Source organism: Schistocerca americana, chromosome 11, assembly GCF_021461395.2.
Source record: "Schistocerca americana isolate TAMUIC-IGC-003095 chromosome 11, iqSchAmer2.1, whole genome shotgun sequence".
NCBI lineage: Eukaryota > Metazoa > Arthropoda > Insecta > Orthoptera > Acrididae > Schistocerca > Schistocerca americana.
Window position 1 is genome coordinate 52,558,871 of NC_060129.1, and position 144,179 is coordinate 52,703,049.

The 144,179-nt window shown below is 41.7% G+C and overlaps 1 protein-coding gene and 1 non-coding gene across 4 annotated transcripts; one reads left to right on the forward strand and one right to left on the reverse strand.

Moving 5' to 3' along the window:
• Positions 1–16,545: 16,545 nt before the first annotated feature.
• Positions 16,546–111,719, forward strand: LOC124554057 (ankyrin-3-like). 3 transcript variants are annotated; one of them, XM_047128097.1, is made up of 6 exons: positions 16,546–16,638; positions 37,683–37,852; positions 37,976–38,023; positions 79,221–79,797; positions 96,843–96,992; positions 111,138–111,719. In XM_047128097.1, exons 2-6 carry the CDS (start codon positions 37,765–37,767, stop codon positions 111,622–111,624), a joined length of 1,350 nt encoding a protein of 449 aa, XP_046984053.1. In that variant the 5' UTR covers positions 16,546–16,638; positions 37,683–37,764; the 3' UTR covers positions 111,625–111,719. The 3 variants fall into 3 exon arrangements, with proteins under 3 accessions (XP_046984053.1, XP_046984054.1, XP_046984055.1); XM_047128098.1 differs by having other exon boundaries at positions 16,577–16,672; XM_047128099.1 differs by having other exon boundaries at positions 16,583–16,676.
• Positions 82,409–82,485, reverse strand: Trnas-gga. Its single transcript has one exon. It is a non-coding gene; the product is annotated as a tRNA-Ser (tRNA).
• Positions 111,720–144,179: the final 32,460 nt, after the last annotated feature.

Consider the following 144,179-nt stretch of genomic DNA (forward strand, 5'->3'; position numbering starts at 1 on the left):
ACAGACAAAATACAATTTCATAAGTGTGAAGTTACCCAACTGTGTAATTGCGTAAACATGTGTCACAGATGTAGTAAAAAAGTTTCTTTCTCTGTTAAATGATCAGATAGCTGTGTAATTTGAGTGTTAGAAAAATATGGTACCGATGTGTAAAGTTGTATAAGCAAATACCATGTTAGCTAGGGTTGCTTGTGCTTGCCAAACACATGGTACACAAAGTAGGCGTATACCCCCCTGAGGATTAATGTAATTATACCCTCAGGTGCTACAGATTATTGCAATGGAATGAAATGTATCATGGAAAAACTTCGTATCATTGTACTTCAAATATCTTAAAAAATAAATTTTTAAAGTACAAAATTAATCACTCAAATGCGTGTCCTGTAGCGCTAAATGTGCGTCTTGTTGCAACATAATCTCTGTGGAAGTGTCGTAGTTATCGTCCTCCGAAAGCTAAGTTCTGCAGAAGTCAATGTACTTACCTCATGATAAACAAAAGTGAAATGCTTTGCGTAGAGATATCATACTTATTACGCTTATTGCCGTGATGAAGAAAGTACTGTGCTGTAACGTATTGTTAGACTGCACACAGCACAGCCAGTGATTTTCATACAGAGGTGGCGTTACCAATAAGAAATCCTAAACAGCCTACTTACATAAGAACCTAAACAGCCTACTTACATAAAGAAAACATAAACAGCCTACTTACAACTTTAATTACCTTCCAAAATATCTCCTGATTTTACTTCAAAGCTTGCTCCACGTACAGACTCAATAGAAGCGGCGATTGTTTACAGTCCCGTCTCCCTCCATTCTCGACACTTATAACCACCTTCTGGTTTCTGTACTTAATGTGAATAACCTTTCACTACATACAGTATCTGATCAAAACTATCCAGACACCCGGTTCATAATGACTTACAAGTTCGCGGCGCCCTCCATTGGTAATGCTGGAATTCCTTTTGGTGTTGGCCCCCCCTTAGCCTTGATGACAGCTTACACTTTTGCGGGCATACCTGCAATTAGTTGCTGGAAGGTTTCTTGGGGAACAGAAGTTCATCCTTCACAGAGTGCTGCACCGAAGGGAGGGGTCGATGTCGATCGCTGAGGCCTGGTACGAAGTCAGCGTTCCAAAACATCTCGACGGTGTTCTATAGGATTCAGGACAGGGCTATGTGCAAGCCAGTTCATCCTGGTTATTGTCGTGTAACCAATCCGCCACAGGCCGTCAATTATGAACGGCTACTCGATCTTGTTCAAGGATGCAATCACCATCCCGAATTGGTCTTCAACAGTGGGAAGCAAGACGGTGCATAAAACATCAATTTAGTTCTGTGCTATGATAGTGCCACGCAAAACAACAAGGGGTGCAAGCCCCCTCCAAAAAATACACTACCACACCGTAACACCACCACACTACACATACTGGCAGATGTCGTTCACTGGGCATTCGCCATTCCCACACTCTGCCATCGGATCTTCACATTGTGTACGGTGATTCGTCACTCCACACAGCGTTTTCCCACTATTCAATGTTTACGCTCCTTAAACCAAGCGAGGCGTCGTTAGTCATTTACCGGCGTGATTTGTGTCTTATGAGCAGCCGCTCGACCCTGAAATCCAAGTTTTCTCACCTCCCGGCTAACTGTCATAGTACTTGAAGTGGATCCTGATGCAGTTTGGAATCCCTGTGTGATGGTTTGTATAGATGTCTGCCTATTACACATTACGACCCTCTTAAACTGTCGTCAGTCTTTGTAACTCAACAGACGAGATCGGCCTGTACGCTTTTGTGCTCTACGAGTCCCTTCACGTTTCCACTTCAGTATCACATGGGAAACAGTGGACCTAGGGATGTTTAGGTGTGTGGAAATCTCGAGTACAGACGTGTGACACAAGTGACACGCTATCACCTGACCACATTCGAAGTTCGTAAGTTCTGCGGAGCTCCCCAGTCTGCTCTCTCACGATGTCTAATGACTATTGAGGTCGAAGGTATGGAGTACCTGGGAGTAGGTGACAGCACAATGCACATAATATGAAAAACGCACGTTTTTGGGACGTCCGTATATGTTGGATCACAGAGTGTATATTTCATCTTAGTGTCTTTGAGAACTCGAAGAGGTATTGCAATCAACATTGTCAAAAAATTTCCCTAAATCTACAAACGCTATAACAAAATGTTTGCCTTTCTGTTCTAGAGAAAGTTGCAGGGCAAGTGCAGCCTGGTGTATGCCTGCATTTCCTTGGAGATATGCTTATCTCCCATGATATGGGTATTTTGTCACTTTTTCCATTCTTCCATAAGTAATTCGTCTGAACATATGGCGACTGTACCTCACTAAATTTGTGGATGTGTAGAATTTTCACTTGTGAGCACCTGCATTATGTTAAATAGGAACTCTCACATTCTTCCAGTGGTCTGAGGATATTTCGTCTGGGCCTGTGAACACTGATATTGACTGTTGATGACTGGAAACATGTTGACTGGTCGGACGAGTCACGTTTGAAATTGTATCTAGCGTCTAGACGCCGCCTCATGAATCCATGGGCCCTGCATGTCAGCAGAGGTCTGTTCAAGCTGATGGAGACTCTATAATGGTGTGGGGTGTGTGCTGTTGGAGTGATATGGGACTCCTGATACGTATAGATACGACTCTGATAGGTGACACGTATTAAGCATCTTGTATGATCACCTGTATTCATTTCTGTCCATTGTGCATTCCGACGCACTTGGGCATTTCTAGCAGGACAATGCGACACCACCACACGTCCAGAATTGCTACAGAGTGGCTGCAGGAACACTCTTCTGAGTTTAAACACTTCCGCTGGCCACAAAACATTACTGAGCATATGTGGGATGCCTTGCAGTGTGCTGTTCAGAAAAACTTTCCAGCCGTTCGTACCCTTACGGATTTATGGACAGCTCTGCAGGATTCATGGGGTCAGTTCCCTCTAGCACTACTTCAGACAATAGTGGAGTCCATGACACGTCGAGTTGTGGCACTTCTGCGTGTTCGCTGGGGTCCTCTATGAAAATAGGCAGGAGTACCAGTATCTTCAGCTCCTTCAGTATATATGATGCAATTAAGACTTTTTGTAATTTTGCAATAAATGCTGTAGATATGGTAATTTTAATAGCTGATCTCCCAAACCCTATATATATTTGCAATTAATATGAGAAAAATAAATATAATATATCATATTTGAGTAAAATAAATGATCTGAAATGAATGGACTTAATAGAATGAGAGAGATGAAATGTAACAACGTGAAATCATACCAGTGCAATGAACACATCATCAGACATTAAGATATAATTATTTTTGAAGGTTTTGTGGAGCTCCTTTCGTCGTGGAATGACAGTCGAATTATTTAGTTGTGGTTTCGCAGCTTGCTTGAAACCAGTGGCCAGCTGCACTGATGAGTGACTGTCCACCAGGAAAACACTCAGGCCCTCCCTGGACGCGTCGCGGGTCAACAGCGTAGGGGTCGCCAGCGATAGCGCTGGCCTCGCCTTCACCAGAGCGTGCCGTTTTGCGACCATATAACACGAACTAAAGGACAGTGCATTTCTTGTTGCCGTTGTAATGAAAATTCGAATGGCAAAAACCAAAGGAACAGCTTTAAAACAAGAACAAGTGGAGCAACGAAATAAATCAAAAAGGCACAAGGTTTGACATTTTCCAAGAAGGAAATTAGAAGCAATCATTGCTGACGTCAAGCTGCTGTTGAGTTATGGAACAAATTTTATGCTCACGTATCACGTACTCTCCTTGAGTGTCAGAGAGCTGTAGACATCGGCGGCCAGCTTGATTCCTGCTAGTTTACTGACTTCAGGAAGTCACTTGGGACAGTGCAGGCTCTCCGTTTGCTGAGGAAACAAGACGTCGCCGGTCAGGGGACCAGGCTCAAGCCTTCCCTGCGGACAGAATTCAGCACTCTGCTCTTAAAGGAACTACATCGTCAGGTGGAAAGGTGATTTCATTCGCATCAGAACGACGTGTCAAAGGACCGATACTGTTAACATTACATACAGGGTGTTTCCGTAAGGCCAAACAAATATCCGACAGGACATAGAGATTGCTCCACTGAACAACATGAGATATGGAACCTGGGGTCTGAGAAAACAGCTTAACAAGATATGGGAGTATACTCGTCCACCGCTCTGTCTAGTGTTACTGTTTTCCAGCTTATTTACAACTAACACGTGTAGAAGTTTACTGTTGGCCCTCTGAATTTTACTGTTGGCACGACACACGCTGGCAAAAGACGTTCACTTCGCATTCGACATACCACACCCTGCCATCAGATTGCCAAACTGTGCTGTGATTCGTCACTCCACACAGCGTTTTTCCATTGTTCAATCGTCGAGTGTTTACACTCCTTACAGGAAGCGAGGCGTCGTTTGGTATTTACCGGCGTGATGTGTGGCTTATGAGCAGCCGCTCGACCACGAAATCCAAGTTTCACTCACCTCTCACATACCTGTCGTAGTACTTTCAGTCGATCTTGATGCAGTTTGGAATTCCTGTGTGATGGTCTGGATGAATGTCTGCCTACTACTAATTACGACCCTCTTCAACTGTTGGCGCTCTCTGTCAGTCAACAGACGAGGTCGGCCTGTACGCTCTTGTGCTGTACGTCTGCCTCCTCGTTTCCACTTCACTATCAAATCTGTAACAGTGGACCTAGGGATGTTTAAGTATGGGGAAATCTAGCGTACAGACTTATAAGTGACACCCCAATCACCTGACCACATTCGTAGTCTGTGAGTTCTGCAGAGCTCCCCATTCTGCTGTCTCACGATGGTTAATGACTAATGTGGTCGCTGATATGGAGGACCTGGTAGTACGTTGCAGCACAATGCACCAAATACCAAAAACGTATGTCTTTGCTGGTGTCCGGGTACTTTTGATCACATTGTGAATTTTTTTTCTCTTTCTTTTCCTACACTCGAATACCAGTCCCCTACCAAAATTAAATTTTGCTCTGCGTTAACTTATGAATAATTTCTTTTATTTCATATTAAATTGTTTCATTTTATGTATCATTTGCGAAGTTGGTTGACGTATAAAACTGGTACTGCTTTCGTTGGTTTTAGCTTCCTGTTTATCTTCGCCATGATAATGCATTCTCTGCGCTGTTTACAGTGCGTTAGCCACGTTTCTGGTTTCTTCTTCATTGTTAGACCTGCATCTACATTACCCCATTTGACTTTGTATTGGTAAACCTATATTGACTTCACCAGAAGTCCTGTCCTTCGTCCTACCACACTTCACTACTCCCACTGCAACTAAATTGAACCTGTTCACTTCCTTTTTAAATTCTATAACCAACCTAAACGGCTAACGTATTCCCCTCTGTGACCTCTATAACGCCAGTTTCGGTTTTTTTTTCTGTTGATGACATCCTCCCGAGTTTTCCCCATCCAGAGATCCTCATGGAGGACTACCATACCTCCATAACATTTTACCCGACAGTGTGCCCTCATTATTTAACTATACAGCAAAGCTGCAGGCGGCGCGCGGGATTAGCCGATCGGTCTCAGGCGCTGCAGTCACGGACTGTGCGGCTGGTCCCGGTTGAGGTTCGAGTCCTCCCTCGGGCATGGGTGTGTGCGCGTGCGTGTGTGTGTGTGTGTGTGTGTGTGTGTGTGTGTGAGTGTGTGTCTTTGTCCTTAGGATAAATTAGGTTACATAGTTTGCAAGCTTAGGGACTGATGACTTTAGCAGTTAAGTCCCATAAGATTTCACACACATTCCAACAAAGCTGCAGGCGCTCAGAAAAGTGAAGACAACTAGTAATATTTTGTTAATAGCTTTTCTTCCTGATCCTGCAGCGTCAAAAGACGACAGAATATTTAATGAAGTATGTATGTATTCTCCACACATCTATGTTCCCTCGACACACAATAGGGATTGTTATAAACTAAAACTGTACTCCGTCCGAACAGGCCATGAAGGTCCAACTGTAACGACCGGCCGCCGTGTCACCGTAAGCCTACATGCGTCACTGAATACGGATATGGAGGGGCATGTGGTCAGCACACAGCTCTCCCGACCGTACGTCAGTTTACGAGACTGGAGCTGCTACTTCTCAGTCAAGTAACTCCTCAGTTTGCCTCACAAGGTCTGAGTGCAGCCCCCTTGGCAACACCAATCAGCCGATCGTATGGTCACCTATCCAAGTGCTAGCCCAGCCAGACAGTGCTCAACTTCAGTGATCTGACGGGAACCGGTGTTACCACTGCGGCGAGGCCGTTGGCACTAGGGTTTATTGCAGGCCGTTGTTAAGTTCAGCTCTACAGCCTGCCCACTGAATTAGATACGGCCCTCTCTCCCCGAAGCAAGAGACATTAAACCCCAGTTTTGGCAATGCTTATTATGGCTAACTTGTTTTAGGTGAAAAGTGTACTCGATGCACAGTAGCCATGTTCTCGCTTGCCCAGATGGCAAGGCAACTTCTGCTTCGGTATATTGACTGCCGTCCTTTAAAATCGCTACACCAGGAAGAACAGCAATTAACAAAATATTTGTTGACGGTATGCAATATGACAAGGAACACACACGATTAACTCTGTAAGTAACATAAGCTATGCACTTTGGAGAGGCTGCTACACCGCACGGTCTCAGGCGTCTAGTCACGGTCCGCGCGGCTCCCCCCGTCGGAGGTTCGAGTCCTCCCTCGGGCATGAGTGTGTGTGCTGTCCATAGCGTAAGTTAGTTTAAGTTAGGTTAAATAGTGTGTAAAAATAGGGACCGATGAGATCATCAGTTTGATCCCAAAGGAACTTACCACCACCCCATCACCTTAAAACTCTGAACAAAGGTGAAGCCAAAACGAAAATTAGAATTTAATATCACTCCTTAGATAGTTTAACAAATTCGGTATTGTTGTTATTGTTGTGATCTTCAGTCCAGTGACTGGGTTGATGTGGCTCTCCGTGCTACTCTCTCCTGTACAAGCTTCTTCATCTCCCAGTACCTACTGCAACCCACAGCCTTCTGAATGAGCTTAGTGTATTTATCTCATGGTCTCCCTCTACGATTTTTACCCTCCACGCTGCCCTCAAATACTAAATTCATGATCCCTTCATGGCTCAGAACATGGCCTACCAACCGATCACTTCTGCTAGTCAACTTATGGAACAAATTACTCTTCTCTCCAATTCTATTCAGTATCTCCTCATTAGTTACGTGATCTATCCATCTAATCTTCAGCATTCTTCTGTAGCACCATATTTTGAAAGCTTCTATTCTCTGCTTGTCCAAACTATTTTTCGTCCATGTTTCACTTCCATACATAGCTACACTCCATACAACTACTTTCAGAAAAGGCTTCACGACACTAATTCTGTACTCGATGTTAACAAATTTCTCCTCTTCAGAAACGCTTTCCTTGCTATTGAAAGTCTAGATTTTATATCCTCTTTGCTTGGACCATCATCAGTTATTTTGCCTTCATAATAGAAAAACTCATGGACTACTTTCAATGGTTCAAATGGCTCTGAGCACTATAGGACTTATCTTGTGTGGTCATCAGTCCCCTAGAACGTAGAACTACTTAAATCTAACTAACCTAAGGACATCACACACATCCATGCCCGAGGGAGGATTGGAACCTGTGACCGTAGCGGTCATTCCAGACTGGAGCGCCTAGAACCGCACGGCCACACCGACCGGCGTACTACTTTAAGTGTCTCATTTCCTAATCTAATTCCCTCAGCATCACCTGATTTAATTCGACTACATTCCATTACCTTCGTTTTGCTATTGTTGATGCTCATCATATCCTCCTTTCAAGACAGTGTCCATTCCGTTCAGCTGCTCTTCCTGTTACTATGCTGTCTCTGACAGAACTACAATGTCATCGGCGAACCTCAATGTCTTTATTTCTTCTCCATGGATTTTAATTCCTACTCCGAATTTTTCTTTCGTTTGCTTTACTGCTTGCTCGCTATACATACTGAATAACATAATATTCCATATAAATGTCGTGTGGCTAGGGCCTCCCGTCGGGTAGACCGTTCGCCGGATGCTGGTCTTTCGAGCCGACGCCACTTCGGCGACCTGCGAGTCGATGGGGATGAAATGGTGATGATTAGGACAACACAAAACCCAGTCCCCGAGCGGAGAAAAATCTCCGACTCCACCAGGAATCGAACCCGGGTCCTTCGGATAGCCCTTTTTTCGGGCTGATCACTGAGCTACAGGGGGCAGACATAATATTCGGTAAAATCACATTCGATGTTATACAACAGATTTCGATAAATGCTGTTTTCTTTAAGATTCTTAGAAAAAATAGTAACTAAGCACCGATTCACAGGAGGACAGGCAAGCGGTGGTGGTGGTAGGTTCCTATGGGACCAAACTGCTGAGGTCAATGGTCTCTAGGCTTACGCACTATTTAACCTAACTTAAAGTAAGTTACGCTAAGAAAAACACACCCACGCCCATGAGAGGGCTGGAACCTCCGACGGGGGTAACCGCCCGAACCGTAGAAACGCGCCCTAGACCGCGCGGCTACCCCGCGCAGCCACAACTAGGCGGTGATACCTTGGAACCTCAAGCAGGGCTGCACTAGTATGTGCGTGGGACTCTGCGGCACAGTTTTTGTGCCCGCGGTCCGCAACAGGAGAAGAACATAACACTGAGTAACCTACACCTGAATCATACATCGCAAGAGACTTTCAAGATGTTCTACTATAAAGAAGCTGGTTTAACGCTGGACTGCTGAATTTCTTTCCTGTGAATACAAAAAAATTGACAGCTGAAGCAAAATTTGGAAGCTTTCTGGTGTGCTTGCAGGAGTGTAAAATCTAACACAGAATGAACTGAATACTTCTGTTTCAGAGACGCTCACGCATAAAATACAGAAAGGGATATGTGAATCGAATTTTGTTCAGTTTTTCTTGTATGTCTTCCCAATACTTCGCTAGGTCACAGCTTTTGCTGGAGTCGAACAAAGATTTTTTTTAAAGGTAATGAACATTCTCAGAGCTACGACGGAGCTGCAGTTATTGTCGGTCATTTGTGTGGACACGTTTTCTAATGCAATGTTGGGTCACCGTTTCGCTCATCATCTGAATTCAGTGGTGTTGCTAGTCTTGTCAGAGGTAAGTGCAGTAATAGTTTCCTCACTTTAAATGGTCTCGTTCCTTCCATTCCACCTGAACCTAATTCACTTGAGCTCTATAGGAGAAATTAAACAAACGAATGCCTTGAGCATAAGCCGTGTGGTGCAGTACAGCACATATTTTGGTGAAATCCTCATATCGCAGACAGTTAGCTTCACTTTTCAACGACAATATAGCTCTAGATAAGTAGAACGATGAAGCCTGTAATTCTGCTCATGGATTTGAAGTCACGATTCAAGATATTAGTTTCCCTCTTTCGACATACTTTCGCAGATATTTTCCCTCTCACTAAAACCGTACCTGATATATTGTAAGGCCGAGTTTATCACACTGGCAAAAGTGTAACACCAATTTGTGCGTTCCAAGCTGGAGTACCTGCCCAGAGCGGCAATTTCACAGGGCGCCAAGTTCATATTCTTGAAGAAAGAAACCTTGTTTTAAATGTCGCCTGAGCATCCAGTGCATGTTGTCTATCAATAATTCATATGATTTTGAAATGCATCTAAGTTGTTTTCTGGATATTTTTGAACACATTCTAAGTTGGTATCTGAAAGGATCATAAGTTATTTTCGCATGTATACATAGTCTAAGTGATATCTCTACCAGAGAATTCCGTCGCGTCTAGAAATAAAGACAGTGGACGGTGCTATACGAGCTGAGCCGAATAAACATGAACGGGTGAATGCTATTTGCAGTTTGTTTATGTGGCTGATTGGCAGTGCGAATTATCAGCGCTATTTTATTAGTTAAATCCATAAATTCAGACAATCAGAGTGGAAATAACTGGTAAGACGGATTACATATTATATTTCTGCGCTTATCCAATAAAAGGAAATTTTGACAGAAAATTTTTGCCAGAGCTACATTACCAGTTGTACACTCCCCGGTTAGCAGTCGCATTAAGGTCTGTTCTCGGTAGAGAGCGGAAAACGAGTCGTACGAATACGTAATGACGCCTGAATGGGGAATAAACGCGTGATAATTGAACCTGTGGTGCTTGCAGGGTTACTGAAATTAACCAGAGAATAATCTTTCACAATGGAAGGAATACTTACAGAATTTTTGATGAAAAGATTCTTGTTAGAACGAGGAAGGAGAGGAAACGGCGACACCATACAAATTATGTGGCAGAATATGACGACTGCAAATTTATATAAAAGATTTGGTACTACTATTTTTCGATCTCATGAAGGAAACGTGATACTATTTCTTAATATAAAACTTTCTGCTTATAGTAGGCCTAATAGGCATTTGATATTGATACTTCGTGAATTATGCTGTCATGTTACTTACGTAAGCGACGTAAATAAAAATGATCATTTGTGCGAAAACGGACTCACTTATTTGGTGTGTGTTACAATTGCAGCAATATTAGGAAGGCCAGTTCATTTTATCTAGCAGACAGTGGAAAAATAGACATAATCAAGTCGAAAAACCACACAAGTCTTGAGTACTACGCGTATTAACAGTTTTTACAGTATTAGAAGACGACATCTTGATTTTGCATATAGCAGACAGTTTGACGGACTTTGATGAGGTAGTAGATTCTTTCACAGGAAGGAAGGCACGCCATGAAAATCTGTAGCAAGATAAGAGACAAAAAAATTCTGGGACCTAATGATTAAAGAGATGTGTATTGTTTTGATGGTCTCTTGTTTTTACTGTTTCTTTTATTTCTTCCTTAGGAGGAGGCAGGATGTGAAACCGAATGACTAGGAGCAGGAAAGACACTACAGGACAATTTAAATTCCACTGCCCTGAATATACGTTTGATGCCTTCCACTGCGAAATATACACGATCGAATTCCCCAGAGCAAAATACAGTGGCGTGTGATAGACGAATGATGTGTGAAGAAGCGTGGCACTCCAGTTTGGCATACTTAAGACCGAATAACTTGTCTTACAAATCCTCGAACATATATACTTTATACATCAAACCGTCGAGAAAGATGCGCAGTTCAAAATGAACATATGTTTGAATAATTTAATCTTTTTAAATTTTTTACGTCATATCACAAACACTCGAGGTGGTGGGGGGAGGATGGGTTCCACTACGTTCCTGCCTCGCTCGCCATGTTGGAACTCTGCGAACTGAAACGGCCTCTCGAGTGCACCGCGCTTTGTCGGTGTGACGTAGGGAGCCGCCGACTTAGCGAAGGCGAGGCGCCGCATATCGCTTGTGAACCTGTGCCCTCGACCGCCAGCAGTCGCTATCAAGGTTTATTTTTTCTTTTCTGAGAAGTAATTACTCATCAGTGCAGCTGAGCATCAAACAAACTGCGAAGAAGGGGGCTGCACATGAGGAAAAAGACGTAAAGTCACTATCTGTATGCATATTTTATGATATGTTTAATATACAGGTTCACGTCAGATTATACCGCCGTTTTGGCTGCGGTGGTCTCGCGGTTCTAGGCGCGCAGTCCGGAACCGTGCGCCTGCTACGGTCGCAGGTTCGAATCCTGCCTCGGGCATGGATGTGTGTGATGTCCTTAGGTTAGTTAGGTTTAAGTAGTTCTAAATTCTAGGGGACTAATGACCACAGCAGTTGAGTCCCATAGTGCTCAGAGCCATTTGAACCATACCGCCGTTTTCATTATACAGGGTGTATGAAAAAGAATCATCCGATTTGGCACGTCTACATTTTTGAAACTAACAAAGATATAGGAGGTTGATTCATTAAGTAATGCCCCACATATTTTCCTCAGAACGTATATATTGTTAAGACTCAGTATTTTGTGACAATATACATCAACGTGTCTTGTTCATGTCCTATTTTTCTACGTAGTCTCCATCACGATCTTTGGCTGTACCCCAATGTTGTGGAAGAGCATGTACTCCCCGCTGGTAAAAGCTCTTGTCCTGCGGGCGTAGCCATGTTTTCACTGCATATCTGGCACTTTCGTCATCATCAGAGAAAATCTTCAAGCGGCCCAAAGAGATGGAAGTGGGGGGGGGGGTCAGGTCTGGACGGTAGGATGGATGCCGCAATGATGTACAACGCAGTTTGGCGATGTGTTCAAAAATGGTTCAAATGGCTCTGAGCACTATGGGGCTTAACAGCTATGGTCATCAGTCCCCTAGAACTTAGAACTACTTAAACCTAACTAACCTAAGGACAGCACACAACACCCAGTCATCACGAGGCAGAGAAAATCCCTGTCCCCGCCGGGAATCGAACCCGGGAACCCGGGCGTGTGGGAAGCGAGAACGCTACCGCACGACCACGAGCTGCGGACTGCGATGTGTTCCCAGGTACTCATACTTACGTGCGGGCGTGCATTATCGTGTTGCATCAAGATTTCTGCTGGTTTCTTGTCTGATCGGACATGTCAAAAACGGTTCTTGAGTTTATTCAGACTCTTCACGTATGCCAATGAACTGATGGTTGACTCCCATGGAATCACATCTACCAGAATGACGCCATCACAATCCCAGAATACTGCCGTCATGACTTTTCTGGCAGAGAGGGTTGTCTTGAATTTCTTCTTTTGTGGTGAATGAGGATGACGTCACTCCATGGACAGCCTTTTTGTTTCCGGCGCAATGTGGCGCACCCTGCTTTCGTCACTGGTAACGATCCTTGACAGAAAGGTCCTTCCGCCGGTCTCAAAACTTCAGATGAAATGGCTTTTCTTTGAATCTTGTGGTCCGCTGTGAGCATTCGTGGAAACCATTGTGAGCACCTCTTTGAATATCTGAGAGTCTCGATCATTGCAGACGCACTTCCAGTGCTCAGCGACAACTGTAGAGGTAACTGTTGAGTTGTGTTGCGCCGGTCGGCACGAGTAATGGCTTCCGCACGACTCAGAATATCTGGAGCAGTGGCTGTGACGGGACGTACCGAGCATGGCTGATCAAGGTGTTCTGTTTCTGGATTTCCTGAGGCTGTAACTTTCTTCACGCATCGACCAGCTGTACTCCTATCAACTGCATCATCGCCATAGACTGTACGCAAAATTTAATGGATGTTCACCGAAGTCCGTTTTTCCGCACACAAGAATTCAATAACAGCACGCTGCTTGTAACGTTAGTCGTATGTAGACGCCATGTTGATGCTGTACTACGGCTCTGCCATCTGCCAGAACGGTTCGAAACTTCACCGGGCACAGCACAAACATAAAATGTGAAGCATCAACAAGGACATTTGTCTAACGCATTTTCCAAACAAAATGTGGAACATTACATACTCAGTGACCCTCGTACAATGAATATTCTTTTTTCATTAACGGGAATCTGAAAAAGTTTCTTTTTCATACCTTTTCGTAGGTGTTCAATAAGCTTCCATTGACATGAATGGCAAATGTCAATCCGATATTCAAACTGTTCCTCACTGCAGCTAGCATGTCCTGAGTTACAGCCTCCACAGCTGCTGTCATGCGATGTCTCAGTTCACTCATTGTTGTTGGTAATGGAGGCAAATAAACACAATCTTTTATAAAGCCCCATAAGAAATAATCACATACAGTCAGGACCGTAGACCTGTACGCCAGTAATGTAAGGGTGAATCATTTGGTCCATTGCGATCGATCCATCGTTCAGTAATCCTTTGATTTAAAAATTCCCGCACTTCCAATTGCAAGTGTGGCGGTGCCCCATCCTGTTGGTAAATGAAGTCGTTCGAATCCAGTCTCCAACTGTGGGATAGGATCGCTCACAAACATATCGAGGCTTGTGCTTCCTGTAACAGTGTTCTCGGCAAAGCAAAATGGACCGTACATCTTTTACCGTCTAACTGCACAAAACACATTAAAATTTGGAGAATCCCTCTCATGTTGTACAACTTCATGTCGTTGTTTCGTACCCCATACTCTCGCAGCATTACGGTCCACCTTTCCTTTAATTGGAATGTTGCGTCGTCACTTAACACTAAGGGTGGAAGAAAACTGTCACCCTCCATCTGGCTGACAACGAAATTACAGAACACACGTGGTTGTTTGTCACCTTCACGAAGAGCTTGCAGGGGCTGAATTTTGTACGGTTTCACGTGTAAACGTTTACGCAACACACGCCAGACGGACATCGGAGGCACGTTGAGCTGTCGGCCTGCACGGCGAACGGATTTCTGCTGCCTCCTTGTGAAACTATGGCAGATGCGTTCGACGTTTGTGTCAGACACTCGCAGATGTCCCGGCGATTTGCCTTTACGGAAGAAACCTGTTTCTCGCAATTGTGCGTGTCATCGTCTAATGCTCTGTGCTGTAGGAGGATCCACACCATATCCAGTACGAAAGTCACGCTGAAAAGTTATTACCGTCCCGCACTGCACAAAACGTAGAACACAAAACACTCTCTGTTGCCTTTACTAGAACTGAAGTGGGTGCACACCACTGCTACTTGGCGAGAACCACGTAAAACTTGAGAGTTTTCTCTTTCCATCAGTTCATTATTCACGCACGTATCTCAAGTAACGTAATAGTTGGATTTTTACTGGTCATCGAATTTTACACTTAGTTGATTGGAATCTAAAGAAGGTCAGAAAACTCGGAAAGTACTGTTGCAAGCGCAAAACGAAGCATTTGAGGAAGAGGAAGGGTTACTATATGCTGCAGGAATCGCAGATTGATCGGAAAGCATTTTACATTACTGTTAACTTCTTTGAATTTCTAGTTTCCGAGAATTTATTTTTCAAAGGCGTTCATCTCGAAATGACTTTTCTGACATTTGCGTGCAGTCTAACTCAAAAAGTACAGAACCGATCATTATGAAATTTGATAGTATGATTCTTTATAAAATTGCAAAATATTGCAACCACCGTGTGAGATGATATCATGGTTTTAAGGGTATTTTTCTTTGCTTAATTAGAGAAAAACAATCCTGAAAATCGAAGTAAATTGTTCCTACGCCGGCAGACATTTTAATATTCATTATTTTCACCTGCACTGAGCTTCATATTCTTATAAAATAAACTATTCATGTAAAATCAAAAACTTTTTGATTTCAGATGAAAATCAGAATGGCTGCACTGCACGCAATTGGAGAACTATACTCACAACCTTCAGGGGACATCACAGCCTAATTTTGTTAATTTTGGCTGAAATTATTCAAAATAATTCAGAAAAACTGTTCGAAATATGAATTAACTGATATAAAAATGGCTTAAAATCCTGATTAAATCTTCCCACCCCAAAAGAATCTCGAAAATTCGGTGTCAAACAGCTTCCTCATGTGGTTTCCCCCCTCAATCACAAGATTATCGACAGCTTTATACACTTTTAGGCGCGAACGGCTTCTCCTCCAACAGGAAGGATATAGAAAAGGCCAAGGACCGTTTGGAACAGCGAGAGATATGTAGCAGTCAAGATCTCAATTTTGTAGCTCTACAAATCTGGTCATCAATTGTAGGGCGCATCGCTGGATCGAGACCACTGCCGTGGCTGGACGTAGTGCTGATGGTAGGTGCGGGCGCCTCCTGAGGGCGAGTAATTGTCTGTCCGGGGTGCGTATGTAGGAGAAGGAGAGGGAAAGGCCACTGAAATGAACGCCTCGTGGTGGGCAAGTACGTCGCTGTCGGGGAATGCAGTGGGCTGAGGCTGGGAACGAACAGCATCTGTGGCCCACGTGGCTTTCTGCTAGTCAGAGGTTCCATCCACTCTGTTCCGCGATCGCTTATTGTGGTGTCACCGCCAGACACCACACTTGCTAGGTGGTAGCTTTAAATCGGCCGCGGTCCATTAGTACATGTCGGACCCGCGTGTCGCCACTGTCAGTGATCGCAGACCGAGCGCCACCCCACGGCAGGTCTCGAGAGACTTACTAGCACTCGCCCCAGTTGTACGGACGAGTTCGCTAGCGATGAACACTGACGAAGCCTCGCTCATTTGCAGAGCAGATAGAATAGCCTTCATCTAAGTCCATGGCTACGACCTAGCAAGGCGCCATTACATAGCTTGTATCTAAAGAGTCTCACTTGTATCGTCAAGAGCGATGTACCACAAAGATGGATTAAAGTTAAGTATTCCAGAAGCTACGTACTTTTCTTTATAGCATTCATCACGTATCCTGTTTCAGACCTATCTCTAGTCTGCGTGAGTGTAACGCGTGCCTTTCGGCTACTTCCGAGTGGCGTGGCTGTCTTGTTACGCCACAACACTTATCTCAGTCTCTGCAATTTGGGGCTTCGTGCGATGGTTGAAAGGAGGGACCGTATTTCGCGGTGAAACAGTTTAGAAATACCGAATGCATCACTTTGCATTACGGTGCCAGAATGGCCACTGGGCGACAGAATACGCGATATGAATTCACTTACAGCCTTTGCGTAAGAGCAAGAATTCGTAGTGTTTCGGCTAAGATCACATGGCAGAAATATTTCGAACGTCAGACCTATGCAAGGGTTATCGTTGTTGGTGCGGAGGGGGGAGGGGGAAGGAGTGGGGGAGGGAGGGGGTCTCCAGGAAAACTGCGGACAGAGTGGGTGGGAGGCGGCAGCCCAGTCCAGGACAAGAGGCGAGTCTCGCTGCCGACCACCACTGCACTGGCTGCCGCGGCGCCCGACGTGTCTGGTGAGTCTCCACGTACTCCTTCCATCAACGTACGGTAGGTATATACTGTGCGTCTAACTTCCCTCAATTTGGCTGTCTCCTGTTCTCAGTGTTATCCACACTTAAAAGCGGCGGGTATGAAAGCGGGGTTAAACTAAAGGGAGACTGAGATGTTTTTCTCTTTTCCCAACTATTTTCCTCTACCTGTAGCGCGAGAGCTCTTATTATGAACTCCTGTATTGTCTCACGTCAGCTATGATCTTTAGTAAATACACCTTCTTACTGCACAGTGTAAATAATGGTGCTGCAAGCATTAGTTATTATTGTACGGAGTTGGATGGTTTTGATACAGGTTCCAGAACGAATGTTGCTTTTGATGTATACTTGTCGGACCTAAATGACAACTGAAGCAGGCGAGGCTTCCGCAATGAAATTTTCACTGCGCAAAAGAGTGTGACTAGTATGAAACTACCTGGCAGAGCACTTTTCCGCGAAAGGCAAATGTCCCGAATTCGGTCCGGCACACGGTTCTGATCTGCTAGGACGTTTCAGGTGACAGTTGCTGGAAGACTTCTACAGAGTGGTAATGTACGTAACATCTATCTGCCAGCTTGAAGAAATTCAGATGCTCTGGGTTCATAAATGTTTTTACTAAACTAAGTAACAACATGGAGGAAAGTTGGATGTTGAATTTATGTTCAGGCTGATTCCAAAAGTTTACTCAGAAACGTCGTGCACAACAGTAGGTGTTCGAAACGACGACTAATTGGAACGCCTGCAGCCTTATCTGTGCAAGTACGTGACATACACGATGCCACATATCGCAGTCACTAGATCGAATGTGGAGACCAATTTGCATGTCTCCTGTGCTCCCCTCATCGGACGCCTCTTAATGTTTTTTATGTCTTCTCATATCAGCAACATCGTCTACATGACACGGTGTCTGTAAAAGTTCAGTTTCGTTAACACATGTTGCCGTAAAATTTACAGTCCATCACTCACGTTGGATGGTGTCACTTTATTTGAACTCACACTTTTGAGAACGTGTGTTTTGGTGCTGTCATTATATAATCTGTGCAATACTTAATCAGTTTATTGCTTCCCATTCGCTCAAGCTCCAAGTCGGTACACACGTTTTACATCAAAGTCTGCACCATTGCTGTAGTTCAAAATCTCACTCTATTTCTCAGACCATATAACTGTTTTATTTCGTACACCTCCTCTCTTTGTGTGACATATACTCGTGTTCTGTAACAACTATTGGTATCTTCTCGTACTTCCCTTGTCTTCATCCTTCTTCTTGATAATCTTATATCGTTTCCGTCGATACACAGCTGAAATTTAAGTTCTTGGACCTTTTCTCTTTCCTCCTCCTTGTCTTCGGACTTTTCTACCCCGTCGATAGTTTCGAAACGAATAGTGTGATCTCCTCTTACATTTTAGTACTTTAATGCGATAGTGCTACTGTGTTAATATGCTGGCTACTTAACCTCTTCCTTAGTCCCTGGGTGCTCAAACTACTTCCACTCCCTGCGTGCTATAGTTCTTTTCCCTCCGACTATTACTTTTCCTACTCATAAAACAAGACTTTCCTTCTGCCCACCTTTACACAGCCACATACCTGGTTCAGCTAACTCGCTTTCGTCTTCACAAAATTTGCACAGGTTAAAATTCTCATATCGGACTAAAGTATTCTCGTTTACGCACAGAGCAATAGGAATCTTATACACACTGCGTTTAATTTAGTTTAAGATCAGTAACGCCTACTTGTGTTGGCAACAGGTAATTATTGCATGTCTGAAACCTCACTTTCAAGTCGCTAGAAGGCGATATAGTTTTATGAGGATTAACAACAAGAGTGTGCCCTTTACCGATATGTTTAAGGGACCTCGCGCGACATTTTCTCCCATTCCGAGGCAGTTTCATTCCTCCGACACCCTATGATTTCTGTTATGAAGGTCTGACTCCACCAGTGTAGAAATGATGCTGTTAATGCCACAGCTAATTGTCTGCTCTGTAGAGCTTTGTGGCTCACAGGGTGAAAGAATTTGACAACTTCGCAAAATATACAGCGGGATATTTAATTTTGCTTACCTCTGCAATCGTTCAGTTTCTGTGGTTCGGTTGTGTTTCCTCTATACACAACTCGTTGCGAAAGGCAAACAGTGGGGCTGGTAAGAAGTTTTGGTCAGTCACACAAATCAGTATTCTATCCGAACCACATTCTCATAGACTTTTGAAAGGAATTGAAGGACTCTAATAGGTCTGTAACTAATTTCGATTATCTGCATTTTTACAAATCTCTCTTTCCAAACGTCATTGAAGTCTGTCAGCAAGTACGGCCCCAGTCATTAAATAATTACAGACTTAATTATATTCCTATCAACTCAGGACCAGATTAAAATAGAAATAAATCTAATGCGCCTGTACTGGGCTTGTTGCCACTTTGAAGAAGTAACCAGAGTCGCTATGGCAGAGACTGACACGCTAATGGGTCGGACCCACACGGTAATCAGGTTATGAGGAAGCTATTTATTTTAGTAGGTACCTACTACGAAGATGTGGCACTGATAAACTGTTTTTCATAATTCCTTAGTTTCTCGTCGTAATAAATTATGCTTCGTTTTCTCCACACATTCCCCATCCACAAAATTCGTAGGAATTACCTCTTAGCTCAGATACTAAGTACACACTTGGTTACAGCAGTTATAGCTGTATGGCGCTCTACTTAGCGACTACGATAGGTCGACCATTATCTGTAGAAGGTCAGAAAGGACTGAAAACTGTACTTCTGATTGTAGATAAACTGAGGAAGGAATGAGGTAACAAGTCCGCATGAGCGCTTTACATTATGTCCAGAACACACGTGATCACACTCCCATGCATGTACTGACCAGGTATGTAAGCTTACTTTAGCATTTGTGTGTAGTTGTTGTAGTAATGGCGTTAGTAGCAGTAGTAGTTTTTTATTAGTAGATCACTATTTACAGGCATATCGGACACGTCCTGGTATTACAATCTAGCAACGATAAAATAAGATAATTCACATATAGAGACATTTGTAGGCTTATAGGTCTAGAATGGCAAGAGTGTGACAAATAGTTAGCCGCGGCCTTATAGTAGGAATAAACCTAGCATTTATCGGAGATAATTTACGTATACCACGAAAATCTAAATTAGGGTGGGAGAATGAAGAGCGGACCATCCACCCTCCCGAATACAAGGCCAGTCAGTTTAAGACAGTGCTACCTCATTCGGTTTATCCATTGCGTACAGTACTTCAGGCGGCAGGGAACTCGGTTGGAGGGGTAAGCTACTAGCTGAAACAATTTACAACACAATACGAATTCATCAAACACGCTCGATGTCTTGAAAAATTACAGAATTATCTGTGTTACATGATAACAAAATTTAAATGAAGTTATTACTCTGAGGTCATCTAGCAGGATTACTCATGCTTCACAGCAGAGGTTACTTCGAACTTTAGACCGAGAAAGGCATTTAGTTACATTCAAACAGAATGAAATAATTTGTCAAAAAATGAAGGAATCATTAAGTGAAATTAAATGTATATGAAAGGAAGGGGAAACTACAGCCGTAATTCCTCCCGAGGGCATGCAGCTTTACTGTATGCTTAAATGATGATGGCGTCCTCTTGGGTCAAATATGCCATAGGTAAAATAGTCCCCCATTCAGATCTCTGGGCGGAGACTACTCAGGAGGACAGCGTTATCAGGAGAAAGAAAACTCCCGTTCTACGGACCGGAGCGTGGAATGTCAGATCCCTTAATCGGGCAGGTAGTTTAGGAAATTTAAAAAGGGAAATGGATAGGTTAAAGTTAGATATAGTGGGAATTAGTGAAGTTCCGTGGCAGGAGGAACAAGACCTCTGGTCAGGTAACTACAGTGTTATCAACGCAAAATAAAATAGTTGTAATGCAGGAGTGGGTTTAACAACGAATAAAAAAAATTGGAGCTCTGGTAAGCTACTACCAACAGCATATTGAACGCATTATTGTGGCCACGATAAACACGAAGCCCACGCCTAGCTCAGTAGTATAAGTTTGTATGCTAACTAGATCCGCAGATGATGAAGAGATTGATGAAATGTATGATGAGATAAAAGAAATTATTTAGACAGTGAAGGCAGACGAAAATTTAATAGTCATGGGTGACTGGAATTCGATAGTAGGAAAAGGAAGAGAAGGAAACGTAGTAGGTGAATATGGAATGGGGGTAAGGAATGAAAGAGGAAGCCATCTGGTAGAATTTTGCACAGAGCATAACTTAATCATAGCTAACACTTGGTTCAAGAATCATGAAAGAAGGGTGTATACATGGAAGAGGCCTGGAGATGCTGGGAGGTTTCAGATAGGTTATATAATGGTAAGAGAGATTTAGGAACCAGGTTTTAAGACATTTCCATCGAGCAAATGTGGACTCTGAACACACTCTGTTGGTTATGAACTGTAGATAAAAACTGAAGAGACTGCAAAAAGGTGGGAATTTAAGGAGATGGGACCCGCATAATCCGACAGAACCAGAGGTTCCAGAGAGTTTCAGGGAGAGCATTAGGGAACGATTGAAGAGAATGAGGGAAAGAAATACAGTAGATGAAGAATGGGTAACTTTGAGAGATGAAACAGTAAAGGCAGCAGAGGATCGAGTAGACAAAAAGACGAGCGCTAGTAGAAACCCTTGGGTAACAGAACAAATATTGAATTTAATTGATGAAAGGAGAAAATATAAAAATGCCGTAAATGAAGCATGCAAAAAGGAATATAATGTCTCAAAAATGAGATCGACAGGAAGTGCAAAATGGCTAAGCTGGGATAGCTAGAGGACAAATGTAAGGATGTAGAGACATATATCACTAGGGGTAAGATAGGTACTGCCTACAGGATAATTAAAGAGACCTTTGGAGGAAAGAGAACCACTTGTATGAATATCAAGAGCTCAGATGGAAACGCAGTTCGAAGCAAAGAAGGGAAAGCAGAAGGTTGGACGAAGTATGTAGAGGGTCTATACAAGGGTGATGTACTTGAGGACAATATTCAGGAAAAGGAAGAGCATGTAGATGAAGATGAAATGGGAGATATGATACTACGTGAAGAGTTTGACAGAGCACTGAAAGATCTATTTCGAAACAAGGCCCAGGGCGTAGACAAAATTAAATTACAAGTACTGATAGCCTTGGGAGAACCAGCCCTGACAAAATTCTACCATCTGGTGAGCACGATGTACGACACTGGCGAAATACCCTCACACTTCAAGAAGAATATAATAATTCCAATCCCAAAGAAAGCAGGTGTTAACAGATGTGAAAATTACCGAACTATCAGTTTAATAAGTCACGGCTGCAAAGTACTAACAAGAATTGTTTACAGACGAATGTAAAAACTAGTACAAGTCGCCCTCGGAGAAGGTCAGTTTGGATTCCATAGAAATGTTGCAACACGTGAGGCAATACTGACCCTACACTTATATTAGAAGATAGATTAAGGAAAGGCAAATCTACGTTTCTAGCATTCGTAGACTTAGAGAATGCTTTTGACAAAGTTGATTGGAATATTCTCTTTCAAATACTGAAGGGGGCAGGGGTAGAATAGCGAAAGGCTATTTACAATTGGTACAGAAACCAGATGGCAGTTGTAAGACTTGAAGACCATGAAAGGGAAGCAGTGGTTGGGAAGGGAGTGAGACAGGGTTGTAGCCTATCCCCAATGTTATTCAATCTGTATATTGAGCAAGCAATTTCCGTAATCTCCTTTGGAAACTTAGTGTGCAGTTTTATTCCTTTACTTAAAATTATGCTTATTTTTTCTTGCTAAAGTAAGTTCCGTCTTCACCTTGTTCCACCTCTTCGGGCAGTAAAAGCGAATTTCACCTTTGATGTGTACAACTGGTTTGTAAATGTACACACACGGTGCACTTAAAACCCCAGCGTTTTGAACAGATCTTTGCAATCATCTCGAGTACTACGCTTGGTTAATGATGTTATGGCACTTTTATGCAGTTTGAAAAATGTGTTCGTATTTTGTACATTTGATTTCCAGAAGAGAATATTATAATCAAGAATTGAGAGTACATATGAACAGTATGTAAATAAAAGATGCTGGCTGTTATACACTGAAGAGTCGAAGAAACTGGTAACGTGCAGGGCTCCCTCGAGTGCGCAGAAGTGCCGCAACACGACGTCTGAAGTAGTGCTAAAGGGGATAGACACCATGAATCCTGCAAGGCTCTCCTTAAATCGGTAAGAGTACGAAAGTTTGGTGATCTCTTCTAAACACCACGTTGCAAGGCATTCCAGATATGCTCAATAATGTTCCTATCTGGAATAGTCCTGCTGGAATAGGCCAACCCCGTAAGAATGCACAACGGACATGAATCGATGTAGGTGAGCAGACAGGATTCTTATGCACATGTCACCTGTTAGAGTCGGATGTAGACACATGAGGGGTCCAATATCACTCCAACTGCACATGCCCCACACTATTACAGAGCCTGCACGGGCTATAACAGTCCCCTGCTGAAATGTCGGGTCCATGGATTCATGAGCTTGTCTCCATAATCGTACTCGTCCGTCCTCTCGATACAATTTGAAACGAGACTCACCCAACCAGGCTACAAGTTTACAGTCGTCAGTAACACAATTTCGGTATTGAGAGGCCCAGGCGAGACGAAAATCTTTGTGTTGTGCAGTCATCAAGGTTACACAAGCGAGCCTTCGGCTCCGAAAGGCCGTGTCAATCACGTTTCTTGAATGGTTCGCTCACTGACATTTGTTGATGGCCCAGCATTGAAATCTGCAGAAATTTGGGGAATGGTTGCACTTCTGTCAAGATGAACGATTCTATTCAGTCATCATTGGTCCCATTCTTCCAGGATCTTGTTCCGGCCGCAGCGATGTAGCATATTTGATGTTTTACTGGTCTCACGGTATTCACAGTAGGCTCGTGAAATCGTCGTACTGGAAAATCCCGACTTCATCGCTGCCTCGGAGATGCTGTGTCCCATCCCTCGTGCGCCGACTGTAACTTCACGTTCAAACTCACTTGAATCTTGACGAAGTGCCATTGTAGCATTAGTAACCGATGTAAAAACTGCGTCAGACACTTGTTGTCTTATGTAGGCGTTGACGACCACAGCTCTGTATTCTGCCTGTTTAAGTATCTCTGTATTTGAATGCGCATGCCTATACCAGTTTCTTTGGTGCTTTAGTGTATAATGACGGCGGGTCTCTAAGGGAATAGCATGCTGAATACATCACCTAGCAAGTACCTTTCGCTGTTCAACTGAGATTCAGTATTCATCCCTAGAAGTTTTTCATTTGCTACATTGTCTACAGAGGTGCCACTACATTTAAATGAATAGGATTACTTTCCCTCTTCAAACTGAAATTCATGAAGTTTGTTCTCTTTATGTTCAGTGTCACATTATTGCTCATTTTCCGATTGTAAAACTCCTTGAGGGTCTTGTTTGATTCCTCTACAAGGAGATCCCTACTTTTCTCAGAGATCAGCAAAGATATTATTTCTCCGTGACTGTCACTAGTGGGAGAGCCTTCGATGTATATCAGGAAGAGTATTGTTCCTAAAATGCTACCCTCAGGCAATCTTGTATTAATATGTTCTGACTCTGATAAATGCTTTACTAAGACCTTAGACTTATTTGAGGTATGTGTTATCTGTATAATTTTTACCCTGTGTGATAGGTATGGTCAGAACCAGTCACTAGCTACTGCTCTTATCACTAATGTTTCTACCTTATTTAGTAGAATGTTATGGTCAACAGTATCAAAAGCAATCGAATCATCTAAAAACTACGTGTGACACACTTATCTTTGTCAAGAGTATTAAGTTATGAATTACACTATGGCTCATTCTATACTCATACTACTTCGAGAATCAAACAATTATTCACTTAAAATGTTGTATTTATTCCAGTAACTCAATAATCTGTCTTTCATAAATGTTCCTATTTTCCAGAATGGTCATAACAGCGTAATGGGCCACTAATTTTCTATACTGCCTGCTTACCTCTCTTTAGCAGGGGTGCAACTCCTGCCTGTTTTAAACATTCTGGAAATTTCCCTGATGTCAAGAATACATCTGTCGTGTGTATTAAGGGAGCATGTATACTCTCTATGTAGCGTTTCAGTACACACATTGTTACTTCATCCAATCCTTTTGACCTTTCATATTTTAGTTTTGCATAGTTTTACTAGCTTCTTGCTCTGCTGTTGTAGCAACAAAAGAGTACTTATGACTTTTTGCCGCAGTTAGCAACGTTTTGTAAATCTTTCGCCACATGCGATAAAGATTTAATAAATCAGGCTCATTATGACTGTTTTTAATGTAACTGAGGCACAGAAGGATTCGGAAAGATTTCTACACAACTGCTGTTATCCATTTATTTTTGTGAAACATTTTTAGTGATTTGGGTGCTTTTCAAAAGGTCTTTTGAAAATTCAATTTAAATAATGTTGAGAATATAGACGATTTTACATTTACATTCGTTTCTCATTACAATTCATCCCAGGTTTGGTTTGCTGGTTCTTTTGGAAAATCTTGTACTTTGACTTCTAATAAATATGTTTCATAAGTTTGCAGTTTAGGGACTTTTCCATACCTGATTTTACTGTTATTTGATAGAAACGCTCTAATAATCCAAGATCTTGTACAGCTATTTCACACTTTTCTCTGTCTATACTTTTGGCCACATGGTCAATCACTAATGCCTTTGTTGTAGTAGCCATTGTTGTACTATTGACCAACTGGGACATCCCTAAACTCTGAAGGATGTTTGTGGGGATGCTACTAGTTTCTTTTGTGATACTCGTCTTCATGTTTATGTCTTCACACAACAATATGTAGACTGTTCTACTTGAGATTTTAGCCGGTACTTCTGTTAATTTATTGAGGAAAATGTCCACACTATCACCAAGAGATCGAGACAAACACATACATATTGTTTAATTTCTTAGCGTTATGAGATCCTGTCCATTAAATAGCCGATGTAACAGAGTTTTTCTATACTTGTCGTGCTAAGCTCATGTCTTGCTTCGAATTCTGATCCTTTTCTGAAATATATACATGACCATCCGCCATATGAAGTAGTCATACAATAAGAGTCTATCCTTTCATCCAACGAAAATACTGCGTGTTCTATATCTGTGACTCTACACAAATGCTCAGTGACAGGAAGTATTGTACAGTTGAACGATTACACTCAAGATAAAATTTTTGTATTTTATTTTGTAGCTATTACATGTTTATTTCTTATTCAATCTACCCATCTAATCTTCTGCGTCCTCCTGTTGCACCACATTTCAAAATGCACCATTATCTCCTTGTCTGAACTATTCATCCTCCACGTCTCACTTCCAATTACGGCTGCACTCGTAACAGATACCACTAACTGGCACTTAAATTGATATCAGATCGTAATAGATTCCTTCTTTTCAGTAATTCTTTTCGTGATGTTCCAGTCAGCATTTTATATATCATCTACATTGGCAATCAACAATTATTTTCCTCTCCATATAAAAAAGTTTAGCAGCTGCTTTTACTTACTCATTTCCTAGCCTAATTCTCTAGTCATCACTTCATATAATTTGACGACATTTCAGAACTATTGTTACACTTTTATTGATGCTCATTTTACACCCTATTTTCAGGACTGTATCCATTATGTTCAACTGATCTTTCAAATCATTTGATATTTATGACATAATTACAGTTTCATCAGATAACCTTAAATTTTACATTTCCTCTCCATTAGTTTTTTATTTCCTTTCTCAATTTGTCCTTGGTTTCTTCACAAGACACTCAATGTGCAGATTCAAGTGTGTACGCTAAAGGCTTCAAAGCTACCGTTTCATGTCCTTATAACTGCAGTTTAATTTCTGTACAAGGTGTAGATAACGTTCCATTTCTTTTTTTTTCTTCTAACACAATTAGAAGTAATTCTGATACAATTAGACCCATCCCCCTCCCCCCCATGAACCATGGACCTTGCCGTTGGTGGGGAGGCTTGCGTGCCTCAGCGATACAGATAGCCGTACCGTAGGTGCAACCACAATGGAGGGGTATCTGTTGAGAGGCCAGACAAACGCGTGGTTCCTGAAGAGGGGCAGCAGCCTTTTCAGTAGTTGCAGGGGCAACAGTCTGGACGATTGACTGATCAGGCCATGTAACACTGAAAAAAAAAAAAACAGCCTTGCTATGCTGGTACTGCGAACGGTTGAAAGCAAGGGGAAACTACAACCGTAAATTTTCCCGAGGGCATGCAGCTTTACTGTATGGTTAATGATGATGGCGTCCTCTTGGGTAAAATATTCTGGAGGTGAAATAGTCCCCCATTCGGATCTCCGGGTGGGGACTACTCAAGAGGACGTCATTATCAGGAGAAAGAAAACTGGCGTTGTATGGATCGGAGCGTGGAATGTCATATCCCTTAATCGGGCAGGTAAGTTAGAAACTTTAAAAAGGGAAATGGATAGGTTAAAGTTAGATATAGTGGGAATTAGTGAAGTTTGGTGGCAGGAGGAATAAGACTTTTGGTCAGGCGAATACAGGGTTATAAATACTAAGTCAAATAGGGGTAATGCAGGACTAGGTTTAATAATGAGTAAAAATAGGAATGTGGGTAAACTACTACAAACAGCATAGTGAACGCATTATTGTGGCCAAGATAGACACGAAGCCCACGCCTACTACAGTAGTACAAGTTTATATGCCAACTAACTCTGCAGATGACGAAGAAATTGAAGAAATGTATGACAAATTACAGAAATTATTCAGATAGTGAACGGAGACGAAAATTTAATAGTCATGGGTGACTGGAATTCGGTTGTAGGAAAAGGGAGAGAAGGAAACGTAGTAGGTGAATATGGATTGGGCTTAATAAATGAAAGACGATGCCGCCTGGTAGAATTTTGCACAGAGCACAACTTAATCATAGCTAACACTTGGTTCAAGAATCTTAAAAGAAGATTGTATACATGGAAGAAGCCTGGAGATACTGGCAGATTTCAGATGGATTACATTAAGGTAAAACAGAGATTTAGTAACCAGGTTTTAAATTGTAAGACATTTCCAGGGGCAGATGTGGACTCTGACCACGATCAATTGGTTATGAACTGTAGATTAAAACTGAAGAAACTGCAAAAAGGTGAGAATATAAGGAGATGGGACCTGGATAAACTGAAACAACCAGAGGTTGCACAGAGTTTCAGGGATAGCGTAAGGGAACAATTGACAGGAATGGGGGAAAGAAATACAGTAGAAGAAGAATGGGTAGCTTTGAGGGATGAAGTAGTGAAGGCAGCAGAGGACCAAGTAGGTAAAAAGACGAGGGCTAGTAGAAATCCGTGGGTAACAGAACAAATATTGATTTTAATTGATGAAAAGAGAAAATATAAAAATGCAGTAAATGAAGCAGGCAAAAAGGAATACAAGCGTCTCAAAAATGAGATCGACAAGAAGTGCTAAATGGCTAAGCAGATAAATGTATGGATGTAGAGGCTTATCTCACTAGGGGTAAGATAGATACTGCCTACAGGAAAATTAAAGAGACCTTTGGAGAAAAGAGAACCACTTGTATGAAAATTAAGAACTCAAATGGAAACCCAGTTCTAAGCAAAGAAGGGAAAGCAGAAAGGTGGAGGGAGTATATAGAGGGTCTATACAAGAGCGATGTACTTGAGGACAATATTATGGAAATGAAAGAGGATGTAGATGAAGAGGAAATGGGAGATATGATACTGCGTGAAGAATTTGACAGAGCACTGAAAGACCTGAGTCGAAAGAAGGCCCCAGGAGCAGACAATATTCCATTAGAGCTACTGACGTCCTGGGGAGAGCCAGTCCTGACAAAACTCTACCGTCTGGTGAGCAAGAAGTATGAGACAGGCGAAATACCCTCAGACTTCAAGAAGAATATAATAATTCCAATCCCAAAGAAAGCAGGTGTTGACAGATGTGAAAATTACCGAACTGTCAGTTTAATAAGTGACGGTAGCAAAATACTAACGCGAATTCTTTACAGACGAATGGAGAAACTAGTAGAAACCGACCTAGGGGAAGATCAGTTTCGATTCTGTAGGAACATTGGAAGATGTGAGGCAATACTGACCTTACGACTTATCTTAGAAGCTAGATGAAGGAAAGGCAAATATGTTTATAGCATTTGTAGACTTAGAGAAAGCTTTTGACAATGTTGACTGGAATATTCTCTTTCAAATTCTGAGGGTGGCAGGGGTAAAATATAGGGAGCTGAAGGCTATTTACAGTTTGTATAGAAACCAAATGGCAGTTATAAAAGTTGAGGGGCTTGAAACGGAAGCAGTGGTTGGGAAGGAAGTGAGACAGGGTTGTAGCCTATCCCCGATGTTATTCAATCTGAATATTGCGCAAGCAGTGAAGGAAACAAAAGAAAGATTTGGAGTAGGTATTAAAATCTATCGAGAAGAAATAAAAACTTTGAGGTTCGCCGATGACATTGTAATTCTGTCAAAGACAGCAAAAGACTTGGAAGAGCAGTTGAACGGAATGGATAGTGTCTTGAAAGGAGGATATAAGGTGAACATCAACAATAGCAAAACGAGGATAATGGAATGTAGTCGAATGAAGTCGGGTGATGCTGAGGGAATTAGATTAGGAAGTGAGACACTTAAAGTAGTAAAGGAGTTTTGCTATTTGGGGAGCAAAATAACTGATGATGGTCAAAGTAGAGAGAATATAAAACGTAGACCGGCAATGCGAAGGATAGCGTTTCTGAAGAAGAGAAATTTGTAAACATCGAGTATAGATTTAAGTGTCAGGAAGTCGTTTCTGAAAGTATTTGTACGGAGTGTAGCCATGTATGGAAGTGAAACATGGACGATAAATAGTGTGGACAAGAAGAGAATAGAAGCTTTCGAAATGTGGTGCTACAGAAGAATGCTGAAAATTAGGTGGGTAGATCACATAACTAATGAGGAGGTCTTGAATAGGATTTGGGAGAAGTTTGTGGCACAACTTGACTAGAAGAAGGGATCGGTTGGTAGGACATGTTATTATGCATCAAGGGATCACCAATTTAGTGTTGGAGGGCATCGTGGAGGGTAAAAATCGTAGAAGGAGAGCAAGAGATGAATACCCTAAGCAGATTCAGAAGGATGTAGGTTGCAGTAGGTACTGGGAGGTGAAGAGGCTTGCACGGGATAGAGTAGCGTGGAGAGCTGCACCAAACCAGTCTCAGGACTGAAGACCACAACAACAAGAACAATACAATTAGAAACTGAGAAGAGACAATTCCAAATCTAGGAACGCTTCGCTCCTGAAATGACATACGGTACATTGCTTCTAGAAGATGAGAAAATTCTTTCACATACTCTAAATAGAAACAGATTGACATTCTGTCAGGTCCAGTGGCTATTCCTCTGTAGAGTGATTTCAGTAGTTTTTGGGCCATTGGACGTTTATTTCGGCATATGTCATTCAGGCGTTCGCTTGACGAGCTAAATAAGGAACCACTGTAAGATCTTCCTCAGAGAAACAATTTTGGAAAAAAGTGTAGTATGTCGGTTATCTCTGTCAACCCCCATTTCGATGCCGTAATGTGGGGACTTATCACTTCAATATTTTCACTGACTTAACGGAAGGATAAAACTACTCAGCATTTTATTTGAACTCAGCAGATGTAATGTATCTTTCCAATTCGTTGAATCATACAGCTTATTTTCTTTTGTCCACAGGACTTGCTGAGCAGTAGAGTTGAATTGCTTCATTAAATAATTTCTTTGTCCTATTTTAGAGTTCTGTACTGTGAGTAGAAAACTTCGTATTACGCTACTGTCAAATGAATTTGCGAATTTACGTATAACAAAACTTTCGGTTCGGTTTTCAAAGGAGATAAATCCTAAACTATAAATTTTATTTGCAAATGAGTCTCCTCCATGTCTTCTGGCAGTGGTGTCTGGACGTCGCAAGGCCGGAATTTCAGACTCGCACTACGGGCTGGCTCTCCTTATGTGTCACAGAGGTTGGTCACAAACTGGCGTTTTAATGCACCGGTACTCAGATAAGAAATGATTCATTTCTCAAGCAATTTATGGGCTATTTAGCGGATTATTGAGAAATGGACTGAACAATCAAAACCCTAGGGCTAATGAAATTCACCAACACAATCCGATTATAGGTCAACATTCATAAATATTTATTGATATTACTGAAATATCTGTGAATGTTGATCTCACTTCAGTGTGGATTCAAAGCAAAGTCATTAACAAACAATTATAAATAAAGAGCAGAAGTACAGCGTAAACGCAGAACATATGTTTGCAGATTTCCTTTCTCTCAAAACAGTAATTATCAAACCTATGTGCAAACATTTCAAGAAATTTTGACTCTTTACTAAACACAATGCAAAACATCGTTCACTGCTCACATGCCACCAATAACATCAGCTATAGCAAAGTAATCTACACTGTGACAATTATTCAACTGTATGGAGAAAATCGCAAATTAGTCATAAACTGTCGGGCGTGCACTCCCTTTACTTAACACGTAAATTTCACTACAGATATTCGACTTTAGGTTATGAGACGTTCGTTATGTCTGCCATCATTGGCGATGATGTGGTGCCCACGAATAGCGAAATTCTACACGGCCCGCTGAAGCGTCGGAACTTCGATGCTGAATGGTTGTTTTCAGTTAAGCAGTGGTCTTGGGGTTATTGCTGTACACCTTATATTTAATATAGCCGCACAATGAGGAGTCACATGTGTTCATATCCGGAGACTATGGCAGTCAATCAAGGCTCAGGCCGGGGGCCTCTGGGTACCCAAGATCCAGAATACGGTCGCCAGAGTGTTTGTTCAGGACATCAGACACTCTCCTGCTTCGATGCTGTCGAGCTCCGTCTCGCTTGAACCACATCTTGTTGATATCAGGGTGATTTTGGATAATGGGGACGACATCATTTTCGAAAACCTTCACGTACCTTTCGGTAGTCACCGTGCCATCAAGAAATATCGCACCGATTACTACGTGACCCGTTGAGGATGGAGAGATATCTCGATCGCGGAGTACGGATTCTCAGTCCCGCAAATGCGCTTGTTTAGCTTATCGACGAACCCATGCAAATTAAACCGGGCTTTGTCACTAAAGCAAACCAAACGCATGCGGATATTAATTCCCATCATGCCCCATGGCTAACCGCGTAGTTTTAACGTCCTAACGCAAACCGTTGACACGTTATGGCGATTTTATTTCATTCACTTCAATAATATTCACCCTGTAATTTCATTTCAGCCTTGATTCTCACTAGTACGAAGCTAAAGTTACAACAAGTTCTCCAAAATAAATCATCGAAACTTTATTTAGAGTATTCCAAATCCTGGACGAAGTAAAAGTGTGGGGCAGAGCTCAGTAAATTAAGGGAAGTCCAGCGCTCTGCACCCACAAACAGTTCACGTTAACTCGCCGACCAGATCACTGTTCAGATCTACCTCTCGTGAGATCAGCGGAACGACACTCCGAGACAGGAAGCTGCCGAAATTCTCTGTGGCATCGCCCAACACTGACCCGACGATTAACACTGAGAAATATTCATATTTAAGGCTGTCCCTCAAACGTACTTTACATTAAATTCCAAATCATTAAATTCAAAATAATCTCAAAGTTATCACAATCATTTAGTGACCACTCAAAACATTAGCTGTGTGGTATTACCTAATATATTAAGAATAATGTAAATCATATTTAGGTACGTTGTTCAGTACTCTCAAGAATTGTGCTACTTAAATATATACGATTAATGTGTCACTAATGTAAAAGGAGTATTAATCTGCCATCTGTTCATTTCTTCTTTAAAACTTGAAGTGCACATTTTACTAACGCCGATTTGCATTTATGAATAAACCTAGTATGAAATGGTATTCAACATTAAGTATGGTATTCATCATCGATTATGATTACCTATGCAACTGAGTAACTTAAACTACTATCCTATTTCGTTCAACTGTGGCTAATTCAGAATATTGTCACATTTACACAATCGTGCTGCTAGAAGACAGAGCGAGTTACATAAATGAAATCAGACTTTTTTTAGTGTTTATGACCGTCCTTAGCTTTGATTTGACACCATATATGGTACGACACCTCGAAGAGCGAGCTAGTTATTAATTATGAAAGGCCTATCGCAATATTCGTAATCAAAAGCATTCGTAAATGTTGCAATAAATATCGCAAAATTGTGATCCATGTTGCGGTGAGGTCATTTCTTCACGAAAATCTCTCTCATATCCTCGGTTTCATGATATGGTGTTTAGGAGAGTGTCGCGTTTCGAGCCACTGTCAGTTGCCGGCACTATACAGGCAGCATCAAAAATAATCATCCTATACGGCATACCTATGCTTCTGAAACTAATAAACAAATACAATTGATTTTGTTTTTTTATGAACGGGAAATTCAAATTTTTTTTTCATACCTTCTCATAGTTCTTCAATATGCCGGCCTTGAGACGTACGGCAAATGTCAATGCCGTATTCAGATTGTTCCCATACTACAGCGAGCATGTCTTGAGTTACAGCTTCCGCAACTGCTGTTATGAGATTTCTCAGTTCGTTCACTGTTGTTGGTAATGGAGGCACGTTAACAGAGTTTTTCATAGACCTTCGCAAGAAACAATCATAAAGAGTCAGGTCTGGTGACGTTGGGTGCCAGTTATGTAAGGCTGAAACATTTGGTACAATGTGAACGATCCATCGTTCAGTAATCCTTTGATTTAAAAATTCCCGCACTTCCAGATGCCAGTGTGGCGGTGCCCCACCCTGTTGGTAAATGGAATCCTTCGAATCAGTCTCCAATTGTGGGATAGGAACGTTCTCAAGAATATCGAGATATGTACTTCCTGTAACAGTAACCTCGGCAAAAAAAAAAGAAAAAGGAAAAAATGGGCCGTACACCTTTTACCGTGAAAGTGCACAAAACACATCCAATTTTGGAGAGTCGCTCTCATGTTGTACAACTTCATGTGATTGTTCCGTACTCCATATTCTCACATTATGGCGGTTCCATTGAAGTGGAATCTTGGCTCGTCACTAAACACTAAGCGTGGCAGAAAACTGTCATTCTCCATCTTCCCAAGAGCGAAATTACAGAACTCCAAACGTTTATGTTTGTCACCTTCACTAAAAGCTTGTATTAGCTGAATTTTGTATTGTTTCGTGTGTAAACGTCGAAGCAACACACGCCAGATGGACATCGGGGGCACGTTGAACTGTCGAGCTGCACGGCGAACGGATTTCTGACGACTCCTTGTGAAACTATGGCGAATGCGTTCGATGTCTGTGTCAGACACACGGGGATGGCCCGGCGATTTGCCTTTACACAAAGAACCTGTTTCTACGGATTGTTCATGCCACCGTCTAATGCTCTGTGCTGTAGGAGGATCCACACCATACCTAGTACGAAAGTCACGTTCAACGGTTATTACTGAACCGCACTGCGCAAAACGTAAAACACGAAACGCTTTCGGTTGTCCAGACACCATTTTTACTACAACTAAGGTGGGCGCTCACCCCTGCAAACAAGCGGGAACCATGTAAAGCTCGAGAGTTTGCTCTTTCCTTCAGTATGTTGTTCACGCACATATCTTAAATAGCATTATAGTTATGATGATTTTGAAATGGTATTATACTTTTTCATACAGAATTCGTTTGTTAGAGAGCAGTTTCCCCAAGCACCACACTCGGAAGTACCCGCTGGAGAGGCCTTACCCGCCCAAGGCTCGTCTAGCCGGCTAACGCCACTGCTGTAGGCGAGACACGCCCACATCCTAGACCGACCGAGGTGGCGCAGTGTTCAGCACACCGGAGTCGCATTCAGGAGGACGACGCTTCAACCCCGCGTCCAGCCAGCCTGATTTTGGTTTTCCGTGATTTCCCTAAATCACTCCAGGCAAATGCCGGGATGGCTCTTTTGAAAGGGCACGGCCGACTTCCTTCCCCCTCCGACCTCGCCGTCTGGCATCCTCCCTCACAACAACCCCCCAACCCCCCATCCTCCCCCCCCCCCCCCTCTGCACAGTAGACACCACGTATTGACACGCACACTACCGCCCATTAAGTTGCTACACAGCTAAGATGACGTGCTACAGAGGCGAAATTTAACCGACAGGAAGAGGATGCTGTGATATGCAAATGATTAGCTATTCAGAGCATTCACACAAAGTTGGCGCCGGTGGCGACACCTACAACGTGCTGACATGAGAAAAGTTTCCAACCGATTTCTCATACACAAACAGCAGTTGACCGGCGTTGCCTGGTGAAACGTTGTTGTGATGCCTCGTGTAAGGAGGAGAGATGCGTACCATCACGTTTCCGACCTTTTATAAAGGCCGGATTGCAACCTATCGCGATTGAGGTTTATCATATCGCGACATTGCTGCTCGCGTTGGTCGACATCCAATGACTATGGAATCGGTGGGTTCAGGAGGGTAATACGAAAGGCCGTGCTGGATCCCAACGGCCTCGTATCACTAGCAGTCCAGATGACAAGCATCTTATCCGCACGGCTGTAACGTATCGTGCAGCCATGTCTCGATCCCTGAGTCAATAGATGGCTACTTTTGCAAGACAACAACTATCTGCACGAACAGTTCGACGACGTTAGCAGCAGCATGGACTATTAGCTCGGATACCATGGCTGCGGTTACCCTTAGCGCTGCATCACAGACAGGACCGCCTGCTATGGTATACTCATCGACGAACCTGGCTGCGCGAATGGCAAAACGTCATTTGTTCTGATGAATCCAGGTTCTGTTTAGAGCATCATGATGGTCGCATCCGTGTTTGGCGACATCGCGGTGAACGCACATTGGATGCGTGTATTCGTCATCATCATACTGGCGTATGACCTGGCGTGATGGTATGGGGTGCCATTGCTTACACGTCTTGGTCACCTCTTGTTCGCACTGAGGGCACTTTGAAGAGTGGACGTTACATTTCAGGTGTGTTACGACCCGTGGCTCTACCCTTCATTCGATCCCTGCGAAACACTACATTTCAGCAGGATAATACACGACCGCATGTTGCAGGTCCTGTACGGGTCTTTCTGGATACAGAAAATGTTCGACTGCTGAACTGACCAGCACATTCTCCTGATCTCTCACCAATTGAAAACGTCTGGTCAATGGTGGCCGAGCAACTGGCTCGTCACAATACGCCAGTCACTACTCTTGATGAACTGTGGTATCGTGTTGAAGCTGCATGGGCAGCTCTTCCTGTGCACGCCATCCAAGCTCTGTTTGACTCAATGCCCAGGCGTATCAAGGCCGTTATTACGACCATAGGTGGTTGTTCTGGGTACTGATTTCTCAGGATCTATGCACCCAAATTGCGTGAAAATGTAATCACATGTCAGTTCTAGTATAATACATTTGTCCAATGAATACCCGTTTAGCATTTGCATTTCTTCTTGGTGTAGCAATTTAAATGCCAGTAGTGTACTATAGTTTCATTTGAAAAAGAGAAGTTCATCCCCGTCTCCTGCAATGAATATGAGTATGACAATGGACTATACGTCGCTCATACAGCAGTCTCTCTCATTTAATCAGGTGCAAACATCATAAAGATCTCTTAAATGCTTTCAAAAGTTTTTGAAATAAACAGTTCAGCTGATCAGCCAGTATACAGATTGATTTACAAGGATATGCAGGTATTTTAATATGTTATTCTACTAGTAAAACTAAAGAAAAAAGTTCATATAAACAGAGATACGCAAAAGTTTAGTTACGGAGTTACGGCTAACAAAAGATTTTGCCTGAAATTTAGCTACTTAGCTAAAATAAAGCCATCGCGAAACTGTACAAGTTTAAAATAAAGCACCGTTTCCATTCATTTTGTTGTTATTGATATGGTGAATCTAATAAAAGATTTTCCCAGGACGTCTAACTGGCGAGAAGTACTTACAATTCCTTCAAGGAGAAATGCTCCGCATGCTCGAAGATCTTCCACTTGCTACGCGACTGCAAATGCATTTCCAACATGACCGCGCGCCTCCACATTCCACCAACCCGTCACTACACATTTAGATGAACATTTTCCCCAGAAATAGATTGGTCGAAGTGCTACACGTCTGTGGCCACTCAGATCGACCGATTTAACACCAATGCATTTTTGTGTATGGGGATGAGTGAAGACATAGTTTATGAGGACAGAGTCAATAGACGTGAGGCATTGCTTGCTCGCGTTGTGAGCGCAACGGACGAAATTAAGAACAACCCTGGGAAACTGAAACGAGCAACGAAATCTGTTCATACACGTGCAGCTAAATGCATTGAATTCAGTGCAGACATTTTTAAACATTTATTGTGAATGTATTATGAAATTGTATGTACACTGTACAATTCCCTTAACACTGAGCTTTGTTTTTTCCGGTTTAACATGAATTCAAGTTTGCTATGATATTAAAAAAAGCAGATAATCTGACACCTTCATATAGATTCAGTTAACGTTATTACGATCATTTTTTCCATAATTAATTTCTCTGCAACTTCTGTTGAAAACTTTAGGCAGTTGTCTGGAATTTAAAAAAACCAAAATTGGGGCAAGTAATAAATTAAAAATTTTACGAAACTACTTATTTGCTTTTATGGATGTTCTGGAAAAGTACTGCAGATACACATGTGGGGCATGTTTTATTATATTCACCAGACCAATAACCACAAAATAAATGGAAATGGTGCTTTACTGTAACCTCGTTCAGTTTTGCGATGGCTTCATATTAGCAAAGTTGCTAAAGTTCAGGCAAAATCGTTTATTAGCCGTAACTTGGTAACTAAGCATTTTACGGATCTATGTTTACTTGAACTTTTTTCTTTAGTTTCACTTGTAGAATAACATATTAAAATATTTGCATCTCTTCGTGAATCACACTGTATATTCGGAACAACGGAGTGGCATCCACCTTGTAAAATGGTGTGATTCAATTTAATTTACGCTACTTTATTTACTAGACAGGTAGTGACAAAAAAATGTGTTTTGTGGTTACACTTGTTCGTAAAATTTCAGGTTGTTCAGCAGACTGCAAGTTTGGTGAAGTTATTTTGAGAGAAAAGTTCCTTACTTGGCTCGACACCTTCGTCCTTCCACCATGTTCTGCAGAAGCTTTAGTTGGTTCATCCGCATTTTTGTGGCGGTGGCCATATTTACTGGCTTCTGTCACCCAGTTCCTGTTACAGGTAAAAATTTTACTTTGTTCGATTCATAAGAGTCTGAGTATGATAATGGATAACAATTTATTGTGAAATAATGAACAATAAGTTTAATTTTTTTATTGAGATTTTTGCGAATTTCTTTTTCAGAATCCTATACCGGAGTCACCTTGCATACTTTAACAACCGACAACTCAGGTAAGTGTTTGATCCGTTACAACTAAAAACACCTCATGGCCCACGGGGTTCATTTGGTGCTATTTTATTTAATCACGGCAGCCTTATCTGGTGGTCTGAGACGTCCACGAAGGCGCCGTGGGGCGGCGGTCATATTCAAACACAGTGGATTGCTACTTGAGTATATCGAGCTTTTACTTTTAAAACAGCGATAGATGATGTAAAATAATTGTGCACTAATTTCATTTTAATAATGTGATATCTCATTTGTTCAGAATGCTGTCTCGTCCAAGCGTCACACAAACTTGTATTCAGTACTGTTCATTGCTCCTGGATGACAGGCAATACGTACGTCGCACGCTACTGCTTTGCCAGTAGCATAACACGCGTGGTATACGCCGGAGTGACCTTGTTCGGGTATCTGCTTTGTGTCACGTTGCAGACATAAGGGTACTGCGAGCGAACTTCGCAACATCCATGGGGTATCAGTGTATCATCGCTTTTGGTGTTCTAGAAAGCTCCAGTTCGAATGCCATTTAGTCATCACGTAGCTTATACAGGATGGTTTTTACCACCGTATACAGACTCTAGGGATAGGTCGATGAGAGGATACGGAACAAAAAGGTCTAATGAATTTATGTTTGGAAACGCATGGTTTCCACACCAGACACAAATTATTCATACAGTGTTACAAAGACTGCGGTCTAATACTCGCTGTACCACGCAGCGACAGGTACAGCACGTAATGAAAATGGTTTCCGTGTGCCTCAACGCATGCGTGTATACGCGCAGTAGCGTGCTCCGTCTGTCACGTTCAAATCGGCCAGGCTGCATACGAACAGCGTCATAGGCAGGATGAATACGCTGCTCCAGTGTCTCCACATCTGCAATGTCCCCTGTGTACACGGTACTTCTGAGGTGGCCCCATAACCAGAAATCGCACGGGTTGAGATGCAGTGAACGAGCAGGCCATGCAACTGGACCCTCTCGTCCGATCCTTCAACCTGGGAAGACACGTTTGAGATGCATCCGGACGTTAATGGCGAAGTGGGCTGGAGCACCATCATAAGATAACCGTTAGAATAATCAATGGCACTTCTTACAGCAAGACGCCCGTAAGAAACGCCGGTAGTTCCCCTCTGTTAGGTGACGTGGAAGGAAAACTGGTCCCAAAATACGGTCGCAAATTATCCCAGCCCACCCATTCCGGCTGCTCCGATGCTGATGATTCGCTGTCAGCGTACCACAGGGGTTCTGCATACTATCCCACCGATGACTGTTATGAAAGTTGAAGATGCCACTCCACGTAAGGCTGGCCTCATCGGTGTATAGGATGGATGACACAAATCCTGCAATCATGGTTCCCTGGTGAAGCAACCAACGACAAAACTGCTGCCGACGTGGAAAGTCTGTCGCTAGTAACCCCTTCACACGCTCTAACTGATAAGGGTAGTAACAATCGTCATGGAGAATGTTCTACACGGTCGTCTGGCTTACCCCGTACAGGCCGGTCCATTGCCTGGTACTGACAGTTTTAATCACATTTTTTTCCATGTCTAGTGTCTCTTCATTTCGGATACGTCCTTCATGATTTCCTGCATGTTAGGTCATGACGTGCGAGAAACAGTACGACCCTCTAGGAGGAAAAAATGCATTCTAAAGTATGGCTGCGTGGTATTGCACTGCAGCTTCTGTAACAAAGTATGATTAAATAAATGGTCTCTGTCATGGGAACCATGCGTTTCTGGACATCATTAGAACATGTTTGTTCGTTATCATCTCATTGATCAACCCCTAGTGTTTGTACATCGTAGAAAAAAATCACCTAGTATCTTCCATAGGCCCTTACAGTGATAAAAGCAATCTGTCTACGGAAGGTAATAGTAAAGTTTTCAAAGAGGGTTACCAACGCGCCTTTAGTTGCATTACGCTGCAAACTGTACGTCTTTTCTTTTTTTTTTTTTAGAGACGTACTGATGTTGCAGACTTCATCTTTCACACGCAAGTACCAAATGTGACACGAAACCAGCAAAATGGAGAATCCGGTAGTTCCCTTGGCTACTTAATCATAATTTCGTATACAAGCCAACTTCCGCTATTTCCTTCGTGTCCGAGTAAAACCAAATGTGTCAGATAAATTCACCTCTAAAAGTCACGTCCTAACACTTCATATCAATTTTAAACAAGTTATTCGTGTTAACTGTATCAAAATACGTGTTTGTGTCGCACTATATTCCGTATTTTCGTACGCTGTGTGCCATGAGAAACGAATTTTGTGCTATAGCATCCGTTACGAGCAGCATTTATCCTCTATAAAAATTCAGGAGTAGCAATCTCATTCAATGACACGTTTATCCCATCATTCATTGTATATCAACGTGAATAAATATAAATTTTTGAGAATTTTAATAAATTACCAGTGATGAGAATTACGTATGTCGTAGAAAATCAGTGCTTTTGTAGCGCTTGTTGTAAGTTGCATGTCGTGTTCCATTGCCTGCATTCATCGCAAAGTATTTTATTATCTTGATTTGGTTTTCGACTACAGTCTCTAAAAAAATTCAGGAGATTAGTAGCGTTCATAGAAGGTGATACTGAGGCTGTAAAGGAAACATCGATTTCAGTACGGACTGCTTCAGATATTAACGGTAACTCGTCATACTTGGAGCTTAACTGATCCAGAGTATAAAAATGATTCTCTAGGCTTAATTTAATGACACTTGTTTACTATTCTGTAAGACATTACACCAGCCACACTGCAGCCCTACTATGAACACTCTCCTCGAACGTGGGAATAGTAAGCCGACGTTCATAGGCTAAGATCAGCCGCCTGCAAGCTGCTGTGCGTGGGTGTTTCGGGAGAGTTACCAACAGTCATGTATCCGATATACCACAAGTACCTCACACTTTCATATCCTGCTGTCACTTCTACATGAGGTACACGATCTGTCACCGCTCATGCACTTGGCTGTGAGCAGTCTGCTAGTGGCAGTACTAGGCTGCATGGCCGGTAGAGGCAGGGACCGGGGAGGAGTCAGCACGTGGTACTCATCACCATAACCTACAAATATGAGGTGCAGGCTTCCACTGAAATCGAAACTGAGTCAGTGAGACTGACTTCAGCTGTTGAGTAACATGGTATGTGGTGTGTCAAGAAGAGGCAAACATAAAAGGATAGGATCTATTAACAGCAGGATGTTCAAATGTATGGCAAGTGAATGTATCCCTTAGGGAAATGCAAAAAGCGATGTGAGGGAACACTAAGTGCACTCAGTGTGTATGGCTGGGAGCCTTATTCAGCATTCTACAGAGGCCATTAGGTCAGCCGCTGAGAGAGCAGCGCGCTACCAGCTGCTGACTGTGCTCTGTGGCCACACTTGGATCATTCAAATGGCAGAGAAGGTTGACAAAGCTGGCCTCATCTAATTTCAGTGAGACTCACAATTTGCTGCAGTGCAAAACTGGTCGTGCATCCCACGTTCTGAATCGAATGGAACGACTGACTCAGAGTTCGAAGGTTCTGTGACAAAGCAGCCTGAAAATTCTTGGACTTGCATCAAGGGGTTGAGTACTCCATGGACACCCTAAATGGGTCAGGTGAGTGGTACACATCAGAGGCTGCTGCTCAGGTAGCCGTTTGGGTGTGGAGTGTACACAATGGTTTTTACATTAGACTACTCTTCGTCCAGTCCAGATAACGATAGGGACCTGAAAGTGTCAGTAATAGTTCCAAAGAAGTGTCACATACTTACGAGAGTATTAGTTCAGGTGATTAACTTCCGAACCACTGATATCAATGTGCCAGGGTTTGAAGATGCCCCACTACAGCTGACATAATACCCGGTACAGAAAGCTGGGGAAAACGCGGAATGGACAGCAGTGAGACACCGATAAAACTTTCAACCTGTATCGAAAATATACACTGAGATAGTATGGCATTTGCCGCAGGTCACAAACAAATTGTACCAACCAAAACAGAAACATAAATTGCGTGTGAGGCTTTCTGGGAAAGACTCAGTATCATGGTGGGAATTAATTTGGAATCAGGTCCCTCTGTCAACTTCTAGACCTACTCCAGATGCAACCAAAAATTATGCAGAAGGCTAAACCACTGTTATATAAGTTTCCAAGTCATTCTCTCATTGTTGAAATAGATGTTAATTGTGCAACAATCTACTGGTTAAATGACAGTTCTGTAAGGGGTGGGGGAGACAAGACTTCTGGTGAAACATTTCTAGATGAGTTGTCTGATGATTACCTAAAACAGACTGTTTGGGGGCCCACTCATGATGTGGCACCTGATAGTTTCAAAATGACCATACCTCTTTGAGGAAGCTCACACAGAAACCGGTATCAATGAACCTGATTTACACATTGCAAATGGCCACTAAGACAAGTAGTAGAGTACATATATGTTCAGCAAACAAGATAAAGAAGCAATTGTGAGCTATTTGAATACAAAACTCGAAATATTTAGCTCTTCATAACAACATGTAGAAAAATTGTGATTCAGGTTTACAAGAACAGTCAGCTGTGCACTTGGTACGTATGTAAAGCAGCTCATGATAAGAGGGACACTCCATAGTCTCATTTGAAAGAAACATCTAAAGAAAAAGAGACTGGTCAATGAATGCTAGGCAAAACGTAGCCCTACATGTAGGAAGACGCTAAATGTATTTGGCTGATGAGAGAAAATTCCGTCCAACCTACTAAGCCTACTGAGTCACAAATAGGCACAACAAAAAGACTCTCATAATTAAAAAAACACTGACGTTCGTGGTGGAATGACGGTTATGTAGTGCTGGATGGGAACAGGGAAGGGGATGGATGAGTGAAGACAGTGACTAACAAAGGTTCCCACAACCTGCCTGGTGTCCTCCTTTGTTAGTCACTGCCCTCACCCATCCAGCAAGGTGCCCTGTCCCCATTCCAACACAACCCAGCCATCATGCCACCATCACGCCAGTCTTTATATTTCTCTACTTTTCTCCTACTTCCCCTCCCTCCACACCCTTCTGCTGCCCTCTGTCTAACCTGTAGCACTTCACTGTCCACCACCCCACCATCCTGCCGCTCCTCCTCTCCCCACATCCAGTCGCCACTCCCACCATGCACTCGTGGTGCTGGTCACAATGTGGCTTCAGTTGCCTGAGACTGCAGTCGTGTGTGTGAGTTGCGTTTGCTCTTGCGTTTCCACGCGCGTTTGTGTGTGTGTACGTGTGTATGTGTGTGTGGGGGGGGTATACGTGTATGCATGTCTGTCGTCTATTTTTGACAAAGGCCTTATTGGCAACTCAGCATATCCGAACTATGGTGAGTTGCAAGTTTCCTTTTCGTAATATTGTCACATTCCATCCTGGATTTTTCATAATTTGATTCCTTCTAAGACTATTGTAATAGAATAGGAAGAAACTTTCACAAAACCAAGGAAATTCCGGTACTATGTAAAGCTGGTACCAAAGTTAGTGTTCAGACACTCGTAGACTGGGTAATGACAGCAATTAAGAATAGCAAAACAAAATCAGAAACTCTGACTTAGTTTTCCGAAATATTTCTTTAGAGATAGTACTGTGGGGCATTACTCCAATTTGTGACGATGACAGATATAGATGTAGAATTAGTGTCACTAGTGTTGAGAAACAGCTGAAATTTAACAAGGCTCCAGAACCTGATGGAATCTCTATCAGATCCTACACAGAATTTGCGACTAAGTTAGCCCCCCTCTTAACCAAAATCCTCGTACAAATAACACAATAATAAATTGTAAATCTCTATCACAAATAACAGTGTCCAGTAGTTGGGAGAAGTCCGAGGACCCATCAAGTAGAGGGGCAGCAGGAGTCATTCACAAATCTACCGTATAATATCCTTGTCATTCATTTGCTATAGGAATCTTGAACATATTCTGAGCTCAAACGTAATGAGGTTCCTTGAACAGAAGGACCTCATTGCCGGTCAGTATGGATTTCGAAAATAGTGACATTTCCTTTATGACATCCTTAAAGCCATAATCAAGACAGTAAGATAAATGCAGTAATTTCGGATTTTCGATAAAATCATTTGACTCACTACCATAACCACACTTATTACCAAAAGTAAGATCATATGGCGTATGATGCGAAATTTGTGGCTTAACTGAGGATTTATTTGGTAGGGAGGACTCAGCGTGTTACCTTCAATGCAGAGAAATTGGTGTGGACAATGTAAGTGTATTGGGACTCGCAGGTTCTGTTATATATTAATCGTCCTCCAGCAATTTAATAGTTTTAGAATTCTCGTGGATGATGCAGTTATCTATAATGAAGTACTATCTGAAGAATTCTGCACAAATATTGAGTAGGATCTTGATAAATTAAATTATAGTCACCAATGGAAGAGTACAGCTGGTACCAGTTAATTCATTCATATCTCTGGGTGTTACAATTTGGGACATCAAACGGAACGATCATGTGCTCTCAGTTGGAGATAAGATAGGTGCAAGGCTTCGGTTCATTGGTAGAATACTAGCGTGATGGGATCAGTCCACAGAGATGAGTGTTTGCAATCGTCTCATGTGACGATACCGAGAATATTGCTCTAGTGTGTAGGAACCGTATTAAATAGTACTGGCAGCAGATATTGTAAAGACGTAGAGAAGAGCAACACGAACATTCAATACTTCTTTGATCCATGAAGAAACTGAACTGGCACACTTTGAAGATAGACGGAAACTATTCCGATAAAGCCCACTGTGAAAGTTTCAAGAACCTGTTTTACACCTCGAGTCTAGCAATATACTACAACCCACCACTTGTCGCTCTCACTGGTGTCGTGAGGATGAAATTAGCTGAATTACAGGACGCACAGAGGTAATTTAAACAATCATGCTCAAGCTCCATATGTGACTGGAATGTGAAGAAGCCCTGATAACTGATAAATTAGGAGGTACCCTCTGCCATGCACTTCAAAGTGGTTTGCAGAGTATGGATGCAGATGTATACGTAGATGAACAGAGGTGATGGGGTTATCGAACAGAAAATGTAAGCTTTGTGTTTGAGAAATAACTTCCCTTTTTCTTAAGCGTCTAAATTCAGTGGAGACTGGGTTGAAATTAAGAGCTATTTGTTTGTAATATCTCCGTTAATCAATGGCCGATTTTTCAGTCCATTGTGGATCCCACTATTCTGGATTACGAAAAAATTTGCTGTCATGCATACTTGAGAATCCCACACGGCAGTTTCAAGCGAGCTGTCGAAGCGATCACTTTTTAATGTGCTCCCGTGTGTTGACTGTGTTGCGGGTTTGACGATTCGCACTCTACACGTTCTTATAAGTCTTTTGGTACCTGCAGCGTCGTTATCGTAGAGGAGGAGCGTATAGTATGAGGTCCGCCAGAGTTATACACCTCAACATAGCCACACCTTCACGATGGTAGTCATCGTCAGTTAACCTCACAGGTCGCCGATCCTTCTGACACTGTCCTGGTCATACCGCCACCCTAACAGCTTTATTCTTTACACCAGTGCAGCAGGCCATTAGCAGCAGAAGGGCAGGCCATATTACTAAAATGCTCTGTGCCGACTTTCTAATACTGTCCCAGACTATGAGGTACCAAGTTCAGATCCCCTTCTGCTGTTGGCACGGTGCAGAAATGCAGAGAACACTCTCGGGGTCATCCCCCGACCCTTCCTACACTCACCTCCCCACGACACATTTGCGCGGTCGAGTGTCTACAGTGTGAGTAGCTAACTATAGCCACCAAGAATAACTTGAAAAGTGTGATAGAATCTGAAACGTTTGTGGGACAAAGGGTGCATGGGACGATGGGGGCGATAATATGACGATGGTTTTTGTTGCTTGGTGGAAACGTGTCAGAGATATGAAGGTCAATTTTGTTTTTTTAAATAACATGCTACAGTTTGGTACTTATTTTATGATAGCGGCTATCGAGACGAATCCAATGATGTGTAAGTTCTTTGAAGGTCAACAGGGTCACAAAGGTAGCATGAACGTCAGTTTACAGAAAGTGTTCGAATTGCTCCAACCTTCGTATCATGGACTGAGTGGTATTCGTCATCACATCAGCACTTATGAAAGCACCATCTCTGACATTTCTCTCTTGAATATCTTAGGTGTAGTAGGAACGTCTTTATAAATAATGTCTTTTACGAATTCACATAAGAAAAAAATCCAGAGGTGTTAGGTCTGGCGAATGAACCCGCAACGACACATCTCCTACGCGTCCAATCCAACAATTTGGGAATTGTCCTTGCAGCTCATTTTTAGCCATCAGCGAAAAATGTGCCGGACACCCATCGTGTTGATACCACATTCTGTTCCTCGTTCCTAAAGGTATTTCTTCCAATAACAGACGTAATGTTCCTTGCAGGAAGGTGGTGTACTTCCTACCATTAAGATTTCCTTGGATGAGTAGGGGCCTATAATTCTGTCCTCCAGCATCCCACACTATATATTCACCAAACACGGTTTTTGGTGTGCAACTTGCCACTGCCAATATGGATTTTCAGTTGCTCACTAATGGATGTTATTCAGATTAACATTTCCATGAATGTAGCCTCGTCAGTAAATAAAATCAAATTAATAAATCTGTCATCCCTCTGAATATGTAGTTGAGCCCGTCGGCAGAATTCAACGCGACGCATACAATCGGCAGCAGTTAATTCTTGGTGGAGACTGTTATGGTAAGGATGATATTTATGTAGATGCAGAACACGAACAACACTACTCTGGCTCATGCCAGATTCCCTTGTGATTTGACGTGATCTAACACAATGATCTCGAACCACAGTGGCAAGAGTACCAAGTTTCGTTACCTAGCTAGTAACTTTCCTTTGCCAGATATGCTTCCGATACGTTCAGTATCCAGTTCTTCTCAATTTATCATACACATATTTAAATGTACGTCGTATGGGGTGAGTCCGTTGAGGATATCTTTCAGCATATAAGTCTCTATTTCTCACTGAATTTCGTTGGCACTCCCTGTAAATGAGAAACATATCGACTTGTTCTTCGAAGGAATACATCATACACATTCGCTTGATTCGACGATATTAGTGCTGTATTGCGAAACCGTCGAATGGTGTTTACATATGAAAGGCACGTTAGATGGATATACCATATTCGGCGAATATTTACTATTTGCACGATATACGAGAGAGAGTTGTCAGAGTATGTGCTTCTCTAAGTGGTGATGTGGTAAGGAATACCAATCAATCCATGATAAGAAGATTGCAGCAATGCATTGATACCGATGGTCATCACTTGGAAAACCTTCTGTAAATGGACGTTCATGCCACCTTTGGACATTCGTTGACCTTCAAAGACCTTACTGTTACACACCATTGCATTCGTCTGGATAGTTATTATCAGAAAATAAATACCAAACGATAGCATCCCATTTAAAGAAAAACAAAGTTGACCTTCATATCTCTGACACGACCCTATCTAGCAACAAAAAACCAACGTCATATTGTAGCCCTCGTTGTCCCATGCAACATTTGTCCCACAAGCTGTTTAGCTACTGTCATACTTCCGGAGTTACTCTAGGTCGCATCAGTTAGTGACTCTCCCTGTACATACGGTGCAGTTGATCTGATGCATGCCCATACTTCCTCCTCGTAGATAACTTCGATAAGAAGAATGGTAAACTCAATAACATTTTTCTGGGTTTGTGACTGCATTGTAAGTATATAAAACTGCTGACGTTTCGGTCACTGTTGCATATGTCCTTCTTCAGGGTGTTTTTGTTTACAAAACATTAAACCAAAACACACTGAAGAAGGTCACTTGCAACAGTGACAGAAACGTCGGTGATTTTACAATGCAGTCACAAAGCCAGAAAAATTTTACTGGCTGTGACAATGGCTGCGGAAGACTACGGTTATAATTAACATTGTTAAACTCCATCTGGTGTTACTGGCCAAGCTGTTGCATGCCTATAGCTCTCATTTAAAGCGCGACATTATCAACATTAGCCTGCCAGGCAGAAACAGAGTTAATATAAGACTGAAGTCCGCTGTGGCTGCCAGTAGAGTCGTCCGCTCTCAAATTTCGCTGTATGTACCGCCTCCTTCCTGCTTCATACATAGCGCATTATTCGCCATGTTGCTGTTAATTCGACAGACAATCAGATAGGCGTCGAAATGCAGAGCCTGTACCATATCGCAAGCTCCAAATGCTAAGTCAACAAACATCATTTAAATCTAGAATTAAATGTGCTGCTTCCAGTCTGTGTGGTAATTTTTCGATCAAAAACTACCCTCACATGTTGCTGTCTTGGCGACCGGCCATTCTGTCGAACCTGTATTGTCTGTATTTGTCTTGCACCTTATGTAACTTTTTTGCTCGTTTCTACTTAACACGGCTTCTATATGCAAAGCTCTTTTATGTAACAATGACCCAGCATTGAAATCACACGAAGACAACTTAAGCAGTTGGAGAGACGAGATTATAGGAGAGGTGGTGCGCATATGTGGCTATTCATCCAAGTAGCGTTCCATACCCGAAAACGGTGGTTCAGCCTTATGCAACCTGACTAATGCACATTTTCGTCAACTGTGTCGGTGGAACATTTCACAAAAACAAGAAAACGCCACAAAAGGACTGTGTAAATGTGGAATCCCAGTTTGTTTTTGCCGTATAAAAGAAATGTATACTTCTCTTTCAGCTCTAAAAATTAGCCAAAGCTAATTCATAATATTTTAGCAATGAATGTAATATTCTGAAACACAAAAACTAAATACGTTAAAAATCAAAAAAACATTTTCTGCTTGCACAACAACTCATTAATTTTTCAAGATGTGTGGGTAATGTGCAAACGCCTTAAAATTGTGGGAAACTGACTATTTCAAACGAAAACTATTGAAAATATTAGTAACTAATTTATTTTATGTTGAATTTAGATTAGACTAAAATATTTTTAAACGAAACAGTAATAGAAAAATGCTTCATATGCGAAGTTCACTTACAAAATTCGCATATGTTAATATCTCCTTCATTTTCGGCACGCAAAGGGTGACTCCACCCCTCACACACTACACATTTAATCTACAGTTCTCCCTGAACGTCTCTGGAAAATCCGCCTCCACAAAAAACACAAATGGCATCTTCTTCAGTAGATTTTTTTCCCCAACTGGGAGATCCAAATCTGACTCGCCTGAAGAGACATTTGGTGCATTGGGCTCTTCAACTGAATCCTCAGATAACTTAAGCCGTTTTCGGCATAATTTTCTAGGAGGAGCTTCACGTTTTTTCTTGCTTTTGGCAGGTGCCTCAGGAAGCTTCTGTTTACCCTTCATTAAGGGGTTTTCATGGCGTGTTTTATAAGGCGAAGATGTCAAAACAGCTCTGTTGTAAACCTTCCTCTTTAGAGGAGGGATTGGCGTGATGTCTTGTGCAGACACACCCGTGTTTGATGAGGTATTTGACAGCGATGTTGACCTTATGTTTTCTCTTTGGCCATCTTCACTTGGGCTGTCAGTTGTCACAGGTTTGAATGCGTTTTGAGTGTCTTCTTGTCTGAGGTCATCACTTCCACCTGGAGATACTGGATTCTCATCAGGTCCTCTCACACTTCTGGCCTCATCTAATGCCGACGTTACAGCTATAAAGTCGATTTATGCAAAAACAGTCCTGTCACATAGGAAAATTCCAGTCTCCAAAAATCATTTTGCAGCAGTAGAGCCAGTCTGGCACTTTAGGTAGGCTTTCCCAAACAACACAGATATGTCATAAGGTTCTAAGGGCCGGCTACTGTGCCGCAACCATTGACGAACAAAGCGTAATAGGTTTTTAGAGTGCCCATAAAGGTCTTATCAAGTGGCTGAATTTTATGAGAGGTGTGAGGCGGGATGCTTACGATTGTAAAATGGTTCTCCCTTGCACGTTCTATAATTTGAAGGTTTCTGGCATAACTGTTATGCCCATCAAGAATTAACAGCACAGAAGATTCTTTTGAGGGATGTGCCTTAGAGCCGGCTGGTGTGACCGTGCGGTTCTAGGAGCTTCAGTCTGGAACCGCGTGACCGCTATGGTCGCAGGTTCGAATCCTGCCTCGGGTATGGATGTGTGTGTGTGATGTCCTTAGGTTAGTTAGGTTTAAGTAAGTCTAAGTTCTAGGGGACTGATGACCACAGATGTTAAGTCCCAAAGTGCTCAGTGCCATTTGAACCTTTTTTTATGTGCCTTAGAAATGAAGTTGTCAAACCACTCTGAGAAGTGCTCAGTTTGAATCCAGCCTGAAGGATGGCATTTACCAATTACCCTTAGGGCTATTATAGTCTTAATCATGTTTTCAGCATCCCACTTCATCACAATAACTCTTGGTTTCCATCAGTTAGCTTTCGTGGCATCTAGAAACAGACGCAAAACGTATTAGAAGTAATGTATTTGATGTTGGTATTGAGGAAACGTTTCCACAATGCCATCCTATGTATGCTTCCACATTACCTACACAATCGCTATTTTCAATTTCGGCAGATTACATTAAGCAACTATCCATTTAAGGTTGACAAAGGACTGCTGAAACCTTCTATGCACCTCCCTTTATAAGCTATCAGATGTAAAGAAAGATAACTACAAAGTATGTAGATAAATATAATACCACAACTTACCTCGAAAAAGGTTTAGAAAATGCACGAACGTGAAGTGCATCATTGTCACAGCGTCTGTTGCTCAACTGACTGCTAACCATCAACCATGACAAATAGGAACTATTGCAACAATTTCTGGCTGCCCTACTAGAGTACAACACTCTGCAGGCCAGGTACTAGACGTTTCCACATTACCCATACGCTTCCACAGTTGCACCCCTACCTCTATATATGAACGTTTCTTTATTTGTCCCTCCTTCGATTCTATACCAATCGATTATTTGCAATTAAACTTTGCTGATATGTTGTGTGTCAACAAATGGAGGTTTTTGAATTGTATTAAAGTTGTTTAAGGAAAATATAGAAACTGTAAGTGTCGAGAATAGAACACGCCAAGCAAAAACAAGAGCAATTATTGATAAAAGTGAAGGAAACATTTTAGCAGAAGTAACACACAATGCAAATGTAACTGTGACGCATCTCGGAAGTTACCAACTTGCAACTGAATGCAAGTGGCGGCAGGCGAAAACGCTATCCGTCTGTGCAGGTGCGCCAACACTGAGGCGTTACCATAGACGTCTACTAAAATTTTATTTTCGAATATGTGGTGCGCTGTCCTTTCAACATATTTGTGTGTGTCACATTGTTCAGCGGCAGTTCTTGCATTCCCGTATGTATGACGTATGTGAAATGAGTTAAACATAGATATTGATATTTCAGTTCGTGTCTGACGTAACAAGTGGTGTTAATTATAAACTTCAAACTGCAACTCGGCATAACACAACTGCATCCATTTTCTCTTCTTTTTACAAACTAATTGTAATAGTTTCCGCGAAGCAATACTTTCACTATCAAGCGAACCGGATGGTGCAGTCGTTACCAAATTGGATCCTTATTAGGGAAGACGAAGGTTTCGAATCTGTGTCTGAGCATCCAGATTTAGGTATTCGTGATTACCTTAAGTCGCTCCTGGCAAATACTGGAGTGGTTTCTTTGAAAGGGAACTGCCGGATTCGTTCCCCGTCATTGAAACATTCCGACCGTGTGCTCCGTCTCTAATGACCTAGATCTCGATGGGACTTTGAGCCCCAATTTCCTCCCTTCCTCCCTTCAAATCAGACTTTTACAAAGAGCTATTGGTCAATGTAGACCTCTAGCACGGAAGAAAAAGGCATCAGAAACCGCAAAAACAAACGAGCAACGTGAACTAAGAATGGAAAGCAATCGACAACGCGCTTTTCGATTCAGACGAACACTGCATACCGATCTATATCTTGGTGCATTAGACTGTGGTCCTAATTATGATTTGAGGCATCACACAGTTGGGGTTATCGTAAAAACTGATAATTGGAACTTGTAGTGCCCTCTAAAATGAAACACCAGCAATGCTCTGAGCAGGTGGATAAGAGAAACAGACGAAATTACATTCACCACCCTCAACATTATCATTGTTAGTGACAGGTGACATAACCCTATCAACATTTGTTTGCACAAATGACCACTCAGGTTATTTTAACATATTCACACGCAGACATTCATGGGATGAAGTAAAGGAACTTAGGTTCACTGGAGGGTCATCACCTGAATGTCATAATATGTTCTGCGCCTGACATTAACCAAACACAGAAGTTCTGAATAATTTTCATTTAAGATCATCGTGGTTTTGGAGAGTCACGCTTGTGGATGTATTCCGTTGAACGGCAAAGTAGAGGAGTGTCACACCTATACATTTCTGTTTTATTGACCACAAAATCCAGGCAACTTCACACTGATCAACAGAAGCACAAATACCCGAAGTCGACATTGACCCATACTTAATAGAAGTCTTCAACAAAAACATGATTTATAGTCCATATGACTTCTGCAACAGCGATTATCCCTGCATGCCTGTCGTGAAATGCAGGAAAAGTAAGAAAAGATGACTGTCGGCGAAACTACACCTGGCAATGATACCAGTTTTGTCGTCGACTATTGACTGAAGATACCGGAAAATCGATCACATTAAAACTATGTAACAATGACAGTGAAGTAGTTAATCATTACGATATACCACATTCACCGTCGTCCTCGAAAACGTGCAAGTCTCACACCAACAGCGAGTAGTGGAATTTGGCAATTTGGGAAAATGTTAAATCCAGCCTAGTCGTCAAATATGGGGCGCCTAGATAAACCTGCTTTCTCGAGTCGCTAGGCCTCAGACAAATCGTATTCGTGAGTTTTACTACAAAAGGAAAAGATAACAAAAGTTTGTCAAGTAGACAGATGTGTCGCAAGCAAAGGGCGACATGAAAAATACGCAATGATCTTCAGTATAAACGCCGGCCGCTTTGGCCGAATGGTTCTAGGCGCCTCAGTCCGGAACCGCGCTGCTGCTACGGTCGTAGGTTCGAATCCTGCCTCGGGCATGGATGTGTGCGACGTCCTTAGGTCAGTTAGGTTTAAGTAGTTCTATGTCGAGGGACTGACCTGAGAGTAAAGTCCCATAGTTCTCAGAGCCATCTCAACCATTTTTTTCAGTATAAACAATCCTAAGTCGCTGATATACAAGTGCCTAATCTCGAAGCTGTTGTAGAACTTGCTGACCTTGAAGCTACCACTCAGTTTGGCTGCGACCAGTCGGGCGCGGCGCTAATGTCGTCTTCTGGCATTGTCATCCTGGAGAAGCGTCGGCCAGCGTGCGATTCTCACAGCCATCTCCTCTCTATCGTTCACGACTGGTATACCGGCGCTTGACTTTACGCTGTAGCAGAAAATATCGGCGAACAAGCTGCAACGCCGCCAACAACGTAGAGCAGTTCCAGGTCGCCCTAGTTTGAGTCGTCCGACGGTTTAGGCCCTCGTATACTGGTCACCCAAACAATGCAGAATGCTTTTGTTTACGATTCAGAATAACGATGTCAGTGAAGCGATTTATGTTCCTGTTATCTGCTTTGAGATTTCAATATATGAATTCTAGGGAAGAAAGAAGAACTAATGGACGCGCTACTCTCACTTAGAAATAATTCGAAATTTCATTCTGAACTGTCAAAAAAAAAAAAAATAGCTGCTCAGAGTATTTGACAGTTGATGAACTGCTTTGCCCGTTTAGAGGGAAATGTTTTTACAGGGTTTATATGAACTCGAAGTCTGCTAAATATGGCATCAAGATTAAGTGCCATTGCGACGCTAAAACACACTGTTTATACAATGCTTTTATCTATACCGGCAAAGCAATTACTAATAAAATAAGCCAACTTTCAGTTCCAACACAGAATGTACTGCAGCTTGCAGAACCTTTATTTGGAACAAATAGAAATATAACTGCCGATAATGGGTTTTCTCCTGTGGAGCTCGTTGACAGACGGATTGAAAATGGTTGGACCTTCATTGGAACGATGAACAAAATTAAAAGGGAAATACCACCAGAATTTTTAGCCAATAAACAACGGGTAGTAGGATCTACGTTATTTGGTTTCATGAAGGATAAAACATTGGCATCTTATGTCCCTAAGAAGGACCGAAGCGCAGATGTGATCTCATCAATGCACCGTGACAATTCAGTCAATGAAAGTAGTGGAAAACCTGAGATAATTGAATTTTACAACAGAACGAAAGGTGGTGTTGATACATTACATCAGAAATTCGCCAATTATTCAGTCTTTACAAGAACATTCAATGTTGCGAGTGAAAATGGATTCGTATTATGGAAGGCGTCAAATGGTGGAAAACGTATGAAAAGTAATAATTACAGAAAAGAAATTGGACTAAATTTGATAAGGCCCTTTATCACAGAAAGAAAGATTCTTCATGATCAGTAGGTTTGAGAGAAGAATAGATAATTTTCAAGGGGCAGCTGATGTACCACAAAATGACCAATGACCAGAAAATTCACCTTTTAATCAATGTGGATCACGAAAAAGAGGAAAACGGTATTTATGTGATCCTAAAACTGACAGCAAGCAATCACAAAAATGCGACACTTGTTTTAAATTCATCTGTAAACGGCATGCAGGAAAAGAAGTGTTGTGTGCCAAGTGCCGTTCTTCGTTCAGGTACTGATACAGATAACATTTGGACACTTCCATGTTTCATTTTCATTATTTTTGTTTTAGAGTCGTTATGTTAAGCGGAAGTTATGAGAAACCCCACAGTATAGCTAGGTTTTTTTTATGTAAGCAGTCATGTAGCATTCCAAAGTAACATGCTAAAAATTCTTATAAAATATAAAACATAGGACTTAAAGTTAAACAAATAACACAATATAAAATTTTTCCTCAATAAAAGTTTATTTATATTTGAAATAAAATTTATTTAAATACAATCATTACGCATTTACATATGAATTATATCTTTTATGGGGAGTGTGTTGAATTTTTATTCAAGGGTCCATTTGGACCCGCGATTTTAGTTACGTTCGTTAAAATATCGCTTCCAGTTAAGGGTTAACATCCATGCATTCTAATAATCAAAATCCGAACATTCGATTCACGCCAAACCTCTATAACGAAGTAATGGTTTCGATGGACGACATATGCTCATCAGTCCCTAACAAACTATTGGGAATGGCTGCCCCGAATCTGCCTCAAACAACGTTTTCGTTCACAATAAGCAATGGGAAATACTCTATGACGGTTAATAATTGGGCACATCTGTTCAAACGAATCTTCTGGGGTTGGTTCCAGAACAACATATAGGCTATGACACAACCATGCATACAATTACAAGTCAATGTCGTTGACAGTATATCCTACATGCCCCAGGAGGCAAAATCAGAATGTTGTCCGTTTCATTTAATTTGAGAAACATATGGTCGAATAAAATAGTACCCATGCAGCTGCGTCATCTGGAACTGTAGCAACTCTTTTCGATAGTGGCCAAACATAGCTTTCAGCAACAAAATTACTGTCGACTGTTCAATCAGTGCGATATCTCCATCCAGTATCCACAAAACTACCGTAACGGGTACAGAACTCCAATCACGTCAGCTCATTATGAGGGACGAATGCACTACAGAGCAAGAAAGAGCTCATCGTACTCTCAGAGTGGAGAGAAAATGAAGAGCACTTTGGTGGCGCACTCGCCTTCTTGTCTGCTGCTTCTTGACAAAGCTCTATCAGTTATACCTCATTCAGAAGCCACTGATGAAGTGAAAGCACTTCTCAAATTATCGGCTTCATAGAAATATGTGCAGAACGAGGGTGACCCACAGGATTTCCTAATGGCGACCCAAGAGGCAATCGACTATTTATTATCTAAGCTGGACGTCTGCTTGTGATTGCTCTTCTGTGAGTGTAAATTTACAATTGGCAGTGTCCTTATATACAACCTGTTATTTATTGCTCTGTTTATACATATGTGATTTTTTTAAAATCGTGTTGTTTCTGTAATTTTTACTGTGATGTTATGAGACATATGCTAAATAAATAAATAAATAAATATACAGAACTGACTTTGGAGACGAATATCATCGAGAAACAGCTATGACGCATTTGCTGAACGTTATGCAGCACAGTTGTTCTATATTTGGAATAGAAGAGCGACAACCGATGAATCAACACAATGCATCACATTGGCAACGAACTTCCACAAAGCCACAGCAATCATATACAAAATGATGCTCAAATTTTTCAAAATATCCCACACAATTATAGAAATTGTGAGATGGGCGGTCCAGTTCTTTGTACACAACTACTCCTTTGGAGATATTTCTTCTTATTGAATTAGTTGGATGAACCAGAAATGAGCAAAAAACAAGAGCAGTAATAAAAACCCACAAACGCCTAAACCGCGCAGCCACTCCGCGCGGCAATAGTTAGAAAGTCATATTTAATAATTTCATTGCCTACTAAACTGACTACAACGATGATGCTTGTGGGTACGCCAGGAGCCTCACCTGTGTGGAGTCCAGCCACTTGTTGCAAGGCTTCTCAGGTGAAGTCAATTCGGCTCCTAAGTGTCGATTGGGATGAAATGATGTTGAAGTCAACACAACACCCAGTCCCTGGGTGGAGAAAATGTCAGCTATGCCTCATTGACCACTTTTTTTACCATATTTCTCACATTATTGACAATAAATAGGCATACAAAGAAAAGAAGAAGTTAGTACCATCGCCACTCTTGTCCTAAACTTAATAAGAAGCCCCCCCCCCCCTGAAAAAAATCTCCTCAACTTCATGTGTAGCCCCAGTTAATAAGACACCATTAACGTTTACCAGAGGGGAAAGGAGGATACAGCGAAGTTCTTTTTTAATTGTGTTTTTAAGCCATCTCCGCTGCACCAGCACTTCCCCATGAAGACTGACGATAGCCTTCAGCATCATCGAGAGAAAATCTGGGTGGTAGGGATGCGTTAGCAAATCACTGACACATAGCTTTTCAGAAGTGTGTATGGATAACTGTTCAGGGGATAGATTCTGTAAAATGGAGGAAAGGAAGGCATGTCGGTGTTGCTAGCATGTATGATCCAGCTGTGAAGGTGGTTACAGAAAATACCCTTGAGAATGTCCGATAAATATTGTTGGTTCTTAGAGTTCTTGACAACTGCACAATGACAGTCATTAAGGTAATGCCACAAATCGAACACCACCAAACAGGTAGTAGGCAGCATGTCCGCTAATCCAAGCTTCTGATTTAGTCTTAGTCCACAGGAAACAGTCCATAGCTGGGAACAGAAGCTTTTGGGCTGTGATAATGTCAGGAGTCATGTGTGAAATAAATGCCGACATCTGCTGGACCAAAGGCTAAACATTACTCGCCTGGCCTTCACAGCCATCGTTGTAGGCCACATGTGGTATATAATGGCGATGCTACGAGGTGTATCCTGGATAGAAGAGACTAAAATACCCGCTTCCCAGTAACCATCATGTATCAGGTGGATTGGACATCTGACGAAATACAGCATTCCACGCAACAAGGGGTTGTTTCTCCTCAATCACATTCAACAGAAGCTACGATTGCAAGTGAGGCATAATCTTGGCCATCGGTAGATGCGGAGGAAGATGGGGGGTCCAGATGTAGTTGTATTAAGAAATAGCTCCACCAAGGAAAGGACATTGGGACATTTGTCAGCGGCATACGGGCAACGACAGCGACTGGTCAATAAGCTGATCAGACAAGTCAAAATACGTTGCCACATCTTGACATCCAAGAATTTAAAGAGGACAATTGCTTGATGGTGGAGATGACAAAGACTGAGGCCTCCTTTGCCCTTCACAAAGGTGGGGTAGTCATAGCTCACCTTAAACAACATGCCAGTGTGGATAACTTGTCTATCCATTGACGGCGGGATGGGAAAAGTCTGGGCCATATGCAGGATTTGCGATGCAACTTAAATGTTTGCATACTGTGTGCATTGTAGATGTGCAGGTTTCAGAGTCAATGGTAAAGGAGCTCTGCTCAGATCCAGCATAATAAGCGACTATTGTTAAGGGCGACAAAACACCCCAAGTTGGCAGTAAAAATTAATGCGTAGACATGTTATCACGTCACGGAGCTGCAGCAGAGTAACGCATTCAGCAGGCAGTCCACGTCCTATAGGCAACGTGCGAGATTTGCAAATGTTAATGACACTGCCTGAAGCTATTCCCTAGTACTCCACCCACTTCAGTGTTGCTTGAACGTCGTTTCTGTTGCGCAAGACAAGGACCAGGTCGCCCACAGACTCACTGAGGAGTTGGTGGAGGCCGCAAAGTAACGGTTCCATGGCGAGAACGTACAGGACTTCGGAAGAGCATCTGACACACCAATCCTTGTACCAGGATGGACGGCATAAGTCGACGATCATATAGGATCCAAGATGTTGCGCACCAGAGCTGTCTGGGAATCCCATGTTCTGCTTCACTGCTGCCAGATAAGAGTGATGAACCCTTTCGAATGTAGCCGGCCGCGGTGGTCTAGCGGTTCTACGCGCTCAGTCCGGAACCGCAGGACCGCTACGGTCGCTGGTACGAATCCTGCCTCGGGCATGGATGTGTGTGATGTCCTTAGGTTAGTTAGGTTTAAGTAGTTCTAAGTTCTAGGGGACTGATGACCACAGATGTTAAGTCCCATAGTGCTCAAAGCCCTTTCGAATGTCTAGCTGAAATCAAGGGAGGCCAAGACTCCCATCAGACACAGTGTCTGCATAAGCACAGTAGTGTTACAGTACCGACATAAGGCAGTGCAGATCTTGTGACAGCCTGCTAAAGACGCCTGATTGTGGGAGACCACAAAGCATGCAACCCTTCTCAGGGGTGGTGTAGAAAGTCAAGTGAAGATATTCAAGTCAGAGTTCTGGAGCAACAGGGATCAATAGACACTGATGCTTCCACGCTTCAAGGAAGCCATTAGGGTGCGGGATTTCCACATTGCCTCGATGAGCTGTTGGCATTCAGGCTTGAGAGAGAGATGCCGTGTATGTGGATGGGAATTGCTGGTATGGTGTGTGAAACCCTCCCTATCGCCATATACTTTTTTCCACGTGTCAACAAATCGGAAGTCCGCCCCCAGTAGCTATGTGGTCAGCGCGACAGAATGCCAATCCTAACTGCCTGGATTCGATTCCCGGCTGGGTCGGAGATTTTCTCCTCTCAGGGACTGTTGTCCTCATCATCATCATTTCATCCCCATCGACCCCCAAGTCGCGAAGTGGCGTCAAATCGAAAGACTTGAACCCGGTGAATGGTCTACCTGACGGGAGGCGCTGGTCACACGACATTTATATTTGAATGAATCGTGGAGAGGGCTTCATATGGTGTGTAGTTGTCAGATGGTGTAGATATTTACAGTTCTGATGCCATGGAGAGTGAGCGCCGTGCTGCTTCTGTGAGGCAATCAAGCCTTCACAGAGAAGGACGTCATGATGCGTGGAAAACATGAGTGGTGTATCTGAAAGAGCTGACGAAATACATCACATCTCCGGGAGGAGGACTATGCCTGCACCTGCTGCATTGTGTGATCCTTGTAACATCGTCAGTTTATGGTATGCATTGATGTTATTGACATTGAGCATGGCCTGTCGGTATTATTTAGTCCCCATGCACACCTGGAAAGTTACGTGCTCTCTGTCAGTGGCTGTCCATGGTATACCAACTGTGGCATCTGTAGCATTGTCAGTCACTGTGCTGTTGCTCTGTCCCGCTAGTGCGGTGTCATGCTCTACCTCATATTCCCAGAAGCTCATTGCTATAGATGTTGTGTCGTCTGCTGTGCACACAAGTGGAGTCGGTACCAAAAGAGTTATGCCACCTGGGATGCACGGAAAAAGGGTTGGCACGACTGTGTCACTATGACATTAAGCAATCATGAGACAAAGTGTCAGAGGACTTGGCGTCATCAGACATTTGGTAATCGTCAGGCACCATTTGTTAAAGGTAGTCATCCAATGGTCACAGTGCCATTTCTGGCGCTTAAATTGAGGCTTTTGTTTGTAAACATGCTTTTCAGAGTTGTGGTAGCAATTGCCCATTGGTTCAATGGCTGACAGAAGGAAGGCAGAAGTCGGTACTACACTAGGAGCCATTTCTGTGTGGTTGTCATCGGTGCTAGGCAGGAGAGTGTCTCCTCCAGTTAACAGCCCTGGTTCCAGTGATGTGATAAGTGCCAGATCAGTCTCTGCGATGGCAGTCATCGTTTGTAATGGATCACGTGAGTAGTGCTGAAGACCAGCAGTTTGTGCAGTGCGCACGGCATAGGTGACATGATGGACAATGGACGTCACAATGGGGGCAGCGCCGTTGAGTGGTGTCTCTCCAAGCCAGCTCCAGAGGCAGTTTTGGCGGAATGTCCTTCCTAGTTGCTGCAACTACAGGTACGGGGCTGCATGTCATATGTTATGATGGCCCTGCATGTTCCTATAAACAGGTATAATGGCACATGCTTCCCTAATTCAATATTTCAGTTGACGAACACTGTCGAGAACAGGATAGGTATCAAGGTTTTCCATCTGTCGGCCTGCGTACATTGCCATATGGCTTGGAAGACGACATGATGATGTCTGGTGGGACCTCAGTCGGGAGCTCAAAGACCCTAATCGAATGGAGGCGCCTCCATGTCCGTCAGGGTCCTTAAACTTGAGGTTTGGCACGTGGTGGATCTCAATGTCGGTACACAATTCTTCGGTGCGCATATTGACACCTTCAACGTTACCAGTGATGGAGATGTGAATGACAGTTACATCCTGTGGGTCCAGGCGAAGATCATCCTTTACAAAATTTCAAAAGGTCGTAGCCGTGCATATTTAATTTGAAAAGTGACCCTGATCGCTACCCGGCGTTCAGTGTGCGCCATAGCTCGCTCGTAACAGGGAGCAGTACACGGAGCCGCGGTGGGGAGTAAACAAAGAAATCGAGCTCGTGCACTCCACGACGGGCAGGACGCGATCAGACATAGGCGCGTCATAGCTATGTGAGACGAAAAAACAAATCCGACTGCATATTTCTATGATTTTTTTACATGCAGTCGTTTTGACACAATGGGCTGAGCGTTTTCAGTTTTATCCAAAGTATTTAGTTGGGAACCAAGGAAGTGGGAAGCACTAAGGATGAAATTATTCTCTTTGTCACCAAAGCGATTATCTGCTATCTAATTTTCCATCTGACAAAATCTAGAAATAGGAAAAACTCGCTCTTATTAATTATTTCACAAAAATTAAGTCTTAACATGAGAAGGAAATATTTAGATACAGGTACTGTAGACTGAGGTGTACTAAGCCAACTAACGGAATGGCTTCTCTCCTCTATCCCACGCAGTTCGCACAGTTCGGAACTGGAGGCTGAACTTAAGTAAGAGGGCATGTGACGGGACATCCTCCTCTAGCACTACTTTTTCATAACTGTATTTGTCGATACCAGTATTATTTTCCGAATCTTGGACAGGTCAATATTATGTCAGCTGCATTTCTGAAAACTTTCATATAATTTCATACGTAGTATGTAATTTTACGAGCTAAAATGTATGAAATGCAATTACTTTATGATATATTTTAGTTTAGATGTTATAATCGATAAGTACTAGTTCTGAATGTATGGGTAAAATAATTTTTTTAGAAACATTTGAAATTACGAGCTTTTTTTTTTTTTTAGTTCATCAGTCTACACACTGGTTTAATGCGGCCCGCCACGAATTCCTTTCCTGTATTAACCTCTTCATCTCAGAGTAGCACTTGCAAGCTATGTCCTCAATTATTTGCTTGACGTATTCCAATCTCTGTCTTCCTCTACAGTTTTTGCCCTCTACAGCTCCCTCTAGTACCATGAAAGTCATTCCCTCATGTCTTAGCAGATGTTCTATCGTCCTGTCCCTTCTCCTTATCAGTGTTTTCCACATATTCCTTTGCTCTCCGATTCTGCGTAGAACCTCCTCATTCCTTACCTTATCAGTCCACCTAATTTTCAACATTCGTCTATAGCACCACATCTCAAATGCTTCGATTCTCTTCTGTTCCGGTTTTCTCACAGTCCATGTTTCACTACCATACAATGCTGTACTCCAGACGTACATCCTCAGAAATTTCTTCCTCAAATTATGGCCGGTATTTGATACTAGTAGACTTCTCTTGGTCAGAAATGCCTTTTTTGCCATAGCAAGTCTGCTTTTGATGTCCTCCTTGCTCCGTCCGTCATTGGTTATTTTAGTGCCTAAGTAGCAGAATCCCTTAACTTCATTGACTTCATGACCATCAATCCTGATGTTAAGTTTCTCGCTGTTCTCATTTCTACTCCTTCTTATTACCTTCGTCTTTCTCCGATTTACTCTCAAACTATACTGTGTACTCATTAGACTGTTCATTCCGTTCAGCAGATCATTTAATTCTTCTTTACTTTCACTCAGCGAATCGTATCATTGATATCTTTTCACCTTGTATTTTAATTCCACTCCTGAACCTTTCTTTTATTTCCATCATTGCTTCCTCGATGTACAGATTGAAGAGTAGGGGCGAAAGGCCTTGTCTTACACCTTTCTTAATACGAGCACTTCGTTCTTGATCGTCCACTCTTATTATTACCTCTTGGTTGTTGTACATATTGTATATGACCCGTCTCTCCCTATAGCTTACCCCTACTTTTTTCCGAATCTCGAACAGCTTGCACCATTTTATATTGTCGAACGCTTTTTCCAGGTCAACAAATGCTATGAAAGTGACTTGATTTTTCTTTCGCCTTGCTTCCATTATTAGCCGTAGCGTCAGAATTGCCTCTCTCGTCCCTTTACTTTTCCTAAAGCCAAACTGATCGTCACCTAGCGCATTCTCAATTTTCTTTTCCATTCTTCTGTATATTATTCTTGTAAGCAGCTTCGATGCATGAGCTGTTAAGCTGATTGTGCGATAATTCTCGCACTTGTCAGCTCTTGCTGTCTTCGGAGTTGTGTGGATGATGCTTTTCCGAAAGTCAGATGGTATATCGCCAGACTCATATATTCTACACACCAACGTGAATAGTCGTTTTGTTGCCACTTCTTCCAATGATTTTAGAAATTCTGATGGGATGTTATCTATCCCTTCTGCCTTATTTGATCGTAAGTCCTCCAAAGCTCTTTTAAATTCCGATTCTAATACTGGATCCCCTATCTCTTCTAAATCGACTCGTGTTTCGTCTTCTATCAAATCAGACAAATCTTCACCCTCATAGAGGCTTTCAATTACGAGTTATGTGACTCTTAAAATTAGTGTAGTTAATTACACAATCCTATACTGTTTACTATGTTGATATCTGGATTCATTTGTGAAACAATAATCGAAATTAATTATTTAAACAAATATGTTGTTGTTGTTGTTGTTGTTGTGGTCTTCAGTCCTGAGCCTGGTTTGATGCAGCTCTCCATGCTACTCTATCCTGTGCAAGCTTCTTCATCTCCCAGTACCTACTGCAACCTACATCCTTCTGAATCTGCGTAGTGTATTCACCTCTTGGTCTCCGTCTACGATTTTTACCATCCACCCTGCCCTCCAATTCTAAATTGGTGATCCTTCGATGGCTCAGAACATGTCCTACCAACCGATCCCTTCTTCTGGTCAAGTTGTGCCACAAACTTCTCTTCTCCCCAATCCTATTCAATACTACCTCATTAGTTATGTGATCTACCCATCTAATCTTCAGCATTCTTCTGTAGCACCACATTTCGAAAGCTTCAATTCTCTTCGTGTCCAAACTATTTATCATCCATGTTTCACTTCCATACATGGCTACACTCATACAAATACTTTCAGAAATGACTTCCTGACACTTAAATCTATACTCAATGTTAACAAATTTCTCTTCTTCAGAAACGCTTTCCTTGCCATTGCCAGTGTACATTTTATATCCTCTCTACTTCGACCATCATCAGTTATTTTGCTCCCCAAATAGCAAAATTCCTTTACTACTTTAAGTGTCTCATTTCCTAATCTAATTCCCTCAGCATCACCCGACTTAATTCGACTACATTCCATTATCCTCGTTTTGCTTTTGTTGATGTTCATCTTATATCCTCCTTTCAAGACACTGTCCATTCCATTCAACTGCTCTTCCAAGTCCTTTGCTGTCTCTGACAGAATTACAATGTCATCGGCGATCCTCAAAGTTTTTAATTCTTCTCCATGGATTTTAATACCTACTCTGAATTTTTCTTTTGTTTCCTTTACTGCTTGCCCAATATACAGATTGAATAACATCGGGGAGAGGCTACAACCCTGTCTTACTCCCTTCCCAACCACTGCTTCCCTTTCATGTCCCTCGACTCTTATAACTGCCATCTGGTTTCTGTACAAATTGTAAATAGCCTTTCGCTCCCTGTATTTTACCCCTGCCACCTTTAGAATTTGAAAGAGAGTATTCCAGTCAACATTGTCAAAAGCTTTCTCTAAGTCTACAAAAGCTAGAAACGTAGGTTTGCCTTTCCTTAATCTTTCTTCTAAGATAAGTCGTGAGGTCAGTATTGCCTCACGTGTTCCAGTGTTTCTACGGAATCCAAACTGATCTTCCCCGATGTTGGCTTCTACTAGTTTTTCCATTCGTCTGTAAAGAATTCGTGTTAGTATTTTGCAGCTGTGACTTATTAAACTGATAGTACGGTAATTTTCACATCTGTCAACACCTGCTTTCTTTGGGATTGGAATTATTATATTCTTCTTGAAGTCTGAGGGTATTTCGCCTGTTTCATACATCTTGCTCACCAGATGGTAGAGTTTTGTCAGGACTGGCTCTCCCAAGGTTATCAGTAGTTCTAGTGGAATGTTGTCTACTCTGGGGGCCTTGTTTCGACTCAGGTCTTTTAGTGCTCTGTCAAACTCTTCACGCAGTATCGTATCTCCCATTTCATCTCCATCCTCTTCCATTTCCATAATATTGTCCTCAAGTACATCGCCCTTGTATAGACCCTCCATATACTCCTTCCACCTTTCTGCTTTCCCTTCTTTGCTTAGAACTGTGTTTCCATCTGAGCTCTTGATATTCATACATGTCGTTCTCTTATCTCCAAAGGTCTCTTTAATTTTCCTATAGGCAGTATCTATCTTACCCCTAGTGAGATAAGCCTCTACATCCTTATATTTGTCCTCTAGCCATCCCTGCTTATCCATTTTGCACTTCCTGTCGATCTCATTTTTGAGACGTTTGTATCCCTTTTTGCCTGCTTCATTTACTGCATTTTTATATTTTCTCCTTTCATCAATTAAATTCAATATTTCTTCTGTTACCCAAGGATTTCTACTAGCCCTCGTCTTTTTACCTACTTGATCCTCTGCTGCCTTCACTACTTCATCCCTCAAAGCTACCCATTCTTCTTCTACTGTATTTCTTTCCCCCATTCCTGTCAATTGTTCCCTTATGCTCTCCCTGAAACTCTGTACAACCTCTGGTTTAGTCAGTTTATCCAGGTCCCATCTCCTTAAATTCCCACCTTTTTGCAGTTTCTTCAGTTTTAATCTACAGGTCATAACCAATAGATTGTGATCAGAGTCCACATCTGCCCCTGGAAATGTCTTACAATTTAAAACCTGGTTCCTAAATCTCTGTCTTACCATATATAATCTATCTGATACCTTTTAGTATCTCCAGGTTTCTTCCACGTATACAACCTTCTTTCATGATTAGCTATGATTATGTTGTGCTCTGTGCGAAATTCTACCAGGCGGCTTCCGCTTTCATTTCTTAGCCCCAATCCATATTCACCTACTACGTTTCCTTCTCTCCCTTTTCCTACACTCGAATTCCAGTCACCCATGACTATTAAGTTTTCGTCATCACTATGTGAATAATTTCTTTTGTTTCATCATACATTTCTTCAATTTCTTCGTCATCTGCAGAGCTAGTTGGCATATAAACTTGTACTACTGTAGTAGGTGTGGGCTTCGTATCTATCTTGGCCACAACAATGCGTTCTCTGTGCTGTTTGTAGTAGCTTACTCGCATTCCTATTTGCCTATTCATTATTAAACCTACTCCTGCTTTACCCCTACTTGATTTTGTGTTTATAATTCTGTAGGCACCTGACCACAAGTCTTGTTCCTCCTGCCACCGAACTTCACTAATTCCCACTATATCTAACTTTAACCTATCCATTTCCCTTTTTAAATTTTCTAACCTACGTGCCCGTTTAAGGGATCTGACATTCCACGCTCCGATCCTTACAACGCCAGTTTTCTTTCTCCTGATAACGACATCCTCTTGAGTAGTCCCCGCCTGGAGATCCGAATGGGGGACAATTTTACCTCCAGAATATTTTACCCAAGAGGACGCCATCATCATTTAATTATACAGTAAAGCTGCATGCCCTCGGGAAAAATTACGGCTGTAGTTTCCCCTTGCTTTCAGCCGTTCGCAGTACCAGCACAGCAAGGTCGTTTTGGTTATTGTCACAAGGCCAGATCAGTCAATCGTCCAGACTGTTGCCCTTGCAACTACTGAAAAGGCTGCTGCCCCTCTTCAGGAACCACACGTTTGTCTGGCCTCTCAACATTGTGGTAGCACCTACGGTACGGCTATCTGTATCGCTGAGGCACGCAAGCCTCCCCACCAACGGCAAGGTCCATGGTTTTAGGGGGGGGGGGGGTAAACAAATATAGTAAAAATTAATTTGTTAACTAAAATTGTAAACCCTTTCGAATATTACTACTTCTGCAGAATGAGAGAGTCGTAAGCATGTCTGTGATCAGACGTATTTTTGTGCGAACACTTTAATTTCGGCTTTGTTAATGCGAAAAATCAAAATGCTGTTGGTATACTACAAAATTAGAAAATATATTTATGTGAAAAACTTGCTGCAACCACAATCTTCAAATGTATTTGGTTTAAACCAAGGACGAGGGGCTGATGTGACATTTATACCTTCAAAGAGTCAGACCTCTAGAAAAGATGAACTGGAGACAACTATAAATGACAAGCCAAGTAATCTAGAAAGTTAACTATAATCTTCGCTCCACTCAAATCATCATGAAATCTTTTGCCTTATGTGGACAACAGATGGAAGTAGCAAGGAGGGGTGAAATTACAAACTGACAGAACGGTTTCAGTCTTCTAATCAGATGCAGTCCGTACAGTCCATCACTAGGAGGTCAGAACGAAGGACATTTACTTCCTGGGAATCGGCTGTACTCAGTATCAAGGGAGGAGAAATTTGTTCACACGGATTCTAACTACCAATATGTAGGGGTAACCAGAAGTAAACGAACTACGTTTTACTAAGAGAAAGGCCACTTCAAACAGTTCCTTTCTCAGAATAGTTGATTTCAACTAATTCTTTCATGAACTACACATCATTAAACATACTTACTCATCTGCATGTAAAACAAAGTATCGGGCGAAGCGAATGTATATCTATGCACTGATACTGCAATGAATCAGAATGTTGTTGTTGTTGTAGTCTTCAGTCCTGAGACTGGTTTGATGCAGCGCTCCATGCTACCCTGTCCTGTGCAAGCTTCTTCATCTCCCTGTACCTGCTGTAACTTACATCCTTCTGAATCTGCTTACTGTATCCATCTCTTGATCGCCCTCTACGATTTTTACCCTCCACTTTGCCCTCCAATGCTAAATTTGTGATCCCTTGATACCTCAGAACATGTCCTACCAACCGGTCCCTTCTTCTTGTCAAGCTGTGCCACAAACTCCTCTTCTCCCCTAATCTATTCAGTACCTCCACATTAGTTATGTGATCTACCCATGTATGAAGTTGTTAAAAGTAGTATGAAGTTCTTAAAAATTCAACCAAATTCCTAAATTCACTTCAGGCCTTCCGCTGCACGGTTTAACGGTGGAAATTTGCTTGGATGTCATTCTTCTTCGAATCATAAAGCCACCACGATTTTCCAATGGTACCACTTTTTTGGCAAAAAAATTTGACAATATCATTAATACCACACGTTTAAATGAGAACATTGCAGGAGAAGATATACTGTTGCTTCACAACTCAATGAATCCAGCAGTTATGCTACTCGAGTTGAAACGTTTGCTGTTTCCGGTTGCGACTCACATTTTCAGAAACCAGCAGCAAAGCACAGGAACTTTCGCTTCAAGTGTGATTACTAAATTAGGCTAATACATGCTTCTGACATGCTGCATGTGGCCTGATGACACGTTGGAAAACCTTCTGATTCATTCGTGTCCGCGCCAGATGGAGAAACAAAAAATACTGTATATCCAAAAATATTTCGCTACACAGTTCTTACATGCAAATACTTGCTTTGATTGAATGGCAATGGAACGCATGCACAGTACTCGACACAACTCGAAAATCGACCCTTAAGTAATTAACGTGGCTGAAATAAAAGTAGTGCCCTGGTCTGCGTATATCCAACAATAATTATGAAAAGAAGACAATTAACTGTGAGCAGTGCTTTTAAAGAAGTATGTGTGCGTTCAAGGGGAAGACATATGACAAGAACATTTAATGATTAAGACTAGTAAGTTATACCTGGATACTCTGGAAACTACATAACCACGGAAACGTTTTCCGTGTTGTTACAAATGTATGGAAGGAAAAGTTAATAGGCAATACGCAAAGAACGTGTATGTCTGTGTATACAATGAGATTTATGATGAGTTATCTACACTGGAGTGCCAAAGAAACTGGTATAGGCCTGTGTGTTCAAATACGGAGACATGTAAACAGGTAGAACACGGCGCTGCGGTCGGTAACGCTTGTATAAGACAACAAGTGTCTGGGGTAGTTGTTAGATCGGTTATGCTGCTTTTAATGGCAGATTATCAAGATGTAAGTGGGTTTGAACGTGGTGTTATAGTCGGTGCAGGAGCGATGGGACACAGCATCTCCGAGGTAGCGATGAAGTGGGGAATTTCCCATACAAACATTTCGCTCAACGTAACAGAAGTGCCATCCTTCCGCAAATTGCTGTAGATTTTAATGCTGGGCCATCAACAAGAGTCAAGCTGCCAAGTATTCAAGGAAACATCATAGATAATGGACTTCAGAGCCCAAGGCCCCCTCGCATACCCTTGATGACAGAATGAGACAAGTCGTCACGCCTCGCCTGGACCCATCAACAACGACTGTTGATGACTCTAAACGTATTGCCTGGTTGGGCGAGTCTAGTTTCAAATTGTATCGAGTGGATGGAAGCATGGAGACCATCTCAGGAATCCATGGACCCTGTATGTCAGCAGGAGATTGTTCAATTTGGTCGATGCGCTGTAATGGTGTGGGGCGTGTGCTGTCGGAGTGATATGGGACCCATAATACATCTGGACACGACTCTGACAGGTGACACGTACATAAGTTTCCTGTCTGATCACCTGCATCCATTCGTGTCCATTGTACATTCCGACGGACTTGGGCAATTCCGGAAGGACAATACGATACCCCACCCGTCCAGAATTGCTACAGACTGGCTCCAGGAACACTCTTCTGAGTTTAAACACTTCCACTGGTCACCATAGTCCCCAGACACGAACATTATTGAGCATAAGTGAGATTCCTTGCAACGTGCTGCTCAGAAGATATCTCCACCCATTCGTGCTCCTACGGATTTAGGGACAGCCGGACAGCCCTGCAGGATTCATAGTGTCGGTTCCCTCCGGCACTATTTCAGACATTAGTCGAGTCCATGCCACGTCGTGTTGCGGCACTTCTGCGTGCTCGCGGGGCCCGACAAGAAATTTCTTTGGTTCTTCAGTGTATATAACACTCAAATGCTTAGTGTGTGTAGTTAGTTATATGTACAGATCGGACACCTTCCTACATGTAGACATGCATGGTGTAATGGGTATAAGTGCAAATATTTCTACTGGTGACAGAACAGTGTACTAAACAATATTATATCAGTACTTGCGCCATTTGCAGACTAATAATTATGGCTGTTAGTGGTCGTACGTTTTAGATGGGTTATTACTTGCAAGTACACATGGCACAAGCAAGCCATTGAAAGTGTACTTTGCCGGCCGCGGTGGCTGTGCGGTTCTAGGCGAGTCCGGAGCCGCGCTGCTGCTACGGTCGCAGGTTCGAATCCTGCATCCGGCATGGGTGTGTGTGATATCCTTAGGTTAGTTAAGTTTAAGTAGTTCTAAGTTCTAGGGGACTGATGACCACAGCAGATGAGTCCCATAGTGCTCAGAGCCATTTGAACCATTTTTTGAAAGTGTACTTTTCTATGGGCATCTGATCATGTATTGAAGGGTGGATGCGTAGAGGCAAAATGAAAGTCTATAGTGACAGGCGTAGTCCATTTTTCGTACAATTACGACGGTGAAGTACACAAGATATATAAAAAAACTGAAAGAATTATATATGGTTGCTAAATACTTAAGTGCCTATACAATTTAAGTTAATCTTATTAACCTTTAATTTGTGTCTCAGAAATCTTTAATTTATTTTGTCAGAAAAACGTGGTAACAAACAGATGTAATGTGAATACAGCAGAGACGTCTTTCGTTATTCAGGAATGAGACCAGAAATTATGGCTGAACCGTACAGAATTAAAAATAAATAGACACAACAGTATAATGTTCACTGACGAAAGAAAGACACTGAAGCAATCTCCTCTTCTCCTTTGACCACACAGGGGCAGAAACGAAAGTAAGAGAAGAATTGTGAAAACATCACCGAGTTTTTGAGCATCGAGGAACAGGTTGTGTAGTCTCCAGATGGACTTGCATTTAGAGCAAAACATCTTTCTAACCCTGATTACTTGGCGACCAAGTAGTTTTGGCATGGAATACGACGACCACAGTGAGGTACAGCTCTCTGTGCTCGTCAAGGAGCAGCCTCAATGACAACATTTAATGAGTAAGCACTGTCAGTTGTGTGTGGATATACGTACAAAGAGACACAACCATAGAAATACTTGCGAAAGAGAATATATAAACGTTGTCCGTGTGGTTGCAAATGTGTGAAAGAAAAAGCCAACACACAATGCACAAAAGCTCCATATGTGTGGGTATGCAGTGATTCTGTATACGTATTCACCCCAGAAGTGCCGAGGTGTAAGCTGGTGTGAGTCAGCAGCTTAAATACCCAAACGCCACCTTTATTAACCCTTTAGCGAGAGGCAGAAGAGGGAGCCTTTTTCGTCGAGGCAACCCCTTTCCAATGTCTTAAGACTTGGCGCACTGCTCACCTCCAGAAACAGGTGTTCCCCCTGCGGCAGTGCGACTCTGCGGCCAATCACTGGCACTGAGCACAGTTGACGGTGATCAAGGACAGCGACAGGTCGTACGTAAAGCACACCAGTGGCGAGACAATGGCGAAGTCACTGATGACAGTGCCACTAAAGCAGAGTTGTTAAACAGGTTTTCCGAAACTAATTCACCAAAGAAGACGAAAAAAATATTTCGTAATTCCGATAAAGAACAACTGGCTAGATGAGAAACATAGAAGTAGACATCCACGGTGTAGCAAAGCAGGCTAAATCACTTAATAAAGGCAAGACCTCCGGTCCAGACTGTTTCCCACTGAGGTTCCCTTCCGCCTATGCTGATGCTGTAGCTCCATATTTAGGAATTATATACAACCGACTGTTCACAGAAAGTTCTGTACCTAAATTCTGGAAAATTGCTCAAGTCACACCATTACCCAAAAATGGAAGTAGAAATAATCCGCTGAATTCCAGACCCACATCAATAACGTCGATTTGCAGTAGGGGAACACATACTGTGTTCGAACATTATGAATTACCTCGAAGAAAACGAATTATTGACACATAGACATCACGGATGCAAAACACATCATTGTTGTGAAACGCAACTACCTCTATACTCATGAAGTAATGAGTGCTCTCGACAGGGGATGTCAAACTGATTCCATATTTTTAGATTTCCAGAAGACTTTTGACACCGTTCTTCACATGCGTCTTCTAACCAAACTGCATGAATATGGAAAATCGCCTCAGTTGTGCGACTGGCTTCGTGATTTCCTCTCAGTAAGATCACAGTGCGTAGTAATAGACGGAAGGTCACCGAGTAAAACAGAAGCAATATCCTGCGTTCCCAAAGGAAGTGTTACAGGCCATCTGTTGTTGGAGAGCGGGGTAGCCGCGCCATCTAGGGCGTCTTGTCACGCTCCGTGTGACTCCCACCGTCGGAGGTTCGAGTCCTCCATCGGGAATGGGTCTGTGTCGTCCTTAGCGTAAGTTAGTTTGTGTTAGATTAAACAGCGTGTAAGCTTAGGGACGGATGGCCTCAGCAGTTTGGTCCCATATGACCTTACCACAAATTTCCAAATTTTTCCCTCAGTTGTTCCTGAACAATATTAACGACATAGGAGACAATCTGAGTAGCCCTCTCAGATTGCTTGCAAATGATGCTGTTAATTACCGTCTTGTTAAGTCATCAGATAACCAAAACGAACAGCAAAATGATTTAGATAAGATATCTGTATGGTGCGAAAAGTGGCAATTGAAGCTGAATAAAGAAAAGAGTGAAGTTATTCACATGAGCGCTAAAAGAAATCCAAAGAAATTTTGATTACGCGATAAGTCACACTTAATATTAAGGCTGTAAATCCAACTAAATACTTGGGGATTACAATTACAAATAACCTGAACTGGAACGATCACATAGATAAATTTTTGCTTAGAGCAAACCAGAGACTGCAGTTCATTGGCAGAACACTTAAAAGGTGCAACAGTTTTACTAAAGAGACTGCTTACACCAGGCTTGTCCGTGCTATTCTGGAGTATTGCTGTGCGGTGTGCGATCCCCATCGGGAGGGACTGATGGACGACATAATAGTACTGCGCTCGTTTTTCATTCTTTATTGACTCTTGTCTTCCAAAGCTGAAAAAATGTATTTGCGTAAGATGAAAGACGTAATGGCAATACACTGGCGTTTGTTTGCGATTATTTGGTTTATTAATGATAGGCAAGCCTACGTTTCTAGCATTTGTAGACATAGAGAAAGCTTCTGACAATGTTAACTGGAATACTCTCTTTCAAATTCTGAAGGCGACAGGGGTCAAATACAGCGAGTGAATGGATATTTACAATTTGTACAGAAACCAGATGGAAGTTATAACAGCCGAGGGGCATGAAAGGAAAACAGTGGTTGAGAATGGAGTGAGACATGGTTGTAGCCCATTCCCAACGTCATTCAGTCTATGTACTGAGCAAGCAGTAAAGAAAACAAAAGAAAAGTTCAGAGTAGGAATTTAAATCCGAAGAAGAAATAAAAGCTATGAGGTTTGCCAATGACACTGGAATTCTCTCAGAGAGAGCAAAGGACCTGGAAGAGCAGTCGAATGGAAAGGACAGTGTCTTCAAAGGAGGATAAAAGATGAACATAAACAAAAGCGAAACGATGATAATGGGAAGCAGTCGAATTAAATCAGGTGAGGCTGAGGGGATTAGATTGGCAAACGAGGCACTTAACGTAGTAGATGACTTTTGCTATTTGGGGAGCAAATTAACTGATGATGGTGGAAGTAGAGAGGATGTAAAATGTAGACTGGCAATGACAAGGAAAGCGTTTCAAAAGAAGATAAATTTGTTAACATCGAGTATAGTTTTAAATGTCAGGAAGTCGTTTCTGAAAGAATTTTTATGGAGTGTAGCTATGTATGGATGTGCAACATGGACGATAAATAGTTTATACAAGAAAATAATAGAATCTTTCGAAATGTGATGCTACAGAAGGATGCTGAAGATTAAATAAGTATACCACGTAACTAATCTGAAGGTACTGAATAGAATTGGGGAGAAGAGAAATTTGTGGCACAAATTGATTAGAAGAAGGGATCTGTTGGTCTGCCTTTTTTTGAGGCATCAAGGTATCACCAGTTCAGGATTGAAGAGCAGCGTGTAGGGACCCCAAGATTTGAATACATTAAGTATATAGCCGTAGGTACTTTGAGATGAAGGAGCTTACACAGGATAGAGCTGCATCAAACCAGTCTCTGAACTGAAGACCACAACAACAACAACAACATGTTTACGATAGAAATCAGGAAGGAAAGTTATTCAAGCAGGGTGACAATTCGAGATTGAAATTTTCACACTGCAGCAGAGTGTGTGCTGATATGAAACTTCCTGGCATATTAAAAGGGTGTGCCGGACCGAGACAAGAACTAAAGACCTTTGCCTTTTGCGGGCAAGTGCTCTACCATCTGAGCTACCCAAGCAGAACTCATGTCCCCTCCTATGGGCTTCAGCTCTACCAGTACCTCGTCTCCTACCTTCCAAACTTCACACAAGCTCTTCTGCGAATCTTGCAAGGCTAGCACTCCAAAAAAGAAAGGATATTGCGGTGACATAGCTTAGGCACAGCCTGGGGTATGTTTGCAGACTGAAATTTTCACTCTGCAGCGGAGTGTACGCTGATATGAAACTTCCTGGCAGGAGTGCTAGTGAGGTTTGGAAGGTAGGAGACGAGGTACTGGCAGAACTGAAGCCCAGAGGACGGGACGTGAGTCGTGGTTGGGTAGCCCTGTCGACAGAGCAGTTGCCCGTGAAAGGCAAAGGTCCTGAGTTCGAGTCTCGATCCAGCACACAGTTTTAATCTGCCAGGAAGTTTGAGGGTGACAGTTATTGACCTACATGAAATGAAACCTTCATAGCTTCTGAACGGTTTCCTTTATGACGTTCAAATTGGACTGTTGGCTGCGGGGGATGATGGGAGTTTGCGTATGCACGTGCGGGTTGTTGTTGTCTGCTATGTGCACGAGAAAACGTCTCGGTGCAGCGTACCTGAATATATATCACTGGTGAAGGCCTACTACACGAGCAACAACAGCGCAAATGCGGCTCAAAGGAAGTGGTGCGACCGAGATGAAGATGAAGACAACCGGTCCGTGTGTGCTAAAAATAAAGAATATGATTCGAAAGTTTGAGAGAATGGGTAGCTCTCTTGCTGACTGTGTTCGCAATGTCGGTCGTCCAAAAAGGATGAAAACGACTGAAAACATCAACATAACAAGTCTTGTGTTTCAAACCAGCCCCAGGAAATCTATCAGACCAGCTGCACAACAGCTGGGAATCAACTGGGAGGCACTGCGACATGTAGTTGTTGAAGACCTGCATCTTTTCCCATACAAAATTCAAACTCCTCAGCCATTAAGCCCGAGGTCCATGGAACAGCAGTTTCGTTTCGTCTACACTCTTGTCTCCAGAATTGACGAACAGGACTTTGATGTGAATATGGTTTCGTTTCACCCCTAAGCCCACATCTATTTGGATGGGTTCGTCAATAAGCGAAATTGGCGCATTTAGTGGCTGAGACTGCACATTCGGTGATCGAGAAGTCTCTTCACCGTCAACGGGTGAGTGTGTGGTGTGCAGTCTCCGGTCACGAAATAATCGGTGTAATATTCTTTTGGTGACTACCGAATGGTACATAAAGGTTTTGGAAGATGATATCATCACGATTATCCAAAGTTACCCTCATTTCGATAAGATGTGATTCATACAACATAGTGCACGATCCCTTCGAAGCAGGGAAGTGTTTGATGTTCTGGAGGAGCATTCTGGGGACCGCATTCTGCCTGTGGTGTACCCAGGAGGACAGGCATGAGCCTTGATTGGCCTCCATATTCTCTAGATGCGAATACGTCGACTTCTTTCGGTGGGGCTCTGTTAAGGTCAAGGTGTACAGCAATAGCCCAGAGACTGTTGCTGAGATGAAAACAGACATTCAGGAGATCATCGCCAGCGTCGATTTTCCGACACTTCAGCGGGTCACGCAAAATTTCGCTATTCATCCGCGCCACCTCATTGCCAATGACGGCAGGCACATCGAAGATGTCATAACCTTAATCCGAATATATGTAGTGACGTTTACATTTTGAATAAATTGTAACACGCCGAACTTTGTAACTAATTAACATTTTTTTTCTGCTTTATATACAGTCAGCTAGAAAAATGTAGGCACACCATAAGGAACGAAAACTAATACTTGTGTGTTTATTTTACAACTAATAATTCATCACATACGTTGTACCACTTTCAGCTTAGCGTAGGGATACTTTAAGTGTTAAAATGTTTACAGTCGGCGGCTATACACATAGCAGAATGACGAGCGGCCGTTAAAATTCTCTAAGCACTATGGTACTTAACACCTGATGGCATTACTCCCTTAGACTTAGAACTACTTAAACCTAACTAACCTAAGGACATCCCACACATCCATGCTGGAGGCAGGATTCGAACCTGCGACTGTAGCATGAGCGCGATTCCGGACTGGAGCGCCTAGAACCGCTCGGCCATAGCTTCCGGCTCGTCGCAACTATGTCAGTCACTGTTGCAGTGTAGATCGCTGCACATGTCGCTGTAATATCCTGGCGAAGTTCCTCCAGCGTGCGAAGTTCCTCCAGTTCCCCACAAGTAAAAGTCCATAGGTGTTAGATCTGGCGACCATGGAGGGAACTCAATGGGTCTTCTTCATCCAGTCCAGTGCCACAGGCGCGGGACACGATGGGAATTAGAATGCCCATCGAACACCCCATGATGTTGTCGGCCACTTTTATTTGCATGGATTCGTTATTAAGTGAAATTGGCACAGTTGGGGGCTGAGAGTCAGTATTTGGCGATCGAGATGTCACTTCACCCTCAATGGGAGACTGTGTGGTGTGCAATGTCCACTCATGGATTACCAAAATTCACCCTGGAGGAGCACTTTTGGGACCATTCTGGTTCTGATGCACACAGAGGTCACTAGCATAGGCCTACATTGTATTCACTTTCAGATAAAACAGCTATGCCATGCATACCTGCTCTGTTCTCCTGTATTACTACATGTAACACTACTCCCGCTTCTTAAGTACCTGTTCGTTGAATAGATTAAAGATAATTGTTTATAGTACACCACCCTGCCGGATCACTTGTGAACATCCGTAGAACCTGTGTAGAGTGCACTCCAATGAAAGTCTTCTCTTTTATTATACAGCTTCCACATAACATATCACTCTCTACGCATATTCCTACTCTCTCCTGTACCTCAAACTCTATTTGGCCATTTTACATCATGAAACGTTTCCTGTATACCTACCAAAGCTATGTATTTACAATTTCAAATTAAGTTTAATGATATTACTCCTTCTTGGGTTCTTCGTTTTTTTCCGAATCCAATCTGACTTTCTGATAATCCTGTGTCAACTGTTCGAAGACAGTGGAAGCTTTTGTTTGATGAGGCATTCACAACTAAGCTAAGACTTCGGTAATTTTCGTATTTTAAGACATTCCTCCTTTAAGGATAAATATCGTATAATCTTTGTCTAGAATCTGAGGGCAAATTCCCCTGTTTATATATGTTACGCTATGGAGTATTTAACAGATTACTAATTTCAACTCTTCCACTTTCGACAAATTCAGCTCGAATATTGTCTTTCCCAGGGCTTTCTTGTTTCTCGGATTTTCATAGCTAGCTGATAGATAATAAGTGCAATAAATAATAGTAATTTAAAATGTCTTTTAAAAAATCAACCTGATCGTCTAACGTAGTAACTGGAACTGTGACTATTTTCAGCGCTAATTACAGCTTGTAATGAAGAACTTACAACAACAAAGGTCGGTTATCAGTACCATCTGCAACAATTTGGTAGGGTGACATCAATTACGAAATGATGGAAAGAATGTGTGTTGAAAATATGGCTTATTCTCTATGACTGGCTCTGACATATCCCCCTACAGTAATGGCTCCCAACCTTTCTGAGAGCATTATCCCAGAGTGCAAACAGACGCTAGCTGGATCTCCACCTCCCCCACCCCACCCCCCTACCCACCCAAACACACACACACACTAAGTCATCATCTTTAGCAATTAACTAAACTCCACTAAGAAGAATATTTCCTTTGAAAATTTTTATTTTGAAAGTGATGGAAGATAAATGATACTTAGCTTTTGTAGACGTTTTATTAAACCTCAGACTAATGTGTCAATTATACAATTGGTACTTCTTATTTGTAATGATGTAGTGTTTCTCATTGCGTCTAAGACTACTCAAAAATGGAAGTTAACTAACTGTCTGCAGTGAAGTTATGCATTTGTTACAAAACTTGTTTCTCTACATCACTTCTCTCTCTATTTACACTTGCATCACCATCACCCTGCACCTTTACTTAAAATCAATCAAGTGAAAATTCGTGCACTCTACTTACTGTTTCTGAATCACTTGATTGCTAGACTCCTTACTTCTGCAGTGTCAGAAATCGAACGATTTTAACTTGCCAACGCTTGTGTCTGACTAGGTGCCACAAATAATAATGAAAATAAAGTACTGTATAAATCTTACACTACAATAGTAGCCACTACATAGTAAGTGTTGAGTTGAAGTTTAATATTTTTTTCATTTATTATTATGAAGTGAGTGATGACGAAATTTCTGGTCATTTGCTAGAAATTTTTATGAGATATTGAAGCATATGTGACCTACAAGTCTCGATTTCTCCATCGTGGTACAAAGTAAAAACTATTGTGTGCAGCAGGAGGATTATGTGTGGAAGATGAAGTTCATACATTCGTTTGACAAGCTGTAGCATGCACCACATTGTGTCATTCATTATTTCTATTATTTGAAAATAAAAATGAATTAATGTTAACTTATGTAATACCTATTACATTGTTGTGAGATAGTAATGATAAATATGATCTTTTAGAAATAACTTAGCATTGTGAGTGAAACACAGTTAGACACAGTTGTTTGTACCCCACATAAAATTTAATTTTATCCACTGGGGGAGGGGGAGGGAGGGGGCCGTTATGCCACTACCCTACAAAATGTTGGGTGTTATCATGTTGGAATAAGTGAGAAGTTGCCATCAAGCTATGCCTGCCACCTCTATACCATGTTTCTAGAAAGTCATTCCAGACTGTGACAGCAGTTAGTTGATCCCCTGTATCAGTTCCTGGAGACAAACATGCTGGGCTAGCGGTTAAGGGCAGAAGGGGTACAGATTTCAGACATAAAATATCATTGTTTTCTTAAATAAGTGCAGAACTTGGGACTGTGTGGGGAATAAAATATGCTTAGTTTTGTGCTAGATCTCCATTTTGATACTTTGAGCAAGTAATTGTACAAAGAGACAAATGATAAGAGACATGTATTCCTTCTGTGGCATTTTTTACAAGCAAATAGGGAAGTTTTAAGAGGAGATGTAATAGATTTTCAAAAGTATTATTTCCTTCATCTACACACTTTAATCTATGTTGTGTGTGAATTTTATCCTGATGGCAGCTTTATAAATGCCTTTAAATTGATAAAATGATTGCACTGGCAGCCACTCCCACCTTTCTGCTGGGAAACTGTGTTCCAGAATCGCTCACAGTGGGACGAGTTCATGAAGTTGAGGAGGCCACGGCCGAGGATCTTGGCGCCCTGCTGGACGCCGGGGACGGCGCTATGGTGACTCTGCTGGCCGGGGACACGCGGCTGATGGCGCACAGGGCTGTCTTGGCCGCCAGGAGTCCCGTGTTTGCGGACATGTTCCGTCGCGTCACTGTAGAGGGCAGCAGCAGTCAGCTCGTACTCTCAGACACAGAGGGTCCTGTGCTGCGTCAGGTGCTGGCATACCTGTACACCCTGCAGGTGCCGCAGCTGCCCAGCATGGCCCCAAAGCTGCTGGTCGCCGCCGACGTATACGGCCTGTCAGTACTGAAAGCGCACTGTGAGCAACAAGTGGCCGCCCAGCTGTCTGTCGAGACTGCGGCAGCTGCAGGTGTTCTCGCGATTAGGCATTCCGCCAACAGGCTGAAGCAGGCCGCCGTCGCCTTCATAAAGGCCCACTTGCTCCGTGTGATGGCGACGCAGGGCTGGACTGAGGCTGTAGTCAACGACACACAAACTGTTGTGGAGTTGACTCACCTGATTGCAGAGACACTGACAGACACCAGGTAAGCGTGAGACAAGTCACAATTCTACGTTACACAGCGATAAGTGTGTGTACTGCCAGGCCTACAATGTCCACCACAAAGTTTAATTAGATGTGCATGCACAGTAAAATACACTACTACTGATATCCATTTTCTTGTATACACTATGTGATCAAATGTATCCAGACACCTGGCTGAATATGACTTACAAATTCAATGAAGCCCTCCATCAGTAATGCTGGAATTCAGTGTGGTGTTGGTCCACCCTTAGCCTTGATCTCAGCTTCCACTCTCGCAGCCATACGTTCAGTCAGGTGCTGGATGGTTTGTTGGGGAATGGCAGCTCATTCTACACGGAGTGCTGCACCGAAGAGAGGTATCGATGTTGGTCGGTGAGACCTGGCATGAAGCTGGCGGTTCAATATATCCCAGATGTGTTCTGTAGCGTTGAGGTCAGGACTCTGTGCGGGCTAGTCCTTCACAAAGACGTTACTGTCATTCAACCACTCGGCCACAGCCCATGCATAATGAACAGGTGCTCAATCATGTTGAAAGATGTAATCGCCGTCCCTGAACTGCTCTTGAACAGTTGGAAACAAGAAGGCGCATAAAACATGAATGTAGGACTGGGCTGTGATGGTTCCATGCAAAACAACAAGGGGTGCAAGCACCTTCCATGACAAATACGGCCATATCATAAAACCGCCGCCTCCGAATTTTACTGTTGCCACTACACTTGCTGGCAGAGAGCGTTCTCAGGGCATTCGCCATACCCACACCTTCCCATCCGATTGGCACGTTGAGTACCATGATTAGTCACTCCACACAAAGTTTTCCCATTATTCAATCGTCCAATGCTTTACGTTTCTTACACCAGGCGGGGCGTCATTTGACATTTACCACTGCGATGTGTGGCTTAAGAGCAGCCGCTCGACCATGAAATCCTGGTTTTGTCACCTCCTGTCTAACTGTCATTGTACTTGTAGTGGTCACCGATGCAGTTTCGATTTCCCGTGTGATGTTCTGGATAGATGTGTGTCTATTACAGATTACGACCCTCTTCAACTGTGGGCAGTCTCTGTCATTCGATGGACGAGGTCGGCCTGTACACTTTTGTGCTGTATGTATCCCTTCACGTTTCCACTTCGCTATCACATCGGACCTACGCATGTTCAGGAGTGTGGAAATCTCGCGTACAGACGTATGACAAGTGAGACATCAATCACCTGACCACATTCGAAGTCCATCAGTTCTGTGAATCTCCCCATTCTCCTGTCTCACGGTGTGTAATGTCCACTGAGGGCGCTAATATGGAGTACCAGGCAGTAGGTATCAGCACAATGCACTTAATATGAAAAACGAATGTTTCTGGGGGTGTCCAGATACCTTTGGTCACATAATGTATGTCATACAAAAACCGGCGTTGTCTGCATTAGATTGTCACACACTAACTGAATAGCTTGTCTAAATGCTCTCAAGGAACACGCATGCTCGAAGTAAGCTAACATAAAGACATTGTACTTCGCAACTAAGGAGGTTGAATGCCACAAACAAGTGCCGATGTCAAACATTTCAAATATGGTACCTCGTAAACGACTCGTACTTTCGTACTTGGATCCTGCAACAAACACCACTGACATTCTGATCTACGCTACTTTTCGTTTGTTAATATCAATAGGAGGTGGTCTATTTAGAAAAGTGTATTTTGGCACAACAAATACACTTCCTAGGTATTAGTACAATCTATGGATTAGCTAACAATACGAGCTCCACACTACCAATCCGCTGTATGAAAACAGCAGATGAATAGCACTTTCAATACCCGCAATATTTCTGGAGGAAGCATTAGGTGATTTACCCTATATATTGGCAAAATGGTAAAATTTCTTCCATACTGACACTCTAACCTGGATCTTGGAAGTTGTTAAGGCCACTGCTCGCATAAAGTGGGAAACCCAGGTTCGGATCCCAGTCTGGCACAAATCTTCTAATGTCACCAGTAAATTGTAGAGTGAGAATCTCATCGTATTTTAAACTGCAAACACATTTCTTATGCTAAATACAGCTGTGAACTGCAGCAGGATCTGTTCCTTCAGACATGCATCCTTGTCGGAAGGACATGCCATAGGAGGTTTTTAAACACAGGTACTTTAAGTAGTGTTCATATGCCCAGGCAGAGGTCGTGACAACAATAAGTAAGTATCTTCCTGTGTGAGAGTTACAGTGATTGTTCTACAGCAAGACATGGAAACTCGCGGTGATATGTGGAGTTTTAGGTCGGTCATTGAAGCCTTCTCGAATAGACGAAGTTGTTCGGCGATCATACTTGCACATTGGGAAATTCAGATTCCAGTCCAGGTCTGACATCAAGCTTTTCATATCACCAGTAAACTGTACAGTTGGAGTGTCGTCGTATTCACGATTGTTAATACGTTTCTTGTACTTCACGCAGCTGTAGCTCACAGCAGTACCTGTTTCTTCAAACATGCATGGATGTCTGAAGGCCAGTGCACAGTAGACCCATAAACACAGACACTGGAAATAGAAATAGCACTTTCTGCTGGCTCACAATGCTTTCGTTGAATTTTAATAACATTTTCATCAAATGAAACTTCCTGGCAGATTAAAACTGTGTGCCGGGCCGAGACTCGAACTCGGGACCTTTGCCTTTCCCGGGCAAGTGCTCTACCAACTGAGCTACCGAAGCACGACTCACGCCCGGTCATCACACCTTTACTTGTGCCAGTATCTCGTCTCCTACCTTCCAAACTTTTCAGAAGCTCTCCTGCGAACCTTGCAGAACTAGGACTCCTGAAAGAAAGGATATTGCGGAGACACGGCTTAGCTACAGCCTGCAGGATGTTTCCTGAATGAGATTTTCACTCTGCAGCGGGGTGTGCGCTGATATGAAACTTCCTGGCAGATTAAAACTGTGTGCCAGGCCGAGACTCGAACTCGGGACCTACTCTCAAATCTTTTGTTAGCAGATAAGTTAGCAAGAGGAAAATCATGCAATAGCCAAGATTTCCATAGCTACGTGGATTATTTAGGTCTTATTTGCAGTCAACATTTCTATTGAATTGCATGTGTACAACAAGCTGTTATTTAAGTTAGCTCCTGAAGTGTTTGAAGAAAAAGGAAAATTAGCTGTGGCCACTGCAGGTTCCGTTCTAGTGATGGACACAATGATGGACTGTTCAGATCACAGACAGACACTACAGTGACATGTGCTGTTGGCAGTTAGGGAAGTCCCGCTCCGTTCTCTGTGCTGTACATGCTACCCTAAACCTCTTCCTTCAAAGTACCCTCTGTTCTCGTTTGTTGTCTCTCCTGCTTCTGGGAATGAGATACCTATAAATGGCGTTCTACCGTGTAAAGTGAAGCTGAAGAAGCGGAGCAAGACTGTCGCTCCTTACCAGGACCAGGGAAATATCTACACTATGTGGTCAAAAGTATCCGGACTCCCCATAAAACATACGTTTTTCATATTAGGTGCATTGCACTACCACCTGCTGCCATGTGCTCCATATCAGTGACCTCAGTAGTCATTAGACATCGTGAGAGGGCACAATGGGGCGCTTCGCGGGACTCATGGACTTCGAATGTGGTCTGGTGATGGTGTGTCACTTGTGTCATACATGTGTACGCGAGATTTCCATACTCCTACACATCCCTAGGTCACTGTCTCCTATGTGATAGTGAAGTGGGAAAGTGTAGGGACACGTACAGCACAGAAGCATACAGGCCGACCTCGTCTGCTCACCGATAGAGACCGCAAACAGTTGAAGAGGGTCTTAATGTGTGATAGGCAGACATCTATCCATATGATCACATAGGAATTCCAAACTGCATCACGATCCACTGCAAGTACTATGGCAGTTAGGCGGGAGCTGACAGAACTTTCATGGTCATGTGGCTGCTAGCAGGCTACACATCATGCCAGTAAATGCAAACAATGTCTCGCTTGGTTTAAGGAGAGTAAACATTGTACGACTGAACCTTGGAAAAACGTTTTGTGGAGTGACGAGCCATGGTACACAATGTTGCCATCCGACGGCAGGGAGTGGGTGTGGCGAATGCTTTGTGAACGTCATCTGCCAGTGTGTGTAGTGCCAACAATAAACTTCGGAGGCGGTTATGATGAAGAGCAATTCGTGGGTGGTGATTGCATCTTTCAGCCCGATCAAACACCTGTTCTTAATGCACGGCCTGGGGCGGAGTTGTTACACCTCAGTAACATCCCTGTAATGGACTGGCCTGGACAGAGTGCTGACCTGAATCCTACAGAACTTCTTGTGATGTTTTGGAACATCAACATTGTGCCCGGCCTTGCAGACTGACAAAGATACCTCTCCTAAGTGCACCACTCCATGAAGTATTTGCTGGCATTCCCCAAGAAACCTTCCAGCACCTGATTCAACGTATGTCTGCGAGAGTAGGAGCTGTCATCAAGGCTAATGGTCGGCCGACACCATATTGTATTCTAGCATTACCTACAGAGGGCGCCACGAACTTGTAATTCAATATCAGCCAGGTGTTTGGATGCTTTTGATCACATAGTGTATCTTAGAATGCTGCAGCACAGTTCAAGGTGTGCAGCAACGTATTTTAAATTCCCTATTCGTGACGTTTCCGTTCTGTAAAACGTGAAATCTTCGTTGTAGTGGAGTAGTCAGTCACGTTAGTCGCTACACCCATATCAGTCCAACAGTTTTGTGTGTTGTGTATCTCCCTTTTACTTTCTAGATATATATATGGGATTCGCTGACAATTTCTGTAAAAAATTCATTAACTGTAACGACCTATTCGAGGGGAATTAGAAAAAACTTTTTTGAAGTTTACTAAGCTCTAAGGAAAATGTCATCCTCAATTGGAGCAAATATGGAAAATTTCTCTTAAAGAAGGTGATATAAAAACGTAATTCTTAAACACCACATGACCACCTCACAAGAAAGGCGACCGGGTTTCACAACAGCTTCGCTGCTTCAGGCAGTTCCACATAATGCTCTGTCTTCCTTCACATTTCCCTCCCGCTTCTAGTTTGTTCTTTCCCATGACACTGCCATACTTCAGTGCACTCCCTTGTGCAACACACAAAGGAAGGCGCCTTTCTGTGTGAAAACTCCTTACTTGGCTCTTAGAGGAGGGTCTGTAAAATATCTACTGACCATTCTCTGCTTTTTCCCTGCGGCTTTTGTAAATATTAGTCTTGCAGTATTTTCTTGTGGTAGAACTTAGTGTTTTCCTTTTCTGAGTTGTTCCAGTTATTGGTCCATCCCCAACCATGTCAAAATGAAAGAGATCTTTATATCCTTTTATTCTTTTTTATGAACATATCACATTATAAATACTCACTACAATGCTAGTGACTAGTAATTACCATAAATTACTTTTATTTTTAGATATATCTGAATATTTATGCACCACTTACTGAGCTGCTTCAAAAACTGGAATTCATATCCCTGACATAATAATCCTTACACTCAATGATTCATTTCTCATTTATTTTTAAAGTTACAGAAGTGTATTCCATAATTATAAACGAAAATCAATGTGTGAATGTAAATGCTTATCGCCACAGCTATGGTTTCAAGATGCGTATTATTTACACATTAACTTTAAATATGTAATTCTGTCTCAATTATTTAGAAGTAAAGTTGTGAAATCCACTTCTTAACTTAAATAGCGTGCATGTCACAAGACCTAACCAGTATCTTCTTCATTGCTTCAAGCTATGTACACTATTGCATTGTACATATTCATCTGCTTATCATGACAACCAGTTCACACCCAAGTATCCATCCATGTTACGTCCATACACATGAAGCCTCTCTTCTTACGTCAATCGTAAATTCTTCGCCCAGTTTCTTCGTGAGAAATCACAAACGTTAACCAACACACACACAGCCACAACGTTTTCACTGGTTATCACACTACATACAAATTTCCATCAACTGGCATATGTAGCATAGTTCCTTTGTCTGTGGATTGCACTTATATTTAAATTATTATGCACTAATATAACACACACACACACACACACTCACACACACTCATAAACTTCAGTGACTACCTTCCAGTCTCCAGATATTTGCCTGTATCTCCTTCTAACTTGAAGAAGGCGCAATGGACTTTCTCTACTTTCTATGTGAAAGCATAATTTCATGAATCTTTACTGAGATATATTTGGTGCAATGCCTTATGTAACCTATTACTCATGGTTTTCAATCATATTGAATCATTCTTTTATCCATGAGATATACTAATAAAGTCTGATAAATATCATTACACTGAACACAGTAACAAAACCAAATTCTTGATTTCAGTGAGTGACAACCTGTAATCAGCCCTTAGGCATATCTGTATATATATATATATATATATATATATATATATATATATATATATATATATATATATAGTGTGTCTGCTTGTTTTGCTGATCATACTCATAGACTCGTTCAGCTTCCCACTCAGGTACTATTCAACATTCACCTGTTTCGTGTGAGTTCTCATTGGTCAGTGTTAATCAAATAAATCTATTGGCCGAAGTTTCAATTCTGTGATAAAGGTTTTAATGGAAGTTAAATTTTTAATGCAGTAGCTTCGTAATTCGACAAATACTGTGCTCCATTTTTCTCTGACTTTCCTTCCCCCTGTCATTTCAGAAGTATATGTCATCATATTTACTGTACGTTCGCCCTACCGCCCAGTCTGTAGCATATGACCTACAAACACCATCTGATGGACATAGTATCAAATTAAGTAAATTTAAACGTTTTGCCAATCTATTTTCTGAGTCATTGTAACTTGGTATGTTAAACTGCTAGTATGAGAAACTCCTGAGAGGCAGTGTGTAAACTGATCGTCTCACTAGGTAAGCCATTTATCTTAGTGGATTAGTGGACCCATTGTTGCCTTGGGCTGTACTGGTCCCATTATCTGTGGATAGATAGCTGCCCTCTGGTCCCAGTGTGAATACATGTATCTAAACAGTCTACCTCTGCACTGTGGGCCAGCTACTGGACACAGCAGGACAACCCCCAATATACAGTCACACAGTGAGCACAGCGACTGAGGCCAGACCCTCGTCACAGCTGTGCAGACCACAGGTCCCAACTCAACCTCCGTCTGTGGCATGTTGTGAGTTCTGTCACTACATAAGCACATATTTAAACAAATTAGAGGAGGGTGGCGTTAGCGAAATATTATGGCGAAAAAATCGAATTTTAGTTTCTAAAAAGCAAAGATGGCAATGGTTAACAGTAAACTTATTGTTTTAATTGATATCAACATCTTTCTTTGTATTATGTTCATTCATTGTGGTAGTATGGGGATTGTTTCCGAAGCTAAAATTCTTTTCCAAAGTTTATGTATATATTAATGTAGTGGATGGAGTTCCCAGTTTCAGTGTTGGTTATATATCTCCCAAGTTAATCTTGAAGGGAATCGATGTGGAAGTAGGTTGCTGGTGCATTGCTATATGAGTATAACACATAAACATAAATTTATGGACTTTACCAGCTGTAAAAGTGAGAGGTAGAGTCTGCAGAAAGTGAAGCATGTAAGACTGGAAACATAACCTCTACGTAAGACTATGTACATCGCTTGATGTAGAGTTTATGTTTAAATATACAGTGCATCAACAAGAACTGAAGTTTTCGGAAGGGTTGACGAAACGTAATGATACTTCACATGTTGAGACAGTATGTGACATTATCACAGTCATAGAATAATCGAGTCAAATTTCCACAGAACTTAGTGGTATGAACCCATTTATAGTTTGGCATTACAATCACACTTACCTGGACAAATGCATTTGTTCTGTTGGGAAGTAAATCTTAAAGTCATTTTATCGTCTCCTGAGGGAAAGTGGGCCATAACCGTTGCAATTCGTCCTTGATGTCACAATTACTAGCACTGCGATGGATTGACACCCGACATGTTAGATCTGGATGTCTTTCGGGACATGGGGGTATTTCAACGTCACGCAGACCATTTATGGAGATACATCCCATGTGTGGGTGAGCATTTTCCTGTTGATTGTTGATGTCACAATACTGTTGCATGAGAGGTAGCAAACAGGGACATGGGATTGCAGTGGCGTACCATTGTGCCAACAGCGTCCTCAGTCACTATGAGTTTTGAGCTGAGGTCATACCCAGTGGATCCACATACCATGACCCCAGAAGTAACACTGCTGCATGTTTCCAGAAAACAGAAAGAATGCGACCAAGGTCGCCGCCATAGTGCCTGACGATGCTCATCTGGGCCAGTACAAAATGTGATTCATTGCTGTAATGCGAGTAGTCTATGCATTATATTCACAGAACCACTCCAATAGAAGTCTTTTCTGTGTTGGTATTAATGACAGCTACACGTGGCTGAATAATTCCATAGTCCATCCGCTAGTAGTCTCTGACACCAATGCAGGGACAAGGAAGATATGCTCATGACCTTAGGGACTGTGAACAAAAGAATACATAACTCCGATTGGCTGGTCCAACAACAAAAGCGTTTAGGGAGGTGGCCACGAGTGTATCTAAGAAGATTAGAAAAATGAGTGAAATATAAGTGATACACTTTGATCCGTTGCAGTGCTGTCTCGAGGCAGTAAAATATTGCCGGACATGATAGCATGGCCAATCTGGCTCCAAACCTAGAGAGACCCTAGATACTTCTGTTAGTACAGGGTGGAGCAAATGAAAGTGGCCTGGGAGATTGGATACGATTGCTCGTGAATAGATGCATATAGCCACACCCTGTGACATGCATGCTATGTGTAAGTCCACCACGTGATCCACATCAATTCAGAGTGTAGTGAGGCCTGTGTCAGTGTGAGTGAAGCATTACAGAGGGGACAATGGCACTCACAGTGGAGTAGCAGGCGTTTGTTGTGAAAAGTTATGTTACAACGGAGTCATGGGAACGGTGTGGTCACTTGTTTTCTGCGGAGTTTAGTGTTGTTAAACTTTGAGCAACGACTCCCATGCAACGCTTAATCCGAAAGTGATGCCAAACGGACCTGTTTTGAACCAGTAAAAAAAAAAATTATAAACTCCCCTGCACACCACAAAACATAGCTGCAGTGCACGAGATAATGTATCAGAGACCTACCAAATCAATCCAACACCTGTTACAAGAGACTAGGATATCACATTGATTATGCAGACCTGCATCCAGGGTTGTCCACTGATACTGACTGGGTCGAATATCTCACGAAATAAGCATCAAACGAATAAATTACAAAGAACGAAACTCATCAAGCTTGAAGGGGGAAATCAGATAGCGCTATGGTTGGCCCGCTAGATGGCGCTGCCATAGGTCAAACGGATATTAACTGTGTTTCTTTAAATAGGAACCCACATTTTTATTACATATTCGTATAGCACGTAAGGAAATATGAATATTTTAGTTGGACCACTTTTTTCGCGTTGTGATGGATGGCGCTGTAATAGTCACAAACGTATAAGTAGGTGGTATCACGTAACATTCTGCCAGTGCGGACGGTATTTGCTTCGTGATACTTTACCCGTGTTAAAATGGACCGTTTACCATTTGCGGAAATGTCGATATCGTATTGATGTATGGCTATTGTGATCAAAATGCCCAAGGGGCGTGTGCTATGTATGCTGCTTGGTTTCCTGGACATCATTCAAGTGTTCAGACCGTTCGCCGGATAGTTACGTTATTTAAGGAAACAGGAAGTATTCAACCACATGTGAAACGTCATCCACTACCTGCAACAAATGATGATGCTCAAGTAGGTGTTTTAACTGCTGTCGTGGCTAATCCGCGCATCAGTAGCAGACAAATTGCGCGATAATTGGGATCAAAAACGTCGATGTTGAGAATCCTACATCAACATCGATTGTACCAGTACCACATTTCTATGCACCAGGAATTGCAAGGCGACGATTTTGAACGTCATGTACAGTTCTGCCACTGGGCACAATAGAAATTAGGGGATGATGACAGATTTTTTGCAAGCATTCTATTTAGCGACTAAGCGTCATTCACCAACAGCGGTAACGTAAACTGGAAAAGTAAAATCCACGATGGCTACGACAAGTGGAACATCAGTGACGTTGACGGGATAATTTATGGTGCGCCTTTATGGGAGGAAGGATAATTGGCCCCCATTTTATCGATGTCAATCTAAATGGTGCAACGTATGCTGATTTCCTATGTAATGTTCTACCGATGTTACTACAAAATGTTTCACTGCATGACAGAATGGCGATGTACTTCCAACATGACGGATGTCCGGCACATAGCTCGCGTGCGGTTGCAGTGGTATTGAATAGCATATTTCATGACAGGTGGATTGGTCGTCGAAGCACCATGCCATGGCTCGCACGTTCACCAGATCTGTCGTCCCCGGATTTCTTTCTGTGGTCAAAGTTGAAGGATATTTGCTATCGCGATGCACCGACAACGCCTGACAACATGCGTCAGCGCATTGTCAATGCATATGCGAACATTACGGAAGGCAAACTACTCGCTGTTGACGGACATCATTTTGAGCATTTATTGCATTAATGTGGTATTTACAGGTAATCACACTTTAACAGCAAGCGTTCTCAGAATTGATAGGTTCACAAAGGTACATGTATCACATTGGAACAACCGAAATAAAATGTTCAAATGTACTTACGTTCTGTATTAGAATTTAAGAAACCTACCTGTTACCAAGTGTTCGTCTAAAATTGTGAACCATATGTTTGTGACTGTTACAGCGCCATTTATCACAAAGCGAAAAATGTGGTCCAATTAAAACATTCATATTTCTTTATGTATTACACGAATGTGTAATAAAAATGGGGTTTCCTATTTAAAAAAACGCAGTTGATATCCGTTTGACCCATGGCAGCGCCATCTAGCGGCCAACCGTAGCGCCATCTGGTTGCCCTTCAAGCTGGACAAGTTTCGTTCTTTGTAGTTTTTACGTTTCACGCTTATTTTGTGACATATTTGGCCCAGTCACGATCAATGGACCACCCTGTATATATATCTATCGCGTGTCTATTGGTCATGCATTAAAACAAGCAGATGTTCCTCAGCACCTCCACATTTGTGAATGGCTGTTCACTGAGATAACAATGAATTGCTTGTACATGGATCTGTTCTTTATGTCTGGTGGAGCCTGATTTCAGCTGAGTTGTTACTTCAGTTCACAGAATAACAGATCCTGGGTAGAAGAGAGTCCGCAGAACTTCCAGGAAACACCTTTGCACGATCAGAAAGTCGGTTTTTTGTGTGCAGTGGCTGCACGCAGCATTACTGGTTTTACCTTCTTTAATCAGCTGCTGACTTTGGCCCATCACATTGCCAACATTTTCGAGCTATTTGTGGCAGCATTAATGGAGGAGGGAAAGGGGTTCATTTACTTCCAACAAGATGGAGAAACTGCCCATCCAGCCAGCCGAACCTTTGAGCACAGATACACAATCTTCATGTTTCACAGTTGTTAGCAGAGGTCAGTCTGGTCGTGGCCCAAACTGGCCACGTGGGTCACCTGATTTGTCAGTGTGTTATTACACTGCGTGAGAGCCCTCAAGAGCCGAGTCAATCACAACAATCCTCATAGTCTTCAAGAACTGCAGCAGAACTTTCCAGACGAGACTGCAGCAATTCAGGCACTCCACCTTCAGCAACCTACTGACCAGAGCCCAAAAGTATCAAAAGATGAATGGTGGCCATTTTCAACAGCTGCTATAGTCAGCTTAGTGCTGCATTTACTTTCTTCTGTTCTGTTGCTTCGTACTATAGAACTCTATTCTCTGGCTGCTTTTATTTGACCCCACCCTCTAATAAATTGCGTGTGTATGTGCGTCCACCTTAGACGACTGTATATGGAAATGGGACATCTAAACAAGGCAGTAAGCTAGTTAATTATTCTCTCTGAGTCAGAAAATATAATATTATCTTTTGTAACAGCAGTAGAATTATTAGTATTAGTGTTAACATTAGTAACAACTGTCTGTAGTAAGTGTAGTAGTTGTAGCTTCTAAAGAAAATTCATGGTGATTTAGTACTAATAGAGGCTTTTAATAGTTAGGAGTCTTCAGTGGACTTTGTGTTGAGACATACTTGTAGCCTGCACCATCTGTCACGTTCTACCAGTCTATCCAACCTACAACATTCGAGATATGTAATAAGGGATGGCCATCCAACCGCATGACGTCTGGACATAGTTTCGCCTTGGTTTCCCCACATGTCGAAGGCACTCACCACAGCGCTCCTCGAACAAAGTCGTGCATTCCGAAAGGCTCGTGATGAGGGTCCAGGTCGTTCCTCGTGAAGTGACGCTGCTATTGCCAGTACAGGTTTAATCGATGATAGGCAGGCGATCATAATGTTCTGGCTATTGAGTCTGTTATTTATAAATTGCCATGATCGCTGTTTCAACCAACAGGGTATTGAGAAAATGACATAAATAAATAAATACACTAATAAATGAAACTCTGAACCATGGTGCAGGCCAACACATTGCTCAAAAAAGACCATTATTTGGTCTCAGATGGTAGGCACACTTGTAAAGGGGTCACAGCACAGTGAGCACAATATGCAATATGGCATTCTTCCCTTGTCTTGACCAGACGTGATAGAATAAACTTGACAACGATAATGCCTGCCCTCGTGGTCATGTGCAACTCAACACTGCTACATTGTAACATCTAAATGCCCCAAAATCTTATTGCTGCACAATTAGACCAGCCACGCAACTGGAGATCAAGAGTGGAGCAGCTTCCAAATTATGTCAGTTGCAGATAACGCATGCATAGAAAGTGTCTCTTTATCCTTCACAAGTATCACACAACATCGGACACTGTTCACGGGCATTATATAAACGTGCTGTGGTGTCCAGTCTACCTGTCATGGAGATTTGAAATTCTTATCAGTTACACTGCAGCTGATGGTGTGTTGTGTAACAAGCCACAAGGACAACTCACCGCTTTTTCGGTATGCTTCAATTTATCTGTCACGCATCAAATTATTAATTCTTAAACAATGACTTGTATCAGTACACATGTTTCGGTCGGTGTCTTCTCTCTTCTTTGGATTTACACACTGAATAGTGTTCAGTTTTGAATTTGAATGTCACATCTTTCATTTCACAGATAAGAGAGACATCAGCAACTACCGACCTGTTTAACTGCTTATATCATTTACCCACATTTTTGAGAATGTGGTGTATTCTAGAAGATTATCTCACTTTGGCAACAATAATATTGTCACCAAATCAGAGTTTGCCTCTCAGAGGGGGTGGTCTACTGAGCATGCCATTTAAATGTTCACACACCAGATATTACAAGCATTCAATAACAAAACAGCACAAGTGGGCATTTTCTGTGACCTATCCAAGGCATTTGATTGTGTAAACTATAATATACTGCTAGATGAATTTTATGGGATTCATGGTGTAGTCAATCAAAGGATCTTATCATATCTATCCAAAAGGTTGCAGAAAGTTGTACTTAGTAGTAATTCAACCAACAGAATTCAGGGACATAATTCTGACTGGGTGGAAATCACGTATGGTGTTCCCCAACGCTCAATCTTAGGTCCACTACTGTTTCTCATTCTCATATGTTATCTACAATCTAATGTACAACAAGCAGAATTAGTTATTTTGGCAGATGACAACAGTATTGTAATCACTCCCAGTATTAATACAGAACTGGAAGAAATGGTAAACAAAGTTCTCAAAAGTATCACGGTCTGGTTTTCTGAAAATTGACTCACCCTGAATTTCACAAAGACACATTATATTCAGTTCAGCACCTCTGGGGGATACTGCATCGGTGACATGTGTAACACATGGTGATGAAGTAATACATAGGATGGAAACTAAACTTCTTAGGGGTCCATATTGATGAGAATTTAAATTGGAAAAACATAAATTTGGGAACTCCTAAAACAACTTAGTTTAGCTACATTTGCCCTTAGAATCATAGAAAATTTTGAAGAGAGATAAATCAGTAAGTTGACATATTTTGCTTATTTTCACTCAGCAACGTCGTATGGAATAATGTTCTGGGGTAACTCATCTTTTAAAAAGAAGGTCTTTATTGGCCAAAAACGAGCTGTAATAATAATATGTGGCACTCACGTGCGATCATCTTGTAGTCATCTGATTAAGAAGATGGGCATTCTGATTACTGCTTCACAGTATATTTGTTCCTTCATGAAGCTCGTTGTAAACAACCCACTACAGTTCAAAAGGAACCATGAGGTACATAATTACAGTACAAGAAGAAAAAATGACATTCATTACTCAACTTTAAGGTGGTCTTTAGCACACTACTGGAACAAAAAATTTTGACCACTTACACTGTGATATAAAACGTCTAACAAACAGTAAGGTAAAATTTGGAAATAAATTGAAAAAGGTTCTCCTTGAGAACTCCTTCTATTCTGCAGAAAACTTTTTATGTTTGTAATGTCTAAAAAGTTGTGGGTGGGAACTAATAACTCCACCTGTATTTCTTGTTATCATTTTGGGGAAAAAGAAAAGTAATTAGGTGGTGATTTTTAGAGTACAAATAGATGTATGAATTAATTATCAATTTGAATGTAAGATGACTCATTCCACGTCATGATGATCTATCGTGCGAAATGATCCATGGAACATGAAAGTGACTAATTAACAAGCGTTTCTTTCTTTCGTCATGAATGGGCAAACTTCCTTTAAACATCTGAAAATTCGGTAACTGTCTTCTATCTTACCTCATTCGTTTCACATTATGCAACATTTATCAACGACATTGGCTATTTTTTCACATCCTTGTGAGGCATTAAAATACCAACATAGAGAAAAACACTCAGAGCAGCTGTTACTCGGCAATGGCGTACGAGCACTCTGTCTAAGGCTCGTGGAAGTCTAACGACTTGATGGAACCGTAAAGTGATAAGAATTAATCCCTACATGTTATATGTCTACTACTAGTATTCATAGATCAACTTTTTCATTGTACCATAAATACCTAACGTCTCACTTGTCTTTGAAAGCGAGTAGCGAGCGGCGAGACGGAAATGACGTCCTGTGTGGCGGTAGTGTGCTTGGCAAAGGAGCAGTTCTGCGCTGTCGAGTTTCTCTCGCTGAACACAGACATGCAGGTCGACTCTAGTTTTTGGTGCAGCATCCACCTCACCCAGTGGTGACCCCCGATGCAGCCGCCGGGCGACGCGACGCCGGGGGCGGCTGGCGACTTAGGCTGTCGTCATCGTGGCCCCAGGGCAGAACTGGTACCATTCCCCGTGTCATCTCACGTCACGCGAGCGTAGGCATAATTAATCCATTTCTTTGTTTATACCCATTTCTTCGTGTTCTGTGTATATTTTCGCATCATTCTTACACACAACAGCGACCAAAAAACCCAAAGAGATTTTTAGCATCCCTCTATAGGCCGATTCCTGCCTCTTAAGCGGGGAAGGAATTCAAAAATAAAAGTAAAACGATTATTCGAAAACATGCTTATTTTGTAGCGTACATCTATCTGAATAGTTTGATGTACAAAACATAAGTATTTAAGAGATTATAGGGCACATTATTTCGTCCTAAGTGTACCAAGATGCAGCGCCACACCCCTTTGTACAGCAATCTGCTGTCATTGTTTGTTTGTCATACATACATGTATTTCGCTCTGTAGAATTCGAATGTTTATGTTTGCGCCAGTGATGGTCATACCTGAATGAAAGGACTATTGACATAGAAGAAATGTCTTCATGGTGGTACCCGAAACCCTAATGAAAGCTTTAACGAATATGCTTGGAAAAGATTGCCGAAAACCATTTTTATGCGAAGAAATGCACTTGCTGTTGGTTTTTATGATGCAGTTTCATATTTTAATGATGGTGTGCAAAGCCAGATATGTGTTTTAGAGAAAATGGGAATCAAGCGCAGAGTGAACTGTATCAAAGCTTTGTTTGCAATAAACACAGTGCTTGTAGTGGAAGCACGTATATCATCTTTGGAGGTAATGAATTCGGAAAGAGTGAAGCATAGGAATGTGAAAAAGACGAAAGCTGATTTACAAAATGGAAAAGAACCTGTTTATGGTGCTAAAAGATGCCAAAAGCAGCCAGAAAATTTAATGGCCCTATTCCCAGAACACGAATTTCTGTTCTCTGGTACATGTAATATCCAAAATAAATATCCAGTTCCTTTCAAACGTGATATCCTTATTAAACACAAACTCCTCGATGCAAATCTCTAGAATTTTACATGTTTATTAAAAACTGGGGCAAAATTTGAGATAATTAACTATAAAATTTGAGGTTTTTTTGAACATAAAGTTTAAAATATAACAGGTCATTCATTTTTGTATAAATTAAATAAATTCTAGAATTTCACACACCCGTAAGTATAGTTTGTATGCTGTGTAAAATTCATCGAATATTCCCTCTTACGTATGAAGAAAAGTGTACCTATAGCAAGAAATGCAGCCAGTAGCAAGTTAAAAAATTATGAAATTTCACTTGTAAAAAAACCTTATGTTTTTGAACTTCCACTGCTATGAGTGTGAATCCTGAATCCTTCCTGGTCATGTGACAAAATCTATGAATTTGTTTGTGAAAATATAGACAGAAGGAATTAATGTCTTGTGGTGCCTCTTCTGCTCCAAGTTGGCCCGTTTGACGTCCAACGCCCCTTAACACACGAGCTACAAACACCATCTCATGGCGGCAGTACCACATTAAGTGCATTGATGGGGTACTGTCATTCAAATTTCTCTGTGATTTATGCTGTTGTCTATTTAAACTATGTTGACCAATGGTTGTTGTAAGCAAAATTGTTGAGCTTTGTACAAATCTTATATTTATGCTTTATTTTGTACGAAATATTGTGTAATATGCTAGGCTACAGGTATGTGAAAATGAGAAGGAAGATGTATGATTACCTGAATGCTGTTATTCATCCTAGGTGGGCCACTACTGTCGTTGGCAGTGTGTGTTCTATTATCTGTGTGTGGACAGTACCCCAGCTGTACAGTCTGTGGTACTCTGCCCACTGGACTCGATTTGAAAACCCTTTTGGAAGCAGTGTTCCTTCTTTGCAGCACGCCAAGCGCTGGAGAGAGCAGGACCGGCCCCTCCTCGCAGACGCACAGTGGCCTCAGCGACGACGACCAGAGGCCAGCCACAGCTGTGCCTCCCACCTCTCCCCAGACGACTCCCCAGCCTGGTGACGTAGCCATCTCTCTCCTGCGGTGAGTTCAGTCACTTTACGTGCAGACTGTCCACAATCACAGCGCGACATGTTGGCAGTTAGCCAAGTGATAAAGTCAAGAAATCGAATGTCGCTGTTTTACGTTATCGATGAAGCAGAAGTTGTGGTTCTCGTATAAAGTTTTTCCTTTCATGAGTTGTGACGTTCGACGAGGCAAGGATATAAGGAGATCTCAACTTCCCTCTACAGGTTTGTAGCGTGCCTTGTTTTCAGTTCCTAACACAACTAAGTCATTCAATGTATTTACTTATGTAAGATAACACTAAATATTTCCCCAAAAATAGAAACTGTGCTGGTGTGTTGGGAGCAATTTCAGTTTTCAGCGAAAACTCTGTCTCGTAATCTGGCAGAAAGCCCTAAGACATTCTGGTAATATGTAAAGCACACCAGTAGCAAGACACAGTCAATAACCTTCACTCCACGATAATAACAGTGAAGTCACTGAAGACAGTGCCACTAAAGCAGAGTTATTAAACATAGTTTTCCGAAACTCCTGGACCGTATAAGAAGTAGTAAATGTTGCTGAATTCCAATCAAGAATAACTTCAAAGTGAGAAACATAGAAGTAGATATCCTCGGTGTAGAAAAGTAGCTTAAATGCCTCCGGTCCAGATTGTATACCTGTCAGGTTCCTTTCAGAATATGCTGATACAAAAGTTCCATATTTACCAATTATGTACATCAGCTCGCTCAGAAAAAGATCCGCACTTAAAGACTGGAAAATTATTCTTGTCACACCAATACCCAAAAAGGGAAATAGGAGAAATCCGCAGAATTACAGGCCCATATCACTAACGTCGATTTCCCGCAGGGTTTTGGAACATATACTGTCTCTGAACATTATGAATTACCTCGAATAAATCGATTTGTTGACATATTATTAGCAAGGGCTTAGAAAATATCGTTCCTGTGGAACACAACTAGGTCTTTATACTTGTGAAGTAATGAGTGCTATCTACAGGGGATGTCAAAATGATTCCATATTTTTAGATTTCCAAAAGACTTTCGACACAATTTCTCAAAAGCGTCGCCTAACAAACTGCGTGCCTGTTGAATATTGCCTTAGTTGCGTGACTGGATTTGTGATTTCCTATTAGAGAGACATTGAGTAAAACAGACGTAATATCCGGCGCTCCCCAAGCAAGTGTTGTAAGCCCTCTATCGTTCCTGATCTATACTAACGACGTAGTAGAGAATCTGGGTGCCTCTCTTACATTGTTTGCAGATGATGCTGTCATTTACCATATTGCAAAATGATTTAGATGCGATATCGGTATGGTGCGAAAAGCGTCAATTTACCCTGCACAAAGAGAAGTATGAAGTTATTCACAGGAGTACTAAAAGAAATCCACAAACCTGAAGGCTGTAAACTCAATCAAATACTTAGTGATTACAATTACAAATAACCTACACCGGAACGATCATATATATATTGTTGTGGTTAGAGCAAACGAAAGACAGCAAATCATTGGCAGAACACTTAAAAGGTCGAACACGTCTGTCTAAAGAGGTGGCTTACACCATGCTTGTCCGTCCTATTCTGGAGTATTGCTGTGCGGTATGGGATCCGTAACAGGTGGGACTGACGGATGACATCGAAAAAGTTTAAAGAAGGGCAGCTCATTTTTTATTACCGCGAAGTAGTGGATATAGTGCCATGGACATGATATGTGAATTGGATTAGCAATCCCTAAAACAAACGCGTTTTTCATTGCGACAGGATCTTATTATTAAATTCAATTACCAGTTTCCTCCTCCGACTGCGAAAACATTCTGTTGGCGCCCACCTAAATAGGGAGAAATGATCATCACGTTAAAATAAGATATCTCAGGCCTCACACAGAAAAATTTAAGAGCTCGTTGTTCCCGTACGCCGTTCGAGAGCGGAACGGTAGAGACACAGCTGGATGGTGGTTCAGTGAACCCTCCGCCAGGCACTTTATTGTGAATAGCAGAGTATTCACGTAGACGTAGATGAAGATGGTTTCCTATCTTATGAATTAACTATGTAGGAAAGAACCCTTCACTTGCGTTTCCATGGTTATTCTCCCAATGGTATAATGAGAAATTCTCTCACAGGGTGTGTGGTAACACCGGAGCTGGGGGAGTGGAATCAGTTGAGATCCATGGCTCACCCTATTACGAGAGACGTATGTGACAACGTCTAGTGCCACTTTTTGGAAATCAGTCATGGCAACATCAGCTTCAACGAAAGTGGAAGTCGGACCTATAGTGATAAAGGAGGCCATTTTGGATCAAGAAAAGTTTTGTAAATCCTGTTGTGTTGGCATGGTTGAGTGGAGATGGACAAAGCAGTCACATGTCGCCAGCTGTAAAACCTTCTGTAGCTTAGGGAGTTTTACAGGCGAACAGACAGAAGCTTTTCTTTTTATTCATCGCAGTCCAGTTTCAAAGTAAACTCGTATTCAGGGACTTATGAAAACTTATTCTCTCCCAGTTATTCAAGGATTTTGTGCTTTAATTACCTATTATGGTCAACCACAGATGTACGATGTCTTACATTTAATGTTTGCGCCAAGTTGAGCAAATACTTATCAGAATAATTTTCCCAATCTAAAAGCTTTATGCACACAGGCAGTCACAAAAGTTCACCCATGGGTCTGATAGTATAGAAAGATACAGAGAATGTACCCTGAAATTTTATAAGTAAGAGAGCCTGACAGGTATTTACCCAATTTCTCATATACAAATAGCATCAGCCATTTGTCCGGCCCCGGTAGCTGAACGGTCAGCATGACGGAATGTCAATCCTAAGGTCCCGGGTTCGATTCCTGGCTGGGTCGGAGATTTTCTCGTCCTCAGGGACTGGGTGTTGTGTTGTCCTAATCATCATAATCATTTCATCCCCATCGACGCGCAGGTCGCCGAAGGTCATATACAAATAGCATCAGCCATTTGTTCTGCCCCGGTAGCTGAATGGTCAGCGTGATGGAATGTCAATCCTAAGGTCCCGGGTTCACTTCCCGGCTGGGTCGGAGATTTTCTCGTCCTCAGGGACTGGGTGTTGTGTTGTCCTAATCATCATCATCATTTGATCCCCATCGACGCGCAGGTCGCTGAAGTGGCGTCAACTCGAAAGACCTGCACCAGGCGAACGGTCTACCCGACTGGAGGCCCTAGCCATACAACATTTCATTTCATCAGCCATTTGACATAAGAAGACAACCAACGAGAAGTAATTGTAGTCCTAAAGACTAAAGATGGAGAGCACAGCAAAGAATACTTTGTAGATAAGCCAGAAACTCATCAATGTAAGATGATGCAGCATAATCAATAATATATAATGAATCTGATGTCAGGCACAGTCCGTAAATTATGTTGTAAGTACTAGACATAAAATTAGCAGAAGCTCAGTAGAAAAGGGACACAAAACAAATTAGAAAATAAATTATTGTTGTTGAATAAGAGACAAGACATGGAAAAGGAGAAATGTTTCAGCAAAAAAAAAAAAAAGACTGATATAAAAAGAGGAAACAGCTGGCTAAAAAGCGACAGAGAAACATCAGCATGTGGAAATAAAATATTAAGAGCAGGAAATTAAACATATTAAGACAATATTCGATAACGGAGTGAAAAAATTTGTTGACATAGAGTTAAGAAAACCAGGCTGGAGAGCGGATCATGTGTAGAATGGTACTGATGTGAATAACAATGTACAGGGCGAAGAGAGTCATGGCTTCCTTTCTTTCAGTATCAGACGCCTTTGGTGACTAATGAAATGTCCTACATAAAAAATACAGGCTTTCGATGACAAAAGTGACAACACCTTTAAGCAAAAATAGTTTACAATCATAAATACACTGATGGAATAGAATCACCAAACGAAAAACTTGTTAATATAGAATAGTGAAATATCGGGAATACATTTGCCAGGGTAACATATTTAACTGATTAACATTGCAAGATCGCAAGATAATGTTAGTGCGAGATAAGCCACTGGAAACGTGAAATGTTTGTGCACTGTCAGAAGGTCGAATGTAAGCATGCAAACATGCATGCATTGTATTGCACTAGTATCGGATGTCGGTATTTGAAATGGAGTTCGATGCCTGACGCACTTGGTTGGTCAGTACAGGGTCGGTTAATGCTGTTGGTGAATGATGCCGGAGTTATTGTCTGATGATGTCCCATATCTACTGGGCTGGAATCACACCTAGTGATCGAGCATGCCAAGAGACGTGTCAACACTCTATAGAGCATGTTGGGTTACAACGGCGGTAAGTAGCCCTATTACAGACTTCGTTTAATCTCTAAGATATGTTGAGAACGGCGTCTTTCTCGTCTCAAAGGCGTTTTTGCCCTATATCAACTCACTGCGTCCAATCTCAAAGGTAACTAATGCTTAATGCCGTCACAGCATGTAATTAAAGGAAGCTTGATTTGCTTCCTCGTAGTGGTGCCACTGGCGCCACTCTTAAGCGACTGCAGCGAAATTTGAAAAGACATCATATTCCAGATGTAGAAACACACCTACCAGTTTTCGTTTATGTTGCAGTGCTTCTTCTTGGTGCTGCAATCCTTTATTGTGTGTACTATTTCGAAAGTACAAGACGTTGTTAACAATGTTACTAAAATCTCAAAAGTCATTGAAGGACTTATTTCACATTTTTATACGTTACTCTAATAAACGTTGGGACAGTGTTTGCTTTTATATACCAATGAATTAGGAGTGCGCCATTGACTAGTGGTCAAAATTATCCGTGTCCCAGGTTCCAAGACAGGCACTGCTTAACCTCTGAACAAAAATTAACAGCACTGTCAGCAGAAGACGTCTAGCATAAGAAGTCACCAATATCCTGACAAAGGCTTTGTCAAATAGGGTGGAGGAACGACAGATCTTCAAGGCACTCCCTTGCCCTTGAGGTGGAAAACTGCCCTTAAAAGGGAGAAGAGTCAGTAATGATCAATGACGCAAGGATGCAGAAGGCAATGGAATCGAATAAATTAAAACCACATAACGTGTATCCACAAGACATTCGTCGTTAACAGAGAAACTATCGTGATGCAATCTGCATTGAGAAAAGATTCCGGACAAGTTACCCTTTTGGATCTCTGGGAGTGGACTACCAAGGTCGAAGTGACCATGAAAAAGGGACGGAATAATTTACGAAGGTATAACCTTCTAAGACTTGGAGCTTTGAATTCAGAAGTTTGATCGTAATGGGAAAGCTAGGGAGTCTAAAAACGGAAGTGCAAAGGGCTCAGATATGGTGGGGTCATTGGTGTGAAACAGAAGGAGGCTAACGATTTGTCATAAAACACATTGGGGTAATATCAACAGCAGCCGAAAATGGTGTTCAGTTGAAGAGGGGAGGACATCTTTAGAAAGTAAAATCACAGACGGTGGACAGACGAACGCAAATAAAGGGAAGCTAATTTAGAAGAAATCTTGAGTAAAAAAAAAAAGCAACTGATCGATGATAGAAGAAAGTATAAAAATGCTCGGCGAAAGGCAGGAAGACAGCTACATTCACTGAGGTGCAAGAGTCGTGGAATACCTCCTGATATCACGTCAGACCTCCCTGTACCCAGCCTACTGCAACAACTCGATTTGGCGGCGAACCAAGAAGTTGTAGGAAGTCCCCTGTACAAACAATATGCCATGCTGCCCCAATAGCCACCCACAACTGCTAAAGTGTTGCTGGTGCACGATTTTGTGCAGGAACTGACCTGTCGATTATGTCCCATAAATGTTCGATGGAATTCATGTTGAACTATCCAGGTGGCCAAATCATTTACTCGAGTGGTCCACAATTTTCCCCAAACGAGTCGTGAACAGTTTTGACCCACTGACATGATATCGTTATTTGAGAACATGAAGTCCACAGATGGCTGAAAACGGTCTCCAAGTAGCTAAACATAACCGTCTGCATTCAATGATAGGCTGACTTAGACCAGAGGACCCAGCCCATTCCATGTAAACAAAGCCCACGCCGTTATGGAGCCAACACCATTTTTCGCAGTGCCTAGTTGGCAACTTGGCTCTGTAGCTTCGTGCGGTCAACGCCACACTCGAACACTACCATCAGCTCTCACCAACTGAGTCCGAGACTTATCTCACCAAGCCACGCTTTTTCACTCGTGTAGGATTCAACCAATACGGTCATGAGACCAGGAGCTGCAGGTGACAACATACTGTTAGTAAATGCACTTGCATTGGTCATTTTTTGCCGCAGCCCATTGACGCCAAATTTAGCCGCACTTTCAAACAGATACGTTGGTAGTACCTTCTACGTTGATTTCTGCGGTTACTTCACGCTGTGTTGCTAGTCTCTTAGCACTGACCAACCTATGTACAAGCCGCTGCTTTAGGTCGTTATCCGAAGGCTGTCAACCACAGCATTGACCGTGGTGACAGGTAATGCCTGAAATTTTGTATTCTCGGCACGCTCTTGACACTGTGGATCTTGGAATACAGAATTCCCTAACGATGTCCCATGCATCTAGCTTCAACTACCTTTCGGTGTTAAAAATCTGTTAATTCTCGCTGTGCGGGCATACGGCCACAATGACGTCGGAAACGTTTCACATGAATCACTTGATTACATATGATAGCTCCGCCAATGCATGCCCTTTCATATCTTGTGTACACGATACTACCGCTATCTTCGTATGTGCACATCACTTTTGCACAATTTGTCACCTCGATGTAAGTCATTTAGGAATGACATAAGTACCATGTTATAGGTAGCCAAGGCTAAGTAACTGCAGAAAACGTAAGACAAAACTTTAAAGAAACAGTCGTAGGAAGGACTGACACAGAATATAGAAAAGTCAAAACAATAATTACCATGGGAATTCCATTCCCAACGTCAGAAGGGAGAGCACATAAATGGAAACATTACATTGACAGCCTCTATGAAGAAGGAACTTTTCTGATGACATGTAAGAGGAAGCAATCTGTGTTGGCGTGAAAGATATAGAGGATGTACTGTTAGAGGCAATATTTAAAAGAACTCTGGTCGATTTGATAACAAATAAAGCTAAAGGGGTACATAACATTTAATCATGACTACTGAGTTCATAGGGGAAAGTAGCACCCAACGACTATCCAAGTTAGGGTGTAGAATCCTTCGAGACTGGCAATGTACCGTCACACTTTCAGAAAAATATCATCCACATATTTCCGAAGCTAGAAAGGGCAGATAATTGTGAAAACAACAGCTCAATCATCTTTGGAACTCATACATCCGAGCTGCTGATGATAATGATATAAATGAAAATGGAACAGAAAATTGAGAAAGTCTGGGATGACGGTCAGTTTGGCTTTAGGAAAGGTAAAGGCACCAGAGATGCTATTAGAAAGTTGTACTTTAGTCTGACCAAAAATTAAGATACAGTCAAAAGTTTTTTGGCCTTGAAAAAGCGTTCAACAATATAAAATTGTGCAAGATCTTCGAACTTCTTACAAAAATAGGAGCAAGTTACAGGGAAAGGAACGTCGGTTACAACATGTACAAGAACCAAGAGGGAACAGTAAGACTGGAAGGTAAAGAACGAAGTTCTTAGATTAAAAAGTGTGTGAAGTGTTTTGCCCCCACCATTCAATCTATTCATCGAAGAAGCTATGGTGGAAATGTAATAAAGATTCAACTGTGGGTTTAAAATTCACGGTGAAAGGATGCCAATGAGATAATTTGTTGAGGGAATTGCTGTCCTCAGCGAAAGGGAAGAATTGAAGGATCAGTTGAATTGAATAGTGTGTGAAGAGTAAGAAATATGAATTGAGAAAGAATCACGGAAATAAATTTCTAACGAGAAGTAGCAGGTATTGGAAACTTTTACATTTAAATTGGTGGTAATGAAGTAGACGATATTAAGGAATTCTGGAAGCAAAATAACCCACGATATACAAAACAAGAAGGGTATAAAAAGCATACTAGCAAAGGCAATATAGGTACAACTAGCCAAAATAATCCTATTGCTATGAATCTATGTTTGGAGAACTATTTTGTATGATACTGAAACGTAGACAGTGGCAAAACGCCGCGACTGGGGAGACTAGGAGCGTCCGAGATCTGGTGCTAGAGAAAAGCGTTGAAAATTATGTGGACTTGTTGCATGTGGAATGAGGGGGTACTCTGCAGAATCAGTGACATGGAGAAATACTGACAAGACGAAGAAGATATAGAGTATAAAGACTTAAGGGAAAGACAGATTGGAATACATCCAGGAGTTAACTGAGGATGTAGTGTGTAAGTCCTACTTTGAGAAGAAGGTTGGTGCAAGAGAGGAATTCGTGGCAGGCCACATCAAACCAATTAGAAAACTACTGGCTAAAATAATTTCATTTGACAGATTAATATAATTTATTTGTGCTTAATGGTCTTTAGTTCACAAAGAAAGTGCTACAAATTATTGCTGAGCCTGCAACACACAGTTTGTAGCATCAGAATGTATGTGTTTCTGTCACATTCAAATAACATGGCCCATTTCTCAGTAGACATTCAGTTTCATCGACAGTACCTGCACACCTATTAGTGAACATTAATAAGGGGTGTGTCAAAGTCTCATCTCTATGAATGCCTTGATTACGCTAAGGAAACTTTCAGTAATCGGTCTGAGCTTCTGTGGAGAAATGAGAACCCATCGTTCCTCAACATTGGACGCTTCAATCTGCTGCAAAGTCAGCTTCTAACTCATCCCAAAGCAGTTACATTGGATTCAGCTAGAAATTCAGCGCAGAATAGTACATTCATGGAATATTGCTGTCCACAACCTCTTGCCTGACAGATAATGATTTTTTGCAAGGAGCACTGTCTTTCTAATACAAACAATGTTACTCTGCTGTTTGCAGTACACAAAGCTGGGAAACGTGCTTGATATGCTGTCGAATATATTGTTCTCTTATCTCAATAGGTGAAACATACCATAGCCATGGAAATATCCCCATAATATAAGGTAATCTCCTCGCTCCTTCACTTTTGGCATTACACAAGATGCCAGATAATAGTCATTACCCAGAAACATCGGATTGCCACAGGTGGTTCATCCCTCCATATCAATCGTTCCCACTCATCCATCGTCCAGTGGCACCACGCTTTACACCAACTGAAGTGTTACTTAGCATTGACTGGAGACATGTGTGGCTCATTGGGGGGGGGGGGGGGGGGGGAGGAAGGGGTGTTCGAATAATTTACCCCATTCTTTTTACCTGCCTATGCACAGTCGTTATGCTGGCAGCAGTGCTACATGCGATTTTTTTACAGTGACCCTCCATAAAGTTCCATGGTCACTGTCCATCAGTACATGGGTGCGCCTCTTCTGCCTTTTCATATGGTTGTTTCTTTGCATTTCCACTTCACAACAGCGTCGCCTAAAGTCTACTAGGGTCACTGTGTAACGATGGAAATATTCCTTGTGCATTTGTTACTAGACACATCCAGTGTCTAGTCCACATTCGAAGTCACTGAACTGCCCTGATGGACCCTTTCTGCTATTTATGGTTCTCTACTGACAACACAAGTCTCTCCGCCTTCTTTTATACTGGCGGATCGGCCTCTCGTTACATTTGTTGATCAGTCACACATTAGATAGAGATATCTAGATACTGTTGACCAGATAGTGCAGCCTATCCCCAATGTTACTATCCCCCAATGTTATTCGATCTGCATATCGAGCAAGCAGAAAAGGAAACACAAGAAAAATTTAGAGTAGGAATTAAAATCCATGGAGAAGAAATAAAAGCTTTGACGTTTGCCAATGATGTTGTAATTCTGTCACAGACAGCAAAGGACCTGGACGAGCAGGTGAACGGAATGGACAGTGCCTTAAAAGGAAGTTATAAGTTGAACATCAACAAAAGCAAAAAGAGAATAATGGAATGTAGTCGAATTACGTCGGGTGATGCTGAGGGAATTAGATTAGGAAATGAGGCACTTAAAGTAGTAAAGGAGTTTTCCTATTTGGGGAGCCGAATAACTGATGATGATCGAGGTAGAGGGGATATAAAATGTAGACTGGCAATGGCAAGGAAAGCGTTTCTGAAGGAGAGAAATTTGTTAACATCTAGTATAGATTTAAGTGTCAGGAAGTCTTTTCTGAAAGTATTTGTATGGAGTGTGGCCTATAAAACTTCCGTCTCCTACTGCTATACCATAACCTTAAAGAAGGAGGCAGGTCGTGAAATAAAACTATCTAGTGAAAGCAATTATGATATAAAGCAACAGAGCAGTGTTACCGTCTGAAGGGAATTTTGTTATGTTGACCGTGTCGTACCTAACGGGGTGGCGTATCGGAAGCGAAAGTCAGAAATACGTAAATATTTGAACAGTAATAAATAATATTTAACCTATCCACACTGTTTAAAGGATAAAGAAAACGGTTGCCAGCCTAATTAGGCAAGAGAATGATTAACATTCTTGTCCAAGAAAATAGTTATTAGTAAATTTAACGGACAAACACAACCTATACTTAACCACATGCGAGTGCAATGAACTCTGACACCTGCATATGTTCACGGTTATGACTGGAAGCTGACAGAGCAGGACAGACTATTTGCCCAAATATAACAGATAATGAAACACACTATTACTTTCAGGGCTTATTTAAAGTGATGGTCTTTGTAACATTACTATTAATATTCATTGCAGAATCATTAATTGGACATAGGTTCAGAATTACTGTTCAAACAATTTCCTAGCTGAGATGAAATTATAAATGTAGTTCACTGCAAATTATGAACTGATCACAGGGTAAGTCTCTCTCAACCAAATACTTTTCTGTTAGGAATAAAGGTTATATAGAATTCATCAACAGGTTACTTCTCACTGTCTTTTGAATAAAGAAATTAATTTTTTCATAGATAGTGGTCTTCCCATTAGTTGTTACCTAGTATTAACACAATAGACAAACTGTGGATCCTGTTATACTATTAATATGCACTTCAAATACACAAGAGAGACAAACACTTAGTAAACGAGTATATAACTTTCCATAAAAACAATTCACGACTTTTACTACAGTGAGACACAGTGTTGACAAATTTACAAGATACTGACTCACCTTCTGCGATTTACAACAGGCAGCAATGTGATCATTTACTAAGCAAAAATTTTATAAGCCTCAGTCTTAAGAACTTTTAATTTTGAAGTCGGCAACGACACTTTAATAAGCCGATTTAATAGGAAAATTATTTTCAGTGAGCATCATTTACTTTAACTCACTGTCTTGCCACATTAACTTTAACTTTCTTTTTACTATATTCAAGAGGCATTAATTAGCGAAACACTGGTCTTTAATGTTCGTTCAGTAGCGACACTCGGTAATCACTTTAGTCCAAACGTAGAAGAACTGAGAGGTGTTATGATAAGGAAAAAATCAAGGTAGGTACATAGATTCAGTTATAAGTTACCTTATATTTGTGCACACTAAAACATCCAATGAACTGATCCTTCACTGTACATTGTTATAGTGCTCCATTATAATGATTGCGCAATGTGGTGGCGATTGCATGCTGGTAGGTGGAATTGCAGGTAGAATTGCTGGACTCTGTCATTTCTTGGTGGCGAGGATGGATTCCAATTCCAGAACCATTCCAGCTATTTATCCATCCATCTGAGGCATTGGAAAGTGACAGAAAAAGCCTCCCTCGGACCTGCACAATATACATGGCAGTGCATAGTTTGGTAGCTCGTCCCCTGCTGACTCTTGTTCCACCTTTTCTACCTAGGCCAACCACAATTTGCGCGTGCTACTAAGTTCCGTTCCCGAGGGGAACCACACTGCCTCTTGCACACAAAATAACTAAGAATCCTAAGTGAAGGTCAGCAGTTTACATAACAGCAAACAAACATTTTAAATAAAACAGAACATTTGCACATATTAGTATTTCTACAAAAAATTATTCGCCCAAATTCCAAATGTATACAGTAAGTCTTGCCTCCCTCCGATTGAGACGAAGAATTTAAATGCCAGATATACTACACTGCATAGAATCAAACCATGACATCAAAGTTCTTACAAAGAAAGGAGTATACAATTTTGTGTTATCTGTTCAATCAAACACATTTACAGAAGCACAACGATGTAACATTAAATAAAACAAAAGTCAAAATAAATCAGTAGAATATTAGAGCTATGGTGTTACAAGCCCTCTATGGAAGTGAAACATGGACGATAAATAGTTTGCGCAAGAAGAGAATAGAAACCTTGAAATGTGGTGCTACAGAAGAATGCAGCGGATTAGATGGGTAGATCATATAACTGCTGAGGAGCTACTGAAAAGAATTGGGGAGAAGAGGAACTTGTGGCACAACTTGACTAGAAGACGGGATCGGTTGGTAGGACATGTTTTGAGGCATCAAGGGGCCATCAATTTAGTATTGGAGGGCAGCACAGAGGGTAAATTTCGTAGAGGGAGACTAAGAGATGACTACACTAAGCAGATGAAGAAGTATGTAGGCTGCAGCAGGTACTTGGAGATGAAGAAGCTTGCACAGGGTAGAGTAGCATGGAGAGCTGCATCAAAGCAGTCTCTGGACTAAAGACCATACAAACAACAATAGAGTACGGAAATGCTGTCAGGTCTTAGTGTATTCAGGTAGTCAAGATCCAGCTTGCCTAGTAATCTGATTGGTATGAAAGTGCATGAAACTCCATGTACATTGACGTCTAAAATTAAACCAACAAATTTAAATTTGGCAAGACTGCGTTTGTTTTGCCATAGAATAGTACAAATAGGTGATAGTAAAGTAGAAACATTCTAAAGAGTAATTAACATAAACAACTACAATATGCATAAATGTAGACAAAATTGTTCTCAGTTTTTGCAACTTAACAGATCTGCTCACACAATTCAACAACTGGTTAATGTGCTCAGCTTAGGGTGTGACTGCCTGTGGCTCATACACCCCTCACAATGGCAGGGCAAGCTGCGAATGACATCATCAATCTCATGTGGAGGCAATAACACCATTCTTCCTGCAGAGCTGCTCGCCATTTTTATGGAACTGTTGGTGGATGCAACCCATAACTCTAGTGTATCCACGACGTACTCTATGGGATTAAAACTGGAAGATCGAGCAGACCATCCCATGCATGCACTATCTTCCATTTCCAAGAAAACGTCAATCACCCGATCTCTATGAGGCATATCTCTGTGAGGCCATTGCACCTCGCAACAATGGCATATGAGGTCCCAAGATCTCCTCATGATACCTGACAGGAGTTAAACCTTGCTGATTCACCAATACAATGTCATGTTCAAGTAGTCAACGTAATCACTGCGCACACCACCAGAGATCCTCTTTGGTATCAGTCTTTCTCCACAAAGTTTGGGTTCAGAAGTACTGTCTGACACTTCCTCCATATGCAAATCCGTCCAGAATCACTCTCCAAACCATTTTGGGACTCATCTGGGAAAATAACACTGGCTCACTGTTCGGCCATGCAGGTGGCATGTTGACGACTTCTCTCTACACATGTGTCAGAGGTACATATAAAACTGGTCTCTGACAATAAAGGTCACTCTGCTGAGGCCGTCTGTATAACGTATGCCTCGAGACAACCCATCCAGTACATGCTGCCAGGTGACATGCCATTTGCCATGCAATAGTAAGGCAGTACCCTGATGCCCTTTTAGCCAAATAGCGGTCCTCCCTTTCTGGTATCACATTTGGTGGGTGCCTCCTTCATCTTCAAGATACAGTTTCTGTCTCTACAAACTGTCGCCACATCTGAGAAACAACAATGCTATCCACATTAAGCCATCTGGCCATAGAGAGACTGGTATGCGTCTTCTCTGTACCAGCTGCACCGTCTGTGACAGCGGTTGTGGATGTGGGACTACTTGGCAAAAACTACCCCACGTCATAGGTGCACTGACTTCATCGTGGGCGTGATTGGCCGTTGACTGGAATGCTATCTTTCGTGTAGAACACCATGGTGCATACATCTGTTGATAGTTTGGATGATTACAGCGTGAATTAGGCACAAGATGGGGAAATCGCTGTTTGTTGCTTTAAGTTTGGACACCAATTAATTGTGTTAACCTTCTTGGAGTGATAAGTTTTGCGAACTCATCACAGTTCTGATTCTGCGATAATGTTTCATCTTCAGACATGTGTGTTTGGAGAAATTTGTAAGCATCTCCCTTTTGTTGCAGGAATCTTTCTGGAGAACAGAAGGGCGAGATGCTGATCGCGGCAGCTAAGGAGGGGTCAGTGAGCGAGCTGCGAACTTTGCTGGCTGTGGGGGCGGACGTGGAGGCTAAGAACGAGAACAGTCAGACTGCACTGCACTTGGCTGCAGCCATGGGGCACGTGGAGGTGGTGAGGCGTCTGCTGGAGGAAGGAGCAGGCGTTAACGCCAGAGACCGCTGGCAGAACACGCCTCTGCATCTGGCTGCATGGAATGACAATGTGGCTGTGGTGCAGCTGCTGTCAGCATCCTCTGCCGACCCCAACGCCAGCGATAGCATTGGGAACACACCACTGCACGATGCGGCACGGCGTGGCCACCCAGATGTGGCGACTGCGCTACTGAAGGCAGGGGCCGACAGGGAAGTCAGGAATGACAATGGGGAGACACCGCTGGACCTAGCCGAGCGGAACAACCACCAGCGGCTCATAGACATCCTAGGATCAAGCTAAATATAGTGCAAACGACTCTGGAGTAAAATAAAAAAAGCCTTCTATGTGATCTTTGTCACTTATAAAATTAAGAATACAGAAAAGTTTATCCTCCAGTCTTGCTTTGCACACATATTTATGTAGTACATTCAACGACTCCTATACCACTACAACAAGACTGCTTATAGACTACTATAGGTAAAAGTGTGGGCACTCCTTTTGCTAAAAACTCAAAAAAATTAAATAATTCTGGGTTACTAATAAACACCAGTTTTCTACAATATTTTATTACTGAAAAATACTTTTTACGTGCTCATTTGGCAAAATGTGGAATTTCTACAAAACTTCTATAAATTTTCTCATATCCATATTACCGACACTTAAGCTCTGTACTTAAAATACGTATTCACTTGAGATCTTTCACTGAATTTACTTCTGCATCTAATGTACAGACGGTCCAGCAACCTGTGTTTGTAATTTAAAAGCGGTATTATCACCAGTAGTTACAACACATTAGTTCCGATTCCAGATTGAATTCTGTTGTATCCTGCCTAGTTGTCGAGTATGCACTGCCTAGGAAATCTCCTTCTTGGACCGCTAGACAACATTTCTGGAGTTTTCTTACGAAATGAATCAGCGACCATACTTTGACAATAACACAAAAGTGTTGCAAGCAAAGGGAGACATACAAGACAGAGATATCTTCAGTATACGTAATTCCTAAGTTGCTGGTCTTCTTCTTCTTCTTCTTCTTCTTCTTCTCACCGATCACAGGCCCTGTAGACTGTGCGCTGCATCAATGATCTACTTCCACCGCCTTCTATCTCTCGCAGTCCCTCTCCACCCTGCGGAAATTCCTAATGCTGCGATGTCCTTCTCTACGCCATATTTCCACCTTTTACGAGGTCAGCCCAATGGTCTTGTTGCCTGGAGGGTTCCTTCAAATGCTTTCTTGGTGATTCTGTTGTTTTTCCATTCTAAGTCGCTGGTCTTGATGTGCCTAATATCTGCAGTCCATAATATTCACTATCACTAATCACACTGTTCATCAGAGTTTATCAGCAGAAATTAAACATTTCTAAGTGGCACCCAGCAATGTTGAATAGGTGCAAGCACGAACAACAGTTTGAAGGCACACACAATTGCTTTTACAAAGAATTATCAATGCTCTTACACTAAACATACAAAATATAATAAACACACAATTGATATCAGATAATTGTCATATTAAATATTACAAACACACAAATATCAGTAAACCTATAATATTTATGGGTGACAGTGCAGGCCACAACAAACATGTAAAATAATATTTAGGAGATAGATCGGTACCAATTATTTGGGATTAGGAAAGGAAAACACATAAAACACACTCACTCATCTTTCATCCACATTTAAGTACTACTGTGTAATTGAATAGTGTTAACAGTGTAAATGCAATTCTATCCAAAATTTTATGTTCAATTTTTGTATCAAGTAGTAGTGGCAGCAATGTATAACAGTCGATAATAGTTAGTCAACGTCATAGTCATCATGTCAAGACCAATGCTTGCCAAGTCAAATCAAAATGTACGGTTTCTGAACAACTGTCAGTGTGCCAAGATATGCAAATGCTTCCTCTCTCCAAAAAAAAAGTATATACTGCTTAGTGATTTAACAAAGTGTGTGTAGACAATCTTCCTTCCACTTGAGTGTTCTAGTCTGCCATCTTCATCCTCCTTATTCCATATAAACCAACAAAAAAAAATATGCTCCTCACTTACCTTACCTCTTGTTCACCAAAACTCCAATAATCATCAACTTCACACAGTCTCAATACCTCAATAATACCTCTTCAATACGTCGATACATATAAACCTTATCACCAATATCATTTCACTTCCATAACAACTCTTTCCTCTAGTCAGTCTCCTCGAACAAGTACAGATAAAATCCTAGTGCAAACTTCAATTCATCATCCCATACAATCCGGAGACACAATGTCCACACACAACCTCTGTGTAATCCATCTGACCCAAATCTTCTACTCATTATGAATTACAAAATACATTTTGGTTACCTTGTCCATCATTAAATAAAAGAAATGCATACATGACCTCTAACAGCCTTTAGTTCGAATAACTTTCAGTAAGTAAGTACAAGTACAGAGTGTGAATGATAGTATTAATTCACAGTGTGTACATCACTTTAAGAATCATGGCAAAACAGAAGCAAACATGTGGAGTATTTCTTGTGTCAACAGTCACTTGTTATTTCAATTGCTCACGAAGAATGCGGTGTAATAACTGTCAATGGTCTAAACCTAGTGTTGGTATGTCATGTCGTTAGCTTCCTTCCTATTAGCATACATTTATACAGCTTCCATAAAACCTCTAGCTCATGTGACTTCAATGAAGTTTCTTGTACTAATGTCGTTCCTATCATTATAGTAGTTCATTTTCTTATCTTAAAAATATAAGGCACTGAGCGTAAGCAAAACATGCAATAGCGAGTAAATATACCAGTGGACAAGAGAATGTCAACAAGTGGATGCAGCACAATTCTTACAACGAGGCTCTGCCAAGCGAACAGTAATAAATACCATAGTGTGACCTAAACTCCATGTTCGTACATAGTATATCAGCATTTCTATATACCAAATTAAAGAGAAGTTATGACAACAAACAAAAATGTGTAAATGTGCAATCCATACGCAAAGCAGCAAATATGTGATCTTACATAATAAACAGTTCATTAGCATCATATCAGCATAAGCAAATAAATGTTCATATGTAATCTTAATAAGTAAACATGAAGGCGCAAGCAGATAAATCACAAAATATAACCTACATACATAACCATACCAGGTGACAATTATAATTTAAATAAATAAGCACAGCTGGCACATAAGAAAAAAATATGACATCAGTGAAAAAGCGTAGCAGCCAAGCGATGCATAATATACACAAGTAACAACCCTGTTCATTAATCAATCATTGTCAATATCAGTTAACACGAAGTATGAATCACGTAATCGCGAGCAGCAAATTACGTCTAAAGTATGTACCAAGTGGAAATATGTTGCCTGAAAAATAAACTCAATTAATAGTTACCTTTTTAGTTTATTACTTTCTTCTTCGAAATGACATTCTTCCTGAAAATTTCTGGATAGCAAGTCCTCTTAACGTCGGACACGCACAGAATTTACCTGAAGGTCTTAAATATTTTATACAACCGTATCCTGAAAAATACTGAACGTTAATAACATAATTTATCAAGTCACTATAGCTTTATACTGAATTTATTCGGAGAAATTAGACTGTGTATTTGTTTACGGCTGTCAGTGCATTCGCACTGAGCGCTCGATCAGCTGTAGGCGCGTGAGGTAGGAAGTAATTGTTTGCGGTCAACGACTGCCTTGTGCGGCGCGCAGACTTGACTGTTGCTTTGAGTATGTGCCGCCGCCGGAACACGGGGCGGTATCCTTGCATTCTCCGTGTGTTTACGTATAACTGTTAGTTTCTCAAAAGTATGTCATTCCACAAAAATTTTAACGTTGGATATATAATGTATTCCCTTAGAGCGTCGAGATTTAAGAGTTTCTACTTCAACAGTGTTATCATGAATAATTTTGCGAACTCTATATGGACCGTTATAAAGCAGAAAAAATTTGCGACACAAGCCCTTTCCTTTGTGAGACAAACGATGAGACTTAATTAACACCTTTGACTAATTGACAATGTTTTTAAACGACGAGGATGTTTAGCTGATTTCTCTCTTCCAGCAGCCGCAGATGCAATATTTTGTAGAGCCAGATTCACAACTTCAGAATGCCGCAGTTTCCGTGAAGGCGGAAAAGGAACGATTTCAGAAATGCGATTTGTCGGTGCTTTATTTTTTAATATCGATATAGGCCGTAAATAAGTTGAATCACTAGGGAGTTCATTCAGAATGTTTTGAAAAATATGAAGATACTGATCCCATGTTCTGTGATTCTGATGACAATAAAGTCGACACAATTTATTGATTTCCTTCATCCATCTCTCTGAAGCGTTAGATTTAGGGTGAAAAGGTGAAATGAAAACTCGTTTAATCTTACGACGCCGTAGAGTACGAAGCCAAATTTTAGCGTGAAACTGTGATCCATTACCTGATATAACTTTATCAACATGACCCACTTCTTTAAGAAAATGTTTGATGAAAGCATTAGATACTGAACGAGCTGTTGCTTTGCGTAAAGGTGTAAAATACACATATTTTGATATCAATTCCACTGCTACCAAAATGTGCGCAAAACCATTAGTAGAACGAACCACTGGACCGAACAAATCGACTGCTGCCATCTCCTTTAATTTCGCTGGAATGATAGGAAACAACGGTGCTCTGTGAGAAATAGTTGGCGGCTTAGCCTTTTGACATTATTTGCATTTGGCAAGAACAGATCGAATATGTTTTTGCATATTACTGAAGTAGCAATTTTCTCGTAATTTATGAAAGCATTTTCTGGGACCAAAGTGTGCATAACTGAAATGTGGATACCAAATCAATTTATTTCAATTTATTAACCCACTCATCAGGAATACAAACTAACCAAACAGAGTTGTCAACCGATTTTCGTTTAAAAAGAATATCATTGCGAACTAAATAATACTGTCCAATCGCTACGCTTTCCTTTCTCCTCCACTTCTCCTTAATGTCCTTCCAGATTGGATCCTTGTTTTGCTCCTTAGCGATGTCCTGGAGCGAAGACGAAATAAAATTCTCAAACGCAACACCTTGAATATACATCAAACAATAATTGTTTCCTTTGCAGTCCTCCTCAGCACTTTGTTTCAAACCCATAGGTGCACGTGATAAAGCATCAGCAATAATATTTGAAGAACCCTGAATGTAGACAATACTGAAATCAAATTCCTGTAGATACAGCGCCCACCGTGACAATCTTCCATGTGTTAATTTTGTTGACATAAGAAATTCCAGAGCTCGATGATCGGTGTAAACATTAGTATGTCTGCCAAACAAAAATGTCCGAAATTTTGTGAAAGCCCAAATAACAGCCAAGGCTTCAAGTTCCGTAATCGAATAATTCTTTTCTCATTTAGAGAGAACACGACTTCCTAATGCAATAGTTTTGTGTACTACAACGGCGTTTTCTTCTATCTCTTGAAATAAATGTGCACCTAGGCCTTTGTATGATGAGTCCGTCACCAAACAAAAATCTTTAGATAAATCCGGATGTGAAAGAAGTGGAGCAGCAACTAAAGCATCACGAAGTTGTTCAAATTCTGATTGAGCTTCCTCATCCCAACACCAATTAGAATTCTTTCCAGATAGTTCACATAAACGAGGTGTGGCCAAATTGTCCAAGCTAACAAAGCGTCTAAGAAATTTACAGACACCAAGGAAACTACGAACGTCACGTTTTCTGGTAGGAACAGCATAATTACGAATAGCATCTAGTTTCTCTGGATCAGGGAGAATACCTTCTGTAGAAATAATATGACGAAGAAATTTCACCTGAGAACGACCAAATTCAGATTTTTCCAAGTTCACTGTAACGCCAACTCTTGCAAAAATACGTAATAATGAATCCAAAATTTTGTTGTGCTCACTCCAAGAACGTTTAGCAATAAGAATATCGTCAACATATGAAGTAATATTGTCACGAAGATAAACAGGTAAAATTTCGTTTAAACTACGAATGAATGCTGCAGAAGATACAGTAAGTCCAAACGGTAATTTCCGAAATTGGTAACAGTTACCAAAGGCTAAAAAGGCAGTGTATTTTCTACAATCAGGGTGGAGTTCTATTTGCCAAAAACTTGCGCGCATATCAATCGTGGATAAAACTTTAATTCCATGGAAATGTTGAAGAAGTTCATCTAAATTTTGTGGACGGTCAGTTTCAGGAATGATGATATTATTTATCTGTCTGGAATCCTGAACCAAACGAATCGACCCATCCTTTTTAATAACGACGTGTAATGGGCTAGTATAAGGACTGACTGCTGGCTCAATAATGCCTTGATCTAACATGTATTGAAGTTCATTCTTAACCTTGTCTCTGTACGCCAAAGGAATAGCGTACGTTTTCCCCCGAAATGGTGTGTGTTCTTTTACCTTAAATAAATATTGTAAGCCTTGCATAGTTCCTGTGTAATGACTAAATACTGTAGCATGTGAAGTCAAAATTTGGTGCAGTTCTTCTCTTGCAACGTCATCTGGCACTTCAGATTTCTTAACCTTTTCATTAATTAATTCTTCGCTATTAATTATATCATCCATCCCGTCTCTGTATCTATTGTCATTGTCATGAATGAACACATTGTCGTCATAATGCTCAGCGAAAACATCAGAAGTATGAAACCTTAAACATTTTGTGTCTGATACAGATTTTGTTAAACACTCGAAAAATTTCAAACTTTTCGGCATTCCGGCAACAGTCAAATTCACATTTCCTTCTTTAAAGTTCAAAATTGCCTTATGTGCGTTAAGAAACTCTACACATAATATAATTTGTGTACTGAGTAATGGAACAATAATGAAATTAGCAGAAAATTCGTATCCTTGACAAATGAAATTTAAGTTGGTCTGTTGTTTGACTTCCACACTTTTTCCAGAAATAGCGCCTCGAATTGTAGTTTTAGAAACAGGTAACACGGGACACGCAATAGTTCTGATTCACTAATGACATTCAGTGGGCTCCCAGAATCTAAAACTGCAGTGAACTTATTCTTATCCACACATACTTCAATAACAGGATGTAAAAATGCGTCTACATTATTTTCCTTTTCGTCTAGCAAAATGTCTCTCATGTCTTTCAGGCGTACGTAGTGTAAAGTCGTAGTGTCATTACTTTCTGAACGGTCTATATTACTGCCAGAAGCCGAAGCTACAAGTCATTGTCGATTGTTCGCGTCACGTCTTTGATTATTCCCGTCATTTCGCGGATCAATTTCTACTATTTGCACTTGTCTCTCTGAATTTCTGTCACGTGGAGGATGCCAATTAGGTCCCTCCTGTCTGTTACATGTAAATTCTTGGTTGCGTCTGTTATTAAAATTTCTGTTTTCCTGGCTATCTGCGTGACTACTTCTTGTGTAATTTCGACTGTCACTTCTGAAATTATTGTTATATCTACTACCCTGGTTATTTCTGTAGTAAGAATTTCTATTATTGTATGAATAATCTCTGTCTTGATGATACCGATTACTGTTTCCGTATGATTGATCATTCCGGTAGGAATTACCGTTATTATAATTGTCTGTGTAATTTCTGTTAGAACGTCGGTTATTGTCATAAGGCTGGTATCTATTGTCCTGTTTGTTTCGTCTGTCATTCTCAAAATTACCCATATAACGTCCATTCCGATCATTATCCCTTCTCTCTGCAAATCTATTGTGACTACCGTTGCTGAAAAAATTACAAGAAGTTCCGTCATCGTTGTCGTACTCAAGTTCTTGCAGCAAAGTCTTAAAAGTCTCAATGTCGTGTTTACATCTCCCGGCTAAAGCAATTTGTCTTATCGATTGTGGCAGCTTAGTTAAGCAAATGTGAATTAATTCAGTCGGGCTATAAGGGTTGGACAGGAATTGATTCTTTCGAATCATGTCTTCAAAGTATCCTGCTGGCTTGTGGAACTCAGACTGTTTAAAATTACGCTGCAAAATAAGACTATGTTTGACTCTGTCTTGCGTGTTTTCTGACCAATATGCCGATAGAAATGCATGATAAAAATCATTTAGATTATTACAATCTCTAATAAGTGTGCGCATCCGCGTCACCGGTTCGTTTTCTAAATATCCACACATAAATTTCAGTTTGTGACTTAGTGGCCAATTTGGTGGAAGTGCGTACATAAATTGATCTAATCATGAACATGGATGTATGTCGTTCTTGGAATTCCGAAAGATCTTAAATTTCCGAACAGTTAAGAAGTGTTCATAGTCAAAGTTTTCGCCTCGTGGCGACAGAGACCTACCACGTCTGTCCCAGTCCCAATGTCGATTATTGTCAAGTTCGCGCGCCTGGCGCTCTCTTATTGCATCTCGTAAATGAAACAAATTATTTTCTTCAAGCCCCTCTGCTATCTGTGATTCTAAATTTCTTCTGCTGTCTTTTCCTACGATTTCGCCTTCAATTTGTTTGACTTGCTTTTGTAATGCCTCAAATTCCTTTTTAACGCGTTCATTAAATTTTCCTTGATTTTCAACATGTTTATTAATGTTCTGGTACTCTTCGGTTTCTGCAAATGGCAATGGAGCTGTATCATCTGAATCTCTGTCCCCATTTAAACTAAGACTTGTCAGTTTATCTGAAATCTCCTCAACTCTTTCCGATAAGTCATCTATTTTTTCTTTCTGTTTATTTACGTCTTCCGTAAGTGTCGCGACTCGGGTTTCAGTATTGACACATTTAGTAGTTAACTGTTCATACTGTTGTATTAGGTTATTTAATCCGTCATTTGGTACGGATTCCTCGATTCTTTCAAATATTAGGTTATTTAATCTGTCATTTGGTACGGATTCCTCGATTCTTTCAAATATTTCTTCCTTATCGTGTGCACGTTGTAAATTTAACTCTGAAAATTTTTGTACTATCACGCGATCTCTTTCTTCTTGTCCTCTATCCTGTTCCTTTTGTCTGATTTCTATTGAAATTAATCTACTATTGTGAGCATTCAAAATCTGTTGTACTTCTTCTCTAATTTCTTTCTTTAATTCATCTTTCATGTTTTCGAAACATGTCCCTATTCGTGAATCTAACAGTGTTTCCATTGTTTCCATCTCTGTTTCTAAACGTGTTGCCACTGTTTTTAATTCAGATCCTAACCGTGTTTCCATTGTTCCCATATCAGTTTTAATTGTTCCTATTTGTGATCCCACTGTTTTTAATTCAGATCCTAACTGTGATCCCTGTGAGTCTAACCGTGTTTCCATTGTTCCCATATCAGTTTTAATTGTTCCTATTTGTGAGTCTAACCGTGATCCAACTGTTTTTAATTCAGATCCCAAATTTAATATTGCACTCATCAACTGCTCACATTGACTGGTTCGAAATTCTTTTTGCCCCTAACATTTCCCGCAAAACCAGCTTTGTTCGTCTTAGCTGTAAAACTATCTGTGTTCGATACTATTCCAGAATCTTCTGTCGTTAATCTTGTATTCTGAAAATTCTGTAATTGTGAAAAGTTTTGAACTGGACCTGGACTATTTTCCCTGCTTATTAAATTGTTTTCTACATCAATATTCATCATACTGTTTTCCTCTGTTGGCGAGTTCGCCATGTTAACAATTTCGTCATTCTCACTATCCATCATTTTTGCCTTTTTCATCGATCGCGTAATCATTTACAGAACATACAAAACTCGTCACTATACGAAAAATAAACACAATATGACACTTTATCACCAACAAAACCATTCACACGAAATGCTTCCCTCAAACACGATCAACGAACAATTGAAATCTTCATAATTGTACAAAATTGTCAACCCCTTATACAAGACAACAAAAATTGAATTCTGCAAAAAATACCATTAGAAGAATGACAATTACCAAATCTACACATGAAATATAGACGACAATTACTAAACTACAAATTACTACAACAACAATACTACTGTCTGCTATTTTTACAATCAGAATAATTCCAAGCGACGATCCGAAGCAGCGGTCGCCACGTGCATGGGGGCTTAATTAAATTATGAATGCAAATACTTCCAATTTTCGTCGCTGTCTGTCTGGTTACGCAGTCTCGTAATCGGTTGGCCCTGACTAGTATTATTCCGCAATCTGACTGCATACAATAACAACAAAGAACGAAAGAAAACTTCCGTTAACACAATTAATTAATTAAGTCCCCAGCAACTATGAAAGCTACGAAACAACAAGGCACAAGTGTCACTGTTCTGTGTGTGGAAGTGTGATTCAACGTACACATCTGGCACGGTTCTTCCTCAATACGACAACATATTTTAAATACCATTTATACTGAAGTAATAAAAAAAATAAACAAATACTATAATTACACATAGAAACCAGAAATACAGTCTAATACAAGAACACGAGCCAGATGCTTTGTTGACTGAACCTGTGTCCAAGAGGCATTATTGTTTAAGACATTGAAATAATAAAAAAAGGAATGTTTTCACCTTCATATATATTGACGAAAAGCACACTCTGATCAATACAGCATCCCCAATCCAACAACATCTGGTGTCTAGCCCATCAAAACAATACTACAAGTTCTGAACAAGCACTCTCCATGGGAACTTCTCAACAGCGACTCGCTACTGCTACATCTCAACAAGCACTGCCTACTGCGACTTCTCGACAAGAACTCTCCACTACCACTTCTCAACAAACACTGACAGTGGAGGCGGCTGAATAATACTCTTTGGCGCAATCTCTGGCGCTGTGGCTCAGTGTAGCCACCTTTCACAGTGCACTAGTTGCATGCTGTATGCCATTGCGTGCACAAAATATTTCAAATTCATTTCACGTGAACTTTGGGCCGTTGTCCGAAACTTTGACAGCATGCGAACTTCGAGGCAAAAACAACGCCTGAATTGTGTTACGTGATGCCGTCGAGCTCATTGACACATCAAAAGGAAACTTGCTATAAGCCTATACCACAAGCAATCAAAAGGATACCACAAAATATATGTGCACACGATGCCATGGTGATTGCGACATAGGCAAAGAAGAGAATTTCTATGGCGGAGCGGACCGATTTTCCTCACATGCGTGACGCTGTGACGTCAGCTGTTCTATTTGCGTGACCATACCACGCCAAGTACAGTGTCGATGCGAAAACTATTTCGTAATAATACCCCAGTGTCAGTAGACTGTAGTTTTGAATAAGAATCACTCCTCGCTTTTTAGCGAGGCTATGCCGACGTGCAAAGTACTGGCGCACTACGGAGTTCTTAATGTTATAAAATGAGTGAGGCGAAATTGTACGAATGTAGTTTACCAGAATGTCCAATTCTGAATCAGCTCCCATGGCCTGTGCATTTTTTCTATTGTTCAGAGGAAAGGGTTGAAGCAATTCAGATTCCTGACCACCGATGTGACAACAAAGTGCTGCAGAAGCGTCAAAGTATGTATCAGGGCCAACCGGAAGAGACGAAAGCGCGTCCATACTACCATTCTGAGCTGTCATACGATACACAATCTCGTACTGATATTGAGACAACAACAAAGCCCATATTTGCAATTTTTGTGCAGTTCGTACAGGAACTGGCTTCATCGGATGAAACATAGACTGCAATGGCTTGTGATCCATTACTAAGTAGAATTTTCTGCCATACAATAAGTCATGGAATTTGGTGATACCATACAGAATAGCCAGTGCCCCTCTCTCTGTTTGTTAATAATTACACTGAGATTTGGATAACAGTTTTGATGCGAATACAACAGGCCTATCTTTATCACCAAATCTATGTGAAAGAACTGCACCAAGTCCATAAAAGGAAGCGTCGACTGAAAACACAGTTGATTTGACAGGATCAAAGTGAACTGGGCATCGATCACTGAGCAACTCATCTTAAAGTTCTCGAAAAGCTGCTTAGCACTCATCTGTTCAAACAAAGAGGACATCCTTGCGAAACAAGCGGTCGACTAGAGCTCCAATTTCTGCAGCATTCTGTATGAACCGAAAATAACAGTTCATTTTCCCTAAAACCGACTGCAATTCTGTGACATTGCGAGGAACTGGCAGGTCTCGTATGGCTAACAAGTGCTACTGAAGAGGTTGTAAACCTTGACTGTTTAAAACATGACATACTATAACTCAGTTTTAAAAAAATCACACTTGTCCAGTCTACACTTAAGTCCTGCATCAGATAACACACAGAGCACGCAAATTTGCAGTGTGTTCTTCAGGTGTACGACTTGCTACAACAATATCGTCTAAATAGTTTGGACAGTTTGGCACTTGAGCAGTCAGCTGTTCCTAATAACATTGGAAAACATCATGTGTGGAAGCACTGCCATAAGGAAAACGCAAATATTTAAACAAGCCCTAATGAGTATTCACTATACACACTTTTCGAGATTCTTCATCGAGCGTTTTTGAAGACACGCATCGCACAAATCAATTTTGGAATAGTAGCGACCAGCGCCTAATCCATCCAAGAGATCCTCTGCGCGAGGTAAGGAGTAAATATCAATCATAGTTTGTGGGTTGACCATGCACTTGAAGTCGAGGCAGAGGCGAATGCGACCTGACAGTTTGGAAGAAAAACCAATGGAATTGCCCATTGACTAGCTTGCGTGGGAACAATAGCTCCATTAGCTTGCAATTCTTTATTTCCAGCGGCTATTTTATCCAGTAATGCAATAGGAACAGTACTAGCCGGGTAAAATTTCGGTTGACCATTGTCATTCATAGTAGACCAATATGTGGAACTAAACTGTTAGCCTTGCCTAAACGTTCAGAAAAGAGTTAAGGGAATTCTTTTAGCAAACTAGCTACACTGTCTTTAGCATTGAGTGCTTTGACTGCCAACACATTGTACTGAATTTGAAAGCCAAAGAAATGAAATGAATCAAGGCCAAATCAGTTCTCACAATCGCATGATTGTAGCACAGTGAAGTTCACGAATGTGAGTGATTCATGGCAGGGAAAGTACATTTTCTGAGAACGGGAATGTCTTGTCTGTTATAAACCATCAGGTACATGCCAGGTTTATACAGGTGTGGGGAACCTAAAAGTTACTATTCAGCGATGTTACAGGGGCACTTGTGTGCAACTGAAATTTCACATGTTTTCCACTAATGTGCAAATGAACAATAAGTTTGCCCACAAACTTGTTGTGCACACTGAAGAAACTGCACTGAAGAAACTGTTTGCTTGCCAGTTATGCTGATGCCTGTAGCAGGCTTTGACTACACTGCATTGATGACATGGGCCTTGTGACTACAATTTCGATTATGTTTGTTCTGTTGCATACATATGGATGGCACTTGACCTTTCTTTCCCAAGCATAACACTGTGCTTGTCTAGACTGGCAGTCTTGGCGTTTGTGAATAGCACCAAGGGCATGACTTAACTCTGTTTGCCTCTGTGGAGTGCTGGTTACGCTGCATAGAGAACTGTTTATTTGGCATGGCGCTCGCAAGTGGCCGCTGCCTAATGGGCCGGTCGCGAGCAAGGGACTCAACATGACAGATTGGCGGCTGCTTAAATTTATCAGCTGACATGGCACGCGAATTGTGATGATCTAGTATTTGCACTAGTTGCTGAAATAATGGATCTGACAGTTTCAAAGTCTGTTCTCTAGGTGTGACATCAGTTACATTGTACACGATCGCATCACGTGACATAACATCTGAATACAAAGCACCACAACCACTTTTGAATTAGCATTTCCTCGTCACACCATGCAAATCTGTTACCCACTCACGGTAAGTTTGTTCTGACCGTTTCTTGCAATGAAAGAATTGATATGTAGCTGCTACCAGATTTACTTGTTGGTCTTAATAGTTAACTAGTGAATCTACAACCTTATCACAGGAAAGTTCACTCAGAGTTACGGTAGGGAATAATCTCTGAATGAGACAAAACACAGCACTTCCTACTGTTGATAAGAAATAATGAAGTTCCACAGTACCTGGTATGTTGTGACCAATTATGTGGGCTTCAGACTGTTGCAACCCATCTAGCCATTTGTCTTGGCCATTCGTCTGGCAAAAAGGCAGTATGGCACTCGGAGCTACAGGTGTGGTATTTTGCGTTTCATTTGTGGCTTGAGCCGTGAGTAGCTGCTGTACTGTACTCAGTAGAATTGCGATTTGCTGACTCTGAAACTGAAACATCTGTGTCAGCTGCGTTTCATATATCGCTAGCAGCTGTGCCGCTGGACCAAGGGGTTGGAGAAGTGGGTTGTTCGATTTGGAAGAGAGAACAGCAATAAACAGATAAGGCAGCCAATAAAAATAAGTACAGAAGCAAAGAAAATCTCCGCAACACCCACCTGGAAACACTGATTAGCGAAAACAATATGAGAGAAACTATTAACCCTGTGGTGCGTGAATTTCACTGCTGTGGACAACCTATAATGGTCAACTTTCTGGCATTTTCAATCAGTCATGCGGCTGCAAATGCATGCAGTGCTCAACACCAGTAGGGACTGCCGACTGCAGTGAACTGTGTGCATTAGCAGCCTCAGGACTGATCGAAAATGCCAAGGAAGCGACCTTTAACAGCTGTCCACTGTAGAGGACGCTATGAGCCACAGGGTTAAAGCAAGTAAACACACCATTGCAAAGAAAAGCCAACGCATAATTAAGGCGCCAGTAAAATAGAAAAGGAAATCCGTGGCCTTCAGGGACTGAGTTCCTCTTAATATTAATCGCCAAAGTTGTATCATGCCTAGATGCTCAATATATTGTGCCTGGGGAACCTGCTTCTCGGATCGCTAGACAGCAGTTCAAGCAAATAGTATTAAAGTGTTTTACTACGAAATGAACCAATGGCAATACTTAACTTTGACAATAATACAGAAGTATTGCATGGAAATGGCGACACGCAAACAGAAAAATCTCTTCAGTATATACAATTCCTAAGTCGCTGGTCTTGAAGTGCCTAATCTTGACGCTGTGGCCGCGACCAGTCAGGACCTACCCTTATGTTTTCTTCGCCCAGAGGCCGCTGCTGTCGAGTTGTCGTCTTAGAGAGGTGTCAGTCAGCGTGCTATTTGCAGACGTCCTCTGCACAGCCCTATCTGCTCTCACGTTCCCGACTGGCGACCCGGCACTTGACTTTACACTGGAACTAATTGACTCATGTATGTGCGTAACAGATAGCTCAGTGATTAATTTGTATAACTGCAGTGCGCCATCTGTAGCTATAATCAAACGAAGTTATGTGCTAATCATTTGAAAAGTGTAGCAGTTTATTTTAATGAAGAAAGAATTGTTGAATGACATATAATCACAAATAGAACACACAGCAGTAATACTCTGCTTAGGAGATGTATTAGTACGATCATGTAACATTGATCTCCACTATCACATTACAGAAAGTTACAGAAATTTTTCCGTTTTTCCACATTTTCCTTCTGCCCATCATCAGTGCATTTTCCTCTGTCAGACATTACATCTACAACGCGTCCGCAGGGGCCGCCCTGCTACCAGTTGCACAGCAGCCCTGGCGAGACAGCCACCCCTGCCGGCAGCTTCTCCATTGCCTCAGGCATCGGTCTGCCCAACTACTGCTTGCAGGAAATGTACAAGTGAATGAGGAATTTGTGTAGGCGATTGTGTCAGAAAAATTAAACATGTCAGAGAGTGTGTGAATGCCACTCCACTCTTAAGGGGTAAAACTTGAAATCGCTCATAATATTTGAAAAAACAGACAGTGGAAGATTACACTCAGCAGACTCAGTTCTCAAACAGAGGACTGCCAGGTAGTAGCTAACAAGCTTCGATATAATGGCCATCTAATACAATACTCTTTCAGACTATCGGAAACCAAGTTACATTCAATCAAATGAGAACAACAGATCAATTTGGTTTAGAGTGAGGAAAGATGAAGGAGTGCCCAGATGCACTAATACAGTCGTGAATGAATGATGGCGTATGCGAAAAATAAAATGAGTGTTTTCTTGATATTGTCCTGTCTGTTTTGTGCCACCAAAGTACAACTGTCAAGAGAACTGAAGTGGCACTTCTGACAGAAGGCAGACTGCCAACTATGAACACAAAACAGCAACACATAGTCCACAATGCTGGACACACACATCAGCCAGAAGGGTGCAATTACGGTTGTAATTAAAGTAAGTGAAATAAAATTCTCTACTTTGGCCTATAAATCAAGTACATAATTCAAATGAATTTATTGTTTCATTAATTAATTGAAAGGTCAATACATTTATGAATCACAGTTATAGACTTGCCCTGCTAAAGCAGAATATTTCTTCTCATTTTTGGTGTAAAGTATGGTGTCAAATGCAGCTCCAAGCAAAATCAGCTGCAGACAATGAGTTCCTCATACTTTAGTATCTAGATCATGTATAACTTATGTCTTTCATATAATCACCTATCCCATGTTCAACAGTGAATAAGGAGATTTCATAGCAAACATATTTCAGAGTTATCTGCAGATAATTCAGGTTTTGTATATACTATGCGCTGTTGGAATGTCGCTAGGACTGCTTATATAGATTTATCTTGGTTTAATGTACTAATCGGCTGAGTATCTCCTAACATCTGACCTCATCCATGCCAATCCGTACAAACCTTGAAAACATTGATCATACAAATTCCAACTTACAGTTTCCTCGCAAGTTCAGTTATCCCAGATGGGGGCGATTACATCATCCTAGATGGCGGCGATGACGTCATCCAAGATGGCGGATTTTGGCGGGAAGTTTGAATTTTGGTGCGAAAGTGCCAAGCCCCCCCTCCCCCAGAAAAATGGTGGGAAGTTCAAATTCCAACATTGAGTAGTCGCCTTCACTCCTAAGGACACCTTGCGACAAAATAACGCAATAGGGCTAGAGTCTAAGCAGAGTGTATGACCGGAAATCATGTGACCGGAAGTGCAATCATCTCGGATTTGTAGGGTATAAAAGCATGCATGACATCCGCATCTAATCAGTCTTCTGTGATAGTTGAAAGTGTCAACATGGATTCCTCCAATGTGCTTAACATGCCTCAAGTATTAGGGAGGAGGATGAGACCAACTGACGAACGCTTTGGTTTATGGTTACTACTGGGGAACCTCGACAATCTGGTTTCTGACATTGGTAACATACGTTAAACCGAAAATGGTACGCTCCTTAGCAAGAAGAATTTAAATGTGCTTACTCCTATTACAGAATCCTTTTGCAATAATATTGTGGTAGTTAAAATCTGTGGTCGAGAGGACTGTCAGGAGCAGTTAGAGAAGGGACGATCTGTAATGTTAAAATAGAAGATGTGTGGCTCATTTAACTATTATCTATGTAGTAAATTCTCCAAGTTCGTCAGTGCAAGACATGGTGTCAAGGCGAAGCTACCATTTCTCCTACATGGAAGCGACAGTGTGATAGCTACAGGAATTTTTGACAAAATCGGCAAGGAAGCACTGGAGACGATTTCGAACAAATTAAAAATCTTGGGGCTGTACCATATAAAGTGGAATTAGCGGACGTTAAATTGGATGTTCCAATGGAGGAGTTGCCCAGAATGTTGTAGCAGCTACTTGTGGACGATTATTACCTTTTGGATTTAGACATAACGCTAGACTTTGCCAGAATTTTTAATGAAATGGAGATGTGCGAGTACCTAATATCAACCCACGACATCTGCATGGAAGGAGACCATCAGGTAAGCAGCAATGTGATTGTGGACAACTATATAACAGCTGGAAGAGACTGTTCAACGTGGATGAGGTCCAATTGTAGGGTAAAAGTGTATAACAAATTTTTATGTCAAATCACAAGTCCAGGAGTAAACAAAGTTATAAATGACCATCTTATAGATGTTACAGTGTCCAGATACACGACGTCAGGAAGATTTTACGTCTTCTTTGGCTAAGGAGCATGGCATTACCAGGCTGGAGGCCACAATATACAACTACAGAATGGATCGTGTGTTCGACCCAGTGCTAAGTTGTTTAAATGTATTGGACACCAACAAGCAGAATTTATGATGTGCCCCACTTTATTCTATGCCAATTGCATCCATGTGGTGTCAGCTTACTAACAATTTACAGAACAGCTGCTGTGTGATGTTTAACAACGTTCTACAATTTGTCTACTGGGGTAATAAGAACTCCCAAAAATTGACGGTAGTGCAAGTAAGTCTGCCGGACACTCAAGACCGAGAAAAGGTTATAAATTATGTTCTGTCTGCATACAGTTTTAATTATCTACCTGTACACTACGTGGAAATTCTTAACTTTGACTCCAACAAAGACAATATACAACTACGCAGAAGTGTTATGTTAGAGCAGGAGAAACTTATTTTTTTCAGTCTAGAACCCTGTTCTCCACAGTACCGTCCTATATAGATATCGCTGAATTGGGACTGGTTCCTACTGATAATGTTATACCCCACGTATTAAGAAAAAGAACCAATGTATCAAACAGACTTAAACCATTCCCCATTAAATGAATTACTCCATTAAGTGCAGTTAATGTATTAAGTGTACGGAAACGAAAACTGGAAATGGAAGAACTCGAAGTAAACAAAAAGAGACTGGCGTGTATGGAGAATACAACTGCTATAAAGCAGGAGTATAAGCTACAATTGGAAAAGGAAGAAGCTATTGCCGATGTGCAGGCCAGGTTTACGTATGGATTTAAACATTCTGTATGGAAAAATCTGACTACGAAAGGGAATACAAAATATTGGCATTTATAGTAAACAGCCACAGAAGCTGGTCACGTGTTGGAGTACTGGCCGAAATCGGTGGAATCGAGAACGTTTACTATATTAAGGGATGCACGAAAAATGTGTTTATTCATCTCTATTTCCATTTGGATCTGCTTAAAAAGGGTGGTTATATTCTAAGTGTGGCGAGCTGAATGTTGTCCACCAAGCAACAGAACAGCCATATGCCAAGTTTAAAACTGATGGAATAATTACATGTAATGGCCACTCGTGTGCAAAAATAGCAAACTTATACAGAAATCCCGCAAGAATGTGGAGCAGAAGAGTTGCCGACCTACACACAGGAGGACGTGGAACGCTTTAACAGCAGCGTCATGGAGGATATACAAGGAAAAATTAAAATCCCCGAATGCTCTCGCCTAGAAGAACTGCAGGAAGCAACAGAGCTAGTAGTTAAAGCCATAAAACAGGTATTTTACAGGAAGAAAATTAGATATGTATTTGAATTCGAGAATACATCTTCTCTATATTTGTCAAGTTAGTGGTTGGAGAAAGAAATAGATGATTCATATGTGGATTTAAGCTATAAGTTAAAAATTAAATTGTACATTATTAAAGCTACACCTAACAAAAATAAAGAAATAGATGTTTTCTGTGTATAAATGTATATGCGAAAGTTAATAAAAATTTTGTAAGAGGATATTTACGTGTCTTACTCACTAACCTACCAAAAATCATATCTCATTTCCTACATACATCGATCTATGTGCCAGTATTTCGGATGTGGAAGTGAGTGGTTGGATGACCTTGAGAAGTAGTTGAAGCATATTGAACCCTTTTTCTTGCCTATATGAATATTTCGGCAGTTTGTGCATGCACATGAGCATGTGCTGGGTATGATATGCATCCTGGCTCCATCCCACTGCATTGCAGAGATCTGCTGAACAGAATTCTTATACTTATTCCTTCTATACTCCTCCATTATCATACTCTTCCATACGTGATGTAGTGAACTGAGGTTACAGGCCTCCCTCGAATGTCTGCATGGAATGCAGCTATTGAAAGGTGCTCTATCATTCACATTCATCTCGGTGATCGAACACAGGACAATGGTTTGACAACGACAGCTCAGCAAAGACTGAATGTGCACCACTAATTCCAGTCATCTGAATGGAGAAAAAAAAATTGTCGCCATCTTGGATAACAGTGTACCAAGCCACGTGGTGGATACACTGGGTGCAGCCATCTTGAATAAGGGTACTTGTGTCATGATCTGACATCACGATGGTGTTGTCTGGTGGCGACGATATGAACTAAGTCAGTTGGAGTCCAGACCTAGTGGCGAACACACATGCTTGAAACTGGTTACATAATAAAGACAAGTCCATTTTTCCCGCCATTTTCCTAGATGTGACGCATTATCATGTTGGAATTTTAACTTCCCACCATTTTTCTGAGGAAGGGGGTTGTGGCTCATTCCTGCAAAATTCAAACTTCCCACCAAAATCCGCCTTCTTGATCATCGCTACCATTTGGATTACGTCATCGCCCCCATCTCGGATAACGGTGCTTTGTCCCAGTACCACAGTTGTTCCAATACCCATCGGTGTTGATGTAGAAGTGTTGAGTTTCCCAGCAGAGCAATGTATGGTAAATGGTAGACTGGTGTAACGTTATCAGACACGAACGACCTAGATTTTCTAGCTAATTTAAGCAAAAGGCTTCAAAAATATGTTTGTCTAAGCTTTAAATATAGTAAATAGGCACTACTTTCTAAAGCAGCTGCTGGAACTCCCTGCTCCGCCGATCTCTCGTCTGCAGCTGCTCTTTCTCACTGTATTTTAATTTCATCTGCTTGTAAACTATTAAGGCTATAGTGATGACAAATATGAAACAAATTGTTCAGAACCGTTTTGTAAATATCCTTAACAGTGTTTTCACACGCTTGGAGGTTTCTTAAACTTCCTTTGTAAATCTCATCGCGTACGAAAAAAAAAGCTTTAGGTTATAGTTCTATAGTTATGTTGTTGGTATTGTTGCCATTTGCTTGTAGTAATCCATAACAGAATTTTAAGCTTTCCATATGGTAAAATGGCAGACAGACAGAAGACGTCGATTTTAAAGCAAATTTAAATATGTTAGTTCAATGTATGAATCTCCCAGAATTTTTTTCGGTAAGGCTTCTCAAAGATGCCTGCTACTAAAGTTGTGGTTCTTCAATGGAAACAGACTCTTATATTTCACGTGCTGACACTTGGAATAGAAAGCGCAGATATTTAGGAACACAAAGCTGGTACTGACATTTACTCTGACATTTGCATGTTAAAATGTCAGCAACTAATCTAAGATCCCTGAAAATTATTCTTCTATTTCTGAAACAAGAACAGCTGTTCATCTTTCCTCCTGTGCTGATACACAGCTCTAGTTTGTTCCCTTAGCCTGCAGTGTGGCGAGCATGTTACACAATTGCCCGTTCTGCACAACAAATTCTCTCAGAGACAATAAGCTCAATCTTGCTACTAAGGTAGGAGGCATATTTCCCCACTCTGATCAACAATTCAAAAGTAATGTCCACAGCTCGTGGTCTAGTGGCTAGCATTGCTCTCTCTGGATCATGGGGTTCCGGGTTCGATTCCCAGCCCAGTTGTGATGTCCTCATCATTTCGTCATCATCATCATTCGTGAGAGTGGCTAGACTGGACTGTGAAAAAATAGAACTGGACTGTGTAAAAATTGGGAATTGGTGTGGGCGCCCCCAAAACCAAATATCAACACCAAAAGTAATTTTGGCAGCATTGTCAGCGAACATCCGTCCTGGCAAACTTCACGCTCTAGCAGGTCCAGCTGTCAGGCTATTACTATGCTGGACTGGGTGGGCAGCAGCTCACTGCTCTCCCCTCACCAGACGGCCTCTGACCGTGGGCCACTCCCTGATGCTACTGTGGGCTTCAGTCCCAGCTCCAGTCTGATGCTGTCCTCCACACTACTCTACCCTCTGTAGGTCCCTCCATTTCTGCATAGCTCTGAAACCTACATCGAGTCGAGCCTGTTTCCTGTAGCCAAGCCCCGGTCTCCCACTGCAGTATCCATCACATCCCCCAGACCACCATAACTTTCCTCCATTACCAAACTGATGGTTCCTGATCCTGATCCTATTTAGTACTTCCTCAATAGACACTATAATAGTACTACAGTAATTGTTTAAATATCTGGAACAGCTTTAAGGATTATTGTCATTCTGATGGGCATTCTACTTGTATAGACTTAAATTTCCTAAATGGATTCTTTACCAGTTCCATTTTCCATGACTTTCATAAATACTTCTTAGGTATACGTCTGCAAAGAATCTACCCAATAGAACCATTCTGAAAAGTGTCCCAAACAATAGCTTTCGGACATGTCCAAAACTATTGCTTTTTATCACCCTAATTTGATTATTGTGTTCTGCAGATCCACTGTCGATGAGCAACGAAGCTTTGTTGCTCAAGTGGCGCAGTTTGTGTGGCTGACATTTCAGTTGTTTCGTAATGGCGGTTCAAAGAGACGGTTTGTCTGATGAACAAATTTTAAAATGTTTGATTTCAATGTCAGATGGGGAATACGAAGGAGAAGATCTTCATTGTGTTTGTGAGGCTGGTGAATTACGAGAAGACGACGCTGCAAGCGCTGTTGATGGTGAGGAATAGATTCCTCCCATCAATGAAATCAGTGACCCTTGAGACGGCGCTGTTGCAACTACCGGACGAGAGCAAGCTGAGAAGCTGCAAACCAGGGTTGCTTTACCTTCTGCAGGTACGTTTATATAGCCGTTGTACTATAATTTCATATTTTATCGCAACTGATATTTCAGCAAGTGTTATAAATGTGTTTTATTTTTCTGTATTAAAATTTGAAATTCATGGTTTTTGTAGTGACCGAATTATTCTATTATATACTGTATGTTTAGGTACATCAAATAACACTGTGCGCTTGCCTCCAGCTAACTGCACTAGACGCGTTCGTGGCAGAGTGAAAGAAAAAATTCAGATGGACTGTTACACATATGAAAGCTGTTCGTGGAAGACGTCCACAGTAGAACAACTTGAAGATAGCACCGGGACCTACAGGCTATGCGAAGAAGATTGTCAGGAAAGGTGTATATTGTAGCGCATGGAGACTGCTAATTGATGACAGGGTGTTACAAAATATAAAGATATGTAAAGATAATAGAGCAAACCAAGAGCTACATGATGATGATCAGACCATTAGCGTCGATTCAACAGAAGCCGCAATATCACTTACGTATTTATAAGGTGTATATACATATAGAAAAAAACTTTCTGATGAAGCTGTTATGGTCGAATACATGGGGGCAAGCATTTTTTCTGAACGCAAAGATCAGAAATAAGTTCACCGAAATATTGCGGTTTATGCGATTTGACGAAATGAGCGTACATCACATAGACTAAAGACGGACGGTTTTGCACCTGCAACCCCTGCGTGGATTCCTTTCATTGCCAATTCCTTGGTGTGTTATATTCCAGGTGAAAATATCACTTTGGATGAGCAACTGTTTCCATGCAAGACTAGATGTTCTTCCATTCAATACATAGGCAATAAAACAGACCCATTAAGAATATGGTTTTGGCTAGCAGTTGTTACGAACTCTAAGTATCTGGTGAATGGGTTTCCTCACCTCGGCAAAGAAGAGAAGTGTCCCTCAGGTGTTCCCCTTACACAGCATGTTGCAACGTGTCTTATGCAGCCCTCTGTTTATGCAGGAAGAAACATAGCCTGCGACAATCTTTCTACAGCGAAATGCCTTGCAGAAATTTAGAAAAGTAAGAGTACAAGCATTGTACGCACAGTGAACAAATCTAGAATGGAAATACCTCGATCAGCAAAATCTTGGTGTGGCACCTTTGCACACAACTATTCTATGTTAGTCCGGTGACATAACTCTAACATGCTATCAGGAGAAAAAGAACAAATATTTGCTTATTTTGACTTCAATGAATGACACAGTAACTATCGATGAACGACATCTAAAGAACAATCAGTGGTCTATTGCAGTAGCACTAAGTAAGACGTTGACGTAAACGATCAAATGGCTTGGCTTTGCACGGTGAAGCATGGATGCCGCCGATGGCCGATGCACGTTTTGTTCAATTACTTGGGCTTAGCAGCTATAAATGCTTGGGTACTCTGTAAGGAAGTAACAGGAGAAAAATTAAGCAGACGTTAGTTTATATACAACTTGGCAGAAGGATTGGCTTCAGGATAGAAGGACACAGGAGTACAAAATACTCTTCCTCATACAGCATCACAACATCGCAGCATTCGGAAGACTGGTCAAATTGGAGGGTGTAGAGGCAACAATAGAAGCAAGCATTTGTGTATAATGTGTGACAAGTATGTTTGTGGACCATGTTTAGGCAATGCTGAATACACCTGTGTCAGGTGTCCAACGCAGCAGGTGGTTCTGAATGAGTAACAGCAGTGTTATAAATGTTTCCTCTACAATACAAGGAGTCCATTGCTCGTGATCGGGCCAAATATGTCACGAAATAAGCGTCAAACGAAAAACCTACTTGTCTAGCTTGAAGGGGAAAACCAGATGGCACTATGGTTGGCCCGCTAGATGGCGTTGCCATAGGTCAAACGGATATCAACTGCGTCTTTTAAAAAAATAGGAACCCCCATTTTTTATTACATATTCGTGTAGTACGTAAAGAAATATGAATATTTTTACTTGGACCACTTTTTTCGCTTTGTAATAGATGGCGCTGTAGTAGTCACAAACGTATGGCTCACAATTTTAGACGAACAGTTGGTAACAGGTAGGTTTTTGAAATTAAAATACAGAGCGTAGGTACGTTTGAACATTTTATTTCGGTTGTTCCAATGTGAAACATATATCTTTTTGAAGTTATCATTTCGGAGAACGCATGCTGTTGCAGCGTGATTACCTGTAAATACCACATTAATGCAATAAACCTCAATGCATTTGACAATACGTGTAACGACATTCCTCTCAACAGCGAGTAGTTCGCCTTCCGTAATGTTCGCACATGCATTGACAATGCGCTGACGCATGTTGTCACGTGTTATCGGTGGATCAAGATAGCAAATATCCTTCAACTTTCCCCACGGAAAGAAATCCGGGGACGTCAGATCCGGTTAACGTGCTGTCCATGGTATGGTGTTTCGACGACCAATCCACCTGTCATGAAACATACTATTCAGTACCGCTTCAACCGCACGCGAGCTATGTGCTGGACATCCATCATGTTGGAAGTACATCGCCAATCTGTCATGCAGTGAAACATCTTGTAGTAACATCGGTAGAACATCACGTAAGAAATCATCATACATTGCACCATTTTGATTGCTATCGATAAAATGGGGGCAAATTATCCATCCTCCTATAATGCCGCACAATACATTAACCCGCCAAGGTCGCTGATGCTCCACTTGTAGCAGCCATCATGGATTTTCCGTTGCCCAATAGTGAATATTATGCCGCTCTACGTTACCGCTGTTGGTAAACGACGCTTCGTCGCTAAATAGAACGAGTGCAAAAAATCTGTCATTGTCCGGTAATTTCTCTAGTGGCCAGTGGCAGAACTGTACACGACGTTCAGAGTCGTCGCCATGCAATTCCTTGTGCATAGAAATATGGTACGGGTGCAATATATGACGATGTAGCATTCTCAACACCGACGTTTTTGAGATTCCCGATTCTCGTGCAATTTGTCTGCTGCTGATGTGCGGATTAGCCTTCTTGGGTATCATCATTTGTTGCAGGTCGTGGTTGACGTTTAATATGTGGCTCAACACTTCCTGTTTCCTTAAATAACGTAACTATCCGGAGAACGGTCCGGACACTTGGACGATGTCGTCCAGGATACCGAGCAGCATACATAGCACACGCCCGTTGGGCATTTTAATCACAATAGCCATACATCAAAACCATATCGACCTTTCCGCAATTGATAAATTGTCTATTTTAACACGAGTAATGTATCACGAAGCAAATACCGTCCGCATTGACGGAGTGTTACGAGATACCAAGTACATATAGGTTCCTTACTATTACAGCGCCATATATCACAAAGCGAAAAGAGTGGTCCAACTAAAACATTCGTATTTCTTTACGTACTACACGAATATGTGATAGAAATGGGGGTTCCTATTTTAAAAAACGCAGATGATATCCATTTGACCTATGGCAGCGCCATCTATCGGGCCAACCATAGCGCCATCTGGTTCCCCCTTCAAGCTAGACGAGTTTCGTTCTTTGTAGTTTTTTCGTTTGATGCTTATTTCGTGAGATATTTGGCCTGGTCACTATCAATGGACCACCCTGTATATTGTCCTTTTCAGATATTTGTGATAAAACACATGGTTTTCTTTTCCACTGAAAGTTATTCATTACCCATTTTGTTACATAATATTTTGATTAATTTTAGGTTAAAAATTTTCATTGTACCATGTGATCTACAGAACAATCTAAAATTGTATCGTGGTAAACCGTGTAACTTGTCTGAAATACATTGTCTTCTATTAGTGTAAACGTTTATTACATTTAGTGGTTGGGACAGAGCTCAGCATCTTGCAGTTCTGTCTTCTGTCTCAGATGGTTCAAATGGCTCTGAGCACTATGGAACTTAACTGCTGAGGTCATCAGTCCCCTAGAACTTAGAACTACTTAAACCTAACTAACCTAAGCACATCACACACAACCATACCCAAGGCAGGATTCGAAACTGCGACCGTAGCGGTCGCGCGGTTCTAGACTGTAGCGCCTAGAAGTGCTCGGCCACCTCGGCCGGCAGTTCTGTCTCACATTGATTGGTTGGTGCCTGTAGTAATTGTCATTCAACTAATTAGTGTTTATTAATAAATTAAACAACATCAGTGAACTTTCTAGAGGCTCTATTAGTTTACACTACGAGTTGTCAACATCATCAGATCACATAAATATTTACATAAAATGATTCAAGATAAGCGTTAGTTATCAAGTGAAATGAACAATAAAGATTAATTTTGGGTTAGCTCACTATGTAGTATGACGACCATTTATTAATCTCTTGTTGTAATCAGTGAGACAGTTATGAACTGCACATTGTCGAAATGGTGTAACTCATGCTTCTAATTCAACTACACAATCTTATATAATGACCTACAAGATTCGCATTTTAGATAAAAGTATTCATACTATACTCGTTTGTAGTTGTGATCCCGGACAACTGAGCAGAGTCAGTGATAATCACTGGCAGCGAGTGCTTAATATTGTGCCCCCAATTCAGTAACTATACTCTGGAATGCATAAAGCATTTCACATTATTTATAATATTCTGTATGGCACCAGAAATCTTAAGAAGTCTTAAATTCAATGTATCTGCTGCCACTCAGCATCACAATGAATTTGGCTGAAGGCTATAAAAATATGTCTTTGTCATTATTAAGATACGTGTGACACCAATCTTTAACTGGGCTGGATATATGCTTTTAACATTTACAATATTCTGCTAGTGGCAATCGCGGTGTTCAAGGTTGGATTTCACTTATTCCATGGATTTACTGGAAATTTGCTCCCCATATAGGCCAGTTTTAAGGAAAAATCAAAGGTCAAAAACCCCAAGCGAATTGAAACATCTCACCAAAGTTATCATTTTCTGTGTCATAACGAGATATTGCTGTGATAATGACTTCTGATAGGCTATTAGAACTTTAAGACAGACACTATCAATTGTATACTTTATTTCATTTTTCTTGAGTTTTGCGATGACTGCATCAGTTGTACATTCATGAGAATGTAGGCAAAGCAGTAGACCATTCCTTCAGTTAATCAGTCTTCTTCTCCTCTGGGGATGGAAATACTTAGTTCTTCACATCACTACATCACTATAACATCGGCGATATTGTCGGTTGGGTAATGTTTGATATCGTTTTTTGAACATTCAGAAGAGCCATACTGGATCCTCAGCTATGGGTGTACGCCATTTTGTGACAGCAACACTCTCAGGGATGGACAACACAACTCTAAAAGGGGGCCATGCCTGACATGATGCTGTATTACATCAATATTTTAAGATGAGTACAAGTAAAAACTCATGTTAGTGCCCCTTGAAAAGGTATCGATTAATACATAGCAGTGGTGTTTCCCCAAACAATTTAACTTTGAAACACTGTCTTTACAGGATTTATTTGATAGTTTTGGAATACTGATCATAAAACTGTCCGATTTCAGGCAACATGCCGGCCGCTGTGAGCGAGCGGTTCAAGGCGCTTCAGTCCGGAACTGCGCTGCTGCTGAGGTCGAAGGTTCGAATCATGCCTCGGGCATGGATGTGTGTGATGTCCTTAGTTAGTTAGGTTTAAGTAGTTCTAAATCTAAGGGACTGATGACCTCCCATAGTGCTTGGAGCCATTTGAATCATTTCAGGCATCATGTTGAGATTGCCACACCAGTTACTTTCCTTCTTGACTATTTCTCGACCATGGCCGTCTCAATACAAATGTAAAAGTTTTTTTAAAAAATAATTACCGCTACCAGTCACAAACTTTTTCAACTATTGTATTACTTATTTATTTAACGACATGTTTGGAGGGTTAAACCTCATCTTCAGGCTAAATCGCACTACAACAACAACTTAACAATAAGGCCATACTGATTTTACGTAGTCTCTTCGTATTTGCTGTGGTAATCCTGTGGAAGAAGAGAAAACTTAGAAAGAGGCGATGTCACTTTGGAAGCTGGACCGATGTTAGCAAGAAAATGTTGTGTAACGGTCACTCACTTTCTTCTTCTGGCGTGGCAGTCGCATTGTGATGTGTTCCGGTGTATCCATTTCCGTGAATTTTTTGTCACTGTTCACAAAAGTCACTAATATAAAACAAAACCTTACGTACTTTCCTTCTGCTCGATATTCAGTTTTAGTTTTGTGCATTTAGAGTACAGACATAAGTGTCTTACTAAGCAGCACATCAGAGGTGACTTAGAAAGTTCTCAAATGAGCCACACTCACATTCCTCTTCTGTTGCCACAACAAAGTTCCATATGAGGTGATTCTCGAGAAGCAGGGTAGACACAGCATCAGCTTGTAAGCAGTCAGTGAGAACTTCACATTTTTATTCCCATGTCGCTGCCCATAATATGTTCATCACTGATACATCAGTCCACCATATGTGATTTCAGAGCTGTACTACGTGAGATCCCCTCCAGCAGTTCTACACAAATCGTTGTTCCTTATCAGTTAAAAACAGTAGTTGATTTAGACAACCCCCAAACCACTTATGAACTCCGTTAGTTGAATATACCATAAGTGCAGTCATGTTTTCGCAAATTCCTTTACAGATATGCCTATTATTTCAGTAGCATCTTCAACATCTGCATATGGCAACGTCTTTGTACCACACACTTGACAGCCTCTCAGGCAAACCGGCTTAGTCGTTTGGCTACAGGAATGGCATCTACAGAGTGCGATAATTTTCTGTACTCGTTCCTATGACATATCATACTTGTATTAAGGTCATCAATTCAGACCCAAGTCAGCTCGCCTAGGATGAAAAAGTTCTTCACATCTGTTTACAAATAACAGAATACAAGATAGGCAAAACTGCCTATCTAGACAAGATTCTACGTGATTAGCACCTTCAAAATCCAGGCAAACTCTCTAAACTCTCTCCCTATCTCTCTCTCTCTCTCTCTCTCTCTCTCTCTCTCTATATATATATATATATATATATATATATATAGGATGTAGTATGAAACAAGGGAACAAAAAATTCCTGTTACTGTCTACCATCACTAAATCACTACTCCAATGGTCACCATGTCTCTGCGTTAGTCTCCACAAGACATGCTCCGTGTGACCGCCAGCCATTTCAATGCATCCTTCCATCCAACATCAGATGGAATCATACATTTGTTGGTACACTTCAGATTGCTGCCAGATTGTGTCACAGACATTGAACAAGCATTCTCTTTGTGTATCGACATCATTTATGAGACTGCATATGGCAAGGTCCTTACAGATCTTCAAAGCCAAAAGCCCACAACATTAAAGTCAAGAAGCCAGGCAGGCAAAGGTATTGGTTCTTCCCAACCAATCCATCACTCCTCAAAGATTCACGTTAGGTATCACCTCACCTAATGCATGTACCAACATTCTCCAGCACCACATGTAATTGATTCCAAGGAAAGCTACGATTTCTATCACAATTCACTGTGTGGTGTATAACGTAAGGACATAGCACTCTGCCCCAGTGGATGTCTGCCTAAATGTTGATACTAAATGTGTGGTGGTGTCACATCTCTTCAAGCCCACATGGGTTGGTATTGGCCTACATGTGTGTGTATTAGGGTTATTTATGATACCATCTCTTCTGTAGCCCAGTCCATTAGTTAACAACACTTCTGCTGTGAACTACAGTATATGAGTGCACCTTCGTAAAAACCAATGGCAAAATGGCCGCAAATCCAGAACTCACTGTACTTGGTAGCGATGGAACAACTCTTCATGGACGATTGTCCATACAACACACTTTGCAGCCATTCTTCAGACACTCGTTCCAACATTATTCTCCATCGTTCCAGCATTATTTTCCACACATTCTAATATCCATTGCTCCAAATCAGGTTTGGGTTGTTTGCGGTGTGCCACTATCCTGATGCAAAGGATCACATTTTCGATTGGCACTGGAACAGGGTAATAAACATATGAAGTTGGTACAGATACCATTGGTGATCTTGACCTCTCAAAGATTGAAATTATAATGAAATCCAGACGTTTAGCTGCTTACAGGCGTTGATAAATACACTCCTGGAAATGGAAAAAAGAACACATTGACACCGGTGTGTCAGACCCACCATACTTGCTCCGGACACTGCGAGAGGGCTGTACAAGCAATGATCACACGCACGGCACAGCGGACACACCAGGAACCGCGGTATAGGCCGTCGAATGGCGCTAGCTGCGCAGCATTTGTGCACCGCCGCCGTCAGTGTCAGCCAGTTTGCCGTGGCATACGGAGCTCCATCGCAGTCTTTAACACTGGTAGCATGCCGCGATAGCGTGGACGTGAACCGTATGTGCAGTTGACGGACTTTGAGCGAGGGCATATAGTGGGCATGCGGGAGGCCGGGTGGACGTACCGCCGAATTGCTCAACACGTGGGGCGTGAGGTCTCCACAGTACATCGATGTTGTCGCCAGTGGTCGGCGGAAGGTGCACGTGCCCGTCGACCTGGGACTGGACCGCAGCGACGCACAGATGCACGCCAAGACCGTAGGATCCTACGCAGTGCCGTAGGGGACCGCACCGCCACTTCCCAGCAAATTAGGGACACTGTTGCTCCTGGGGTATCGGCGAGGACCATTCGCAACCGTCTCCATGAAGCTGGGCTACGGTCCCGCACACCGTTAGGCCGTCTTCCGCTCACACCCCAACATCGTGCAGCCCGCCTCCAGTGGTGTCGCGACAGGCGTGAATGTAGGGACGAATGGAGACGTGTCGTCTTCAGCGATGAGAGTCGCTTCTGCCTTGGTGCCAATGATGGTCGTATGCGTGTTTGGCGCCGTGCATGTGAGCGTCACAATCAGGACTGCATACGACCGAGGCACACAGGGCCAACACCCGGCATCATGGTGTGGGGAGCGATCTCCTACACTGGCCGTACACCACTGGTGATCGTCGAGGGGACACTGAATAGTGCACGGTACATCCAAACCGTCATCGAACCCATCGTTCTACCATTCCTAGACCGGCAAGGGAACTTGCTGTTCCAACAGGACAATGCACGTCCGCATGTATCCCGTGCCACCCAACGTGCTCTAGAAGGTGTAAGTCAACTACCCTGGCCAGCAAGATCTCCGGATCTGTCCCCCATTGAGCATGTTTGGGACTGGATGAAGCGCCGTCTCACGCGATCTGCACGTCCAGCACGAACGCTGGTCCAACTGAGGCGCCAGGTGGAAATGGCATGGCAAGCCGTTCCACAGGACGACATCCAGCATCTCTACGATCGTCTCCATGGGAGAATAGCAGCCTGCATTGCTGCGAAAGGTGGATATACACTGTACTAGTGCCGACATTTTGCATGCTCTGTTGCCTGTGTCTATGTGCCTGTGGTTCTGTCAGTGTGATCATGTGATGTATCTGACCCCAGGAATGTGTCAATAAAGTTTCCCCTTCCTGGGACAATGAATTCACGGTGTTCTTATTTCAATTTCCAGGAGTGTATCAATGGGGACAGTTGGAAAATGTGTGCCCGAACCAGAATTTGAACCCAGGACCTCCTGATTACATGACAGACGCTCTCACTGACTGAGCTACGAAGGACAGAGTAGTGTGTGGACAATAAGTTGGGAATGTGGGTCCCACGGGGAGCATGCCAGAGATAAGTCCCTGCAGTCCCACCATCCTCTGTGTCCTGCGTGGCTCAGTCAGTTAGAGTATCAGCCATGCAAGCAGGAAGTCCCGGCTTTGAATCCCAGTCACGGGCACATATTTTTCAACTGTTCCCATTGATATTTATCAATGCCAATAAGCAGCTGAAGGTTTGGATTTCATTATAATTTCATGATAATAAACATATTTACAAATGGTATACCATGTCATGGATATTTGGTAGGTTACATGCCCATAAGCTGTTTCCATCTGCCTGCCAGAAGGAGAAGACCATATGTGCCATCTACTATGCAGAGTAGTAGGCTGGGCCTCCTTTGGATACTGTACATACAGTGACAGAATTGCAAACAAATGACAGGAATGTACTGCCCTGTCACAGCAAACAATCCACCATACGAGCCCTATGGATACACCAGATGAAAATAACATACCTGATCAATTCATTACATACTGTAGTATGCTGCAGAATTCTGTAAATGTCCTTGGGTTCGGGTGGATGCTTGATACGAATGCAAACACACTGTGCTGCAAAAATGTTTAGTACATATGCTGTTTACTCATTTGTGTTGCGTAAAAGTATATGGTGGGCAAGATATGCTCTTCGTAAACACACACAGGCTATGACGCCAAAGATAAAGGTTTCTGCGAACATTTTCTCTTTTCTTGGTGCACACTACACTCTCTGCAAATATTTGAACCTCTTTTCTGATCGCCCTTTATATACACATACTGAAAGTTAAGTTCTGATACTTCTGTTAGTGGCTGGGTATGATGTACTGAACCCATTACATCAGTATTTACATCATTTGCTGACTAACAATTATAGCAATTACAAATTGTATGTTTTTAGGTTGGGTAGTAACTCCAAGTAGTG

Bases quoted from the DNA above. Each gene is read 5' to 3' on its own strand.
- LOC124554057 (XM_047128097.1), top strand. From the start codon at position 37,765: ATGTTCTGCAGAAGCTTTAGTTGGTTCATCCGCATTTTTGTGGCGGTG. The intron at 38,024-79,220 runs GTAAGTGTTTGA...ACTGTGTTCCAG, and splicing joins TTTAACAACCGACAACTCAG to AATCGCTCACAGTGGGACGA. The intron at 79,798-96,842 runs GTAAGCGTGAGA...CCTTCTTTGCAG, and splicing joins GAGACACTGACAGACACCAG to CACGCCAAGCGCTGGAGAGA.